Source organism: Phacochoerus africanus, chromosome 10 (genome assembly GCF_016906955.1).
Source record: "Phacochoerus africanus isolate WHEZ1 chromosome 10, ROS_Pafr_v1, whole genome shotgun sequence".
NCBI classification, from domain to species: Eukaryota; Metazoa; Chordata; class Mammalia; order Artiodactyla; family Suidae; genus Phacochoerus; species Phacochoerus africanus.
In genome coordinates this window covers 81,017,245-81,161,423 of record NC_062553.1, presented here as the reverse complement: position 1 = coordinate 81,161,423, position 144,179 = coordinate 81,017,245, and the positions used below count along the sequence as shown (strand labels likewise).

The 144,179-nt window shown below is 40.1% G+C and overlaps 2 protein-coding genes and 1 pseudogene across 5 annotated transcripts; 1 reads left to right on the top strand and 2 right to left on the bottom strand.

Moving 5' to 3' along the window:
* The first annotated feature begins 38,520 nt into the window (after window positions 1-38,520).
* Window positions 38,521-63,826, top strand: TMEM184C (transmembrane protein 184C). The gene is made up of 10 exons (XM_047798644.1): window positions 38,521-39,231; window positions 45,772-45,902; window positions 46,001-46,037; window positions 47,037-47,242; window positions 56,978-57,052; window positions 58,822-58,915; window positions 60,456-60,568; window positions 62,023-62,122; window positions 62,839-63,010; window positions 63,227-63,826. Exons 1-10 carry the CDS (start codon window positions 39,013-39,015, stop codon window positions 63,487-63,489), a joined length of 1,410 nt encoding a protein of 469 aa, XP_047654600.1. The 5' UTR covers window positions 38,521-39,012; the 3' UTR covers window positions 63,490-63,826.
* A 2,085-nt stretch (window positions 63,827-65,911) lies between these two features.
* On the bottom strand, window positions 65,912-102,489 carry PRMT9 (protein arginine methyltransferase 9). 4 transcript variants are annotated; one of them, XM_047798542.1, is made up of 12 exons: window positions 102,118-102,489; window positions 99,170-99,318; window positions 96,514-96,750; window positions 95,559-95,726; window positions 92,624-92,726; window positions 91,261-91,367; window positions 84,770-84,962; window positions 82,692-82,875; window positions 79,322-80,024; window positions 70,335-70,488; window positions 66,815-66,937; window positions 65,912-66,292 (listed from the first exon to the last, which is right to left on the bottom strand). In XM_047798542.1, exons 1-12 carry the CDS (start codon window positions 102,304-102,306, stop codon window positions 66,077-66,079), a joined length of 2,526 nt encoding a protein of 841 aa, XP_047654498.1. In that variant the 5' UTR covers window positions 102,307-102,489; the 3' UTR covers window positions 65,912-66,076. The 4 variants fall into 4 exon arrangements, with proteins under 4 accessions (XP_047654498.1, XP_047654499.1, XP_047654500.1 ...); XM_047798543.1 differs by lacking the exons at window positions 95,559-95,726; window positions 96,514-96,750; window positions 99,170-99,318; window positions 102,118-102,489 and adding an exon at window positions 92,875-93,082; XM_047798544.1 differs by lacking the exons at window positions 92,624-92,726; window positions 96,514-96,750; window positions 99,170-99,318; window positions 102,118-102,489 and having other exon boundaries at window positions 95,559-95,683.
* A 31,269-nt stretch (window positions 102,490-133,758) lies between these two features.
* LOC125137453 (growth hormone-inducible transmembrane protein-like) lies at window positions 133,759-134,935 on the bottom strand (annotated as a pseudogene).
* Window positions 134,936-144,179: the final 9,244 nt, after the last annotated feature.

Here is a 144,179-nt window from a genome sequence, read left to right as displayed (position 1 = left end):
AGAGGCCCCTGCTGGGAGGCTCTACCCCAGGGGCACAGGTTTTATGTGCTGCCGACTCCCCAGCTTTATATGATCTGACCTACATACTTATGCTGAGGCTTTGCTTTTCCTTTTTAGCTCTCCTTTTATATATTTTTTTATTATTTTATTTTATTTTATTTGCCTTTTAGGACCTCACTTGCAGTATATGGAAGTTCCCAGATGAAGGGTCAAATCAAAGCTGCAGTTGCCGGCCTATGCCACAACCACAGCAATGCCAGATCCGAGCCACGTATGCGACCTACACCACAGCTCACGGCAACGCCAGATCCTTAACCCACTGAGCGAGGCCAGGGATCAAACCCGCATCCTCACGGATACTAGTCAGGTTTGTTACAGCTGCACCACAATTAGAACTCCCAGTCTTGCATTTTTATTAATAATCAAACACAAAGTGATTTTAACTATTTTTAGTCTTTATTCCTATCCTGTTACTATTAATATTTTTGCTAAGATCAAAGTCTGGACTCATCCTCAAATAAGTTCATGTTGTTTTCCCTGCTTCTGTTTCAAGAAATGGACCACACAGTCTTTATGATTTTATGCCCTGATGACCAGATTAAATTTAATCATATACATCAGCTTCAGCAACTCGCTAAACAAATCTGCATGAAGGGGAAGGGAAGGTAGCAGGCTGGTCTGGACATAAAGGTCTTTACATTTTCTCCCTTTCAGAAGTTTCTAGAGTCAGTAACTGAATGTGAGACTCTGGTTTAAAATTCACAATGATTCCTTTTTAAATAGTAGTATTTGTCTTTATAAAAGGTCTGAAAGTCCAGAAGAATCCCTGTTTTGACTCCATAGACATCTACATTCAAAAGACCTGACCACATGGAGTTCCTTTGTGCTACAATGGGTTAAGGATCTAGCACTGTCACTGCTGTGGCTCAGGTCACTGCTGTGGTGTGGGTTCAATCCCTGGCCTGGGAACTTCCACATGCCACGGGTGTAGCCGAAAAGGAAAATGTGACTATGAGGCAAGGCCACTGGATTTTAACAAACACATCTGAATTTATCCATACAAATGAACACTGTCCCTCTCAAATAGGTAGCAATATTCCAAGGATTTTGCTATCATTTAAAACAATATTGGGGAGTTCCCTTCGTGGCTCAGTGGTTAATGAATCCAACTAGGAACCATGAGGTTATGGGTTCAATCCCTGGCCTTGCTCAGTGGGTTAAGGATCCGGCATTGCCAGGAGCTGTGGTGTAGGTCGCAGATGTGGCTCAGATCTGGCATTGCTGTGGCTCTGGTGTGGGCCGGTGGGCTACAGCTCAGATTAGACCCCTAGCCTAAGAACCTCCATATGCCGCGAGTGAAGCCCTGGAAAAGACAAAAATTTTTTTAAAAATTAAATAAATAAATAAATAAATAAATAAAACAATATTGAAATTCCAGTTAGGAACTGCCTTTACACACTTTGAATTACTTTGAATTTCCTGCATGGTTAAAAGAAAATCTTTTTCCCATCAGTATAAGTTTCATTTTCAGAAATAATCAAGTCATTCAAGAAGGCAGATGGTAACTGATTGGATAGGACTGCTTTAGCCTAAATAAATGAATACAACATAATCACACTAGCTTTTTCTTTTTTCTTTTCTTTTCTTTTCCTTTTTAGGGTCGTACCCACGGCATATGAAGTTTCCAAGGGTAGGGGTCGCTGCTGGCTATGTCACGGCCGCAGCAGAATCTGAGCCATGTCTGTGACCTACACCACAGCCCACAGCAACACCAGATCCTTAACCCACTGAGCAAGGCTAGGGATGGAACCCGAAACCTCATGGTTACTAGTCAGATTTGTTTCCTCTGCACTGCGATGGGAACTCCTAGCTTTTTCTTTTTTTCTTTTTTTTTCCTTTTTTGTAATTTTATTCTTTTTTTTTAAATTTTTTTATTTTCCCACTGTACAGCAAGGGGATCAGGTTATCCTTACATGTATACATTACAATTACATTTTTTCCCCCACCCTTTGTTCTGTTGCAACATGAGTATCTAGACATAGTTCTCAATGCTATTCAGCAGGATCTCCTTGTAAATCTATTCTAAGTTGTGTCTGATAAGCCCAAGCTCCCCATCCCTCCCACTCCCTCCCCCCCCTCCCATCAGGCAGCCACAAGTCTCTTCTCCAAGTCCATGATTTTCTTCTCTGAGGAGATGTTCATTTGTGCTGGATATTAGATTCCAGTTATAAGTGATATCATATGGTATTTGTCTTTGTCTTTCTGGCTCATTTCACTCAGGATGAGATTCTCTAGTTCCATCCATGTTGCTGCAAATGGCATGATGTCATTCTTTTTTATGGCTGAGTAGTATTCCATTGTGTATATATACCACCTCTTCCGAATCCAATCCTCTGTCGATGGACATTTGGGTTGTTTCCATGTCCTGGCTATTGTGAATAGTGCTGCAATGAACATGCGGGTGCACGTGTCTCTTTTAAGTAGAGTTTTGTCTGGATAGATGCCCAAGAGTGGGATTGCGGGGTCCTATGGAAGTTCTATGTATAGATTTCTAAGGTATCTCCAAACTGTTCTCCATAGTGGCTGTTCCAGTTTACATTCCCACTAACAGTGCAGGAGGGTTCCCTTTTCTCCACAGCCCCTCCAGCACTTGTTATTTGTGGACTTATTAATGATGGCCATTCTGACTGGTGTGAGGTGGTATCTCATGGTAGTTTTGATTTGCATTTCTCTTATAATCAGCGATGTTGAGCATTTTTTCATGTGTTTGTTGGCCATCTGTATATCTTCTTTGGAGAACTGTCTATTCAGGTCTTTTGCCCATTTTTCCATTGATTGATTGGCTTTTTTGCTGTTGGGTTGTGTAAGTTGTTTACATATTCTAGAGATTAAGCCCTTGTCAGTTGCATCATTTGAAACTGTTTTCTCCCATTCTGTAAGTTGTCTTTTTGTTTTCTTTTGGGTTTCCTTTGCTGTGCAAAAGCTTTTCAGTTTGATGAGGTCCCATGGGTTTATTTTTGCTCTAATTTCTATTGCTTTGGGAGACTGACCTGAGAAAATATTCATGATGTTGAGGTCAGAGAGTGTTTTGCCTATGTTTTCTTCTAGGAGTTTGAGCGTGTCCTGTCGTAGATTTAAGTCTTTCAGCCATTTGGAGTGTATTTTTGTGCATGGTGTGAGGGTGTGTTCTAGTTTCATTGCTTTGCATGCAGCTGTCCAGGCTTCCCAGCAATGCTTGCTGAATAGACTTTCTTTTTCCCATTTGATGTTCTTGCCTCCCTTGTCAAAGATTAATTGACCATAGGTGTCAGGGTTTATTTCCGGGTTCTCTATTCTGTTCCATTGGTCTGTCTGTCTGTTTTGATACCAGTCCCACACTGTTTTGATGACTGTGGCTTTGTAGTATTTCTTGAAGTCTGGGAGAGTGATGCCTCCTGCTTGGTTTTTGTTTCTCAGGATTGCTTTGGTGATTCTGGGTCTTTTGTGGTTCCATATAAATGTTTGGATTGTTTGTTCTAGTTCTGTGAAAAATGTCAGGGGTCATTGGATAGGGATTGCATTGAATCTGTAGATTGCTTTGGGTAGTATGACCATTTTTACAATATTGATTTTCCCAATCCAGGAACATGGACTATCTTTCCATTTCTTTACATCTTCTTTGATTTCTTTGATTAAAGTTTTGTAGTTCTCGGCATATAGGTCCTTTACCTCCTTGGTCAGGTGTATTCCAAGGTATTTGATTTTGTGAGGTGCAATTTTAAAAGGTATCGTATTTTTGTATTCCTTTTCTAATGTTTCATTGCTGGTATACAGAAATGCAACTGACTTCTGAATGTTCATCTTATATCCTGCTACTTTGCTGAATGTATTAATCAGTTCAAGGAGTTTTGGGGTTGAGTCCTTAGGGTTTTCTATGTATAGTATCATGTCATCTGCATACAGTGACAGTTTGATCTCTTCTCTTCCTATATGGATGCCTTTTATTTCTTTGGTTTGTCTAATTGCTGTGGCTAGGACTTCCAAAACTATGTCGAAGAGCAGTGGTGAGAGTGGGCATCCCTGTCTTGTTCCAGATTTGAGTGAGAAGGCTTTCAGTTTTTCCCCATTGAGGATTATATTTGCTGTGGGTTTCTCATAAATGGCTTTGATTATATTCGGGAATGTTCCCTCTATACCCACTTTGGCGAGGGTCTTGATCATGAATGGATGTTGGACTTTGTCAAATGCTTTTTCTGCGTCTATTGAGATGATCATATGATTTTCGACTTTTTTTTTTTGTTAATGTGGTGTATGATGCTGATTGACTTGCGTATGTTGAACCATCCTTGTGAACCTGGGATGAACCCAACCTGGTCATGGTGTATAATTTTTTTGGTATGTTGTTGGATTCGGTTGGCTAAGATTTTATTGAGAATTTTTGCATCTATATTCATCAATGATATTGGGCGATAGTTTTCTTTTTTGGTGGTATCTCTGCCTGGTTTTGGAATGAGGGTGATGGTGGCATCATAGAATGTCTTTGGGAGTATTCCTTCTTCTTCAACCTTTTGAAAGAGTTTAAGGAGGATGGGCACCAATTCCTCTTTATATGTTTGATAGAATTCACCTGTGAAGCCATCTGGTCCTGGACTTTTATTTGTAGGGAGTGATTTTATGACCTCTCCAATTTCATTTCTAGTGATCGGTCTGTTCAGTTGGTCTGTTTCTACTTGATTCAGTTTTGGCAGGCTGTAAGATTCTAGAAAATTGTCCATTTCTTCCAGATTGTCAAACTTGTTGCCGTATAGTTGTTCATAGTATTCTCTTATGGTTTTTTGTATTTCTGCTGTATCCGTTGTGATTTCTCCTTTTTCACTTATAATTTTGGTTATTTGGGTTCTTTCTCTCCTCCTTTTAGTGAGTCTGGCCAGGGGTTTGTCAATTTTGTTCACCTTTTCAAAGAACCAGCTCTTGGTTTTATTAATTTTCTCTATTGTTTTTTGAGTCTCTATTTTATTGGTTTCTTCTTTGATCTTTATAATTTCCTTCCTTCTGCTGACTTTAGGACTTTTTTGTTCTTCTTTTTCTAATTCATTTAGGTGGAGGGTTAAGTTGTCAATTTGGGATCTTTCTTCTTTTTTGAGAAAGGCCTGCATCTCTATGAATTTCCCTCTGAGCACTGCTTTCGCAGCATCCCATAGATTTTGAGAGGTTGTTTCTTCATTATCATTTGTTTCAAGGTAGTTTTTAATTTCCTTTTTGATTCCTCATTGACCCATTGGTTTTTTAGTAGCATGTTGTTTAGTCCTAGCTTTTTCTTTAATATAATTCCTTAATTAGTCCCAAAGGTAATACCAAAAGTACTTCCTAACATGTTTAGAACAATAGCAGTATGGTTGAGAGAATTTTCTAGCTCTACAAAGTAAGCAATTCTGAAAAGGATGGCTTTCATTATATATTTCACATATATGTATATACACATATTTTAATAATTTTTTTTTTAAATAGGCTATCCTCAACTTAATTTTTCAGAGGCACTACATGCTAGTGGTGACAAGATAAAGGGAGCTGGCTGTTCTTTAGCTTGCCACAGAATTAATTTTTATTTAACAATCCCATCTTTTGCAGTGATCAGAAAATACAAAAGCTGAAATACCTTCCTAGAACTATACTTTAATGATATCTCCCAAAACAAAACACTCACATAGGTATACAATCTAGAAGTCAGTGTATAAGCTAGGCACAACAGATAAACATATATTACACATGTACATGTATAACAAAATATATTAAAATACTAAGTCTACCCACTAGAATTTATACTTTTGGTTTCAATATCTTATTTCCAAAGCTAATTTCACTAAGCATGTCTGTGACTGGGCTGCAAGAAAGGCACATCCTGAAACATGCTGTACAAGTTAAACAAGTTTTGTATTTGACCCCCCCCCCATAGAAGTATTTAATACGTGGGAAAACTTGTGTTTTGTTTTTTGTGTTCCTATATATGACTAGAGCCAGAAGGAAATCATCACACACAGGGCACCTATTCAGCACCAAGAACTGCACTTGGCACTAATTTAATCCTCTCAATATCTCTGAGCTAAACAGTCTATACCCATTTAGAGATGAAGAAACTGAGGTACAGGGAATTTAAACAGCAGAACACCAGCACACCACTGGCCAGTGGGAGAAATGCATTCAGAATTAGCTGACCGCAGAGCAAAAAGCCAAAAGCTTTTGGAAAATGAAATACAAGTATCTTCCCACAGAGAAACATCGCACAGCCCCCCCCCCAAAAAAAAACACCTGATATTAATACACCCCCTAATTATTTTTTTCATTAACTACAATAATTCTTTGGCCATGCATTTCCCCAAAATGAAAGAGTGGCATCATCTCTGAATCTAGGAAAATAAAATATTCTATGACATTTTATCTTGTTATTTATACAAGGAGCATTTGGAAACCAGTTAGGGGCTTGAACCAGTTAAGTGTTTGGGTAGGACATATAAAAATAAAGCAAGCTAAATAAATAATTATTGAAATAAATAGAAGAAAAGAATATGATCCTTAGTTAAAAGATACTAGGAGACTTAACCACCTATGAGGGTAATAGGTCAAAGATTTCAATTAGGGAAACAATAAAGAGGAGATCCTTCCAATAAAATGAAGAGGAAATTGATAATCAACATCAGAGCATTTCATTTGACCTTAGAGATGTATTTTACTGGTGCCTTTTTTGTTTTTAAAACTGTTTCTGATTTTTTTTTTCATTTGTTAATAGCCCTAATTTTCCAGCTTATCTTCCAGTTTATTCTGCCTAGTAAAGGCTGTTCATTTTCAGCTTTTACTTTTCCGTTCAGCCCTGATGACTGACAATTTGAGAGGAAAACAAACTGAAAGAAGCCATTGGATTAAATAATGAATTGTTTTCGTCATCTTGATGGATAGCAACTCAACTTTAGAATAAACATAAGCTCCACAATTTCCTAATATTTTGTCAGACTCTTGCTTTATTTCTATAAGGGTTTCATTGTCATTGCCTTCTGTTTTTACCATTGTGAAAACTAATACCACCCAGATCCTAAAAGCGGTTAAACCCAAAATGACTGATGTTTTGACAGGGATATGGAAAAAAGAAGTCTTATCTAGAAATTTTTTTCTTTTTCTTTTTCTTTTTTTTAACTGAATAAATTTGACAGATAATCCAGAAATTTAGACTTGTGAATGTTATCTGAAGAGTTCTCAAAATATCAAAATTACTTGCATAATTCCGGGGGGGGGGGGAGGTTGTTTGCTTTCTGTAAGTCTGCATTTGTTTTTATGCCAAAAGGATATACAGAAACTTGTATACATTTCTCCTCTTGAGCTGACATCTTATGGAGCAGAGCTGAGTACAGAATTTTTGTTCACTTCAAAGAGCATACCACAGGGTGCAAAGCAAGAAGGGGTTGGGCCATTCCAGCCAAACATTGCCCTCTGGCGCTCATACTCAACTCCCCAGGGAAAGAAGAGAGCAAACTCTGGCCCCTTGTAGCTGTAGGTAACATTTCCCATAACCTCTGACTCATAAATATTGACATTTGGGAAAAACAAGAGCAGAAAAGAAAAAAGGGGGGGGGCTTTATTTTTTTAAGAAGTTGTTTCAAGTTAGAATGTTCATATATTTTCCAAAGCCTGACTTATATCAAAAATCCTACTATGATTTTTAAATAAAACATACCTTATCTTGGTATTTTTAAAAACAGTCTTATCCATCAACAACTAGAGAAAATAGGAAACAAAACTTTCAACAGAGCTTTGTTTTGTTTTGTCTTGTTTGTTTGCCAGCAGGAAAATAGTTTTAACTAACACAACTGAGTTAAATGCAAATTTTTTCAAAAAACAACTATAATGTTCTCAGAGAAAATCTTTTTGGCTGCATACCAAATTTTTTAATCATAGTGAATTTGGAATTCTTTATTCTCAGCAAAATCTCTTTTTTCCCCCTGATTTGTCCACCCTTCTTTGCTTCAAAAAACAGAAATAATATACTTAACTAAGGCCTCTGAGAATTCTTCACAGACCCTAGTCTGTTTCCACCGTGGAACTACAGTGCAACCTGGTGGTGATTACTGTTATGACCAAGATTTATGCCTGTGAAAGGCCAAAATTATAAAGGGAAATAAATGAATGCCCTGTATTCAGGCTTTTAGGAAAAAAAAAAAAAAAGGAAAAGAAATGGTGGAGTGGCTATCTTAAATCATAATTACAAGTAGAGCTTTTTATAATTTTTTAATATAATATACCTTTAAGAATAATTTAGTGAAGTTACTGATAAGGTGTTTATATAAACTGATAATTTTTAGCATTTATATATTTTCACAATAATCCATGTTATGACATTTGAAATTATACGAACAATGTTTCAAGAGACATTTGAGAGGCTTAATATCTTTAATAAGAGATAAAGAAATCTGAATAGTTTATCAGCTTTCTGAGGATTCTTTTCCCCTTTGTGCCTTGGATACCATAAGCACCATCAAAAGAAAAAAGAGGGAGTTCCTGTGTTGCTCAGTGGGTGAAGAATATGACTAGTATCCATGAGGATGCGGGTTTGATACCCGGCCTTGCTCAGTGGGTTACAGGATCTGGTGTTGCCGTGAGCTGCAATGTAAGTTACAGATGTGGCTCTGATCTGGCTTGGCTGTGGCTGTGGCTGATAGCTGCAGCTCCAATTCAACCTCTAGCCTGGGAATTTCCATATGCTGTGAGTGTGGCCCTAAACAGACAAAAGAAAAAAAGAAAGAAAAAGAAACAAAGAAGATGCATTTGTCATAAAAATTTTCCCCCAGCCTTGAAATTTTATCTAATAAAAATTTAGTTAAGTTCATTTCCATTCTTTAAAAGGACATTTATATTTTATATATTTTCCCTAAAAGAGAAAGCAGTTTTATCTGCTTTTCTTTCATATCTAGCAACACCACTGATGGACAAAATAGTGATTCATAGCAACTGTAAGCTTTTTGTGTTTATGGTGCTTTACAACCACTTTCTTATCTAACCCTGTCAACAATGCTACAAATTAAGGATCTGTGTCTCCATTTTACAGATTAGAAAACTGAGGCTTAGGGATATGACATAACTTGTTCAATCACTCAGCTGATGAGTGACAGAGAGACTGAACCATTCTCCAAAGCCCAGGCTCAAGATCTGGCACATGGTCAGCCCTTAATAAAGAACTGGTGACTCAGTACATAAATGCACCTATTGCAAGGATGGTAAAGGTAACATGCTACTAAACAACCAGTGGGTCAATGAAGAAATCAAAGAGGACATTTAAAAATACCTAGAAGCAAATGACAACAAAAACACAACAATCAAAAACCTATGTGAGGCAGCAAAAGCAGTTCTAAGAGGGAAGTTATAGAAATAGCTCAGGAAACAAGAAAAACCTGAAATAAAGAACCTAACTTTACACCTAAAGCAACTAGAGAAAGAAGATCATGCAAAACCCAAAGTTAGCAGAAGGAAGAAATCATAAAGATCAGAGCAGAAATAAATGAAATAGAAACAAAGAAAACCATAGGAAAGATCAATGCAACGAAAAGCTGATTCTTTGAAAAGATCAACAAAATTGATAAACCCTTAGCCAGACTCATCAAGAAAAAAAGAGAAGGAATCAAATCAATAAAATTAAAAATGAAAAAGGAGAAGTTACAATGCATATCACAGAAATACAAAGGATCATAAGAGACAACTACAAGCAACTATATGCCAATAAAATGGACAACCTAGAAGAAATGGACAAATTCTTAGAAAAGTACAATCTTCCAAGACTAATCTAAGAAGAAATAGAAAAGATGAGCAGACCAACCACAAGGACTGAAATTGAAACTTTGATTTAAAAACTTCCAACAAACAAAAGTCTAGGACCAAATGACTTCACAGGCAAAATCTATCAAAAATTTAGAGAAAAGTTAACACCTGTCCTTCTAAAACTATTCCAAAAAATTGCAGAGGAAGGAACACTCCCAAACTCACTCTATGAGTCCACCATCACCCTGATAGCAAAACCAAGATACCACAAAAAAAGAAAAAGAAAAATTACAGGCCAATATCACTGATGAACATAGATGCAAAAATCCTCAACAAAATACTAGCAAACAGAAGCCAGCTATACATTAAAAAGATCGTATACCATGATCAAGTGGGATTTATCTCAGGGATCCAAGGATTTTTCAGTATCTGCAAATCAATCAGTGTGATACACCACATTAACAAACTGAAGAATAAAACCTTTATAAGCCTCTCAATAGATCCAGAGAAAGCTTTTGATAAAACCCAACACCCATTTCTGATAAAACTCTCCAGAAAGGGGGCATAGAGGGAACCTACCTCAACATAATAAAAGCTATACATGACAAACCCCACAGCTAATATGATCCTCAATGGTGTAAAGCTGAAAGAATTCCTGCTAAGATGAGAAACAAGACAAGGATGTCCAGTCTTGCCACTACTATTAAATATAGTTTCAGGAGTTCCCTTTGTGGCTCAATGGTTAACGAACCCAACTAGGATCCATGAGGATACAGTTTCAAACCCTAGCCTCTCAGTGGGTTAAGGATCCGGCATTGCCATGAACTGTGGTAGAGGTCTCAGACGCAGCTTGGATCTCTCATTGCTATGGCTGTGGCTATGGCAATGGCATAGGCCAGCAGCTGCAGCTCTGATTCAACCCCTAGCCTGGGAACTTCCATATGCTGCAGGTGTGAGCCTAAAAAGCAATATATATATATATATTTATGTTTACATATGTGTACATGTGCATACACACACACACACACACACATAGTTTTGGAAGTCCTAGCCACGGCAATCAACAAAGAAAAGTAAATAAAAGAAATCCAAGTTGGAAAGAAGCAAAACTATCACTGCTGCAGATGACATAATACTGTACCTAGAAAATTCTAAAGATGCTACCAGAAAACTGTTAAAGCTCATCAATGAATTTGGTAAAGTTGAAGGATACAAAATTAATACACAGGATTGACTGCATTTCTATATAGTAAGAATGAAAGATCAAAAGAGAAATCAGGCACACAATCCCATTTACCATCACATCAAAAAAAATAAAATAAAATACCTAGACATAAACCTACCTAAAGAGACAAAAGACCTGTACTCTGAAAACTATAAGATGCTGATAAAAGAAATCGAAGATGACACAAATAGAGGGAAAGACATACCACACTCTTAGATTGGAATAATCAATATTATCAAAATGACTATACTACCCAAGGCGATCTACAGATTCAATGAAATCTCTATCAAATTACCAAGGACATTTCTCACAAAACTAGAACAAAATATTTTCAATTTTGTTTGAAAGCACAGAAGACCCCAGATAGACAAAGCAATCCTGAGAAAGAAAAATGGAGCTGGAGGAATCAGGCTCCCTGACTTCAGACTATACTACAAAGCTACAGTCATCAAAACAGTATGGTACTGGCACAAAAATAGAAATTAGGTCAGTGGAACAAGATAGAAAGCACTGAAATAAACCCACGCACCTAGATCAACTCATCTATGACAAAGGAAGCAAGAATATACAATGGAGAAAAGACAGCCTGTTCAATAAGTGGTGCTGGGAAAACTGGACAGCCACATGTAAAAGAATGAAATTAGAAAGCTCCCTAACACCATACACAAAAATAAACTCAAAATGGGTTAAAGACCTAGATATAAGACTAGATACTATAAAACTCTTAGAGGCCAAACATCCTCTGACATAAACCACAGCAATATCTTCTCAGATCCACCTCCTACAGTAATGACACTAAAAACAAAAATAAACAAGTGGGACTTAATTAAACTTAAAAGTTTTTGCACAGAAAAGGAAACCCTACACAAAACAAAAATACAACCCACTGAATGGGAGAAAATACTTGCAAATGAAGCAATTGGCAAGGGATTAATGTCCAAGATATATAAACGCCTCCTGCAGCTCAATAGCAAAAAAAAAAAAAAAAAACCATCAAAAAATGGGCAGAAGATCTAAACAGACAATTCCCCGAAGAAGACATACAGATGGCAAAAAAAAAAAACCACGTGAAAAGATGTTCAACATCACTAATTATTAGAAAAATGTAAATAAAAACTACCAAGAGGTACCACCTTATACCAGCCAGAATGGCCATCATCAAAAAGTGTACAAAAAGTAAATGCTGGAGAGGGTATGGAGAAAAGGGAGCCCTCTTACACAGGTGGTGGGAATGTAAACTAGTGCAACCACTATAGAAAACAGTATGGAGATTCCTCAAAAAACTAAAAATAGAATTACCATGTGATCCAGAAATCCCACTCCTGGGCATCTATCCAGAGAAAGCCAGGACTTGAAAAGATACATATACCCCAATGTTCACTGCAGCACTATATATAATAGCCAAGACATGGAAGCAACCTAAATATCCATCGACAGAGTGGTTAAAGAAGATGTGGTACATATACACAATGGAATATGACTCAGCCATAAAAAGGAATGAAATACCGGCATTTTTAGCAACATGGATGGACCTAGAAATTATCATGCTAAGTGAAGTTAAACAGTGAGACACAAACATATAAGCTATCACTTATATGTAGAATCTTAAAAAATGGACACAAATGAACTTCTCTGCAGAACAGAAACAGACTCAGACTTTGAAAAACTTATGGTTACCAGGAGTTCCCATCGTGGCTCAGTGGTTAATGAATTCGACTAGGAACCATGAGATTGCAGATTCGATCCCTGGCCTTGCTCAGTGGGTTAAGGATCCGGCATTGCCTTGAGCTGTGGTGTAGGTCGCAGACATGGCTCAGATCTGGTGTTGCTCTGGCTCACAGCTCCAATTAGATCCCTAACCTAAGAACCTCGATATGCCATGGGAGTAGCCCTAGAAAAAGCAAAAAGAACAAAAAAATTAAAAAAAAAAAAAAAAACCTGGAGTTCCCGTCGTGGCGCAGTGGTTAACGAATCCGACTAGGAACCATGAGGTGGCGCGTTCGGTCCCTGCCCTTGCTCAGTGGGTTAACGATCCAGCGTTGCCGTGAGCTGTGGTGTAGGTTGCAGAGGCGGCTCGGATCCCGCGTTGCTGTGGCTCTGGCGTAGGCCGGTGGCTGCAGCTCCGATTTGACCCCTAGCCTGGGAACCTCCATATGCCGCGAGAGCGGCCCAAGAAATAGCAACAACAACAACAACAACAAAAAAGACAAAAAGACAAAAAAAAAAAAACTTACGGTTACCAAAGGAGACAGGTGGTAGGGAGGGTGGGGAGGATGGACTGGGAGTTTTGGATGGGAATGTTCTAAAATTAGGTTGTGATGATGATTGTACAGCTGCATAAATAATGAGATATAGCAGTATATTTAAGGCTATGCCACAGGTTCGGCCCTAAAAAGCAAACAAACAAACAAACAAACAAACAAACAAAAATAGCCTTCCCTGAATCTTAGGATGTTAACAAACAATTATTTATTGATCATTTATAATAATAATTTCTGATTTAGCAGATATTTGTTGAGCAGCTGCTGTGTACCAGACACTATTCTGGGAGATTTAGGAAATATGTGAAAAATGAATAATTTTATTTCATTTGTTTGAATGGCATTTCATAATTTTCAAAGCAGTTCTATATGCAGCCTTCATCCATTCGAGCCTAATTACAACATGGAGAAGTAAGCAAAGCAGGGCCTGGAGTCATTCATTATTCTGCATTCCCACCATAAACCCCACTCCAGACTTATTCGAATATGTCTGATACTCAATAAATAGATACTCAATAAATGAAGATGCTGCTCTGAACTTATCCGTTCAACAAGCCCCTGATTCAGGGTTGTCAGGTAAAATATAGCTAAATTAAATTTTAGTTTCAGGTAAATAACAAGTAATATTTTTAGTATAAGTGTGTCCCACACAATATTGTAACACATGCTGCATTTGTTCACTAAGGCTGCCATAACAACATGACCGAGACTAGAAGGCTTAAACAACAACAGAAAAGTGTTTTCTCACAGTTTTGAAGGTCAGAAGTCCAAAATCAAGGTGTTGGGAGCATTAGTTCTTCTGAGGCTTGCAGATGTCCATCTTCTCACTGTGTCCTCACCAGTGCCTCCCTCTGTGTGTGACAGTTTCCTAATCAATTCCTATAAGGGCACCAATCACACTGGATTAGGGCCCACACCAAGGACCTCATTTCATCTTAACTGTGGAGAGATGCTTCCTCAAATACCTTCTGAGGTGAGGAGGGTGAGGACTTGAATGTGTGAATTTGGGGGGAGTGGGGGGAAGAACAGAATTCAGCCATAAGAGACACTAAAACATTATATGCTATTTATTGAAAATTCACATTTAACAGGACATCCTCTAGTGTTTCTTTTTTTCTTTTTACAGCTGAACCCACAGCATTTGGAAGTCTCCAGCCGAGGTGTTGAATTGAAACTGCTGCTGCAGGCCCGTGCCATAGCCACAGCAACACCAGATTCGAGCTGCGTTTGTGACCTACGCCACTGTTTGCAGCAATGCCAAATCCTTAACCCATGAGCAAGGCAGGGATCAAACTCACATCCTCACAGAGACTTTGGGTCCTTCATCCACTGAGCTACAATGGGAACTCCTGGGCATCCTATAGTTTTATTTGCTAAGTCTGGCAACCCCACCCTGCATTTCCCTGCCTAAGAGCTCTCTCCACTGCAGGAACTCAGCCATGTGTCAGATTGGCATCAGTGTGGGAAGGTCAGGGCCCCACTGAGCAGCCAGCAATCAATGATGGATGGACTCTGGTGGATAAAGGCACCAGCTTTGTGTCTCTCTGGAGAGATCATTCTGATCACGTTGTACAAAGTATCCCTCAGGCTTCCAGTGGGTGAGCCCCAGCTGCCCTCAGGGGTAATCTGTCTGTGGACGCACCCAGCCCTGGTGATCTCCCCTCTGTATCTCCCCTTTTCCGCTCCCCTCCTGCTCTTCCAGAGTCACATCCCACATCAGTCTTCACAGGTACATCCTTGTCTCAGGATCTGCTCCTGAGGGAACTCAACCTAAACACAACGCTGAAAGAATTGACTCCTCATTTCCAGATAAGGGATTCAAGGGACACACCAGATGCTGAAGGGTGTGGGATGGATGGGGATGGCCTTCCTTCCCTGGCTCAGCACTGCCTCTGAGCAAAACTACCAGTCATGACACTGCATCATGGACCAGGCCCCGTACAGGTACCTTGGCTAATTCTTTATCCACTCTGCCTGGTCGCTATCACTCACATTGTAGAGGGGGAAGTGGATGAAGTGGATGCTCAGAGAGGTCTCCTGAAGTCACAGGACTACGGCAAATGTCTTTCCCTTGAGGTGGGCTGATAAACATAATACTTATCACAGAAAGACCACTAGCAACTCAAGCAAGTAGGTTGAAGTATATACTAAGTCACTCAGAAAATAAGTCCTATGATTCTTCTCTGAGAGAACCTGAAAAGATAAGAGTGAACTGGAAAAATCAGGGAATTTTTTTCATGCAAGAGGTTGGGCTGAGTCTTAGAGGATGTGGTAGATTCAGCTGTGGGAAGGGCAGGGAGATGATTTGGGGTGAGAAGGGTGAGAGGGCACAGGGCAGAAGCAGGGCTGGGCTACACTGTGACGACCTAGACAGATGGCCCAAGGACAGCATATCGGGGACAAGGCCACATGACGGGGAATGCCACATAAGAACAGTGGGGCTCATCTGAATACTCACGTGCAGCCAGGGAAGGTTGTTAAAGGGGGAAGATTGACACGCTCACAAGAAGATTTCATCAGATTCACCTGGCAGTGGCTGGAAGCCGAGATTGGTTCAGATACCTGACAGCCCCCGCCTAGGACAATAAAGACCTAACTGAGTTATGAACAGGAAGGGGTGGATGACATTACAAAGAAGGGGTTGTCAACCCTGAGTCACTGAAGAGTCAGAGAGAAGGAAGAAGGAGGAAAGCTCCTTTATTGCATCAGAGTAATGAGGGAAATGGCACCATGAACAAGGTAGAGGAAGATGAAGAGTACAACTCTCTCAGGGTCTGATTATTATCCTGCTAAAAATTATACTCTAAGGTTTTCCGAACAATCGGGAGTTGTGGGTTTGTTCCGTCTTGCCAGATGCAAGTACCTCCAACCTGTGGGTGAGGCACTATCCTCCTCCCCCTCCTGACCAGCCCTCTGCCCCCGCCCGCGCCCAAGTCCAGTGGGTGCTAGAGAGGACATCCGCTGTTTCCACCTACCCGACACCGGCCACCCCCTTCACCTGGTGTTGGCATTCTTTCTGAGTGACCTTATTCCATGGGGCACCCCACCACTGGTCCCCACCCCTCACCCAGCTACAAAAATGAACGCATAACCCAATCTGCCAATGGGGACCCCTGCATCCTCATGGATACTAGTCGGGCTCGTGACCACTGAGCCACAACAGGAACCTCCAATAAACATTATTTATTTTTTTCAAAAATACTGCCTTGATATTTCTCTTCACTTTGTGTCTTTTTAAGGAATGTAAAAGAGCTAAAAAAAAATAATAACAATGGATATCACTTCAGTTTGTATGTAAGTGGAAAAATCAAACCATCTGCAGCAGGTGGGCTTCAAAGAGGTGGAACCACTGGAGTATTACGGCCTAAGAGAGTTATTAGAGGAATGAGACCTCACACATATGTGGAAGCAGCTGAGGAAGTGCCGGTCAGAGGATCTGAGAAAGAATCACTATCTAGTCTGGCATGAGGAGGTAAGTTGGAGCTTGCAGGGCCATCTGAGGGAAAAGCACACCCAGCCACTTCAGTGGGCTCATGTTCATGGGTGAAGGGGAAACTCACGGAGAAATCTATGGGAAGGTGTCCCCTCAGCACAGCTCCCACCCGTGCAGGCCTGCAGCCAAGCTCCCAGGAAGGGGGCAAGTGGGAGCTGAGTCTGCTTTGGCTGAGCAGGGCTCGAAGTCAGAAAGATGTGATGGTGATGATACATGTGGAGGAGAGCAAGAATGAGGTGGGACCAGGATGCCCTTCCAAGAATAGTAATGTGTTTCCCTTCAACCTTCCAGGTCTCTTGTAAGTTCCTCTTTGGCCAACACTCACCCAGAACCACACTTGGAAGGAGATTCTGGGGAACAGCATGCCCAGCATGAGGAAGCTGCCGTAACGTAACTCAGCAGACTAGCTAAGAAAAAGAGGGGTTGCTCGGCTAACTGGAGAGGAATGATTCCAGGTCTCAGGAATAGCTGTAAACAGGAACTCAAACACCTTTTGGGCTCTCAAGATTCTTGCCTCCCTTGTTACCACATGCTCTTTGCACATGGATGTGCTGCTCTGCGCACCGGCCTGCCCCCTGCAGGAAACCTGTGCTAACTGCAGCTTCCTCAGACATGCTAACTAGAGTTCTCTCAGCTCTGCCTCTTGGTGGCTCAGTTCAAGAAATTCTGAGAAAAAGACTCATTGGCCCATGGGCTGGGTCTAGTTATAACAGAGCAGCTCCTGCTGTACCAGGTGGTTGGGGAAGGCGGGAGCAGTTTCAAGAAGATGGTAGAGAGTTGGGGGCAATGCCACGTGTAGCAGGCATCCACTGCATGGGGAGGTACTTAGGCTGTGACAGGCTCTCTACCAAGGGCTTTATACATATTAACTTACTTAATGCTTGTGTCAATCTTCTATGGTTGTTACCACGCTTGCTCCCATTACAGATAAGGAACTGAGGTTCAGAGAGATTACATGTCACCAAAGGTCCAGAAGGTCCTTAGTAATACAACTGAGCCAGGTCCAAAGAGTGTTCTTTGCCCTACCCAGCTGTTGCTAGTGTTTTATGGTCAGTAGCTCTATTTGTCATGTGGTGGGCTTTCCCCCAACATTGTCTTTCAACAAATCCTACCTTTTTTAAAAAAGTTCTTAGAAACCACTCTGCTATATTATACCACCTCCTTTCTCATTTCACAGGTAGCAGAGACCCAAAACGACAACCTAGTCTCCAATCTGGAGAGAAACTCTGCCTCCTGGGACAGAGCCCTTCTCCCTATTCCATGCCAGCCCTGCATCCCTGATCATCCACTGCAGTAAATATGATCAAAGCTACCTTTAATTTCTTACTTGGAGCAAAGGTTAAAGCTGTGTTCACTCTCAAGTATGTTTAGTTTAACATCATCATAACAAAGCTCACACCTGACAGAATCATGTCAATTGCTATCGACACTACTTCAGAACCTTCAACCAGAAAGAAAAGTCAGAGCAAAATGGAACAATAGCTTGGCAGTTCACTGTTTCTTTTCCTTCAAAAATTTCATTAGCAGGGAGTTCCCACTGTGGTGCAGCGGAAACAAATCTGACTAGTAACCACAAGGTTGCGGGTTCGATCCCTGGCCTTGCGCAGTGGGTTAAGGATCCGGCATCACTGTGCATGTGGCGTAGGGCCAGCGGCTACAGTTCCTATTGGACCCCTAGCCTGGGAACTCCATATGCTGTGGGTGCAGCCCTAAAAAGCAAATATATATATATAAAACAACAACAACAAATAAATACTGAGCAAGGCACTGTACCAGGCATAATAGGGGGGAAAAGTGAATGTAAAAACACAGTCCTAGCCTTTTAAAATTTGGTTGAGTAGGTAGAATATGTAGACAAAAAAAATCACCTGCTGTAATAGTAAGCAAAGGATATTGCTGCCATCAATCCAGCAGCCTCTGCAGCTACCTTTGACTGCATACCCTGAGAGGATTCAGGATGGAGAAAAACAGGATACCGGCCCTAGAGAGTTAAGATGCATGTCAAAGGAATGATTTCAATAAGCCCAGACTTTTATATCTTCCCATACAGAGAAAAGCTTAAATTCATTAACTTGAGATATCTAGTTTTCTTTAATTCACAGTAATTTTTCAACGTTCTAATACCTGGTTTTCATTGCCAAAACTCCTGTATATCCCAGCTCCTCCCTTACTTGCTCCAAGCAGCTATCTGAGAGGCTGCTTCCTGGGCTTAAGTCCTTAGCAAGTTCATCAAATAAAACATAATTCTCAACTTTTAGGTTGTGCTTTTTTTTTCCATTAACAAATACAAGCAGAGTATAACCAACTCGTTAGAGCAGCCTATACAACCATCAAATCAATGACACAGATAGGGAGTAATCACTGGGGCCTGGAACAGCCAGAAGAGAGATCATGGAGGAGAGAGGAGTTAAAAGCCCAGATGTTATCTAACAATTTATTCCTTCAATCATTCATTCATTCACTTATTCATTCTGAATTCCTTAACTTGATATTTATTGAATTAGGCATTGTGCTTAAGTTTTCACCACTGAGGGCTGTACATTAAATGCCATATTATTGACAGTTTATGCAATCTAGCAAATAGGGAGCACAAATCATCATGGCCCCTTACAAGAGTAGGAAGGAATGTTATCTTTTAAAGAGTTGTCTTGTTGGTGCTAGGGGAATGATGCTCTTTATGACTGAGCAGGTATTTCTGACAGTGGGGAGGTTTGGTCAATGCATAATGGAGATAGAGAATGCACAGTAGAGGGGAAGGAGGAGGCCAAAAGGCAGAGAAAATGTTTATGTTTTTTTTGTCTTTTGTCTTTTTTTAGGGCCACGCCCATGGCTTATGGATGTTCCCAGGCTAGGGTCTCATCAGAGCTGTTGCTGCTGGTCTATGCTAGAGACACAGCAATGCCAGCTACACCATAGCTCACAGCAATGCCAGCTACACCATAGCTCACAGCAATGCTGGATCCTTAACCCACTGAGCAAGGCCAAGGATTGAACCCGCAACCTCATGGTTCTTAGATTTGTTTCTGCTGCACCACGACAGGAACTCCAATTTTTACGTTTAAATTTTTCTTGTCCTGCCATAAACATGTGAATTTAATTTCACAATTATCAAAATAATAAATTCAACTGTGTACTTTTCATGTAACCAAGCAGGACCAATGGGGCCTTCCTGGAATAGACCCCTCCCCCATGTCCTCTGCTGTAGATCCTCTCTGAAGTACCTAGACAACAGTATCTGATGCACAGCTCCTGAATTGTTTTACAGATGCAAAACCCCCCCCAAAACAGAAGAAGTTAACTACTTGATGACCAGCAGCAGATAGCCTCCAGGCTTATTGGTGCCTAAGGATGAATAATGTTAACCCCTGAGACATCACCATCAACTAATAAGAGAATTATGTATGAGCTGATCTCACACCCTGGGACTCCCTTCCCTCACCTGGCCTTTCAGAATGCTTTGCTGAAACCCATCTGGGAGTTTGGGCTTTTTTTGAGCACTGGCTACCTGGACTCCTTGCTTGGAGCCCTGCAATAAATGCTGCACTTTCCTTCACCACACAACCTGGTGTCAGCAGACTGGCTTTCTGCCTGCGGGTGAGTAATATCCTAAAACATTCCTCTCACATCCGACAGGCACTTGTTGAATGTCTTTACCTACTGAATACTGTGCTAAAACCTTTTTTTTTTTTTTTTTTAAATGGCCGCACCTTCAACACATGGAAGTTCTCAGACTAAGGGTCAAATCAGAGCTGTAGCTAAGGCCCACACCACAGCCATGGCAACATTAGATCCGAACTACAGCTTGCAGCAACTGCAGCAACACCAGATCCCCAACTGACTGAGTGAAGCACGGGATGGAACCCACATCCTCACAGAAACATCAGGTCCTTAACCCACTGAGCCACAGTGGGAAATCCATAAATTTTTTTTAAATGTAGTGTAAAAAAAGTCCATTGTCTACAAAGACACAGAAAACATTTTAATATATAAGTCTTTGTAAGAATAAATGCCAAGTAGCTCCTGTTGAGGACGAGGACCTTGCATCACACAGAGGAGGCTGGAAGAAAGGGCATAAAGGTGAACAGGACACACGCGGTACCCTGGGTTCTCACCACCTGCCTGCTTGGGAGCAGCACAGCTGGCTACACCATGGTTGTACTCCCCTGCAACCCTGCGTATTTATGGAAGCATTGCGTATTTATGGAGGGGCAGGAATCACTCAACTGATGTGGGAAGTTCAGTCTGGCTAGCAAAAGAAACACCCTTTTCTGGGATGTTAATTTGCATATTAGCAGTTTTTAGCCAGAGTCCTTGAAAAAACCTGCTCAGCTAACTTGTTGCTAGGTGCCTGAGGCAGGGCTGCTGACCTCTTGTGGGGGAGAAACACTAAGTCTTCTCAGAACTCTGGGAATTTGAGGTGGGGTAGGAAGAGAGATTCACAGGTGGGACATGATGAAGTAAGGAAGAAAGGGGGTTGGGCATTCAAAACAAGGGGCCGGTACTGGTTACGGCGCAGAGGCTGAGATCAGGATGTCACATTCCCCACAGGAACTCAAGTGCTTTGTTAAGTGATGATTAATAATAAATATTTGATGGGTGAATGAAAGACATTCAGGAAATCTGCATGCCTGGTGCATCTCAAACTCGGTCCATAAAACAAGTGGCAGGTCATGGGGTATATTCAAAGCCATATGAAAAAATGGCAACAATTCTATCAGATTTACTGGTAAATTAATCTAAACTTAAAATACATATGCCTGTATCTAATTTTATACATTATATATGAGTATATATATTTATATACATTTATATATAACTAGTTATAAAGTTCCAATAAATTCTTCAAATAAAATTTATAAGGAGAGAAGTTTCTCCCTTGTTATATTCTCAGGCTCTGTCTCAGACCCCTGGGAACACACCTTCACTCTTCTCTGGCCATTAGGGATACTGCCACGGAAAAGCTTGAATAGAAGGAGTGGGTTTGTTACCAGAAAATGAGTTCGCCTCTTGGTAGGGGTTGAGCCAAAAGACACAACCATGCCAAAGAGCAGAGGGAAGTATTTATAACTTGGAGCAAGTAAGAACACTGGGAGTCTTTCCCACATCAGAATTTGCCCAAAAGAAAAATCAGGGAAGTTTTAAGCTAAAGGTACATGCATATGCATGAGAGGGCTTGGGTGATGTATGCATATTCATGAAGGGGCTTGGGCAGAGAATTAGGTTAAAGGTTGACAGAGTCCAGGCCCCCAAGGAGTATAGTCCTGTGGGTCGGAAAAGGTCAGCATCACCTTTCCTTAGGTTCCAATTAATCTGGTGGTTTAGTGCTCCAGGGGGTTCGAATTCACAAAACAGCTCAAGAATGTGCTTCAGGCTAATCTTCAACTCTGAAAGTTTTTACAGCTAATCTATTGTCCCCTAATAGGGTTATCTGCCTGGCCTGGTAACAGCTGTTTGTTTTTACCTTCTTTTGTTCCCTTAAAATCATTAACTCCTGAGACCTATTCTTCTCCTGCGGCAAGCCTTGTCGCCAGTCTTAGATCACAAAATGGCTTATGCCTGAAATGGCTTCTTTTATATTAAGAATGTTATGTCCAGTCCTCTGCCCCTGGGCTCCCTTGCCCTATCAGTGTATAGGTTCCTACTGAGCAAAGTTTTAAAAATAAAAGTGATGAAAAAACCAGCTAAAAGATAAATTGTAGAAGTTCTCATTGTGGCTCAGTGGTAATGAGCCTGACTAGTATCCATGAGGATTTGGGTTCAATTCCTGGCCTCCTTCAGTGGGTTAAGGATCCAGTATTACTGTGAGCTGTGGTGTAGGCTGGCAGCTGTAGCTCCGATTCAACCCCTAGCCAGGGACTTCCATATGTTGCAGGTGCAGCCCTAGAAAGAAAGAAAGAAAAAAAAAAAAAAGATAAATTGTAAGATTCCTAATTCTGTCTTAAAGAAAATTTTGCCAGTTAAGACAAAAAAAACCCAGGAGTTCCTACTGTGGTGCAGTGGTCAAGAATCCAACTGTAGCACTCAGGTCACTGTGGAGGTGTGGGGGTTTTTTTGTTTTTAATAGCTTTGATACTTATTTTTGTTTGTTTGTTTGTTTGTTTTTAGGGCTGCACCCATGACATGGATGTTCCCAGACTAGGGGGTGGAATTGGAGCTACAGCTGTCAGCCTACACCACAGCTCATGGCAATGTGAGATCCCTAACCCGCTGCTTGAGGCCAAGAATGGAACCTGAATCCTCATGGATACTAGTCAGATTAGTTTCCACTGTGCTACAACCTGAGCTCGGAGATGTGGGTTTGAACCCCAGCTGGGAGCAGTGGGTTAAGGATCTGGCATTGTCACAGCTGTGGGTCACAGCTGCAGCTGGGATTGGATCCCAGGCCCAGGAAATTCCACACGCTATAGGTGTATGAGTTCTCATCGTGGCTCAGTAGTTAATAAACTCGACTAGTATTCATGAAGATGTAGGTTTGATCCCTGGCCTCACTCAGTGGGTTATGGATCTGGCATTGCCGTGAGCTGTGGTGTAGGTGGCAGATGAGGCTCGGATCCTGCATTGCCGTGGCTCTGGCATAGGCCAAGGGCTACAGCTCCTACTGGACCCCTAGCCTGGAAACCGCCATATCCCGTGGATGCAGCCCTAAAAAGACCCCCCCCCCCCAAAAAAAGTTGCAGGTGTGGCAAAAGAAAATAAAGACTAAAGAAATATTTTTCTTTAAATCAGCAGTAAACTGCATTATGTGGCCTTCACAATCGACATTATATCATATATGTAGTACATAACATAAAATGAATGTTAGAAATATGAGTTCATATCACTAGGCTTCCATAATAAGAAACTGCCTAGCTTTATAAACCATCTTTGAGGCAAAAGAGAAATAAATTACTGCCAGATCTAAGAATTTATAACTGTTCACACATACACACACACATAGTCTTTCAAGATTAAAATAATCTAATTAAGAAACTGGAGTCCTCCCTTAAGTGTTGAAATCCTATAAGGCCATGAGAGAAGATGATGATGATATGATGATAGCTACATGATTATCCTTATTAGAGATTTAAGGATTAACTAATTGGAAAGACAACTAGACCACCAAGCCTCATTTTGGTATTATATATTTTTGCATAAAATTTTAACTAGTCTTCAGTTGCAAATTTTGCTCTCACTCTGCTTTGCTTCACCTCTTTTCAGAAAATATATACTGTGCAGTTTCAGGCTCCCTGAGGATAACTAGTATGGTCAGTTTGGTGGTGCTGTAAACTTCAGATCCGGGTATTATCACCCATTTGCTCATTCCAAAGACAGGGCACTTATTTCGAGACAACTGTCCTAGTGTATTAGTTTTAAAAAATGCTGGTGACAGCAGAGCTGAAAATTCAAATGGAAAAGAATTGGAAAGGGGTCAGCATCTTTCCTTCTGCTGATTTTTTAAAACTGATTCTTGAGAAGAATGTTTCTGTGCAGCATGACCAGGCTACGGCACTGCTGATAGCATCATTTGTGAGCTCCTTCGTAATCAAGGCAGATAGCCACTCAGTTCATTCACCCCATAGTGATGAGAATCAAACATGAAGATGGCTGAAATAATTGGGTCATATCCACAGCAGGCCAGGGGTCACATAAAAATGAGGGCACATTCAAAAATCATAACGGATTGTTCTCTGCAGGTAAAACAGCAGTGATGATAGTGAAGTAGCAGTCAATTTCGGAAGGACACTAGCAAGTAAAATGATGTAAATGGTGCAATTATATAGGTACAGAGTAAAAGTAAACCATACTGTTTACCATAGAATATTTATGTCCCAAACATCTAATTTCCAGCTTATTCCTTCTAATAATAAAATAAAATAAATTAGTCAGTAATGGAAGCACTGGGGAGTCAGAATATTTTAAACTAAAGTACTCTTTTGAGTACTCTGTTACATTCTGCTGGGTCGGCTTTCATTTGTCACTCCAAATCCAACCTCTGCCCTTCTTTGCTGTATTTTGTGCCCTGGGAGGCTGATCTGCTTGGACCACATCAATAGGCTCCTTTGTCCCCTGGCTTCCAGTTGGGTTTGGCCAATAGTTGACATGAATGTGAGATCAGGGAAGGGAGGAAAGTCAAGTCCAACACTAATAGTTTCTGCTCCCCTCGGTGAGGTCATCCCTCCACAGGTGGTCCTAGCTCTTTTCTTTTTCTTCTCATTGATTTATTGTCCATGTCCACAGCATGTGGAAGTTCCAAGAGGGAACTCCATTTTTTTTTTTTTCTTTTTAGGGCTGCACCTGCAGCATATGGAGGTTCCCAGGCTAGGGGTCGAATCAGAGCTACAGCTGAGGGCCTACACCACAGCCATAGCAATGCAGGATCCAAGCCACATCTGCAAACTACACCATAGCTCATGGCAATGATGGATCCTTAAACCACTGAGTGAGGCTAGGGATTGACCCCTCAACCTCATGGTTTACTAGTCAGATTCGTTTCCACTGCACCACAATGGGAACTGCCATTAGTTTTTATTTTTAAAAAAATCTTTAGCAAGATTCTGAATTTTTTTAATTTTGGGGGTCTCATGCATGGTATGTGGAAGTTCCCCAGCCAGGGAGCAAATCCTTGCCACAGCAGTGACCCAAACCACTGCAGTGACAATACTGATCTTTAACCCATTGAGCCACAAGAGAAATCCAAGATACTGACATTTTTACTTGCCCTATGATTGTTGCAAGTCTTTAGCTAATATCCAGAATTCTGAAAAGGTAATTTTGACAAGTTTTGCCAGTGTGTTCATTGTTTTTATCAAGAAGCAAGTTTTGGGTGGCCATGACACTGTCATTCAGAAGTTGACCTCCTTTAATATAATGTTTTGAGATTCATTTAAGTTGTATTAACACATTGTTCATTTTTTTTATTTCCATCTAGTATTCCATTTTATGGATATATCACAATTTGTTTATCTATGTATCTGCCAACATAAGTTTGAGTTTCTTTTTGAATATAGGTCTTCGTTGTTTTTGAATAAAATCCTAGTACTTGTTGATCATAGTTTTATAAGGAATTAAAACATTATAATTTTAGAAGGAACAACTAGTTTTCCAAATTAATCGAATTATTTTACACTCCTTCAAGTGATATAGTATGGAGTTAATAGTTAATTCACACCATCATTGTCAATATTTTCTGTCAATTTTCTTTAAATTGAAGTATAGTTGATTTACAATGTCATGTTAGTTTCAGGTATACAGCAAAGTGATTCAGAATATATATATTAAAAAAAAAAAGGGGGGGACCATAGTTGCAGCATGTGGAAGTTCCCAGGCCAGGGATGGAAACCATACCAGTGCAGTAACAACACAGGATCCTTAACCCACTGCACCATAAGAGAATTCTGTGTATATCATGTCTCTTTTTAGATGACCCCTTTATCGCACACAGCCTCTCCACCTTTGTGTTCCAATAATTACTGCTTCCTGCTCTTTGCTGTTGTTACACCATCCCAAGTGGTTTCCATGCTCCTTGATCAAACTTTTGCAAAGAGTCCTTCTATTGAACACTCTATTGAATCACCCACTTTGACTGACCGTGAGTGACCTTTACTAAATCATATGAGAATAATCATTACTATTATCTGACTGTGTTAACTCAAAGAATTGTTTGTGAATAAAAAAAGGTGTGGCTGTTTCCCTCCTCCTTGTGCGTCCTTCTTGATAAACCTGAGAGGAGATTCCTGAAATGTACCTTCAATATTAACTCAGACCTTCCTCAAAGATATGTGGCCATGCTTTTATTAAAATGGCTCTTGGAGTTGCTGTTGTGGCTCAGTGGTTAGCGAATCCGACCAGGAACCATGAGGTTGTGGGTTCGATCCCTGGCCTTGCTCAATGGGTTGAGGATCCAGCATTGCCATGAGCTATGGTGTAGGTCATAGACGTGGCTCGGATCCCAAGTTGCTATGGCTGTGGCACAGGCTGGCAGCTACAGCTCTGATTAGACTCCTAGCCTGGGACCCTCCACATGCCACAGGAGTGGCCCTAGAAAAGGCAAAAAGACAAAAAATATATATATATGGCTCTGGGTCTAAGAGATGTCTTGGGGAAGGAAAGTAACAGTCAGGTTGACTCAAGTCAGGCTTCCATTCACCAAACATATAATTTCAAGTGATAAAAATCACCTGTTAGCTAGTTAATCTTGATTGTACAAATCACCTGGTTAGCTAGTTTAATCTTTACTGGGGCCAATTCCCCATGGCATTTTCGTATGCTTTCTATCAGCTTTTCCTCTAGAATATCTTTTCAAGTATATTCATACAGCAAATAGTCTTGATAGATAGATATAGCATCACCTTCTAGGGTTAAGAGAATATTTGTTTCCTAGACTAGGATGATAAAGAGAGTGTCACTCTCTAGGGCAAAGGTTGACAGGTTTACTCTCAGATCATTGTAGAGGATTGGGGTTTTCTAAGCTCAGAGTTCCTAGCTGTGGTACAAACTCACAAATGAAGCTCTTCCTGCTATGCTGTTAGTAGAAAATTCCTTTGTTCCTGACCCAGATATATTGTTTCTCTGTTTTGCTTTTGTTTTTGTTTTTTTCAGGGCTGCACCAACAGCATATGGAAGTTCCCAGGCTAGGGGTTGAATTGGAGCTGCAGCTACCAGCCTACACCACAGCCACACCAAAGCCAGATCAGAGCCATGTCCACAACGTACACCACAGCTCACAGCAATGCCAGATCGTTAACACACTGAGCAGGGCCAGGGATAAAACTGGCATCTTCATGGATATTAGTTGGTTTTGTTACCGCTGAACCAAAATGGGAACTTCTTTTTTTTTTTCAATGGCCACCACATCTGAGGTGTATGGACGTTCCCAGGCTGGGATTCAATTTGAGCCACAACTGCCATCTACACTACAGCTGTAGCAACACCTGATTCTTTAACCCACTGCACCAGAACGAGGATCAAACCCACGCCTTCTCAGTGATCTGAGCCCCTGCAGTCAGATTCCTAATCCACTGTGCCACAGCAGGAACTCCCAAATATCCTATGTCTTGTCAGCATCTATGAAATTGTGGCTGGATAACCCATTAGCTTGCAAATATGTTACAAATCTCAGATCTTTCAGTTATTAACAGTCCAAGGACTCCCAACTGAGTAACCTGCCATCCTGAAGCCATGTGTTTCTATATCAGCCACTAATTTTGTGGTCATTTGTTATAGCAGCAACAGAAACTACATTAGGTAAAGTGCTTGTCTACTTAAGTCTTCCTTCCTAGAGTCACTGATCATAAACCCAGGGTTCCTGAGAATTAGGAGAGTTGAAAAGCTTAGTTCTGGGCAACTGCCTGACTCTTCTATCCTGCCCTAGAGACGGCCCTAGGGAATAAGCTTCAACCTCCATGACCTTCCCTAAGTTCCAAAGGGTAGGTTCGAACAGCTGCTAATCAGGGAAGGGAGGGGATGAAGAGAGGAGGGAGGAATAGTCAAGAAATAATAGTGCAGAGAGTTCCCATAGTGGTTCAGGGGGTTAAGAACCCAACAAACATTGATGAGGATGGGGGTTCGATCCCTGGCCTCACTTTGTGGGTTAAGGATCTGGCGTTGCTCTCAGCTGTAGTGTAGGTCACAGACGTGGCTTGGATCCTGCATTGCTGTGGCTGTGATGTAGGCTGGCAGCTACAGCTCCAATTTGACCCCTAGCCTGGAAACTTCCATATGCTGCCTCTATATACTGCAGCTGCAGCACTAAAAAAGCAAAAAATAAAAATAAAAAATAAGAAGAAGAAAAAGAAACAACAGTGCAGCCTTGGGCCAGGGTCCTGGTTTCTCCTTAAGGAATATACATAACAATATATTTGAGTTCTTTTGCCTAACTAAAACCCCCACCAAATGAAAACGAGATAGGAGGACCCCCAGAATCTGTCCTGGGGCCACTAAACTCACCAACTTTGAAGAATACAAGCTTGCATCTACCCAGATCCTACTCTGTGGCCATATTTTCCACTCCCAAACTATAAAACCACCTCTTAATCTCTCCCAAGGGAGGGCACAGGACATCAGCCTGCTGTGGCCTACTTTGACTGGCAAAGAAATAAAGCTAATTTTTTTCTCCTTTGCCCCAAATTCTGTGATTTTCTATTTGGCTCTGGTGGTCAGAGGCCACGTTTTGGCAACATTTTCCCAAATGAAAAAATTGGAAGGCACAAATCATAGGATTTACACTTTAGGAGAAAAAAAAATAAATCTAGTTCTACATCAACAAAATAAAGATGCTACGTAAATAGGAGCATGGGTTACACTGGCCCAAGCCTGGTGGACTCCTTTGAGAGCTATGCATGCATAGAACATCACTCTACAGGGCAGGAGAGGAACTCATTCTCACACCACCCCATCTTGGAGCCATGTAAAACCATGTAGGACATATGCTCGGGTGTGTATACAGGGCAACTGACAGCCTGAAAAACATGGGGAAAGTAAGAGGTAAAGCTCAAGTTCCATAGAAGTTCTCCTCACATGTGAAAGAGAAAACCTCCTCCACACTAGGTCAAGCTCCTCCCATAAATTCTCCTTCCTTCATGCAAGCCAACCCTTCTTTCTGTGGGGAGCACCACAGTCTAGCCTCTAAATTCCAGTAAATGACACAGTGCCTTTTGTTTAAATCCTAAGAGAATGTGTCTCCATATAAAATATTTTTCTTTCCTCAGGGCACAGATCTTCCTGATAGATAATGCACAGAACTGTCTTCCTAATCAGAAATACCTTCTCAGAGTTTCCATTGTGGCTTAGTGGTTAATGAACCCGACTAGTATCCATGAGGACGCCAGTTCGATCCCTGGCCTCGCTCAATGGGTTAAGGATTCGGTGTTGCTGTGAGCTGTGGGGTAGGTCACAGATACAGCTCAGATTTGGTGTTGCTGTGGCTGTGGTGTAGGCTGGCAGTTACAGCTCTGATTTGACCCCTAGCCTGGGAACCTCCACATGCCTCAGGTGCAGTCCTAAAAAGACAAAAGACAAAAAAAAAAAAAAAGAAAGAAAGAGAAATACCGTCTCTCCCCAATCTCCTGAGTTAACTTGTTTTGAATCTGTTAAAGGTATTCACATTCCTTTTAGCCTGTAACTTATGTCAGAAGCATCACTTAAACCAGTCTGAAAAATATCAAATTAAAAAAAAAAAAAACAAAAACCCTTCTCCATCAGATAGAGCAAATGGAAATTTCATCTGTGAGTATAATTTATAGAAAAGGTCATTTATTATTTACCATGCTGGTTGTTGGCACAATTCACAGGATCCCCTTTACTTGAGTGACAAAGGACAACATACACTACTAAGGACTATCAGGTGGCTTAAGATGCTCTGTCACCTTTCTTGTGAGGCAATTAGAGATCCTGATAGTCACTAATCCAGTAATTCTAGTTACACGCTTTGAGGACAGGGCAAATATTCTATTCACTTAAATATCTATTTTATCTATTTCAGTGGTTTAAACAAAGAGCTTTTTTTTTTTTTTTTTTTGTGACATACGGAAGTTCCCAGGCTGGGGGGTCAGATCAGAGCTGTAGCTGCTGGCATACACCAGAGCTCACTGAAATGCCAGATCCTTAACCCACTGAGCGAGGCCAGGGATCAAACCTGCATCCTCATGGAATCTAGTTGGGCTCATTACCACTGAGCCACAATGAGAACTTCCCAAAGAGGCTCTTTAAAGAAAATCCAATATAAAAGTTAATGTACTGAGGAAATAAACCTGAATCAAGAATGTGAACATTAAATCTCTAAGCAAAAAAAGGCATGAGAAATTGTTAGGCCAGCCTTGGAAATGTGGGGGGTGGTATGTGAAAACACGAAGCAAAGCCAAGGACAAAGGCTAGTCCAAGTCAGAAACACAGGTAAGAGACCCTAGGACAGCAGTTTCCCAACTGTGTGCCAATGGGCCACAAGGCACTGGAGTATTAATTCAGAGGCTCTATGGGACAGTCCAAATTTTTGAAACACAGAAACATCTGTCAGACATTATATGAATGTCCACAATTAGGTTGTTTGGACTTAATTATTTACTAAATGGAACTACTAGAAATTTCTTTGGCCTAGGGACACAATGAAAAAATTACCGAGATTCTAAGGGTGCCATGAAACAAGAAAGTTTGGGAATCTCTGCCTTAGGGACAAGCTAGGGTTCAAAAGACATTGAGAACCTGCTCAGAGTAGAATCAGAAAAGCAGACTAAAAGTAGAAATGACAGGGAGTTCCCATCATGGCTCAGTGGAAATGAATCTGACTGGCAACCATGAAGACACAGGTTCAATCCCTGGCCTCGTTCAGTGGGTTAAAGATCCAGCATTGCTGTGAGCTGTGGTGTAGGTTGCAGACGTGGCTTGGGTCTGGCATTGCTGTGGCTGTGGTATAGGCAGGCAGCTACAGATCTGATTCAACCTCTAGCCTGCGAACCTCAATATGCCATTGGTGTGGCCCTAAAAAGACCAAAAAAAAAGTAGCAATGACAGCATCTCCAATTTCTGCATACATAATTATACATGGCGGGGCCCTTCCTCACATGTGATCCTGACTCTAAAGAAAAGAACCATTGTGCCCTATTTACTCAGAATTGACTACAGGATCCCTTTAAAATGGATGTATCTTGCTTTTAAATCAGTGAATCCTAATAAAACAAAACAAATTTTCGTTGGTTTGGGGACTGAACCGCTAGAGTTCTCCAAATAGTTAGTGTGAGAAAGTCTGCTGAAATTTAAATACGTTCCTACTGAAGAAATGAGGGAACATTACATTGAGATTCATTTAGCAACTTCATAATAGCCCTTTATAAAATTTTTTAAATTTATTCTAAATTAGGGATTGGCAGACTTTTTCTATAAAAGACAAGATAGTAAATATTTTTAAATATTCTTTGAATTTTTTTACCACTCTAAAAATGTAAAAGCCAAATAAAAAGGAGTAAATTCACTTGTTGTCAACCAATACCCAGGTCTCCCTACATCTTGCAAAACTGAAACTCTGTCCCTGCTGAATTAAAAACCCTCCACTTCCCCTGTTTCCTAATGTATTCAGCAGCACTGGACACCACTAGGGCATAGGAAGGAGGGTTCCCTGGTCAAGGTCAAAAGTAATGGAAGATCACAACCATACCTCATCCTCCAGGATCACAGAACAATGTTCACGGAAGCATAATTCACAATGAGCAAAAGGTAGAAACTAATATTCACAGCAGCATTATCTGAAATAGGCAAAAGATGGAAAGAACCCAACTGTCTATCCACAAGATGAATGGAAAAACAAAACGTGGTTTACACATACAATGGAACATCATTCAGCCTTTAAAATGAAGGAAATCCTGAGAATGCTACAACACGGATGAACCCTGAAAACACGTGAAATAAGCCAGATACAAAAGAACAAATATTGTATGACCCCACTTACATAAACTATCTAGAATAGTCAAATTCAGAGGAAGAAAGTAGAATAGAGGTTACTAGGGGCTGGGAGGAAAGGGGAGTGGAGAGTTAGTGTTTACTGAGTATAGAGATTCAGTCTGGGGTGATGAAAAAGTTCCAGAGCTGGACAGCGGTGACAGCTGCACAATATGAATGTACTTAAGTCACTGAATCGCACACTTACGAAAAGTTAAAATGGTACGTTTATGTTATGTATATTTTACCACAATAAAAACAGCAATGTAAACTTTCTTCTTGGGCCATAGAGAACCAGTCTTCAGACCAGAACTGGATTGTGGGCCATAGTTTGCTCTGAATCATCAGACTCACTGAACAAAAGGAATAAAATGACATTGAATGCCCTTAAAAATTGTAATTCACTTTTATTTCAACATATATTAAATATTTTCATATTTGATATACTTATTACACTTAACAAAATTTATAAATGCAACTACAATATTTATCTACCAAAAAATACTTCAGAGGAGTCTCCTTAAGACAAGGCAGAATATATATAAAGATGTGGAGATACACAGAAATATGGTGACACACACAAGTATCTACAGCTTTATCTGTTATGTAGATAGGGAGGTATAGGTGAGGCAGAGGTCAATAAACCATGGTGTCTTCAACAAAGCTTAGGGGAGTTCCCTGGTGGTCTAGTGTTTAGGATTCAGCACTTTCAGCCATTTCACCGCTGCGGCCTGGGTTCAGTCCCTGGTTTGGGAACTGAAACCCCACATCAAGCTGCTCCATGTGGTGGCTCCCCCCAAAAAAATTAAAAAATAAAAAATAAGGAGTTCCCATTGTAACCCATTGGTTCAGCAGGTTAAGAATCTTAGGTAGTGTCAATAAGGATGTGGGTTCAATCTCTGGCCTCGCTCAGTGGGTTAAGGATAGGGCACTGAAACAAGCTACAGCATACTTGGCAGATGCAGCTTGGATCTGGCATTGCCAGGGCTGTGGCATAGGTGCTGATTTGGCCCCTTGCCTGGGAACTTCATATGCTGCAGATGTGGCCATAAGAGAAAAAAAATTTTTAATTAAAAAAATAAAAATAATAAAAACAAAGCTTAAAATGCAGCCTGAAAGATGTGGTAGGTAAAGCTGAAACTTAAAGGACAAAAAAACTCAAAGTTCAGCCTTGAAAGTTAGATATTACAGCCTGTACCACTTTGCTCTTCCCTCTCATTTGGTACATAGTAAACCATTTTCCTTCCATTTGGGGCAAGGAGAGAAAATGACACACTACAAAAGTAAGCACACTTTTTTTTTTTTTTTTGTCTTTTTGCCATTTCCTGGGCCACTCCCACGGCATATGGAGGTTTCCAGGCTAGGGGTTGAATCAGAGCTGTAGCCACCGGCCTACGCCAGAGCCACAACAACACGGGATCCGAGCCACGTCTGCAAACTACATCACAGCACGGCAACGCCGGATCCTTAACCCACTGAGCAAGGTCAGGGACCGAACCCGCAACCTCGTGGTTCCTAGTCGGATTCGTTAACCACTGCGCCACGACGGGAACTCCCAAAAGTAAGCACACTTTTAAGCTCTGCTAGGAGCTCTTCCCAGCATTTTTGGAACCTTTAAATCTAAAACTGGGATTGGGAATCTGGGGTTAACAGATGCAAACTATTGCCTTTGGAATGGATAAGCAATGATATCCTGCTGTATAGCACTGGGAACTATATCTAGGCACTTTTTTAAAAAATTTATATATATACATATATATATATATATATATATATATACATATATATATATATACATTTTTTTTTTTAGGGCCACACCCACAGCATATGGATGTTCCCAGGCTAGGGGTTGAATCAGAGCTACAGCTGCTGGCCTATACCACAGCTCATGGCAATGCCAGATCCCCGACCCACTGAGCAAGGCCAGGGATCGAACCCGCATCCTCATGGTTACTGGTTAGATGTGTTTCTGGTGTGCCACAAAGGAACTCCTATCTAGTCACTTATGATGGAGATGATGGAGGATAATGTGCGAAAAAGAATGTATATACATATATGTGACTGGGTCACTTTGCTGTATAGTAGAAAATTGACAGAACACTGTAAACAAGCTATAATGGAAAAAAAATCATTTAAAAAAATCTAAAACTCACTTAATTCTTTAACTGATTGGCACAATGTCAGACTCTGAAGGCAACATATTCCTAAAGGAGAAAAAAAACCGAGGCAATTTATCTAGGCTTAAAGTCAGCTCTAAGCAAAATAAATAAATAAAGACAAATCACCTTAAGCAAAAAGCCTCTTTCAAATTAGGTAGAGAATACATATGTACATAGACAAAAGACATGTTTCAGTTATCAATTCATTGGAACAACTGCATAACAAACAACTCTAAATTCCATGAGATTAAACAACCATTTCATTATGCTCATCGATTTTTTTTAACTTTATTTTCTTAGAGTAGTTTTAGGCTTACAATAAAACTGAAAGAAATGTACAGTGAGTTCCCATACACTCCCATACATGCACGGCCTCCCCCCTTATCATCATCATTCACCTGAAGGGTACGGTTTTCATCAAAGATGAACCTACATTGACACATCACAGTCATCCAAAGTCCATAGGTTACCTTAGAGTTCACTCTTGGTGTTGTAAATTCTGGGTTTGGACAAAATTATAATGACATATATTCATCATTATATCATATAGAATAATTTCACTGTCATAAAAATCCTCTGTTCTGCCTATTCAGCTTTCCCCTGCTCCCATCTGGCAACCACTGATCTCTTTACTGTCTCCATAGTTTTGCCTTTTCCAAGATGTCATATAGTTGGAATCATACAGTATGTAGCCTTTGCAGATTGACTTCTTTCACTTAGTAATAAGCATTTAAGATTTCTTCATGTGTTGTCTTTGCTTGATAACTCAATTACTTTCAGTGCTAAATAATATTCCATGGTTCGAACATACCATGGTTTACTAAACCCTTTATCTACTGAAGGACATCTTGCTTGCTTCCAAATTTCCGCAATTATGAATAAAGGTGCTATAAACATCCATGTACAGAAGTGATTTTTTTGCAGACATAAGAATTCAGCTATCATTGGGTAAACAGTAAGGAGTATGATTGCTGGAGTATGTACTGTCTTCCAAAATAGCTGTACCATTTCATGTTCCCACCAGCATTGTGTCAGAGTTCATTCACTGGCAAAATCCTCCCCAGCACTTGGTGTTGACAGTTCTGGATTTTGGCCATTTTAATAGGGGCACAGAGGTATGTCATTGTTGTTTTAATTTGTATTTTCCTGATGACATGTGATATAGAGTATCTTTTCATATGGTTATTTGACATCTGGATGTCTTTTGGGGTGAGTTTGATTAAAGTTTTTGGTCCACTCTTTTGCAATCAAGTTTTTATTTCAGTGTTGTTGCATTTTAAGAGTTCTCTGTATATTTTGGAAACAGTCTTTTCTCAGATGTGTCTTTCATAAATTTTTCTTCCAACTTGTGTCATATATTCTAATTCTCTTGAGTTCATGGATTCTTCAGTTCAGGAAATAGGATAAGACAGAGCTGCAATGGTTTTCTCTGGTCCATAAGCCTAGCACCTCAGCTTGGAAGATTCAAAATGCTGCTGGTTGATTCAAATGGCTGGGAGTTAGAATCTGCTTTTCCACTCACATGACAGGCACCTGGGCTGGGCTAACCAGGAGGGCTGGGCTCAGCTGTGACAGTCAATCAGGATACCTTCAAGGGGCCTTCTGATGTGTGCTGAGCTTTTCACAGCACACCAGCCTCAGGCAGTCAGATTTCTTACATGATGGCTGAGAGTTCCAAAAGCAAGTGTTCCAACAGACAAGGTGGAGTTGCATAGCCTTTTACGACCTAGCCTCTGAAGTCCTATGGTGACTATGATCATTTTCACTATACTCTATTGGTCAAATCAGTCACACCCACTCATATTTAAGGGAAGAGAATACAGAGTCTGTATTTTTATGGGAAGAGTATAGAAGTTGGAGCCATATTTTAAAACCATCACAGGCATATTTACATAAAGAGATATGGTGATACATGCCAAGGGGTTAACAGTGCCCACCTCCCAGAATCCCTCAAAATGAATTTTGTTAACCTATAATTTTAAGTCAAACTAATTCAAACATATCCTCTATGGATGGCAAAATTTCACCTATTTTTAGGTGATACAGTAACGAATAAACTTCATTTCATCTGTGTAAATTGCATCAAAAATGACTAACAGCTTGCTTTTGACCCTAGTATTATCTGCTACTTATTACCATTTCTTATTTTTTCAAACACTATCAAGCTCAGATCCACCCTTAGGCTAAGTCATATCCAGGAAGAATACAGAGAATACCTATAGTAAGTAAAGCAAGTAGATTAGGACTACTCCAACATCATGGTTGCTGAAATCAGTGGCCATTCCCTGTCTCAGTGATACCAGACTTGAATTTCATGGGCTAAGAACAATTTCAGAAATAAAAATAAACTAAATGGGAGCAAATAAAATTACCAACTTTTTATTCTCCACAGTAAGAACATTTAGAAAACAACTACTCTATAACTACCATCACATTAAAAAAAAAAATAGAATGGACAATTTCAAAATAAAGCCTAATATTTTAGAATGAATAAATTTGACTAAATAAAAAACTCACTATATATGTGTGTGTGTTTGTGTGTGTATATGTGTGTGTGTGTGTGTGTGTGTGTATTATATTTCTCATTTCTCTGCTGATCTGCAGAAATTTTACCATGGATGAAACCCAAGTCACACACTGTGCATATGACATTCTGGTCCCTTCTCTTTCTTGGTTTATTCCAAAAGTTCTAGAACCTTAGCTTGCTCCTAGAAACTCAATTTAAAAAACAAATAAGTAAATGATTATAACACAACGTGAAAGCTATAAGGATATGGCCAGGGTGGGGAGGGGGGCCGGGAATCAAGGAAGATTTCACAAATCACGTGAAAAAGATTTGCCCATGAGAAAGAACGGGGAAGATTATTATAGACAACAATGACTATGGCTGAAAGCACAGACACAATTTATGTATGAAGTATATCCAAGACTACACAGTATACCAAAAAAGTAAGTAGTTCTTATACTTGGTTGTAGAGTAAGGGGTATTTTCTTTTCCTTTTTTCCAAAACTTAACAATGCATTAATTTAATGAACAGAAAATTTTAAAATAACTATTTCAATTTTGTAGGTTAGCTTAGGAAGAACAAACAAAAGGCCTATTTCCCTTTAAGAAAGCAGTTTGTATTAAGAGGCTGGGTTGTAAAATGCAGATGTCATCAAGCTCCAGACTTAGGGATAGGTACCGCTGGGGAAGACTACTTTCCTTCAGTGCCTCTGTGAGAATCCCAGGCTGGGTATATTCAATGCTGTAGGCCTTCTTGACCATCTATGGTCATGTCAGAAATTCTCAGGTGGCAGGGGCTGACAGGCCAAATGCATAGCAACGCCGCTGGAATCAGATACCAAGGTTAAAACCCCAGCTCTACCAGTAACTAGCTCAAGGAGCTTCCCAAATTACTTAACCACTTGAATCTGCCTTCTCTTCTGTTACACGGAAAACTGCCTACCTTTTGGAATTTTAGTACAGTGCCTGACCCTTAGAAAATGACAGATTTAGGACATTTCTGTGTATCTAATTGAGAAGAAGATATTTGTTCTATTGGTTTATAAAGGCTTTAGATCTGACTTGCCATTTGTTTGCTCTATAGGTTTGGCTAAAAGCTTTAAGCACATTACTTTGTCAATTGTAATATCGACCTTTTGAAACTTAAATGTATGCCTGTTTTTAACAATTTCCAAATGTGGAAAGGTTATTCAGTATTGCTTCTAAAATCCAGCTCTCTCTAGAACGATGTTTCCAAAGGATCCTGAAATAACTAAGTGGTTCTACCCCTAGATTCTAGGAACTAACACAAAACTAGGCGGACCTTTCCCATTTTTCTTATTAACTCCCCTGTCCACTTCCAGAAAGAATCCAAGTTCTTTTGTGCAGATAAAGGTTCAGCTCTAAGGTAAAGGCCTCTTACCCAGGCTTTCTTAAAGCTGGAATATAGTCAGCAGAACACTGTAGTATGGGGTTCCTGAAGTGTTCTCAAACGATTTGCACAGCTTTCAGAATCCTCCTGAGCCAAAGGGCCACCTGGCAGCAATTCCACAACCTCCACACACTTCCGCTTCTTTCAGCCTCGTGACCTCGAGCCACCACCCTACGGCCCCGCCCCCCAAAGATGACCAATCAGAAAGTGGGAAGTGAGCCGGATGGGGTGGGCCTATCTTGGCGCTGTTGACGAATTATCAACCTCAGACAGCGGGAGCGGAAGCGGAAGCCCTGGTTTGGCCTTGGGTTCCGCCTTGCGGGGAATGTCCCGTGGGAACGAGTGAGGCAATCCTGGGGCCAGCGGGTTTGAGTTATCACCTCTTGTCTATCAGCAGAACCCGGCGAGGATACGCCTGCGAGCACGGGAGGGAGGGCACTCCACCGCTCAAGAAAAGAGCGAGCGGGCAGGCAGCCGCTGGCCAGAACCGAACTGAGTACAGGGTCCTTACTCGGCTCTACTCCCCTCCAGGCCATGCTACAGGCTGAGCTCTGGGCGATCCCCAGGTGAGGGCAGCGGCTCTGTCGGGAACTCCACCGCGGAAGAACTGGATAGATGCAGGGTGGGGAAGAAAGAATGCTGCCCGTCCTGCTTCGCGGTAGCCCCCTGAGAGGCCGAATTTTTGGCAGCAGCAGCAGCAGCAGAAAGCACAGTGTGGGCCGAGGAGGCGGTTCGAGCTGCTGGTAAAGTCGCCCCACGACTGTTTTTCCGTAGTATGCGAGTCGACAAAACAGTCAGAGAACAGGGCTCCCCATTACCATCTCCTTCGAGCTCTTTTCCCTTGCTACTCGGAGCTGATTTGTGCGAAAACATGCCTTGCACTTGTACTTGGAGGAACTGGAGGCAGTGGATTCGACCTTTAGCGGTGGTCATCTACCTGGTGTCCATAGTGGTTGCGGTTCCCCTATGCGTGTGGGAGTTACAGAAACTGGAGGTAAGAAAGAGGAGGATCCTGCACCATCCCCCCCACCCTATCTTCTACTGTCCTGCCTGTCTAAGGCAGCCGTTTTTCACCCCGGATGCTCCAGACCTGACATTCTGAAAACTATATCACGTAATGAACCCTTGACGTGACCTGTCCGATTTCTGGTTGTTCACGGCTTTTCAAAGCATGTTACTGGTGGAAGCAGGCCCGAGAAAATAGGATATATTAAGATAGCTACTTCAGAGAGTACTGTTTTGCATGCATTCATCAGTTCCCTGAAAGTAAGGTAACTTTATTCCTGAAATCTGATCTGCTTGAATATTGGACTTAACTAGATCTCCCTTAAAGACCAGGTGTTGAATTTTATTAGCATTTAATTAGCTTCATGAATTAAAGAATTCGGAGTGGTTTAACTTTGTTATTTATTTTTACTTTAGAAATTAACTCTTAACCAACAAAGGTTTTGCAAAAAGTCCCTTGTATAGGTTTTGATGTCACATTCTTATTATGACATCAGTAAAGTACTACAAGCTGAAAGACCTCAAGGTAAATACTTAACCAAGAAACTTTATAAAAATTGTAATAAACTTTAAGTTTGAAGTTAATAAAAACCAAGAGTATTTTCACTTAGAAACAGTTATTTTACAAGAGTTATGACAAGACCATGGCGATTTTAGGCCTTTTTGTGTGGAAATGATTTTTTTTTTGTCTTTTGTTGTTGTTGCTATTTCTTGGGCCGCTCCCGTGGCATATGGAGATTCCCAGGCTAGGGGTCTAATCGGAGCTGCAGCCCCTGGCCTACGCCAGAGCCACAGCAACGCGGGATCCGAGCCGCGTCTGCAACCTACACCACAGCTCACGGCAACGCCGGATTGTTAACCACTGAGCAAGGGCAGGGACCGAACCCGCAACCTCGTGGTTCCTAGTCGGATTCGTTAACCACTGCGCCACGACAGGAACTCCTGATTTTTATATAATTAACAAAATATTTAATGTATGTTTGTTTTCTGTATGTTTACTAAATTATTTTTTGTTGACTTTCCCATACTAGTATGTATAGGCGTCTTAATACAAATAGGGTCTTCTTATTTTGAAGTGTTTCTTTGGAGTATTTCTTACTTTGAAGTATGGATGCAATTTAAGATTAATAATATGTGTAATATCACTCTAAGACTTCTCTTAGTTGTTGGTGTCAGTGAAAAAAATCAGTAGTCAGTCTAAGAAAGAAATGGAAAATTTTATTTGAGCCAAAATGAAGATTAAAACCCAGGAGACAGTCTCTCAGAGAGTTCTGAGGACTGTTGCAAAGAGCTGAAGGGGAGGCCTGGATATATGTGATTTTGGTTAAGGAGGTACGTACACACAGTCAAGTACACATTTCGGTAAAAGGTTACTGCTAGTCAGGAGGAACCCACATCTTAGCTAATGGCTTTAGTGCTTTTCTAAGTATGGAAAGATGCAAGAATCCAGGTTTATTAAAAGTTTCTCTGAGAATATCTAACTATCTAAAGGCCAGTTCTCCCAGAGCAGAAAGTCATTGCCCTGATCCTCCCCACCTCCCCCCACCAGATTCCTTTCAGAGTGTATTGTAGGTCAGCACCTGTAGTGGCTAATGAACTTGATTCTTGGAGAACCGGATGGTGGGCAGCATTCTTTAGCTTACAACCCCTGCCCTTTTGGTCTTAATTTGAGCCAAACTTTCGGGGGCATTTCAGGCAAATGTGTCCCATGGCGCTAGGAATGCTCATTCCCAGGTCAGGTGAGGATTTCATTAATGGGCCAGTCAATGTGCTGTGACTGGACTAGGCCCTGTTAACAGTAACCAGCTGTCTTAACTACTCTGTTATGGAAGGAAATGGTTCCCTCTTATTGTTTCTTCCCATGTCTACAGTCCTTTTTTTTTTTGTCTTTTTATGGCTGCACCCACAGCATATGGAAGTTCCCAGGCTAGGGATCAAATCAGATCTGCAGCCACCAGCCTGCACCACAGCCACAGCCACACCATATCTGAGCCATGTCTGTGACCTACACCACAGCTCACAGAAACACCAGTTCCTTTAACCCACTGAGTGAGGCCAGGGGTCAGATCCCTGTCCTAATGGATAGTAGTCTGGTTCATTACCGCTGAGCCACAATAGGAACTCCAACAATCATGGATCTTACAGAACTATGTATTTGTTCAATCATTTCAATTCACCTAACCATCATTCATTTTATCTGAGACTCAGTCACACATTTGGTTCAAAGCAGTGAACGGTCTGGTGCTGCTGAGCCATCCATTGGTTTTCACAGGAGAGGAGGGTCATGTGGGACCTTCATCATGGCTTCCATGGAGGTGTCCGGGCTGAAGCCAGAAAGAGTGTTTGAAGAATAAATGCAGAGTAAAGAAGTGGTGTCAGGATATGAAAACAAGTTTCTGTTCATTTTGTTTGTTTTGAGTATTTTGACTCTGATGAGTACTTGGGAAGTGAATGGCACCATAGATGGAGAGGCAGGTTTTTTTTTCCCCCCGTGGCATTTTGTTTTTAAGGTGTTAAGAGACACTAACTAGAGCATATGCCTAACATAAGGTATACTTTTATTTAATCTTCTTAAAAAACGTGAAGCAGGAGTTATTGTGGATCAGTGGGTTAAGGACCCAGCTAGTATCCATGAGGACACGGATTTGATCCCTGCCCCCGCTCAGTGGGTTAAGGACCTGGCATTGCCATGAGCTGTGGTATAGGTCACAGACACAGCTCAGATCCCAAGTTGCTGTGGCTGTGGCGTAGGCTGGCAACTGTACCTCCGATTTGACCCCTACCCTGGGAACTTCCATATGCCGCAGGTGTGGCCTAAAAGGGGAAAAAAAAAAACAAACTGTGAAGTATAGGGATTATCCCCATTTTACAGATCTGAAAACTGAGACAAGTGGATAAAGTGACACCATGCTAAGTGCTTACTGCACAGTCCTTATTCTCTTCATCGTTATTCACTGGACAAGTTTATGTCTTTAAAATGCTTGACACTGTGCCCATCACATAGTAGGTGCTCAATAAGCTCTGATTACTGCTGTTTTTACTTTTTTAATTTTTTTAATTTTTTTTTTTTAAGGGCCACATCTGCGGCATATGAAAATTCCCAGGCGAGGGGTCCAATCAGAGCTGTAGCCGCCCGCCTGTGCTACAACCACAGCAACACAGGATCTGAGCTGCATCCTCAACCTACACCACAGCTCACAGCAACGCCAGATCCTTAACCCACTGAGTGAGGCCAGGGATCGAACCTGCATCCTCATGGATATTGGTCAGATTTGTTTCCACTGAACCACAATGGGAACTCCTGCCACTGTTGTTTTTAAAATATCGTCACTATTGTTGCTGTGATATTTCTCATGGAGCTGCATTTTAGTTGGGGTTAACTTCTCAACTGAACACCTATGGCAAAGTCATGTGCATCAGAGCTCTAGAAAAAGTAGTTGACATGTTTAGGGACAGTTTTATACGGAAAATATTTGTCTTTTAAACACCAGAATCACAATGCTCATCCTGTGAGCTCTCAGTGACAACAGAGGTTGTGGAAACTGCAGGTTCAGCTGCCCAGCCCCTAAGGCATATCCTCCTGACTGTTGTGGCAAGATGACCATTTGGGCTCTTGAAACCATTTCCTCACTCTTACCTGGCTGCATGTGTAAATTGAGGTCACTAAGTTAAAGGACACATCATGTCACACTGCTCTGCAGTCGTTTCACCCTGCCCTACTGGTCCTGTGTCCTAAGTATCTGCTCTGGGGAAGTGCCCCTCTTTCTCTCGGGAGGATTGGGCCCAGGAAGCCCTCTCTTATTTCTGTTTCTCGCTCCTCTCTGCTTTGAAAGCCTTCAGCTGAGAGACCCTTAACTCACTTCTGGAGGCTCATCTTTAGTGGTTTTTTCTTTCCTCTCTGCTTTCTTCAAGTTACCTTAGGGAAAAAAATCCCATACTACCTATCTCCTTCTTGCTTTGTGAGCCTAAAAAACCCTACTCATGGCTGATAAGTTTAAAGTTATATTCTTCTATGAGTGTGTTTCAAGTATGAATATTTAAAGATAAATGTAAATTATATATAATCATATTAAATCATTTGTACAGCTACCTAGAGTTGACTTACTTTATTAAAATGTTACCTAAATATGTACACACATAAAATAGTTTGAATGTCTTATGCATACAGTTATATAGCTCAAAAATCAAAACAATTATAAGACCAGTGATTCAAATTAGTGGCATTAATGCAGACAGATGATATTCTTCTGAAATCGAATCACCACTTGCAAGGTAAAACTGAGTACTAACGCTATGATGCAAGATCTTTAAAATCTGGAATCACTATAGATGATGCATGTATATTGAAATGACTCAATTCTCCAGTCATTTGTTTTAAGATCATTTTGAAAAAGAACTTTCTTTCTACAGCACACCAAGTATGCTTGGCTTTCATTAGTCATAAGCACATTATTTTTCTCTTAAGTCCACCACCTTCTGCCTTCGGCACTAAGGCAGTTGTGAAAACAAATGTGGGCATTAAAATTACGTGGCAATACTGTTTTTTGTTTTTTGTTTTTGTTTTTGTTTTTTTGCCACAACCCCAGCATATAGAAGTTCCTGGGCAAGGGATCAAACTGGAGCCTCAGCAGTGACCAGGGCTACCACAGAGACAATTCTTTAACCTTAGAATTGCACTCCAGCAGCAACTCTGGCAATATTTTTCTTAATGCTCACTTTATAATAAGGAAGATCTAGAATTTGTTATTATTATTAAACCATCATTAAAATGAGTACTGAATTTTAAATGAAATTGACCCAAGCAAAAATCTCTGGAAAATTATTGCTCAGACATTCTTTTCAGAATCTTCACCTCTACATATTTTCTTTTGATTTCCTGCTTTTGCTTTTGATTTTCCAGCATTCAAAGACATTTTTATTTGCTTTGCAGATTTTCCATACAGTTTAATGTAGAAATCCATTATTGTAAAGATACATTTGTTCTCTATACTTTTGTCTTCTACTTCTTTAATCTTTGACCCTTGATGAAAAAAAAAGAAAATCTTGTTCAAAACAGTTAAAACTGCAAGTTGGGGTTTCAGTTCTGTTTCCATTAACCGCTCAAACTCCTCAAGTACTAAATATAAATGCCCACCTATTTTTTTAAATTAGAAAAAGAAGAATTCATATTCTTCAAGGCAAGAGTACAAGTTAGTATAAAATTCATTCCTGAAGTTCCCTCAGATAGAACTAAATTTGTATTTACCAGAAAGCAAGTGGATTACTTCAGCTCTACTTTAGGATGAGCTAATTCAAAGTATATTTTTAGAAATGAGCCGCTTTTTTTTTTTTTTTTTGGTCTTTTTAGGGCTACACCCATGGTATATTGGCGTTCCCAGGCTAGGTGTCAAATCGGAGCCACAGCTGCCAGCCTATTCCACAGCCACAGCAATGCAGGTTCCAAGCTGCATCTTGGACCTATACTGCAGCTTGAAGCAACACTGGATCCTTAACCCATTGAGTGAAGCCAGGGATTCAACCTTCATCCTCATGGATACTAGTCAGATTCATTTCCACTGAGCCATGACAGGAACTCCCTAGAAATTGAGCTTTTAAAGGATAAAATATTGATCAGATATTAATGTAAAAAAGAAATTAAATCTTTTTAAATGTCCTGAGTTGACATTGCTGTGTATAAGAGGGGCAGCCTATGTTAGCACAGGTCCCTTGGACAGTAGTTATGGCAGTGCTTAGCAAACGGGAGGGTTAAAAGATGATGCATGTAAAGAACTTAGCAAAGTTATCAGGCAGATAGTCAGCACTCGTTAAGTGTTCAACTAACATATTGGATAACAATAAAATTTGTGGATAACATTGGTAGATTTTTTTTTCCAGACATCAAACCTAAGGAATAAAGCAGAAGATTTTTGGGTTTGACCTCCAGAGGGAAATGACATGATGTTAATATTCTTTTTTTTGGCTTTTTAGGGCTGCACCCATGGCATATGGAGGTTCCCAAACTAGGGGTCGAATTCGAGCTGCGGCTGCTGGGTTGCTGCCTACACCACAGCAGCACGGAATCCTAGCCGCGTTTGCAACCTACACCACAGCTCAAGGCAATGCCAGATCCTTAACCCACTGAGCAAGGCCAGGGATTGAACCCACAACTTCATGGTTGCTAGTCGGGTTTATTAACCTCTGAGCCAGGAAGGGAACTCCATGATGTTAATTTTCTTAATGCTTATTATGCTGTTACAAAAGGCCCCATGAGGAAGTTCCTGTCATGGCTCAGTGTTTAACAAAAGGCCCCATGAGGAAAAATCTGCCCCCTTCTTCCACAAAAGCACAAATAGGCTGTTTATTGAAAAAGAAATAAAAATACCCACTGGTCATTTGGGAATATTAGGTCTTGTTAATAAAATGAAATAAATGAATAAAATTTTGAAAAATATAAATATTTGTAAATAGTTTGTAAGTAAATAACTATTTTTAAAATTTTTTAAATAGTTTTAATATAGAATTTACGCTAACATGTTCTTTGCTTCTTAAGGTTGGGATACACACCAAGGCTTGGTTTATTGCTGGAATCTTTTTGCTGTTAACTATACCTATATCACTTTGGGTGATATTACAGCATTTAGTGCATTATACACAACCTGAACTACAGAAACCGATAATAAGGTAAACCTTTAAATGTTCTAATTCTACTAGTGTTGTGTTGGCTTATCTCATAAGTATGATGTAAAATGTTTTAAATTTATGTTTTGCTTTCCAAATAGGATTCTTTGGATGGTACCCATATACAGTTTAGATAGTGTAAGTATGCTTCATTTTATGTCATTAACTAAGCACTTGTTTGATGATACTGACAGTAATTAAGGTGATAAAAGTATGTTATTTGGCAATAAGTTAGATTCATAAGTGAAAAGGTTCACTTGTTTTTAATGGTAATAAAGAAAATAAAGTCTAGCCATAGAAAAGATAGTCTATAGCGTTTTTTCTTTATTTACTCTTAAAATTTCAGAAAATTTCAGAGAATTCTAGTAGCTCTCAGTCCTTTAAAGAATGTAATATTTAAAATTATATTACCATCCTTGAGAGTTCCCTTCGTGGCTCAGTGGTTAACAAACCCAACTAGGATCCATGAGGGTTCGGGTTCGATCCCTAGCCTTGCTCATTGGGTTAAGGATCTGGCATTGCCATGAGGTGTGGTATTGGCTGCAGATGTGTCTCAGATCCTACGTTGCTGTGGCTGTGGTGTAGGCCGGCAGCTGTAGCTCCAATTCAACCCCTAGCCTGGGAACCTCCATATGCCATGGGTGCATCCCTAAAAAAAATTTTTTTAATAAAATAATCTTATTATCCTTTTTATTTATTAAATCTTTTATTTAGACCAAAAGAAAAACTTTGCCTTATAGATTCTAATACATGCAGTTATTACAGATAACTGCTTTAATTTAAGTATAAAGAAAATTTCCTTAACATCATTTTCTATGATCATATCAAGCAAAGTTTCAGATTATCTTTAAGAATTCAAGTACATAATTAACTTCTCTCTTCATGTTCATTTTTTACTCCCAAAACAAATGTTTTTGTTAACCAATATCCAAACCAACATCTTGGATATTGCTTTTAAAGATCCATTTCAAAGATTGTCTGGTAGCGCTCATAATGATAAAATTTAGAAAGTTTGATTTAAGTATGTGACAAGACATCTCATGTTTAAAAATAGACCTGTTGTGAGTACCATGAATTGGAGTGGTAATTCATTTTATTGTAGCTGCAACTGTTTTTAACATCTGTGCTTCTTTGTAGTGGATAGCTTTGAAATATCCCAACATTGCAATCTATGTGGATACCTGCAGAGAATGTTACGAAGCTTATGTCATTTACAACTTTATGGGATTCCTTACCAATTATCTAACTAACCGGTATCCAAATCTGGTATTAATCCTTGAAGCCAAAGATCAGCAGAAACATTTCCCTCCTTTATGTTGCTGTCCACCATGGACAATGGGAGAGTAAGTATGTTTGGTTTTCATTCTTTTATGTTTGGTTTTATTTAACAAGATGTAAGTATCATTTCTCTGCAAAGCAATGTGTTGTGTACTATATCCAGAATGAAAAGTATAAAACAGAGTCTCCCCCCTCCCCCCAAAAAAAGAAGTTCCCGTTGTGCTCAGTGGAAACGAATCCTTGCTGGTATCCATGAGGTTGCAGGTTTGATCCCTGGCCTTACTCAGTGGGTTAAGGATCTGGTGTTGCCATGAGCTGTGGTGTAGATCACAGATGTGGCTCGGATCCCGAGCTACTGTGGCTGTGGTGTAGGCCAGCAGCTGCAGCTCCAGTTCGACCCCTAGCCTGGGAACTTCCATGTGCTGCAGGTGGGGCCTTAAAAAGCAAAAAATAAATAAAAAATAAAACAGAGTCCCTGCCCTCATGTAGTTCATAGTCAAGTTTGAAGACTAATAAAACTCATTTTTATAATCCACACATATAAGTTAGTCTGTTTTACATTATTCATCCTAAATAGAAAACTTAAAATGTTGTGGGAGGGAAAGCCTTCAAAATCACTTAATCAACGTCCCTTTAAAATTGGGAACCAAGGTCTGTAGAGATTAACTTACTCAAAATCCCATAGCTAGTTAATGGGAAAATCAAGACTTAGGAGAAGATAGTCTAGCTGGGGAAACAGCATTTAATGTGAAATAAGAGTAACTGATAGCAATGTTTATTCTAGTAATATATAAGTTAGTTGGCCTTACTGTATGTTCATGTCAGACAGTAAAAGAAAATAAAGCCTGAAAAGTTAAGTTGAAGCTAAGATTGCACTTACTGTATGAATGAACCATTGGATATTTTTAGGCAGGAAACATTTGCAGGCAGTGTTTTTGAAATATTAATCTTGTAATACTAAACAGGATGCACTGGGGGAGAAGAGTTTAGAAGGAAGTAAATCAGAGGTTATTACAGTAGTTCATTTGTGAGATAAGCCGAAAAGGAGGGGTGTAAAATTGGAATAGAAAGGAGAGACAATAAGAGAATGCAACCGGAGAATCAGTAGGACTCGATCACTGACAGATAGGAATGTACGTGAAAGTTGCAAGCCAGGGTAGCTGGAAAAACTTGGAGTAATCAGTGTAGATATGTGACCTAGGAGTGGGTACCTTGCCTTCCATGCAGCACAGAACCATTTGTACAACATCTGTACACATCTGTACATGTATCTCTACTTAACACTCTGGCAGTGACAGGGAGCTACCTCGCTATTTGAAATAATAAGCTCCTAAGGTGTTTATTTGACAATATGTATTGAGCACTTAGTACGTGCAAGCATGTAGGTATAGCATAGTACCTATAACAGATGTAGAGCTCATGGAACTTAACAGTTTGGTTAGGAAGTTTAGGAATTAAATGAAGACACAAATATACAGTGACTTATTTCAAGAAACACTATGAAGGAAAAAGAACAATGTAAGAAAAAGGATAGGAAAAACTAACGTAGCGGAGATGGGGAGAGAGTGTGCTCAGCTCCAAACACAGCAAGAACAGAGATCTACCAAAGAGGTTGAGGTGGTCCTTGGATGGAAAATTACTAGGAGAAAACATCAAGGGTAGGGGATCCTCTCAAACTGGCCTAACAAGAATCCTGCTAAAGGCAGGCAAAGTAAACACTAAGAGTGAGGGGGTGAGGAGCTTAATCAGATATCAGGGTATTCAGATGCCTGGGTGGGGCTGAGGGTGATGGATATCTTAGCAGGATTTTTTGCTCAGGCTGACTCCACAGGCCAAGGACAGGGCCTGAGGATGATGCCTAAGAAAAGGCGGGCTCGCAGGAGCCCTGTCTAAAGTTTGGCCATCTTTATCAAGTAAGAAGCCATTATGGGATGTTAAGCAGAGGACAAGTTTCATTTTCAAAGATTAGTGTGCTCATTGTAGGCTGAACTGGAAGTGGGCATGGATGGGAGGGATTGCAGTGGTCCAGTAAAGATGATGATGATGATGTTGATGATGATGGTGCCTTGATTAGGGCTCTTTTCTTAATACAGAACCTGAGATGAGGCTCTAGCTGCCTCTTCACCTGGCTCATCACAGTCAGCACGTGGTCAACTAAAACCCAAAACCTTTTACAAATGATGCTGTGGGTCAAAATTTCCCTTTTCTGTGCTTGTGCATTTGATTTGTTCCTAACTACACAAGCAGTTACATTTATTCTTGTTAAATCTCTGTGTTGGGAGTTCCCGTTGAGGCGCAGCAGAAGCGAACCTGACTAGTATTCATGAGGACACGGGTTCAGTCCCTGGCCTCATTCAGTGGGTTAAGGATCCAGCTTTGCCATGAGTTGTGCTATACATCAAAGATATGGCTCAGATCTGGTGTTGGTGTGGCTGTGGTGTAGGCCAGCAGCTGCAGCTCCAATTTTGACCCCTAGCCTGGGAACTTCCATGTGCTGTGGATGTGGCTCTAAAAAGCAAAAAAAAAAAAAAAAGAAAAAGAAAAAAGAAAAAAAAAAACAAAAACCAACTGTGTAGGTTTCATATTTTCCTAAGATTTTTGACTTCTGACAGCTGCTATCTAAATAATATCAGCAGTGCATCCATAACTGTGATCCAGGTTTTCTTACCTTTGAAGATATTAAGCATTTATTTACCAGAGTCATGCAATTTGGAGGTATGGTTCTAGTAATAATAAAACTTCTCATTTTCTTATATATAAATACATTTCAGGTTACCAGTCTCCTTTATTAGATAATTGGTGTTGCATACCTGATAACTGGGCTATTGCTATTTCAAGATAATTCAGTATATTGCTTTGGTTTTAAGATACAAATGCCATGATAAGTTTCCAGTCCCTAGGTGATAAAGCTAAATCTGCTTTTCATTGTGTCCTATTTTACTTTTAAAAGATATAGAAGGAAGAACCAAGCAGTTAATTATCTGTAAAGCACAACGTAAAGGTAGATTTGGGAATAATTCGGTTCATGTCATCATTGCAGACCAGAGTAAACAGAATACCCGGATCAAATTTTCTGAGCAATGTCACGTCCCATATGGTGTTAGATAAATAGTACAATAACGTACATTTGTTTGACTGTCTTCTTTCCATTCTCTGCATTTTCTATCCTTGTACAAAAGATCTTATTGAAAATTTAAAGCCGTCAGTATTTATTGCCATAAATATTTAGGTGTCAATACAAAATGTCTGAGTACCTTCTTGAACCTTTGTTCTAGCAGACTAATATTTGTTTATACACTTGTGTGTATGTAAAATTTTTTTTTTGTCTTTTCTAGGGCCACACCCACAGCATATGGAGATTCCCAGGCTAGGGGTCTAATCAGAGCTGTTGCTGCCGGCCTATGCCAGAGCCACAGCAAGGTGGGATCCGAGCTGCATCTTCGACCTACACCACAGCTCACAGCAACGCCAAATCCTTAACCCACTCAGCGAGGCCAGGGATTGAACCCTCAACCCCACAGTTCCTAGTCGGATTCGTTAACCACTGAGCCACGATGGGAACTCCTAAATTTTAAATTATATGAACATTAAAGTGATCCCACTGTATAAAAAAAACCAAGTCTGCTTTTTATACTCTGATTTCTGTAACATAAGCAGTGAACACAATGAATTTTCTTTTAATGATTTTGTGTGTGTTAGTTCATGAGAGGAGGGAAACATTTTACCTAGTGCTTTAGTACTGTTATGAAACAAATGCGTTCATGAAACAGTACTAACTCTTATCATGTATTCTCTTCCTCCCTCTTGATTTTACAATTTGAGTCACAGCCCACTAAGTTGAATTTGACACAATTTGAAAAAAATTGCCCTCAGGTACATACTTTGGAGTAGAATATGCTAGGTGTTTAGATTTTGTTCAATTTTGTGACAAATTGTTTGTTGAAGTGGCAGTACTAGATTACTCTCTAACAGTAGAAAGTATTTCTCGTTGAACCACATCCTCACTTATATTTAGAATTACACAAACTTTTTTTTGATGTGTTTGTGGGAGAAGGTGAGTACCACATCTTACTCCTCCGCCTTCTTGATCGGGCGTCCCCAGACTTCTTTATATTTGCCTATCAAAAGGTGTAAAGTATATGATTGTGGTCTTAGATTTCCCTGATTAATAGTGAGATTGAGCAACTTTTCATTATATTTGATAAGTGGAAGTTGTAAATTTTAATATGGTGGAATTTATCAATCTTATTTTATAGTGAGTACTTTTTGTGTCTTCCTGACCTCAGAAGTATAAAAATACTCCCCTGTTCTTTTCTTCTAAACATTTCAGATTTTTTCCATTAAGGCTTATAAGTACATATTGTTTTATTTTCTTATGTTGTGTGAGGCAGGAATGCGATTTCATTTCATTCCATTGGCTTACTGTCCTAGCACCTCTATCTCCCCTACCTCATTGGTCTGTATTGCTATCTCTGTCATATATAAAGGTGTTCTGTAGGTATGGGTCTACTTGTAATCTTCATTTTTTCTCTTTTCTTAGTCTCTTTTCTTACTCCTGAACCCATTCCATATATTAATTACTGCAGTTTATTAATAAGCCTTAAAATGAAGGTACCCCAGCCTTACCATTTTCTTGGCTATTCTTGGGTTTCTGCTCTTACTGGTAAATTTTAGAACCAGCTTGTCAAGTTGCTTAAGAAGCTCTATTGGAATTTTTCAATGGGAATTAAATTCAGTCTTCAGTTTATTGACATCTTTATGGTCTACTTTATACTTATTTAGCTCTATCTTTCAGTAAAGTATAGGTTTCTCATAAAAGTCTCTATATCTTTTGTTGATTTTATAAGCATATTTTATTGCTATTATAAATGGCATCTTTTAAAAACAAGTTATAATTGCTGCTAGTCTGTAGAAAGGGAATTGGTTTTTGCATCCTATATCCAAAAATCTTGTTAGATGTTCTTAGTCTTTCGCTCTGAAATTCTCAGTGTAAACAGTCATCTTCAAACGAAGGATTTGTGTGCTTTCCAGTCTTTACACTGTAATTGCTCTCTCTTCTCACTGTGCTGATGAGCACCTTTAGTTTTTTTTTTTTTTTTTTAATCTCTGGTCATTCTTGTAATGATCCTGGTTTAAAAGGGAATTCTTACAAAATTTCACATTTGAATTTGATGTTTTCTAAAGAGTGTTCCATAGGCATCTTTTATTAGGTTAAATATACTCCCTTTACCCCTAGCGTGTTAGAGTTTTTAATCATGAATAAGTATTGAACTTCATCAAATGCTTTTTCTATAGCTATTGAGGTGACCATGGTTTTCTGCCCTTAATCTGTTAATGTGGTGAACTTATTAATGGCTTTGCATTTAGAGGATAAATTTTAAGTGCTTATATTATCAGCTTTTCTACATCATAAGCTTTGGTTTGCTACTATTTTGTTTAGAATTTTTACATCTGTGTTCATAAGTGAGATTAGCCTATGGTTTTCCTTTCTTTTTTGCTTGTTTTTTGTTTTTGTTTTTTGGGGGGTTTTTTTGTTGTTGTTTTTTTGCTGGTGGGGATTGGCCACACCCATAGCATATGAAAGTTCCTGGACCAGGGATTGGATTCCAGCTGCAGATGCAACCTACATTATACCTTGAGCAACACCAGATCCTTAACTCACTGCGCTGGGCCAGGGATCAAACCTGTGCCTCTGCAGCGACCTCAGCCACTGCAGTTGGATTTTTAACCCATTTCACCATGGCCAGAATTCCTGGTTTTTCTTTCTTATACTGTCCTTGTCTGGCTTTCATATCCGGGTTTTACTTCTTGGATAGCAGTTATTGCCTTTTATTTGTATATCACAGGAAGAGATTTTATACTATACCTTGAAAAATGAGCTCTGGACTATTTCTTTGTGGGAGGATAGTGTAAAACTATTTAGCCTTCTTGTTTCTGGAATCTATTTTTTTTTTTTTTTAATTTTAGCTTTTAGGAATGAGGCAAAATAAACAAAGTTTTTAAATGTATGGGCATATATTGGAGTTCCAGTCGTGGCTCAGCAGTAACGAACCTGACTAGTATCCATGAGGACTCAGGTTCAATTCCTAGCCCCACTCATTGGGTTAAGAATCTGGTGTTGCCGTGAGCTGTGGTGTAGGTCACAGACACAGCTTGGATCTGGCATTGGCTGTGGCTGTGTAGACAAGCAGCTACAGCTCCGATATGACCCCTCACCTGGGAATTTACATATGCTGCAGGTGCAGCCCTAAAAAGACAAAAAATGAAATCAAATGAAGTGAAATGGCATATATTAGTTGATATCTTCTTAATATTTTTTGACCTAGTCAATGTGTTTCCTTTTCCATTTCTGATGTTATTAGTATCTTTATTTTTTCCTTGAACAATTTTGCCAGAAATTTGCCCATTTTTAATTAGTCTCTTTAGGAAGAGATCGATTCTTGGTTTTGTTGATTCTCTATAGTATGTTTGTCTTCTGTCTCATTAATTTACGCTCTATTTTTACTTCCTTTCTCCCATTTCTTTTGGTTGATTCTCTTCTTTCCTAAAATGAATCTTAGCTCATTAATTTACAGCCTTTCTTTTTTTTTAATACTGCATTTAAAACTATGCATTATGGAGTTCCCATTGTGGCTCAGGGGTAATGAACCCAACTACTATCCATGAAGATGCAGGTTCGGTCCCTGGCCCCACTCAGTGGGTTAAGGATTCAGTGTTGCCCTGAGCTGCAGTGTAGGTTGCAGATGTGGTTTGGATCTGCCATTGTTGTGGCTGTAGCATAGGCCAGCAGCTGCAGCTCCAATTCAACCCCTAACCTGGAAACTACATTTTAAAATGAAACTTTTCCTTTGGAATAATTTTAAATTTACAGAAAAGTTGCGAAGACAAAACAGAGATGCCCTGTTACCTTTCATTCAGCTTTCCCTAACATTAAAATCTTATGAAATCCTAGTACATGTGTAGAAAGTAAGAAATAATATTGGTACAATACTGTTAACTGTGGACTATTCAGATCTCAGTTTTTCCATTAATGTTCTTTGTTCCAGGATCCAATCCAATTAACCACATTGCATTAACCATTATCTTTTTAAAAATATAAATCTTTAGGGAGTTCCCATCATAGCTTAGCAGATAAAGAATCTGACTGGTATCTATGAGGATTCAGATTCAATCCCTGGCCTCACTCAGTGGGTTAAGGATCCAGCATTGCCGCAAGCTGCAGCGTAGGTCACAGATGCTGCTCAGATCTTGCATTGCTGTGGCTGTGGTATAGGCTGGCAGCTGCAGCTCCAATTTGACCCCTTTCCTGGGAACTTCCATTATGCCACAGGTGCAGCCCTAAAAAGAAAAAAATAATGTGTATAAAACTTCAAGAGTTCCTGCTGTGGCACAATGGGATTGGCAGTATCTCTACAGTACCAGGATGCAGATTCACTCCCCAGCCCAGCAGAATGGGTTAAAGGATCTAGCATCACCATAGCTGTGGCTTATCACAACTGTGGCTCAGATCTGATCCCTGGCCCAGGAACTCCATATCATGCCATGGGGCAGCCAAATAAATGAATGAATGAATGAATGAATGAATAAATAAATAAATAAATAAATCTTAATTTAATACTTTGAAAAGATTTAAGAAGTTTGAGAAGATCGTTCTAATTATTTAATAAAGATTTTAATAAAGTTTTTCAAACATTTGTGGGATATAAACAAATATAATAGGGTGTAATAGACAAATCTGTTTTAAGCCACTCACATTTAAGTTAATATGTTAAAGGTCCATGATTCCTTATTTGCAGTCATAAAATACATATATATATATACATGTAAATTTGAAAACCAAAAGCTTTTCCATAGCTTATCTAGTGATAAAACTATAATCTTTGATTATTTGGAATTTTAATATGACTTACCATTTATGTAGTACCTATATTTCACTGCAGCTGTATCAATGTGTTTGATAAGGTACTACTCTAAATCCAACTGGTAGTTGATTTCATTCTTTTGTTGTTTTTCTTTATTTTTTTCTCCTCACCACTAGTTTGGAAGTTAGTTTCTAGTCTTATTGTGACTATATAAACTCTAACTTTAATCTTAAACTTAGCAGATTTTGGATAGTTTTTTCTTTTTATTTTTTGGTAGTTCTTTTATAGATTTAACTACAATATAACAATTGATTTGTTCCCTACTCCTTGCATCTCAGATCTTCTCTCTGGGATCATTTCCTTCTTTCTTAAGTATGGCCCTTAAAAGTTCTTTCAGTGTCAGTGTATTGGTGACAGATGTTCCCAGATATACTTATTCCAAAGTGACTGTATTTTGCTCTCATTCTTGAAAGATAGTTTTTGCTGGATATAATTCTTTATTGACAGGAATTTTCTCCAAACATTTTGAAGATTTATTCTGCATAATTCTGGCTTCAGTTATTACTGTTAAGCCCCTACTGTCAGTCTAATTGTCATTCTGTTTCATTACAGGTGACCTATCTCCAGCTGTATTTTTAAGGCCTTCTCTGTCTTTGATGTTTTGTAGTTTCACTATGAAGTATCTTAAGTTGTTTTGGTTTTGTTTTTAGTCCCACTTAATTTACAGTGTGCTTCAATATGTGGATTCGTGTCTTTGAACAGTTCTGAAAAGTTCTCAGCCGTGATCTCTTTTGATTTTGCCTTTTCTTTACTCTTCTATAACTTTGAATATATTTAGACCTTCTGATTGTGTTCAGATCTTTGTAACTCTCTTTCACATTTGTTTCTGTCTCAGCTTTTGCTACACTCTGGGCAGTTTCTACAGATACGTCTTCCAGTTCATTAATTCTCCACAGCTTTTAAAGGTATCTGATTGACTACTTAATACAATTGCATAGTAGTGGTCTCAGGTTTGATTTGACAGTCAAATCATAGAACATGCTAGGTTTAACCCAGCTCCAACTTAACTTTGTAAAGAGTATGGAACCAGAAGCACAGCAGGCATAGCCCAGGGATTCTCATCAAGAGGTCTTGCAACAACCCCAAGTGCAGCTCCTAGGCCCACCTCCATATGGGCATGGCTAGTTGTCAGTGGGAATGAACCACCTCAGCATGGAGAAGGTTCTTAGCACATGGAACCCCAGCAGTTCTGTATTCAGTCTTAGAATGTCAGACTCATTCTTCTCAGTCTAGATGTAATTCTTAAATTAGGGGATTCATACTACATAAAATTGATAAAGGAATGCTAAGTAAACATTTGCCCTCGGAGCAACTTGGTCTTTTGGTAGTTGTTGTTTGAGGAATTTGTTTAGTTTTCGTTATTCCTTAGGAATTTCCCCCTGAGCTCAATGATAGAATAAATACTGTGTTATGCAGGTTCTTTGTTTTGTCCTTTCAGAGTAGAGAGTGATACTCTCTTGAAAGGAATACCAAACTTGAAACCGAATCCTAAGTGTAAATTAAACTTTCTTAATATGCTTTCATCTACACAAGCCTACATGTAAAAACTTGTTACCCAGTTTTTCTTCCAGAAACAGAGACCCACTTCTGTTTCTTGTTCCTGCTCTGTGCTCCACCCTATTCAGGAATTTAAGACTGTATACAGAAAGGGAAATCGTTGTGAAGATGTAGTTGTTACATAATTTTAAAAACAGTATTGAGATAACTTGTTTGCTGTCATCCACAGGATTCCCCAGTAGCCATTTAGAATAACTAAAATAAAAGAATTAAATATAAATGTGGCATCATTTGTCAAAGTGATTTTAATTTGGGAGCTTTGCAGAAAACATGATACTATTGAAATAAGTAGTGGAAATGCTGAGTTCTTTTTCTTTGCAGAGTATTGCTGTTCAGATGCAAACTGGGTGTACTGCAGTATACAGTTGTCAGACCATTCACCACCATCGTTGCTTTGTAAGTACATAGAACTTATTTATTTTTTTAAAATTCTTAAATCTTAAGTGGGAACAGCTGAGTAGAAAAACATGTAAAGGGTGTTACTTGTTTATAACACATCCAGTGTTACAAAAAATAGTGTATAGAAACCCTACTATGTTCGAATAAATAAGGTGATCATTGCTAGGCAAAGAATCACCAAAGAATTCTTATAAATAGTATTCTCCCTAGAGATATCTGGAAAGCATTTAAAAATATTCGTTTTCAAATATTAATGTTCTGGAGTACCCATCGTGGCTCAGCGGAAACGAATCTGACTAGTATCCATGAGGACGCAGGTTTGATCCCTGGCCTTGCTCAGTGGGTTAAGGATCCAGTGTTGCCATGAGCTGTGGTGTAGGTTGAAGGTGTGGCTGTGTTGTAGGCCAGTGGCTACAGCACCAATTCAGCCCCTAGTCTGGGAACCTCCGTATGCTGTGGATGAGGCCTAAAAAGCCAAAATATATACATAAATGTTCACACAGCTTGACAGAAACATCTAGTACTTGAAGTTATAGTATACCACTTCAGATTCATTACTTAAATGAGTACTATATTCTAAAGGAAAAAAATCATTTTTATTTTTTAAAAATTCTATCAAGGCTTAGCACTTGAGGTAAAATCAGGTATAATTAAGCTACCTGTTACACTATTCCCTAAAAATTTAAGAACATTAAATAATTTAAAGCAGGTATATTTTGTGTTTTATCTGTTAGTTATAACTAACATTCTTTCTGTCCACAGAGGAAAAGTGGGAAGAAAGGTGAAAGAAGCATTCAATTCTTTATTCTGCTTTTATGCTAGCAATTCTTTGGCAGTATATACCCTGGAATTAAGACTAAATCACTGAAGTTCCCACTGTGACATAGGGGGTTAAGAATCTGACTGCATACGCTCCGGTTGCTGCAGCGGTCTGGGTTTGATTCCTAGTCCGGCTCGGTGGTTAAAGGATATGGTGTTGGCTGCAGTTGCAGCTCAGATTCAGTCCCTGGCCCGGGAACTTACATATGCTGCAAGTGCAGCCATTAAAAAAAAAAAAAAAGACTACTTCACTTACTTATGAAGGCATGCTTTAGAAACTGGGTAATCATATCTAATAAGACTTAGATTTAGGTTATCATAAAAGTTGCCTCCAAGACAGTTTGAGAGAAAAAAATTGTAGTTATAGACCTAGTTACATGTTTTTAACAACAATCGAGGTTTTGAACATCAGGTAGCATCACTTTTTTGAATCTAATTATTACCCTTTCTAATTCAATGTTTGTGTCCTTTGGATTTACCTCAAGTCAGAGGAATAATCATGTAATGTTTCTAGAAAAATGTTTTTAATTTTTTTATTTTTGTCTTTTCTAGGGCCACACCTGTGGCATATGGAGGTTCCCAAGCTAGGGGTTTAATTGGAGCTGTAGCCACTGGCCTACATCACAGCCATAGCAACTCAGGGATCTGAGCCGCGTCTGCAATCTACACCACAGCTCACGGCAACGCCGGATCCTTAACCCACTGAGCAAGGCCAGGGATCAAACCCGCAACCTCATGGTTCCTAGTCAGATTCATTTCTGCTGTGCCACTAGGGGAACTCCTGTTTTTAATTTCTGAACCACTTTATATGGCCGAAATTAAGTGATTATCTACAGGATATTTTAAAAAACGGACTCCTAGATGTATTGCTGCCAGTGCTGTATTTTAAAACATTTTGATTTAGTTATTCACAAAGTTGTATCATTTTTACCATTTTTTTTTTTTAGAATCTGTGAGCTGCTTGACATATATGATGAAGGGAATTTTAGCTTTTCAAATGCATGGACTTACTTGGTAATAATAAACAATATGTCACAGTTGGTAAGTAAACATCTTAACTATTCTAAATCAGTATCTATAACTAAATTTTTTAAGGGAAAATTTCTTCCAGAATAAAGCTAGTTACTTTTTAATATTGAAACTTGATTTGTAGGAAGAACTTGAAGAAACTTTAACATGTTTATTTGTATAAAAAGCTATAATATCTTTGTAAATGATTTGGTGACTTATACACTCACCTGTTGATTGTGGTTTTCATTTGGTTCTGGTATTCATTGCATAGCTACGTGGATATGTCGTCAATAAAAGCACAGTGCTGTCCTTAAAAAAATAGCATAGTTATATTCAGTAAGAAATATTAATTTAACAGGGTTTGAATTAAAATGGGAGAGTAAAATTCTCTCATATTTGGAATTAAAATTGAGAACACCAAGTTTTAAAAAACGTTATGGAAACTGAAATGCTCTAAAGATAGAACTATTGGATCCTTTCAACTTAAGAGTGTGCGTTTTATTTAAAATCTTTAATTAATTAATGCTGTCAGCAGAATAATGGTTTGGGTGCAACAGCATGCATATGTGGTATTAGAACATTTATGTTGAAAATTAAATGCCTGCGTATTCAAAGTTTTCTCAGTGTTTGTATTCTCTGGAACCAGTAATTCCATTTTTGGAAATGCCTCTTCAAGAAATGGTCAGAAATACTTCTGCTTTGAATATATGTATGTATTTATGGCTCACTGTTTGTAATTGCAAAAGTCTGTGAATTCAGCTGGATTAACATAATGCCCTCAAGAAAAATGGTTTCCCTGATTCCTTACTTTCCAGTTTCATGATTACAACTTTATTGAAATAGTACTTATTTAATGTGTCTACTTATAAATAATTATTCATATAAATGTTATATAAGATAGACTAATAAGCTCAACCCTTATAATTGAATGGTAATTTGTGTTAAAAAAAAAAAAAAAACAACAGAGTTCCCGTCGTGGCGCAGTGGTTAACGAATCCGACTAGGAACCATGAGGTTGCGGGTTCAGTCCCTGCCCTTGCTCAGTGGGTTAACGATCCGGCGTTGCCGTGAGCTGTGGTGTAGGTTGCAGACGTGGCTCGGATCCCGTGTTGCTGTGGCTCTGGCGTAGGCCGGTGGCTACAGCTCCGATTCGACCCCTAGCCTGGGAACCTCCATATGCTGTGGGTGCGGCCCAAGAAATAGCAACAACAACAACAACAACAAAAGACCAAAAAAAAACATTAATGAGCAGAGAGATGTTTTTATTTTGGTTGAATGAGAGTCTTTTCTTCCACTCATGGCAGTCACTCATTCACTGTCTTCTTTGTGAGCCCTAGTAAGTGAATATTTAACCATTTTCAGGGAAGATGTTATCCATTTCTTCTGAGAAATTTCATTGTATATATTAATTCACAGTAAACTATTGAAAGCTTGTCGTTATTATAAAAATAGCATAATAAAGCTTAGAAAATTTTGCCTGAAACATTATTCTCTACCAGGTCTCTGGTTTAAAGTTTATTATTTCTAATACCATATGTAGTTATTCATATTGAAGTTTGTTTGTTCCTAGTTTGCCATGTATTGTCTCCTACTATTTTATAAAGTACTGAAGGAGGAGCTGAGTCCAATCCAGCCTGTTGGCAAATTTCTTTGTGTAAAGCTGGTGGTTTTTGTTTCTTTTTGGTAAGTGTTGCTTTCTCTTAAAATGTTGTCATTTTTTTAAAGAGCAATAAACTGTTGATTGTGGAGGATTTTTAAAAGTCTTAATACAGAAGGTAGATTAAAATCTCTACTTAACCTTTTAGCCCTTCTTGGTTTTTCATAAGGATTAATTAGGAGTTCCTGCTGTGGCACAGCAGGTTAAGGCTCTGGAGTTGTCACTGCAGCAGCTTGGGTCACTACTTTGGCACTGATTTGCTCCCTAGCCTAGGAACTTCCACATGCTGCAGGCATGGCCAAAAAAGAAAAAAGATATAATTAGATAGTCAGTGTAACATTAATAGGAAAAAATAATTTAAGACACTAAATTTCTTAAAACTAAGGAAATCGTTAAAATCATGGTCTTTTCATAGAAGAGAATACAATTTGGAAAATAAACATGACACAGAATATTGAATGAAGTGAGGAAATGTTCATCAGTAATAATATTTTTTAAAATAGGCAAAATTGTACAGGGTCCCAGTTTAATAAAGGGGTGGGTGATAGGGGCCTAGAAACAAATACACCAAATTTAACAACACACAAACACAAAAACGGGAAAGGAAAAAATCCTTGAAATCCCATGCCTCAGAAAGAATGATGGACATTGTGGTACACGTCATATATAAAACTCCACAGAAATAGTTTCATACTATAAAACTTCTAGAACTCAGTGACAGTTTAGTATATTACAGCTCAAGTTCTCTGTAAGCACAGTGAGGATCTAATTGTGTTGTATGGGTTTTGTTGTTTTCACATAGTATTCTGATGTGGGGATACAACTTTTTAACCTATCTCCTGACCTTTAGGTTCCTAATTTTTTTTTTTTACCTTTATAAGCAATATTGAAGGGAATATTCGTGTATGTAGACCTATGAAAGCTTGTCTATCTCATTATTAACTGTTTGAATCTAACCTATGGGCAGACCCCTAGATTTGCTTGAGATGCTCAGTATGACTCCCTGCCTTAGAGTCAGATCTCTTCTGAGTTTCTCTCTAATTCTAGGACTTCCAACAAGACTAGTTTCAAAATGTTTTTTAAAATACCTAAATAATCAATGGAAATGTGTGTAAATAACAAAGTATCTGTCCTTTATTTCATTTTAAATTCCTGTCGTACAAGGTGTTAGGCATTGTCTTTGTATAGGAAGAATCTAATTCTGTGCACACTTTGAAAACAAAAAAGACTATAAACCAAGTATTGAAGTTCTAAGACTACATAATCAAAATTCATGTGATGAAACTACTAGAAGAGTAAATCTGTAAAATAAATATATTGACTGTAGATACACAGCGTCTTCAGGAACATGCTAGAAAAGCAGGGTGGTGGTGGCCCACAAGTTATGCTGGGGTTAAACTTTTTAAATGACATATTTTTAAAACAACTGCTGATTTCATGCTTGATGTAGATTTAGCGTTTACCTTTTCCTAACATATAGGCAAGCAGTAGTTATTGCTTTGTTGGTAAAAGTTGGCGTTATTTCTGAAAAGCACACGTGGGAATGGCAAACTGTAGAAGCTGTGGCCACAGGACTCCAGGTAAGTAGTGCTGTCTCTGAATTCAATAGCTCTTTACTATTTAAGCATTTTTACATATGCTCTCCTAAACCTGATAATGTGCAGGCTACTATTATCCTCACTTTACATGTGAGGAAACGGGGAACCCTAGAAAAATTGGTCATAGTTACCAATTTGTAGTAGAACCAGGACCAGAATCTAGCTTTTTGTTCCTTCTACTCAATTTGTCTTTCTGCATTTCTCCTCTAAGTCCTTGAGAATGCACTGTAAAGAAATATTTGATTGAAGTTAGTGCAAAATAGATTTAAACTTCTGGCGCTTTTGTCTTTTTTTGAAGAGGTCAAAAATAATTACTTTGGGGAGTTCCCATTTGGCTCAGCAGTAACGAAGCCAGCTAGTACCCATGAGGACTCAGGTTCGATCCCTGGCCTCACTCGGTGGCCTTGCTATGAGCTGTGGTGTAAGCCACAGACATGGCTCAGATCTGGTGTGGCTGTGGCTGTGGTGTAGCCCAGCAGCTGTAGCTCCAATTCGACCCCTAGGCTGGGAACTTTCATGTGCTGCGGGTGCGGCCCTAAAAAGCAAAATAAATAAATAAATAACATAATCTTGGGGGGGGGGGACAGCTGTTGATACTTAAGTACTTTTGAGCAGAGAGTAAGATGGTGCTTTTCTTTTATTTGCAAAACTAGATTTAAACTCCAAGATGACTGATGTTTTTGTTGATGTTGTTATAGGACTTTATTATCTGTATTGAGATGTTCCTTGCTGCTATTGCTCATCACTACACTTTCTCATATAAACCATACGTCCAAGAAGCAGAAGAGGGCTCATGCTTTGATTCCTTTCTTGCCATGTGGGATGTTTCAGATATTAGGGATGACATTTCCGAACAAGTGAGGCATGTTGGTAAGTACCAGCTCTTTACTTCACTCAAACAGGCTACTGTAGTTCTCCTACCGGGTCTCTTTAAAAGATGAAAAGGCTGTTTAAAGCAGTGCTACAGTAATAAGGCTCTTCAAATTGGGAGCAGGGAGGGGGAGCTGGTTCTTAGCACGGCAAGTTTATAGTGGTAAAAATAACCTACCTTTTGGCTAACTTGGAAACCTTTATGTTATTTTAAAGGAAGGACAGTCATGGGACATCCTAGGAAAAAATTTTTTCCTGAGGATCAAGATCAAAATGAACACACAAGCTTGTTGTCATCATCATCACAAGATGCAATTTCCGTTGCCTCTTCCGTGCCACCTTCACCCATGGGTCACTATCAAGGGTTTGGACACACTGTGACTCCCCAGGCTACACCCACTGCCGCAAATGTATCTGATGAAATATGTAATGATATCACAGGAGAGAAAAAGCCTTCAGATAAGTCTGTAGCCTCCTGAAGAGTGTGCAAATGCAGACTGTGCTACAGCCTTGTGATTTCATTACCTGGTACCCATTGCTCAGGATTTTATGCTTGGGACAAGCCACTAATGATGAAAAATTTCACCACAAAGATAGGCGAAAACCAGGTACAACTACTGGATTTATGCAACTAAGTTTTATATATCACAAATAATCAGTCTAAATATCTTAGACTCAGACTTGACTTCTTAACACTATAGAGTATCACATACTCAAATGGTAGAAAATGACTACTAAACGTTCCTGACACTACAATGCTTTATCAAGAGGATGGACAAAAAAAAAAAAAAAAATCAGTGCTTTCTACCACTGCTGCATGAATATACTGCTCTGGAATTAGGAGGAAGTGTAATTCAGAAATAAGAAATAGTGGAATTTAATCATAATCATGTGCCATATATGCCTACCTAACAATTATTTCTCTATTTCTCAACTGGATGTCTTTCAATAAATAAGAATTTATCATTTATTTTCTGCAACTTTCTATATCTCTCATTCTTTAAAATCCTTAATGTTCTAACAAAAAGGTCATGATTAGAGGCACAGCAGAAAAAAATTTAAGTCCAAAAAACTCAAGGGTTGAAAATTATATACTTAAAGTGAAAGATGTCTATATCTTACATTCATACTAGGATAAATACCTAGGACCTAACCTTAAAATAACTATTTAAAAATCATATTTGTACCAATGCACGTAGACTAATATGATATCCTTGACTTGAAGTGAAAAGAATAGCCTGGATGGAAGAGTGGAAGAGTAAATAAGAAACTTGTGATACAAACAGTCTGCTTTTCCTCAGTGCTATTAAAGGTATCAGCAAATGTGAATCTGCGCTGAGTAGTCTTAATTATTTATCAGTCCATAGTCAGAAGACCTATGGGTACTATTTAGGAGAAACATTTTACTTAGGATGGGGTTCCTCTAATTGCTAATCACAACTCATTAGGTCTAACATTTTACACTGAAAATAAATACAGAAAGTGCCAGAGTAGTATGTTGCAAATATCAAGGATAAGTACTATTTCTCAAACCTTTACCTTATATATTGAAGCACATGTGTGTATGTGTGTATACACACATACTGATTCACAGTAATTAGGTACAAAGTTCTGCAGGTTTTTCAGTCTTTTCTAGGGCCACACCTATGGCATATGGAGGTTAGGGGTCAAATCGGAGCCGTAGCACCAGCCTACGCCACAGCCATAGCAACACAGGTTCCAAGCCGCATCTGCAGCCTACACCACAACTCATGGCAACACTGGATCCCCAACCCACTGAGCAAGGCTAGGGATCGAACCTGCAACCTCAAGGTTCCTAGTCGGATTCATTAACCACTGAGCCACAACGGGAACTCCACAAAGTTTTTATTCTCTAGTATTAAAAACATTTCTGTTGAAAGTAAAGTTGGATGGTGTATTTAGAGGCAAGGAGAGTAGGCAGTATGGAGAGAGGGTACTTCTTATTTTATATGTGGCTTACTTACAGAGAACACACAATATATACAAGGCATGCTAATCTTATTAGTCTCCCTATTTCAGGTCTTTAAAATCTGGACTAACTTACTATTTTTTTTCTTACTGTGCATCCAAATCAAAACCCTGAAAAATACTGGTTTAGGCTTAACTCTTTCTTGAATTTAATTTGTCAGCTTTCAAATTTTTCTCTGCCAAAAGTAAACTAGGAAAAATGTTGCCTCCTAAGATTTTATTTTTGTCCTCCTTTTAGTCGTTTAATTACATTTAGTCTATGGCTTAAGTTCTTTTTTTTTTTTTAATGGGTTGTTTTGTTTTGGTTTTTTGCTTTTTAGGGCTGCACCCACAGCATATAGGGGATTCCAGGCTTGGAGTCCAATCTGAGCTACAGCTGCTTGCCTACACCACAGCCACTGCAACATCAGATCCGAGCTACATATGTGACCTACACCACAGCTCACAGCAACACTGGATCCTTAACCCACTGAGGGAGGTCAGGGATCGAACCTGCTAACTATGATCTCATAGTTCCTAGTCGGATTTGTTTCTGCTGCATATGGCTTAAATTCTTATTCAGGTTTGCAGTCCCAAAACACAAAAACTGAGGTGATTCAGAAGTATTTTAAGTATTTAAGAGACTCAAGCTCAGAGTTTCCAAGTAACCATAACCCTCGGTCTTTAGTGGAAGCCAGCTTTTTAAGGTATCTATCCTAGCTGTAAGTTTAAGAAAAATAGCCAACATGCCTAAAAAATGAGTTTGAGACTCAAAATTCTTTATCTGTATAATTTTCTCATGCAGACTGACAGGTTTAGCAATAGGAAGTAGAACAAAGCCATAAAAACAATTTCCTAATTTAAAAAATTAATAACAGCCTTTTCCAGAAAGGAAGTCTGCAGAAGTATTTTTGTAATAATGCTACACTTTAATTTAGGATCTCTTAAATACACTTTATTAATGTCAATTTTTAAAAAAGTATTTGACCATTACAAGGAATAAATCTTTTATACCTCCACTACGGTTACAGTCCCACTAACTAGAAGAATTGTGTACTTGCTGCTCTACTTCCACATTTTGCACAGGAAAACTGCTCTTCACTGCTTTACCGTGATGCTGACATTGCTTTTGTGGTGCTGGACGTGGAGTACAAGTTCATCCCCCATTTCCACCCGGAAGGGATGATCTAAAACGACTGCAGCTTGTTTCCAGTGGGAGGCTTCACTCGAGGTGTCCAACATAATCTCATCATCAAGGTACATATGATACCAAAATGGGATGGCAGTCACTTGTCCAGATTTACAAATGCGGACCTATGAAAATTAAGAAATTGTGAAGATTTCACCAGAGTAAACAAGAGTAGACTTAAGAGTTTCTGTCGTGGCTCTGTGGTTAATAAATCCGACTAGGATCCATGAGGACGCAGGTTCGATCCCTGGCCTTGCTCAGTGGGTTAAGGATCCGGCGTTGCTGTGAGCTGTGGTGTAGACCAGCGGCTACAGCTCCATTAGACCCTTAGCCTGGGAACTTCCATACGCCACTGGTGCGGCCCTAGAAAAAAAGACAAAAAAAAAAAGAGAGTAGACTTAAGTGAGTAAGTGTTTTATCTTTTTAGTCAGTTTTAGATCCAAATGTTACAAGGAAATATATTTAATCACCCAATTTAAATTAATACCCACCTATTTTATTCACTAACATTTACACAAGCCTATGTTTGATTATTGTTCAGAAAATAAATAACATTTAAATCTTCAAAGAAAATGGCTAAAACTGTTTTATGTGTATAAAGTCTGACCCAGTTTAAGATAATCCTGAATCTAACAAGAGCACTTTACCTTTACTTCTCTGTTAGAGGTGTTCAAATACGGTGTCATTAAGTCTAGTCTTAAGAGTTCCACAGGTTGGCTTAAAGGTATACAGGGCAATGAAGAGAGGTCCAAAAATACACGTATGGGTACCTAAAGAAAATAGGCAATTTTTGCTTTTACTCCATTCTTTTTGTTACCAGGTCTCATTAAGTTTCCTGCTTTGAACTTGGCTCAATGTGATACAGTGCTTCTTATAACTATTACCTCATTTAATTTAATTCCCACATCAACCTTTAAGGCACAAGGACTTGCCAGTTTTACAGGCAAGGATGAACTATCCAAAGCTTAAGCTGGTTAAATAATTTTCTATGATTTCAATTATCTATAGATCCTTAACTTGGATGAAAGCAGATTAGATTTTACTTAGCCCAACAGCTCCCCAAATTTTAAACTAAGGATATGCTTATATGTGTGAAAGATGAATAAGCAAATAGTACAACATTAATTTTTGAACTGTTTGAGAAAATTTGCCAAATTCAATCAAACAACTAATAGTGGATTTCATTTTGAAACATTTATCTAGAAGGCAATGGTTTTCAACTGTGACTGCAAGTTAAAATCACCAAGGGAGCTTTTAAAAAGTCCAGCTGCTCAGGTGACACCTCAAATCAGTCTGGAGCTGGGATTCAAACACCAATAGTTCTGATGAAAACCACTGCTATAAACTGTTCTGTCAATTTTAGCAACAATGGAAGCTTCCTACTAATAATTTTTAGTCTCCTCATTTGAAACAGAAAGAAAACTGTTTAAAAAGTGCCCTTCTCCTTTGAATGAAATATTAGAGAGCAAAGTGGTTCATGGTGAAACAGATACCTCAGCCTCTCCCCAGGCATCCTTAAAGGCATCCAACCTTCCCTCCCATAAAAGCTCACAGCAATTTCATGCCATTTCCAGGACTCCTGCCCTGTATCCCCATTTGTGTCAGTCATCAGAAGAACGCTCTAGATTCCTCTATCACCTCTCATCATCTGCATTCTAATCCCCATACAGCTGTACCTATACCTCAGAGTCTGTCCTCACTTTGGTTTTTCAGCCTACTGGCCACTCCTATTATCTCTGTTAATTCCTTCTTAGATTTCCAATCTAGGAGTTCCTGTTGTGGCTCAGCAGAAATGAACCCGACTAGTATCCATGAGGATGCCAGTTAGATCCTTGGCCTTGTTCAGTGGGTTAAGGATTTGCCGTTGCCTAGCCATGGAACTTCCATATGCTGCACCTGTGACCCCCCCCCCCCCAAAAAAAAGATTTCTACTCTAGAGCTCATATCCTAGGGAGGCTCCAGAATTGGGTTCCCAGCCGTATTCTCTTTATGTACATCCGCAAGGTCTTACGGCTTTAAATATCCATCAAGTTTGACTGCCAGATTTCGATCTCTAAGCTAGCTGTTTCTCTGAATTTTTATCCAACTGCTTAACGACCCCATAAAAACATCAACACAACCTGGTCCTCCTGCTGTTTTTTCCCCCATATCAGTAAATAATAACTGTCCTTCCAGGCATGCCCAGTTTCACAAAACCTGCCTTTGAAATACATCTACAACCTGACTGCTTTGAGCCCCCACCTGCCACCACTCTAGTGTCTCATGGGCTACTGCCTGCTCTCCATGGTGGTCTGCTCCTAACACAGCAGCCACTGTGCTCCCCTCACAAGTCACCGTTGTCGCTCCTCTGTTCAGTACCCTCCAGCTGTTTTCCAAAAGCCAAAACCCTCACCGTGACCAAAAGACTCTACAGGATCTGGCTCCTAATACTCTGACTACATCCGTCATCTGACGCTCCTTTAGGCTTTCTTGCTGTTTCCAAATACTCCAATCATGCTCTTGCTTCAGGTCCCTGCTCTTGTTGATCTTTTTTCTTCCTTATTTCTCTCAGGTCTCTGCTTAAATACCCTTTACTCATGATACCCTTCTATAGACATCATCTAAACAAAACAGAATACCCCATACCTCCAATTCCCAGTCTTCTCTAACCTTAACTTCCACCATCTATCATACTTAACTTTTTACTCCTTTGTTTATTGTCTACCTCTTGTTTGTTTATTGTCAATTTGAATGCTAGCTCCATGAGAATAGCAGGTTCTTAGCTCTTCAATTTCATGACTACATTCCCCAAACCTAAAAGAACACATAAAATAGCCCTTTGGGGAATGAATAAGTACATTTCTGCTGTTTATAACATTTTTTTTACAACCTCTCATTTCGTTTCATTGGTTCACTCAGTTGTCACCATAATGGTCAGATAATCACCATATTAGAGGAAAGGAGACAAGAGCATCTCAGGAAATGAGTGAGTAGACTCCGAAACGTAAGGTTGCCAAGCAAGGTTAGGGAGCTTCAAGAGATGAGTGCTCATAAACTGAAGTGAGACCACAGCCAGCATATTCAGCTGTAGGGGTAACTGGCATAGAGAAGGCAGAAAGCTGGTTTTAACCAAGGTAGGGTTTTCCCGGGCCAGCAGAAAAATGGAAGAGAAGGGGCATAGGAAAAATATACAGACCATGGAATATAAGCTGTTAAGGAAAGGAGGATATGAGACAGGAGGTAGGGTGAAAAGAAAACAGGATTAAAATACCATACATTCTTATGGAATGAGAGAACTGCTGATGTTAGGATCAAGAGGGAATAGGCTACAACAATAGGAGATGGTGGTATTTGGGGAACAGGCAAAAAAATAAACCTCTCTGTCTTTTGGTAAGTGTATTTTCTTTATTCAACTTTACAAAAAAAACTGAAATAAACTCTAAAACTTTAACCTGCACTGAAAAAATCATTTCCTCAACAAAATTATATTTGTTGAGCAAGTTCATGAAAGATCACGAAGTCTGTTCACCAAAGATCAACAATGCATATTCAAGAGCTTACTACCTAGAGCCTCTACATAAAAGCCTTTAGAAATCGACAGCCCACTTCCCAAAATTCTGCCTTGGCTTCCACAGCAGCGTTCTACCTATTTCCAACCCCAAACCTCTTCCCTACACAGGCCATCCACTCCCAGTTTTAACTCACAAATTTTATTTTGCTGCGAGTACCTCTGCCAGCATGAAATCCTTGTTTCCCAAACAGCAACCAACCCCTTTTCCTTGCACTCCAGTTTCCTAGGCACCTACATTCCTGCTCCCATCCGTCTGACTGCCCAGACATTAGCTGCTCACACCTATCACTGGCCAGCCTGAAGTCTTAGGGTCCATGTTAACATGCAGGTCTCCTGCTGGCGGCTGCTTTTTGAGGCAAGGACACTTTCTCATAAGATTAAACCCAGTACCCTATTTTTCATTTATAACAGTGGTTCAGGGCAATAGCTATAGACTTGTGTCAGTAGGAACAGAATTCCTTGGCCATACTAGCCCCTAGGTTGATTTTTACCAGTAATAAGTTCTTTTGCTCCAGAAAACTGATCACCATCCCAATACAGCTCAACACAGTGACTCTAAAAACACAGGAAAGTAGACTGTGGCTAAAGGCCACCTGGTTGGACTTCTAAGCACTTACCTGAAACTGGTTAATAAAAGGCGCTATATTGAATCCAAGAGTTCGTTCTGCTCCTTGCACAGCGCTTTCTTCCACCAGTGTCTGTGATTCCACGAGCAACCCAAACATCAGCACGTACTGAGGAAAGATCTTCCCTCCGGACTGTAGCAAACATCTAGAAGAAGGAAAAATACTTTCAAAAGCATCTTGAGGAGTTCCCTGGTGGCTCAGGGGGTTTAGGGTCCAGCATCACTGCAACAGCTCAGGTCCCTGGCCTGGGAACATAAGAAACATGAGGAACATTCCACAAAATAAAAGGCCTACACTTTTCAAAACTCAATGTCATGAAAGACTGAGGAACTGTTCCAGAATAAAGGAGACTTAAGGAACTAAATGTACTATGTGATCCTGGGTTGGATTCTGGATCAGCAACAAAAAAAGCTATAAAGAATATTATTGCAACAAATGGTTAAAGTAAGATCTTTCCCTTTGTTGTCAATATTGTGTCCATGTAGACATTCTAATTTTGGTAAGTGCGTAATGATTATATAAATGAATATCCTTGTTCTTACGAAATACAAACCAAAGTATTTAGGGGTAAAGGAACGTGATATTTGGTAGTTGAAATAGTTCGGAGAGAATAATGTGGCCAAACAGTAATTTGTGAACCTGGGTGTAAGGTCTATGTTAGGTTCTTTGTACTATACTCTTAACTTCTCTGTAAGCCTGAACTTTTTCAAAATAAAAAGTTAAATATTCTGAAAGAATAGAAGTGATTAAAAATCCATATCGTCTAGTAAAGAGTATGAATAAAGGGTTAACAAAACCATATCTCCTACAATTAATCCTGGATTCACCTTCTGTTTCCCTGGAAACCCCATAAAGGTGAAGGTCGGCTGTGTTATCACATACTGCTTATGATACAAACATTCTTAAATGCCTCAAAAGGTAGATGCACCTGGACTGAGAGAACTATAAACAAACTATAAATGTCTGATGGGAAGTCACCACCTCTGGGGTCTGAGTGTGGTCTAACTGTAACCACTTGTTTCTATTGCTGGGGCTTGGGGGCTATCCCCATGGGAGAAGTTCCTATATGAAATGTAAGGCTCTCAAGCCAAGGAAGCTCCCATACCCACATATAGAGTCTTGTTTCCATACACCTGAGCTGTGCATGGGAGCTCAGCATGGGAGGGGTAGGTGGGTCATCCATTGCCATCACCTGAAACAGATGTGGAGGATATTTTAAACAAAGTAATTTTTTTCACTTGCCACATTTAAAATCAGATGTTGGGGTTTGGTTTTGTTTTGTTTTGCTTTTCAGGGCGGCACCTACTGCATATGGAGGTTCCAAGGCTAGGGGGGTCTAACTGGAGCTGCAGCTGCTGGCCTACACCACAGCCACAGCAACTCGGGATCTGAGCCACATCTGCTACCTACACTACAGCTCACTGCAACAACAGATCCTTAACCCACTGAGCGAGACTAAGGATCAAAGCCACTTCCTCATGGATACTAGTCACATTTGTTTCTGCTGCGCCACAAAGGGAACTCCTACTATCAAATGTTACATTCCTCACTTTTACCAAACATTCCAAGTTGATTTCCACTTGAACTTCCAGGATAGGCTACTATAAACAGCTGGACTTTGTATCCTTTATAATATGCTTTTCCTCTTAGATATTTCTAGTTAATAAGGATCTATTTACAAAAATGCAGGACTAAATATCTGACCTAAGCAGTTGTACATATCAAAAAAAAAAATAGTTCATACAAGTTTCTGAAATTGTATGCTATGTGGTTTTCCTGAATAGGTCATTAAAATCTTGTCAAATTATAAAACACCCCATTCCTCAAAACTACTTTGGCACCTCTGCTCTTAAATTAGGTTTAAGTGATTGATTCTGCTTTTGCTAAACTCAATGTCCTAACCATTTAAAAACACCTAAAACCACAATGACAATTATAAAAACAAGACATGGCAACTAAATGTAATGCAAGCTCCCTTGATTAGAACCTAGACTGGGGAGAAAAAAAGCAATACAGAATATTGCAGGGATAGGAGGGAAATTTTTAATACAGACTGTCTATGAAATTATAGCATTTTATCAATGTTAAGTTTCCTGAGTGTGATCATTTTTTGACTAGGCAGGGGAAAGACTTTGTTCTACGGCGATACATGCCAAGTGTTAGCGGGAGAAGGTTATGAAGCCAACAACTATCAAACTGCTCAACAAATAAAACAACAGTCTCATGTTCACTTACTTTGCTTGCAATTTTTCTTAAGTTCGAAAGTTAGAACTTTTTCAAAATAAAAAGTTGGCAGAAAAGTTTACAGTAAGTAAACAGGCTGCTCTTGTAACAGCTCTCCCTAAAGACTAGCTAACAGGAAGCCAAATCGGCAAAGAAAGTTTCAGCTGATTCCTGAGGGTAACGGAATCTGAGATGAGTCATGATCTGAAACCAGGATAATCTCTCCTCCCCAAATAAAAGTATGTGATCATTTAAGTCATAATAAACCCACATACACAAATTCACCTGAAAGTGGACTGCACCCTGACCCCCGTGCTTAATTCATTTTTGTTATTCCTTTCCCAACAACTCTGTAGCATTTTAGGTAAACTCTGGTAGAAAGTCAATCTCCACAACCAGTAAAATTCCATACTTAACAAAATTGCACAGCTCTTATCAAAATTCCCATCTATGCCTCTACCAAACCAGATACAATTTTAACATCTTCCTAAATAAGTGGAGAAACCTACAAATTTTCCTCAAATGGGTCAAGTTTAATCCTGACAGCTCATGTTACTAACTCTTCTGAAGTTATCTGCTAATTGTGATCTATCTGAATGAAACCAGAACTAATTTTTCTTAAGATCACAAAGTCTTCCAACCAGAGACTAGCCACAGAGATTTTTCTTTTTTTCTTTCTTTTTTTTTTTTTTTTGTTAAAGGAAAAAAAGATTACTGCTTTTCCAGGCAAAGGGGGCCACAGCAGGCTAATGCTTTAAAGACTGTGCCTCCCTGGGACAAAGCTTTTTCTTTTGTTTTTTCTTGTTATGGCCTCACCTGCAGCAAATATAAGTTCCCAGGCTAGGGGTCGAATCGGAGCTGCAGCTGCCAGCCTACGCCACAGCCATGGCAACGTGGGATCCTTAACCCATTGAGTGAGGCCGGGAATTGAACCCACATCTTCACGGAGAACCTTCATTATGTCAGGTTCTCAATTCATTGAGTCACACTGGGAACTCCTAGCCACAGAGCTTTATGCTGCCTAATTCCCTCTACCCCTAAACAGCCACAAGAGGGTAGCATTCCATAAAATCAGTAAACAAAAAAAAGCACACAGGTGAATGAAAGCCAACCTTCCAACCATCAAATCCAAGGGAGGGAGGGCGGTTACTGTCCAGTCATTGAGGGGGTAACCAGAAAATGAGGCTAAACGAAATGTCAAAAATACATCTGCTGAACCCTAGAAAGTCAGAAAAGGCTGAATCAAGTACCAACAACTAGGCCAGAAATAAATACTACACAAAAGCAAGTATGAAAATTATTTTAAAAGGCCATGTTGTACAAATCCACCTTAACTCAATGCTATTGTCACTAACAGGAATGCTCCTTAGTTGCATGTAGATGAGATAGTAATTGCCTTAAACTGGTTAGCTTTATTGACAGCAAGTGTTTTGCTTGCACCACTGCAGCTGCCAGACTCCTCAATGGAATCCTCTGCAAGGCCAATTATTTCCGAACCATCTGTGCCTACGGAAATAAAAAAAATGTTACAACTTAAAAGTCTAACCATAAATGGCAAAAATTCCGAAGAAGCTCTTCGCTGTTTCCTTGTGATTCAACACAAAGTGTTTTGTTTTGTTTTTAGGGTCTCACCTGTGACACACGGAAGTTCCCAGGCTAGGGGGCCAATCAGAGTGCTGGCCTATGCCACAGCCACAGCAACACCAGATCCGAGCCACATCTGTAGCCTACACCATAGCTCACTGCAGTGCTGGATCCTTAGCTTAACAACCCACTGGGCAGAGCCAGGGATTGAACCCACATCTTCATGGATACCAGTCAGGTTCATTACTGCTGAGCCACAATAGGAACTCCACAAAGTGTTTTTAAATGGGTTTAAATTAAAATATTTTTTTTAAAGGCAGAGTTCCCTGGTGGCTTAGCAGGTTAAGGATCTGGCATTGTTACTACTGTGACCTGAGATTGATCCCTGCCCAGGAATTTCTGCATGCCATGGGCACAGCCAAAAGAAAAAAAAAAAGGTTACTAAGCTTTTATATTTTCTCCTACACTTTAATCTAGTATGAATGAATAACTCTTAAGAATGAACACTTCAGGTGTTCCCATCATGGTGCAGCAGAAACGAATCTGATTAGGAACCATGAGGTTGCGGGTTCGATCCCTGGCCTCATTCAGTGGGTTAAGGATCTGGCATTGCCGTGAGCTGTGGTGTAGGCATTGCCGTGAGCTGTGGTGTAGGCTCGGATCTGGCATTGCTGTGGCTGCGGCGTAGGCTGGCGGCTACAGCTCGGATTAGACCTCTAGCCTGGGAACCTCCCTATGCCATGGGTGCAGCCCTAAAAAGACAAAAGCAAAAAAAAAAAAAAAAAGGAAAAGAAAAGAATGAATACTTCAAAACAACAACAAAGGTAACTAGAGACTAAAGTTTAAGTTTGTAAACTAGCTTATTTTTTCCTTCCCTTTTTCTGGGAAGGTTGGTACCTAGTAAGACAGATGCTTTTATTCCTTAGCCCAGAGGCAATCTATTCTCCCATTCCCTAACTTCATCCGCTTTCACCAGTCATGAGGCTAAATATAACAATAAGAGGCCCAGGTGAGAGTCTCCTCATACCTCTGACCCCAGAATAACCCCAGATGACCCCAGATGTCAGGTAAGCCTAACATCCAGGAGAACCTGGTAAAGAGACAGTGCAATAGCTTAGACTAAAGCAAAGGAGCACTGGTTCTCTGCTGTTACCCAGGAGGTGTTTGGAGAGAAGGGAAGAATACTGGCTAAAACAATGATTATGGGTGCTATTAAGCATTTCCTTCCCAGAGATGCCACATCCTGTGTGGCAACACACAGGACAGCCCTACATAAGAGCTGTCCCCTCCCCACCCCCCCAAAAAACTGTCCCACACAAACTGCCAGGAGGACCCCTCCCTCTTGAGAAACACTGGGAAGGGGAATTATAGGCAGCTGTACATAATGCACTAACATGACTGATCATTTCAGCCAGAACATACTGTCTGATTAATTTTTTTTATAATCAAAACTCCTTTCTAAAAATCCTTTACAAGGTTCCGTTTAAAGAAAATATCCCTGTTTGAAAGCTTTTCCTCTAAAAGAAGGAACAAGACAAGGATACCCACTTCCACCACTTCTATTCCACAGAGTTACTGGAAAACCTATGTAAGGCCAGCACACAGCCAAAGAGAACACCGGGTAGGCAGGACAGTGGGAAAATCTGTGGCATCTACTGGCCAGAGCCCCTCCTCTAGGCACAGCAACTGCAATCAGGAGAAAATTTCCAACTCCTGGCTTCTCCTTGGGGAGAGAAAGAGAAGAGTGGAACTTATATCCAACATGCCAGCCTTTCAAGGGGCTGCTGAAGAGACTGGTTTCTGACTTGCCTGAATCTAAGTGGTGCAGGAATGGTTGGGGACCCCCGAAAACAAAGGAGATCCCTTGGCTTTTCAAGCACTAGAGTCTGCAGTACCACACGTGGACATTAGGGTGAGCTCTAGCACCATGACTGGCTCCAGCACCAGGGACGCTACAGTACTTCAGACAGACACCAAGGGAAGCCCCTGAGGAGAAATAGGCAAACCTCTTCACTAGGAGATGATACACAAGCCCAGAGATGATGCATCCCCAGAAAAGGCTTGAGAGGTCTCCAGAATCAACAGCAAGGCTGAATGGTAAAGGTCCTCCCTGGGAGTTCCCATTGTGGTGCAGTGGAAACAAATCCAACTAGTATCCATAAGGATGAAAGTTGGATCCTTGGCCTCACTCAGTGGGTTAAGGATCTGGCATTGCCATGAGCTGTGATACAGGTCACAGACAGAAAAAAAAAAAAAAAAAAAAGTCCTCCCTGCATAGCCAGAGAGTAAAGAATGGAAGAGATGACTGTCCTTTTTTTTTAGCCCAAGCTCTAGCAAAAGATAAGGCACACAAAGAAACAGGAAAACATGGCTCAATAAAAGCAACAAATTAAATCTCCAGAAACTGACCCTAAAGAAACAAATTACCAGAGAATTTAAAATAACTCTTATAAGAAAACATGAAAAAATGAAATCGGGAAAATGAGGCATGAATAAAAGGAGAATATCAGCTAAGAGACAGAAACTGAAGAAGAACCAAGAAGATATTCTGAGCTGAAGAATATAACTGAATTGAAAAATTCACTACAGGGATTCAACAGCAGACTTGACCAGGCAGAAAAAAGAATCAAAAGCAAAAATAGACAAATGGGACATCAAATTTTAAAACTTCTGGGAGTTCCCACTGTAGCACAATGGGATCAGCAGTACTTTGGAGCGCTGGGATGCAGGTTCAATCCCCAGCCTGGCACAGTGGGTTAAGGATCCAGCTTTGCTGCAGCTATGGCTTAGGCTGCAACTACTACAGCTCAGATCTGATCCCCAAACTCCATATGCCATGGGGTGGCCAAAAAAATCTGTATATGAAAAGACACAGCAGAGTGAAAAGGCAACTTGTGAAACGTGAGAAAATATTTGCAAATCATATACCTCATAAGGAGTTTAATACCCAGGATATATAAGGAACTCCTATTACTCAACAACAATTAAAAAAAATTTTAAAAATGGGCAATGGACTTGAATACACAATTCTTCAAAGAAGATACACAAATGACCAGTAAGTATATGAAAAGACACTCAACATCACAATAATCATAAGAAAAATGAAAATCCTCACACCTATTAGGATGGCTACTATGAAAAGAACAGAAAATAAGTGTTGGCAAGTATTTGGAGAAACCAGAACCAACTGTGTACTGCTGGTGGAACTATAAAATGGTACAGCTGCTATGGAAGACAGTATGGTGGCTCCTCAAGAAATTAAAAATAGAATAACCATATGATCCAGCAGTTGCACTTCTGGGTATGTACCCAAAAGAACTGCAAGCAAGGTCTCAGAGATATTTGTACACCCAAGTTCTTTATTATTCTTCACAACAACTAAAATGTGGAAGCAACGCAAGTGTCCATCAATGGATTGATAAGCAAAATGTGATATATACATACAATGGAATATTATTCCACCCTGAAAAGGAAGGAAACTCTGACATGAACTACAACATGGATGAACCTGGAGGATATTATGCTAAGTGAAATAAAACAGTCACAAAAACAACAACAAATACTCTATGATTCCAGCTGTATGAGGTAGAGTATTCTACTCTCTCACAGAAGTAGAGAGTAGAATGCTGGTTGCCAGCAGCTGGCAAGAGGGTGGAATGAAGTTATTGTTTACTTGGTAAAAAGTTTCAGTTTTCCAAGATGAAAAGAGTTATGAGGATGGTTGAAGGTGATGGTTGCCCAACTCTGTGACAGTATTTAATACCACCGAACTGTACAAAGATAATTAAGATGAAAAAATTTGTCATGTGCATTTTAGCACAATAAAAAAATCACAAAAGTAATTAAATCAAAACCAAAAGATAAATAAAACATTAGGAAAAGCATACATTTTTCAAAGGTGATTCTACCAAATAAGTCAAACATCATTTACACTGGAAATTCATAAGAGCTGAAACGCCTTCAAAGGCATCTAATCCAGTATCCCTCACTTAACCAAAGAGGAAAACTGAAATGAGAGATATTAAATGAATTATAGAAAGTTTTACTACTTCAGGAATTCAGCAACAAATCTGAGACTAGATTCAGACCCTTTCAGCTCCTTGTTCTATACTCTACCTAAAGTGCATCTGTTTAAAACTTTAGGAGAGAAAGTGTATGTATGTGTGTGTGTATTTACATATTCATGTATATCTGACTTTCATATTTCTGTAATTTATAATAGGTCCGAGACTTTTAAAGAAAAGGGTGGTGGAGTTACCACTGTGGTGCAGGGGGTTAAGGACCTGGCATTGTCTCTGTGGAGGTATGGGTTGATCCCCAGCCAGCACAGTGGGTTAAGAATCTAGAGTTGCTGAAGCTGTGACACAGGCCACAGCTGGGGCTCAGATTCAGTCCCTGGCCTGGGAACTTCCATATGCCATGAGGGTGTTAAATTTTGCCATCTTTTCAGTTCTGAGCAGCACAACTGAAAAGACTGTGAAGCTTAACCAAACTTGCTTTCAGTTTTAACTATTAGGGTCAAGTTTACCCCCAGCAACCTAAACTGAAGGATAAACACCTCAGGGAAAGAACTGTATCATAAAATAGAGATTTTGGAGTTCCCCTGTGTGGCGCAGTGGGTTAAAGATCCAGCGTCATTACTGCTGTGGTTCAGGCCACAGCTGTGGCGTGGATTCAGTCCCTGGCCCCAGAACTTCTGCATGCCACAGGCAGAGCCAGAGAAATTATTAATTAATTACTTAGAGATTTTAAGACCTAAAAGGATAGGGACTTATTCCTAAGAAACCCTCTGCTCCCTCAATGCACAAATGCATACTAGACGCTACTTATCGGTGCTTCTCATAAAGATGAATTTGATTTTTTTCTTATTTGCCCTGAGTGTCTTCTCACCTGTCCTTATACCTCTATTTCATTCCCAACGTTACACATAGGCAGCGTAATCCCAAAGCAGACTCTCTTCACACCAACAGCACGGGGATTCCTTCAGGAGAGAAAAATCAGTAACAACATGCACAGAAAGAAAAAGACATGAAGCCACGGGTCCTGAAAAGCAATGCCTGAGGAGCATATAATGATCACGACTGATTTGTGCAGTTATGCCATTAAGGAACTAAAAGAATTTACATGAAGTCTGAGCTCAAGTAAGTCAAAGGTTGTATTTTGTGTTTTACCTGGATATTGCAGCTTTTTCCATTATTTCCTGCTGAATGAGCCCAGATGGTTCAATGACATCCAGTATAATTATACTCCACAACTTATCTGACTTTGGCCTTTGCAACACAGCAGATTCATCTTCCACGTGTCTCAACCAAAATTCAAGAGTTTCTTTAGGAAAGTGATTGGCTTCAGATATGAGGTCCAGAGTGATACGATGCTGGTCCTTCTCCACAGAACTGTAAGGCTTAACCTGCCCGAGGGCGCCAGCAATTATTGGCAGAACAGAGAAGCCCTCGGACACATCCAACACATAGAAAGGTTCAGAGTCATTCTGTCCACTACCACAGTTTATCTCATTATTCTGACACTGTGTATCCATGGCCTGACCCAGTTTCTCCGGAGTCAGTGAAGACAACACTTTCCTCATTGCCATTTTAAAGCCTTCGTGGTATGGGACATTATTAAGCAAAGCAATTTCTGTGGATTCCAATACACATATCTGCTCCGCAGAGTCCGGTGTACTGGTCTGAAGGTTCGCCAGGGCACTGCAGAGTTCAGCCTCATTTCCTAAAGACAGCAAATCTTTACTCTTGGTAAAACTTGTCCCAACATCCATTTCATGATCTGAACTGAAGACACTGATGCTCTGGATTCTTAAGTAACAATCCTGACAGGACACTTCCATCATCACCTGGTCCTCAGGCTTTATCCAGTAGTCTTCGTGAAAAAGGAAGAAAGAAAAATTTTGTAACTGATGAATATGCGTTTATAAGCCTGAGCATCACACAAACACCTCCATCCCCCAGCCATTCTTTAAACCACTACAGGAAAGAGTCTATCTAGTAATTGAATAGAATTAAGTGAACTAATCTATTCATTTCCTTTTTTTTGACCATACCTTTGGAATGCAGAAGTTCCTGGGCCAGGGATCAAACCCATGCCACAGCAGTAACCCAAGCCACAGCAGTGACAATGTCAGATCCTCAACCCACTGGGCCACCAGGGAACACTATTCATTTCCTGTTTTAAACAAAACAAAACCTAAAAAAAAAAATCCCTCCAGCTTTACCTAGGGAAAAACTGAAGTTTGAGATCCAGTCAACTTACAGCACAGTGGAGAGATGCAAGAGCTCGTTACTGGACCCTAACTCTCAGTATCATAGTGCTTTGACTGTAATCACTAGTCATCATCAATGTCCCCACATTAGCGGGTGGGGAAGGGACTCCAGGGGATTCTCAATCTTTGGTAGTGAAGCCAGCAATAACAAAGATAGATGAGATTTAGGGATCAATACCTAACCACACTTTAGCTTAAAGGGACCTTCTTTTCTCTAAGAGAAATTTCCAAAAGAACAAGGCAGCATTCATGAGCACCTTATCAGTAATATTTCTTAACTGTAAGTATTTAGATATCCTGGCGTGCTTAAGGAATTTGAAAATATAAGGAAGCACTAAGTCCTACAATGAAGATGATAGCATACTCTTATTCACGAGCTTTCATGCATGGTAAAACTTGAATCTGCAAATGTATAATTGCTATTCCTTCTTATCGGCCATAGAGCCGGTTGGAAATACAAGTTGTCAATCCTGTGTTTACACATTTAAAATGTCCTTTCCCGGAGTTCCCGTTGTGGCTCAGTGGTTAACGAGTCCGACTAGGAACCATGGGGTTGCAGGTTCGATCCCTGGCCTTGCTCAGTGGGTTAAGGCGTTGCCGTGAGCTGTGGTGTAGGTTGCAGACGCGGCTCGGATCTGGTGTTGCTGTGGCTGTGGCGTAGGCTGGCGGCTATGACCCCAATTCGACCCCTAGCCTGGGAACCTCCACATGCCACAGAAGCGGCCCAAGAAATAAAAATTAAAAAAAAAAAAAGGTAAAATGTCCTTTCCCTAAAAAGGATCTTTTTAAAATACCATCTAATTTACTGTAAGAGAGTTTGAATAAACACAAATTAAAAAATGCTACTTACTGAGTGCCAGTCACTATGGTAGGCACTGTACATCCAGTTTATTTAATAATCCCTACAACTATCCTGCAAGGCAGGCAGCAGCATCCCATTTTTATACATCACATAACAAAAACTCTAAGACAAAACCAGCGAGGCCAGCCAGGGAGTCAGTAAGTAGCCAAGATCTGAATTCAAATCTACCTGAGTCCAAAAACCATACCAGCCACAATACTATATTGGTTCCATGACTTAATGACCTTTCCAATTAGATCTTTGATTAAAGGACTACACAGAAATATTTATCTTCCAGTTTAAAAAAAATAAAATTTTTCTATGTAACACAACTGCTATAAACTATACTGAAAACCCATCAAATTGCTAGTCACAATTTTTTATATAAAAAATATCTTTAATAAAGAGCTTTCCAAGAGTCCATGGGCTCACAAACTCCAAAACTGCAAAGTTTTGTACTTAGATGAGTGAGGATACTTCCATGACCTTGGGACGCCACAGATGCCATCAGATTCTGTAAGTGGTAAGAAGCCCTGCACTAGAAGTAGTAAATTTCCTGTGAGTCATAAAATATGGACTAGCATTTTTCTTATCTACTGATAACACAATAATCAGAGATGAAGAAATGATTTAATGATAGATTTTTTTTTTCCCCCGTGGCCACAACATGCAGCAGCTTGATGAGGGATTGAACCCCAGGAGAGTGAGGTGAAGTGCCAAGTCCTAACTACTAGATCACCAGGGAACTCCCCAGTGATAGATATTTTTGATGGTATGCAGCAGAGGCCGTGTTTTAGTCTCTTATGCACAAATAATTATTTTAAACTACTTCTTAAAAAAGAAAAAAACTCTGAAAGATCTAACTAATCTCCCATGACTGGAAGTTTCATATTCAAAGTGCATTTTTTGACACTGGCTCAAATACTTACAGGATTAAAACAAACAAGTTTTAAAAAATAAAACAAGGAGTTCCTATTATAGCTCAGTGATTAGGAACCCTAGTATCCATGAGGACGCCAGTGGATCCTTAATCCACTGGCCTTGCTCGGTAGATTAAGGATCTGGCATTGCTGTGGTTGTGGTGTAGGCCAGCAGCTGCAGCTCCAATTCAACCTCTAGCCTGGGAACTTCCATATGACGTGGGTGAGGCCCTAAAAAGACAAAAAATATAAATAAAAACAATACAAATAAATAAATAAACAAAGCAAGGAGTTCCCATTGTGGCACAGTGGGTTAAGGATCTGGCCTTGTCTCTGTGGTGGCAAGGGTTCAATCCCTGGCCCAGTGCAGGTGGTTAACGATCCTGTAAGTTGCAGCAGAGGCTCAGATTCGATCCCTGGCCCAGGAACTTCCATATATAGTGAGTGTGGCCAGAAAAAAATAATAATTAATTCAAAACAAAACAAAAAAATTAGACAAGATTTACCTGCAAGGTCATGTACAGGGTAGACAGCCTGTTCCCAACATGTTTCTTCACTAGGACTTGTGGACAAACTGTGTTCATCATCAAGCTGGAGTTCAAACCAAACCACGATGGCATCTAGCACGCCTTCTTTAGTAACAGGAATACCAATTTTATCAGGTTTTTTAGTTGCGAGACTCTTCAATTCCTTAAAATAATGTAAAAAGGATAAGAGGATTTTATACACTTACTATATACATGCCTCGATATGATATCACTTTGCAGTCCTGCCCAGCACCCTTAGGGTTCCATTTCTTGGCAAACTTACAACCATTTAAGGCACACTGGATGGGAAGTTCTGCCATGTGGTGCTGAATACCGTGAAGCTACTAAAAACAAATGAGACAGGTTGCGGGGTGGGGAGATGCAATGAGGGTTTGGGATGGAAATGCTATAAAATTTGGTTGTGATGATCACTGTACAACTATAAACATAATAAAATTCACTCAGTAATTTAAAAATAAATAAATAAATAAAAACAATGAGGTAGTTACATATTACTGATATAGAAAAAAGTCCATGACATACTGCCGAATGAAGGCAGCGAGTGTGTGTTTGTGTGTGTGTGTGTGTGTGTGTGTGTGTGTGTGTGCGCGCGTGTAAAGGAACCAGAAAAACAAGTCTGAGGAGATACATTTCAAACTGGTGACCTGGGGGAAGAAGGGCCTAGATTTTAAAAAGGAAGAAATATACTTTTTTTTCTTCCTTTCTACATATACTTGAAAATAGTAAGCAGGCAGAAACTACTTTTAAAAATGAAAGCCTTGGAGTTCCTGTCGTGGTGCAGTGGTTAACGAATCCAACTACAAACGATGAGGTTGCAGGTTCAATCCCTGGCCTTGCTCAGTGGGTTAAGGATCCAGCGTTGCCGTGAGCTGTAGTGTAGGTTGCAGACGTGGCTCGGATCCCTCGTTGCTGTGGCTCTGGCATAGGCTGGTGGCTGCAGCTCCAATTAGACCCCTAGCCTGGGAATCTCCATATTCCTCGGGAGCAGCCCTAGAAAAGACAAAAAAAAAGAAAAAAAGAAAAATGAAGGCCTTAATTAGATATTTGTGTGTATGGCAAAGAAAAATTAAAATAAGAAAAGCTCAAAATAACGAAAGGATAGCTTTGGGGTATCTAGCAGCTATGACCGTGCTCTTCCCCAGTAGAATGTTGTTATATCAGAAAAGAAACGCTCATGAAGCTCAGCCTCAGGAAGCAACGCCAGTGTTCATTTAGTTTCAGACCACCTCAAGAAAAACCTAGTAGCAATGAACAGGGGAAAGCTCTCATTAAATTATAAAGATCTTAGGCTAAAACGACCCTCACTAGGTTGTCTATCCCCATGCAAGGTTCATCTTAAAAAACCTAATGTATTTGAACATTTAACCTTCCTTAAAGATCTCCAGAGAAGGTCTTTAAGGAACCTTTCTCAATTTCCTTGGGCTCTTTCTTTGTGAGTACACCCTCTCACCACCCACCAACGCACACACAGATAATATCAACTCGTCCTGATTTGCCCAAGAAGGTCTTGGTTTTAAAACTCAAAGTCCCTTGTGTCAGGAACCTCTCCGTCCTGGGCAAACCAAGGTGGTTGGTCACCTTAAGGCACATACAACTAAAGATTTGGATTATTGCTCTTTTCAAGGAATTCTGCTAATTTTAAATGTCAGAATGACACAGAGAAAAGCCAGCCTCCTGCCCCTGCATTCATAATTGGGGGGGATTTAACGTAAGCAACAGTTCCTTCATCTATATATTACAAGAATAATTATAAATGTATTGCAACACTGTTCTAAGAGCAACCTAAGGACACGAGTGAACTCACCAGGCATGCTGTACATTCCCAAAATACATAGGGATTTTTTTTTTCTCTGATTTAAAGTAAGTAAATAATCTTAGGAGGGAAGCTGGTTATCAATTAATCATTTTCTTTACACATAGTAATTGGAACCCCACACAAACTCATGAAGTAAGATTGTTTTATGTATGAATTATTTTAAACCAAACATGAAATTTAATGCTCAAAAGCAGTAACTGAATTTTTTTTTTTTTTTTACCTGAAGATTGTTGAAATCTACTGTCATAATTTCAAAGCACTCTGTCAAAGCTAAATATCCCCCAGGAACTCGACTCATCTTTTCAGTTGTATAAGGTTCAACTGTTTCTTCGGCATCAACAGAAGAATAAGCTGGACTCTGAAATTTCACATTGGTTGGCAAACAGATCCCAGCAACATCCTTAATACCCACCCTGGTAAGAGAGGAAATAAGAGAGGGATAGGAGAGAGATGGGTGTGCTTTTTGTTTTTTTGGTTTTGTTTGTTTTGTTTTGTTTTGTTTAGAATCAAGTAACACCATCTAATATGGAATCCAGCAAAAATAACCATAAAAATAAAATAAAACTTCACAAAGATTTCTTAAACACAATTACACACCCAGTCACTAACTATAAAGGAAAACACATGATACATACGTCTATGTTAAAATTAAGATTGCTACTCATCAAAAGATACTCAGGAAGATAGTAAAAAGGTAAGCCACTGAGTAGGAGAAATCTGTACTATATCTACTCAATGAATGGTTCAGAAGAATAGATTTTAATGTTTGTTAATATAAATAGTTAAAAATGTTATCCTATTGATTTAATTTCCATTACTCTGATTAGTAGACAACTATAAAATGTATGGCTTTGTCGAAAAGCTGGAAATTTTTATCTCAGTCTGTTAGCTGCCCTTTAACTTTAACTATACTTTGACCAGACATCTTTTTTTTCTTTTTTTTTTTCAAATTTGTCAGACTTTTATGGCTTCTAGACCCTACCCTCTATTTTGCTTTGGAAAGCCTTCATCATCACTTCATGGATTTTTTTACACTTAGATATTTAATTCATCTGGAATTAAAAGTAAGGATCTAACATTTTTCCCAGGTGAAGCATTTCATCTCCATTTACTCAAGAGTTTATCCTTTCTCCATGCATCTGAAATACCACACCTATATCATATGCTACATCCCTATAAATTCAAAGGTCTGTATCTAGAGCCTTTACTATGTTACACTGATCTCTATTTCTATTTCTGCATCAATAAATTAAATAAATTTTTATTACTAGCTTTTATATCTAATAAAGCAAGTTTCATAGTTTTCTTAGCTAGTCTTAAAACATTTGCAGAGTTCCCACTGTGGCTCAGCGGGTTAAGAATCTGACTAGTATTCATGAGGATGTGGTTTCGATCCCTGGCCTCGCTCAGTGGGTTAAGGATCCGGCATTCCCGTGAGCTGTGGTGTAGGCCGCCGATGCGTCTCAGATCCCGTATTGCTGGGCCTATGGCATAGGCTGGCACCTGCAGCTCCGATTCGACCCCTAGCCTGGGAACTTCCATATGCCAAAGGTGTGGCCCTAAAAGGCAAAGGAAAAAAAAAAAAAATGCTTATTCAGATGAGCTTTAAGAGTCAACTGATTAGGTTCCAAATGGAAATTATGGTGATTTCTATAATAATGGTTTATAAATGTTTCTACCTGATAAAACAGTAGCACTCATCTGTCTTTTTCAGCACCTTTCTTCGGGGTCCTCAACCTATATTGCTGAGCTTTGTAAAGAATATACGACTAGAGATTATCATACTAAGTAATCCAGAAAGAGAAAGACAAATACCATATGATATCACCTATATGTAGAATCTAAAATATGGCACAAATGAACCTATCTACAAAACAGAAACAGATTCACGTACAAGGAGAACAGACTTGTGGTTGCCAAGTGGGGAGTTGGGAAAGGGATGGAGTGGGAGGTTGGGGTTAGCAGACGTAAGCTATTTCACATGGAAGAGATAAACAAGGTCCTACTGCGTAGCACAGAGAACTATATTCAATGTCCCATAATAAAACATAAAGGAAAAGAATATTTTTTTAAGAGTATATGTATGTCTAACTGAATCACTTTGCTGTACAGTAGAAATTAACATAACATTGTAAATCAACTATACTTCAATTAGAAATCAATAAGAATAAATACTGGGCCTCACCCAGACCTATTCAAAATATAAGATATTTCTATTTTTATGAAAACTCCTCTGATGCTTCTGCTGTACAGTCAGATACTCAGTTGCTATATAAATGAATTGATGATGCATAAATCCTTTTCAAAAGGGCAGATACCAGTCACTAAATTTCTATTTCACTTAAGGTAACAATTTTAGTAGTCTTCCTATAAAATACAAAGAGAAACTAACAAGGGCAAAGAGCTTAGAATCACATTACAGCAAGAAATCTCAGCGAGACACAACCGAGGTTTCCAGGTGGGCAATTCAGCCATATGTCCCTATAGCCTGAAATATGTACATGCTCTTCAACTCAGTAATTATTAAGGAAGTTGTCCTAAGAAAATAACAAAGACAAGCCAACAAGGACATAATTACGAAGATATTTACCCTTGTTCTTTTCATCTCATTCATTAGTTTTCTTTTTTTTTTTTTTTGACTTTTTTGACTTTTTTGCTATTTCTTGGGCCGCTCCTGCGGCATATGGAGGTTCCCAGGCTAGGGGTCGATTCGGAGCTGCAGCCACTGGCCTCCGCCAGAGCCACAGCAACTCGGGATCCGAGCCGCGTCTGCAACCTACACCACAGCTCACGGCAAGGCCGGATCGTTAACCCATTGAGCAAGGGCAGGGACCGAACCCGCAACCTCATGGTTCCTAGTCGGATTCGTTAACCACTGCGCCACGACGGGAACTCCGAGAAAAAATAATTTTTTTAAAAGAAAACTAATGAGGAGTTCCCGATTCGACCCCTAGCCTGGGAACCTCCATATGCCGCAGGAGCGGCCCAAGAAATAGCAACAACAACAACAACAACAAAGACAAAAAAGACAAAAAAAAAATTATTTTTTCTTTTTTGCTTCTTAGGGCCACACATGTGGCATATGGATGTTCCCAGGCTAGGGGTCTAATAGGAGCTGCATGCAGCCAGCGGCCTAACCACAGGCACAATAAAGCAGGATCTGAGCCACGTCTGTGACCTATACCACAACTCACAGCAACACCCGATCTTTAACCCACTGAGTGAGGCCAGGGATCAAACCTGCATCCTCATGGATACCAGTCAGATTCGTTAACACTGAGCCACAACGGGAACTCCAAAACATTGATTTTCATTTATTAAAGCATAGTTGGGAGTTCCCATCATGGCTTAGTGGTTAACGAATCCGACTAGGAATGAAGAGGTTGCGGGTTCAATCCCTGGCCTCACTCAGTGGGTTAAGGATCCAGTGTTGCTATGCGCTGTGGTGTAGGTCACAGACGTGGCTCAGATCCCAGGTTACTGTGGTTGTGGCGTAGGCCAGCGGCTATAGCTACGATTCAACCTCTAGCCTAGGAACCTCCATATCCCACGGGTGCGGCCCTAAAAAGACAAAAAATTTTTTTTAATTTAAAAATATAGTTGCTGTACAATGTTATAGAAGTTACAGGTGCACAATATAGTGATTCACAATTTTTATTTTTATCTTATTTTTTATTTATTTATTTTTTTGTCTTTTGTCTTTTTAGGGCCACACCAACGGCATATGGAGGTTCCCAGGCTAGGGGTCTAATCGGAGCCACAGCTGCCAGCCTACACCACAGCCACAGCAACGCCAGATCTGAGCCACATCTGTGACCTATACCACAGCTCACAGCAATGCCAGATCCTTAACCCACTGAGCAAGCCCAGGGATCGAACCTGAAAGAAACCTCATGGTTCCAAGTCACATTCGTTTCCACTGCACCACGATAGGAACTCCCTGATTCACAATTTTTAAAGATTACACTCCATTTAGAGCTATTAAAAAATATTTCCTATATTCCCCATGTTTTACAATATGTCCTTGCAGCTTATTTTATACCTAATAGTTTGCACCTCTTTACTCCCTATCCTTATATTGCCCTTCCCACCTCCCTCTTCCCACTGGTAGCCACTAGTTTATTCTCTATACCTGAGTCTGCTTTTTTAAAAAATATCCACCAGTTTGCTATGTATTTTAGGTTCCACATATAAGTGATATTACACAGTATTCATCTTTGTCTTATTTCACATATAATGCCCTCCAGTCCATCCATGTTGCTGAAAATGGCAAAATTTCCTTCTTTTCTATGGCTTAGGAGTATTCCATTGTATATATATATGTGTATATATATATATATCACATCTTTAACCGTTTCATTCATCTGTTGATGGAGGTTCCCAGGCTAGAGGTCAAACTGGAGCTGTAGCTGCCAGTCTATGCCACAGCCACAACAACGCCAGATCTGAGCCACGTCTGCAGCCTACACCACAGCTCACAATTAACTCTGGATCCTTAACCCACTGAGCAAGGCCAGGGATGGAACCCACAACTTCACGGTTCCTAGTTGGATTCATTTCCACTGCACCATGACGGGAACTCCTGAGTTTTTGGGGCTTTTGATGTTGAATTTTAAGAGCTGTTTATATATATTGGGTATAACCCCTTACTGGTCATATCATTTGAAAATATTTTCTCCCATTCAACAGACTTTCTTTTTTTCTTTCTTTCTTTCTTTTTATGGCCACACCTGCAGCATACGGACACCCCCAGGCTAGAGGTTGAATCAGAACTGCAGCTGCTGCCCTATACCACAGCCACAGCAACACCGGATCCAAGCCACATCTGCAACCTACACCACAGCTTGGAGAAACACCAGACACTTAACCCACTGATTAAGTGGGTTAATCAGGGACTAAATCCACATCCTCGTGGATGCTAGCCAGGTTCTTAACCCACTGGGTTAGGGTTAGGGTTAGGGTATCTTTTCTCCACTGTGTATCTTTTCTCCACTGTAATATTCTTACCCTTGTTCTTAAAAGCAGGAAAGTGACAGCAACCTAAACTCTTTAATTCTGAACTCTGAGAACTGCAACATAAGGAAACTGATTTTAAAAATCATGAAGCAAATGTATTAACATGAAGAGGCTCACTAAGAAAAAGCTAGTATATTTACTGATTCTTTTGAAACAAAGTTAAATTTATACACACACATTTACTCACACAGAGCTGACAACTAACTAGTTCACTCTAATTCAGCCAATCTTCTGACAAAGGCTACTGTCTGACTGGTGCCCATGCCCTACCAATTCACTAAACATTTTATTTATCACCCTGTAACATGCATAGAAAAGTGTAAGGAAGAATATACAACAAAGATGAACTACTAGGGAGGTGTTCAGGATGATTTTTATTTCCTTCTTTTACTCATCAGTATTTCCTAAAATATTTGTGTTACCTTTACTACTATTAAGTTAGCAGAAGGAGGTCCTCCTTAAAAAATCCTATTAAGAGAATTTCTGTCGTGGCACAGTCGTTAACAAATCCAACTAGGAACCATTAGGTTACAGGTTCGATCCCTGGCCCCCCTCAGCGTTTTAAGGATCTGGCATTGCCATGAGCTGTGGTGTAGGTTGCAGATGCGGCCCGGATCTGGCATTGCTGTGGCTGTGGTGTAGGCCAGCAGCTGTGGCTCCGATTAGACCCCTAGTCTGGGAACCTCCATATGCTGTGAGTGTGGCCCTAGAAAAGACAAAAAAAAAAAAATCCTATCAAAATATGGATTAGTATTTTCGCAAAATAAAAAATTCATTAACATTCAGGAAAAGAAATGCAACCAAGAGGATTTCTAAACTAAAAATAAATTTTCACCTGTATCACATTTGATAAATTTCAGTCTCAAGGGTAGAAAGATCTTAAAATTTCATCCCACCCAACCACAAAACATTATAATATCAATAATTATTAAAAAGAGAAAAATGAGATAAATTTATTTTCACACTGGAAATTTTTATTTCATTTTCATTTAAAATCAGTCTGAACTGGAGTTCCCAATGTGGTGCAGTGGATTAAGAATCTGACTACAGTTGCGTGAGTTGCTGGGAGGTGGGGGTTTAATCCCTGGCCCCTCACAGTGGATCAAAGGATTTGGCGTTGCTGCAGCAGTGGCACAGGCTGTAGCTGTGACTCAGATTTAATAATCCCTTGCCCAGGAACTCCCATATACCATGGGTGCAGCCATTAAAAAAAATTACAAAAATAATGTCAGTCTGAACTAAGTATTTTTCTCACGAATCTATCACACATCAAAAGTAGAGTAAGTTTTATCAATATTAATTTTCCACTACAAAATTGAAAGCCGATTTTAACCCTAGAGTTCCTTTTTTTTTTTCTCCCTGTGGCCACATCCTCAGCATGCGGAGTTCCCAAGCCAGGGATTAAACCCATGCTACAGTAGTAACCCAAGCCACTGCAGTGACAATGGGCCACTGCAGTGACAATGCAGATCTTTAACCTGCTGCACCACAAGAGAATTTCTAGACTTCTATCTTTGAAGAAAGTGTTAAAAAGCAAAAAAAAAAAATTAAGACTGGAACAATCATCATGAAATTGAAGGTCATCAAACTACAACTTATCATCCAAATAAATGTCCATTAAACAACCTTTGAAGTACCATATACTCCTTGAGGTTACCATTTTAAAAAATATTTACTATTTAAATAATCACTTACCTATGATGCCTTCTTATTTCTGCACATTCTACTGCCATCCCAAATATAACAGCACTTGCTGGTATAACTTTCCCATATTTTTCACAATTACCATTTTCACCTTTGGTCTAAAAATATAACAACAAAAATTTTATTGTTACATTTATGTCACAATATGTCTGTATGATGGCAAGCTATGAAAATTTACAAGATAAAATTTTAAAAAACAATAGTTAAGGATAAGCAGGTTAAGGGGGGTTTTAATTTTTGTTGCTATGTACATGTATACATATGTGTGTGTATATCACATATATACTTTTTTTTAAGTACAAATAGGGAGGGAGGAAGGTGGGGAGCTATTAGTCTCTAAGTCTGCAAAAAACAAAGACTCCTGGGTATGACTTTTTTTTTTTTTTTTTAACTGATGCTTGAATAGGTTTTATTCACATTTTGGGTGGGCATGACTTTGAGAAGCCAAAATCACCAGTACCTAATTGAAAAACAAACTCCTCTGCTTTCAACCTTTCATTAGCCATTTTAAATCCAAATCATTTTCTCTAAGTAGTGAATTCTTATTACATGTTAAAATCCTTTCATTCATAACACATATATATAAACCAAATCTACAATTTATGGTCCACAATAGAGGATTTCTATGCAAAATATAACTTGGCAATTAAAGAATTAGTCCTGAAGTTCCCACTGTGGCTCAGTGGTAATAAATCTGACTAGTATCCATGAGGATGCAGGTTCAATCCCTGGCCTTGCTCAGTGGCTTAAAGATCCAGAGTTGCTGTGAGCTTCAGTGCAGGTCACAGATGCGGCTGGGATCCAGCAGTGCTGTGGCTGTGGTGTAGGCCAGCAGCTGCAGCTCTGATTTGACCCCTAGCTTGGGAACTTCCATATGCCACGGGTGCAGCCCTGAAAAGCCAAAAATAAAGAAACAAATAAACATAACTTAAAAATAAAAAGAACTAGTCCTGTCCAATCAGGAGCTTGGGTCTAATTGGTACCTTAAAACTATATCACGCCAGTTATCACATTCCCTTTTGATAATATGTCAAAAATTCAAGCAGTGAAAGCTGTGAGACTGAAAAGGACTTCACTTTCTCAACCCTATTCAAGAATACAACAAGAGTCGATTCCTTCATAACGTAACCTCGATTCCTAAGAATTCCTTCCTCGAGTATTTTTGCCTGTATACCTCATTTGGGCACTCAAGTATCCACTGCATTATTGGGGTTTTTTTGCACAGAATTCTTTATAATTACGCCTCAATAGTGGGATATACCTCATACTGCTTTGCAGCTCTGCTGGGGACTCAATAAATTATCCACTGAATAATGAAATCTTAATCAAACGTAAGTGTTTTCATGCCACTTACCTTTGGCTGTAAGAGTAAATGCTCCCATGCATGAATTAAACTCTCCACAATTCCTTCTCCAAATAAACCTGCATCGACAGTTTCTGTTACAACTAGGGACACTCTATAGAATGATTTTTTAAAGATATGTGTAAGTAAAATATCATGCTATTTATATGAAAGATGTCAAAGCTAAGAGAAGAAAGGAAGAGTATATTATAGAAACAGTCCATACGTAAAATTTTCTAGTACATTTCCTTTTTAATAACTACCTTTGCATCTTGAAGAACTCAAGCTCCTTGGGCTCGTCTGTTCTCTGCTGGCAACTTCTTGGTGGGGACGGTAGGGGGAGTACACAACCTTCACTTGACCCATTGCCTCCTCAGGTTAGCCTTTCATTTGCTTAAATCCTTAAGACTGGGTCACACCTGGGAGTTCCTATTGTGGCTCAGCAGTTAACGAACCTGACTAGGAACCATGAGGACACAGGTTCAACCCCTGGCCTTGCTCACTAGGTTAAGGATCCAGTGTTGCTGTGAGCTGTGGTGTAGGTCACAGACACGGTACAGATCTGGCGTGGCTGTGGCTGTGGCACAGGCCAGCAGCAACCCCTAGCCTGGGAACTTCCATATGCTCTGAGTGCAGCCCTAAAAAGCAAAAAAAAAAAAAAAACAACTGGGTCACACCCATTAACCTTTACCCATTCCCCCCTCCTTGGCCTTGAGTCACTGGACTGCTAACCCCAATATCCTATAAAATTAGTCTCTACCATCAATGACTCCCCTACTTACCAAAAGAATAAATCTCAGTTCCTAATTTTCCTTGATCTACAAATGACATTTAGTGCAGGTGGGAATGTCTGCTCCTCAAAATCCTTCCTTGACCTCCATTACCTGCGTTTACTTCTGCTACTTTTCTTGCTTTACCCACACCTGGGAGTTTTCACAAAAGCCTAATCCACAGAGCTCTGATCTTCTATCCATTATTTCCTTCTAGAAAATTTCACTCAAAGTCATACCAAAAAATTTCTCCCTTCTCTGAACTTTATCACTTGTTGCCGGTATCATTTGTTCATGGTTAGAAGATAAAGAAATTTTCAGGAATATTCCCTATCTTCCTGTCTAGATTGTAGGTGCCTTGAGGATAGAAACAAATTTTGCTATCCCCTGCAGTGCCTAAACCCAATATTATATGTATTTTTTTCCAAAATTTATGGTTACATATATTTAGAATGTGGTAGTAACCTCAAATCGTCTAGTCCAACATCCTCAAGTCTCTAGATTTGCTCAAGGTCAAAATAAGTTATTATCAGAGTTCCCGTCGTGGCACAGCAGAAACAAATCTGACTAATAATCATGAGGACATAGGTTCAATCCCTGGCCACGTTCAATGGGTTAAGGATCCAGCATTACCATAAGTGAGCTGTGGTGTAGGTCACAGACGCAGCTTGGATCTGGCGTTGCTGTGGCTGTGGTGTAGGCCGGCAGCTTCAGCTCTGATTTGAGCCCTAGCCTGGGAACCTCCATATGTCACAGGTGTGGCCCTAAAAAGACAAAAAGAAAAGAAAACAAAATAAGTTATTATTTATTATTATTATTGTAATCCAATATCTCCTAACTAAAGCCAGTAGATCCTTCCACAACACTATCTGTGATAAAAATGTAGGTTAAGTCAAGGTAACTCTGATTCATGCTACAGACGGAATTGTACACCACCCAAATTCATGTTGAAGCCCTAAGCCCCAGGGTGACTGTATGTGGAGAAGGGGTCTTTACTAGGTAATTAAGGTTAAATGAGGTCCTGGGAGTGAGGTCCTGATCTTCACATACACAGAGGAAAGACCTTACAGGAAGGCCATCTGCAAGCTAGGAAGAGCGCGTACCCATCAGAAACCAGGTTTGCCAGCACCCGTGATCATGGGCTTCTAGCCTCCAGAGTACATAAGGAGAGAAACGTCTGCAGCTTAAGCCATCTAGTCTGAGGGGTTTGTTAATGGCAGCCTGAGCAGACTAAGACAACTGAGGACACCGTTTACCTCTATAGAACAGGTCCATCTGCTTCAGCAATCTAACAGGACTTCTTTCACAAGAACAAAGCTAGAGACCACTGAAAAGCATAACTATTATGTAAATATAAACATTTTTATACATATATGGAAGAAGACTTTTTGGCCACACCCAGGGGGTGCAGAAGTTCCCAGGCCAGAGATGGAACCTGTGACAAGGCGGTAACCAGAGCCACGGCAATGACAACGCCAGAGGCCTAACCCACTGAGCCATGAGGGAACTCCCAAAAAGCCCTGTTTCGATGTACACAGAATTTAAGATGAAAAGACAGACTACCCAGGAGAAGTAGTAAAGCAAGTGGTACACAGAGAAAACTATATCTAAACTGATAGTTTGTTGGACCAGATGATTTTTAAATCCCTTCTAGCTCCAAAATTCCATCCCCCTTGTGATATGGATCAAAGTGAAATAACATACATAAAAGCTAAGACTTATAACATTCAAAGCATTTGGAGGGCCCAAGCCAAAATACACTGACAGCTGACACTTCCAAAGCTTTCATTTTGGCCAAGGATATTAACAGTGAATATGATAAGTCCATCAAGTTTAATCTACTCAAGCCTTATTTTCAAGTACAATTTTTAAATAGTTATTGCGCGACTATCCATTTTTACAACTGGAATGCTGAAATTAACAAAGGTAAAGTAACTTACTAAAGGTGAAGTTTATTTATTAAATCCCTTGCCACAAATTTTTCTCAAGATCTTTAAATATTTTTTAATCAAGAATCTGACCTTATCAAGAAAATCCATCTCATGCTGAACTATCCTATACTCGTATCTTTAAAATAGGAGAGTTTTAGCATTTTTGTTTGGACTAGAAACTAGAAATGTGACTTAAAAAATAAAACAGTGGCTTACAAACACTAACAGTAGTTCATACTATAATACCTTTCAGGAATGTGTTTTGGAATTTCTATGTCAAGCGACTTCATATGTAAGAGCTGGATCCCTGCTTCCATCTTGTTTGCTGCCACTACATCACAGGCAAGCTCAAACATGGTCTTGGATAACTCACAGGCATACACCGAGTGTGCTCCAGCTTTTTTAGCAAACATGCTACAAAGGGAAAAAGTGCTCCATCAGGGAAAAGTAATCTACTGTATTTTTTTTTAATTTTAGTGGAATTTCATGATGCTTAAACATGGGGTTTTCCTTTTATTCTTTAACACTACCATTATTCATTCTGTATTATTTTAAATGAACTACTATTCTTGTCAAGAAACAAATCATCAATAAATCATGACATCCACCTTATTAAGACAAAACTGGGGAGTTCCCGTCGTGGCGCAGTGGTTAACGAATCCGACTAGGAACCATGAGGTTGCGGGTTCGATCCCTGCCCTTGCTCAGTGGGTTAACGATCCGGCGTTGCCGTGAGCTGTGGTGTAGGTTGCAGACGCGGCTCGGATCCCGCGTTGCTGTGGCTCTGGCGTAGGCCAGTGGCTACAGCTCCAATTCGACCCCTAGCCTGGGAACCTCCATATGCCGCGGGAGTGGCCCAAAGAAATAGCAAAAAAAAAAAAAAAAAAAAAGACACAACTGGCATGCAGAATGCTACTATTTTAAATAACTAGATTCAACTAAAATGTTAATGTTAAAAAAAAAACTTCTAAAATTCATTATTCAAATTTCAATGACAACCTCAAATTTCTCTTGGTGGTTATGTCAAGTTCTTGAGAAAGTAAAAGTTACAGTGAAATAATAATAGTTTATGAATAATCATAACAAGATTATGAGAAATTAAACTCTTTAAATTCTACCATTAAATTTCCCATATTTGGTAAAAATCTTCAATTTACATTACCATACACATATATGTAATTAAAACATAATTACAACAAACCTTAGTATTCCAGTTCCTGCTCCAATGTCCAAAACACTTTTGGACCCCAAACAAACCGCCTTTTGGATTGCTGCATTATAAATCGTATTCCTTTTGGTGTCATTAAGCATGATAAAGTGCCAGCGTTCCACCAACCAGTTTGCAACACGGTAAAAATTCTCCTTTGCATCACTGAAATCAGGGTTTAGTTTCACTGCTTTACGAAAATAGCCGGCTGCTTCATCTCTAAAGCCCATTCTAGAGTAAAAAATGACAGAGAAAACATTTGACTCTGTGCTATCAATTTCGGTGCCTTTGTTCATGCCGTTATCTGGCCTGATAACCCCCTGCCAGCACCCCGAGTCCTCTTGGACCCAGGCACCACCTCTTTGAGACGCTTTCTGTAAGGACTACAATTCTCAGTCACTTCTTTCCTTTCTGAATCCCCGATAGTCACGTATTCCGAGACACTAACAAGGACGTGACTATGAATTACTACTGTACTGTAGTATAGAAAGCTCTCCAATCATCCTCCAATGAAATAACTTTCTAGAACATCAGTGGTTTCTAAAAACCATTCCATCTGTAAAAGACATTCCCGCTGTGGTACATGGGTTGGGAATCCAACTTCAGCGGCTCAGGTCACTGTGGAGGTGTGGGTTCCATCCTGACCCAGTGCAGTGGGTTAAAGGATCCAGCATTGCTGGCCCAAGAACTTCCATATGCCATGGGTGCGGCCAAAGAGGGAAAAAAAATACAAGACCCTATGGCTAGTAGGTGCCTCTATGCTGTGCCTAAGTACCTTTTCTCTCAGCAACTGAGTTGAATGGTCATCAAGAGTCAGTTGTATCTGCTGTCAGAAAGTTTACACCAGTTGCATGTGTTATTATGACTACATATTTTAATTAAATACAACAGAAACCAAATATGATTGCAAAAAGAGAGCCATTGTGTTTAAGGAAAAAACTTAAAGGTGAGTCACCTCAAAAACTGATATGGATTAGAAGTGAACATATCAATAACAAAAGAGAGGGGAAGAAAACTATCAAACCATCCAGAACAGTGCTTCTTAAACTGTCTATGATAAAAAAAAAAAAAACCCTCCTCCTCTTAAAATATTTAACCATCTGCAGACCAATCCAGCTGTACTGCACACGTTTAGCATGTAACTCTCACACCAGATTTCAAAAGCAAGCAATGGTCCGTACTCTCTTCAATGGTGAGTTCCCTGATCACGTGCTTGAATTTACAGCAATGTCAAACTGCTACATACATTTTTTTATCGTTTGCTCTCAAATTCTATATTTCTCTGTCATTGACTGGTGATTTGTGCATCACCACCAGTATGGTCCACACCATGAAGAGAACGGAGCTAGCTGAACCCTGTAACACTCACACAAGCACCGTTAGGCAATCTGTCAAGTTTAAAGAAACTGAATCAAACTCTTTGTTTTGGGTATCGGTTTGAGCAAAAAAATACGTTCTGGAACCCAAAGAGGGAACTGGACCCTTACAAAAGGAAAGGGCCCTATGTCAAATGACAGGCACTTTTACACTTTAGGGTAAACTTAAAATGTTTATGGTTAGTATCTGTTATTTTTATTCTCATTCTGCAGCTGCCATAGCACACAGAACAACACAAAATGCATTGGATGTAATCTATTTGTTGAGACACCAACTTAGCAATGGATATTAGAAAATTTCAAAATATCAACCATTTAATGAATCAATGCCAAAGTTACTCCCAATAATTCCCTAGGTCTGTGCTTCCCTCAGGCTTGATCTTTAATATATCATTCCATTTTCTTAAACTGCAATGCTAATCTGAAAAATATGATCCACTCAATTGAAGTAGTTTTCATAAGGAAACACTCAAAATGTGTGTCAATAATACCAATGAACTATAAAAATGCTTTTTTCCTTTTAACTAGAAAAAAAAAATATCTTCTTAATTAACAATTTAACTATATTTTCTTTAAATCTGATGCTACTGGGTTAACACAAAGTGGTAAAGTTGAGACAAATTTGATTTCACAAATAAATGTCAGAAACAGAAGCTGTCATTTACTTTAGAAATCTTTTTCCCTTGAAATAGTGATTATTTTGGTGGGAAGTGAGCGATACACTGTTTTCGACGAGCAAAGAAAAGCTAAGAGCCACCACCCTAAAGAATAAAGGTAAACTGTACAGCAAAAGTCACAATCACACTACAATAAATTCTCAATTGCCAACGTCTGAATTCAAAATGTGCAGTTACATCTCCACACACAAATTAACACCAAGTGGTTTTTTTTGCCCAATGACTGTTAATTGCTCAGATGAATGTCTTAAAACAATAGATCCCCAATAGCATCTGCCAAAAGTGTGTAGAACTCCAATTTTCTGTTCAACTGAGTTTACCTTGAAACATAAGTCTTAGAATGTTACAGTCATCACATGTGTACAATCTGGAAATAAAACTGAAGTAACTCATCTTACATAAACTGAAGAACTAAAGAAACCCTGAAGTTATGATGTAGATTTTTAACTATTTTGTGGAGATATTTAAAAACCTTTAAACTAGATTTCATTTAAGTGGAAAGTGGTTGCTAATGTGTGAAGATGGACTCTGTGTAGCAGGATCAGCCAATCCAGGCTGATACAGAATGATTCTTAGCAAGTGATACTGCTATCACACCTGAAGAGATGCTCCCCCATGCTGTTGCAGATCACTTCGTCATCAGGAAATAGTTCCATGGCTTGCTCATAGCAACCAAGTAAGTCCTGTGTTCGACTAAGAGCATCAAGTTCTTCAGCCCATCTGAAGAGCGTATACTGAAAAGTCTCCTTGACAAAAGAAAAAAACAGGAATTTAGTCAATAACATAAGTGATGAACACTGGTTCATATTCATATGAGTATGAATAACATACGATAATATGAATAACATAACATATTCAACACTGGTTGAAGATTCCACAGAGACTAAAACATAATTATAATTATTTAAGTTTTATTTAGCCTATTAGGCTCTGTTTGCTAAAGAAATAAATGCATAAATGAGGACATTTTACCAGCTACATGGCAGTAACATGCAGGATTAAGACAGTGTGACCATGCTCTAAACTCTCTCCATACTTGGCTGCCATATCATACTCTCTACCTACCTCTTTTTTGTGGGCTCCTATGTTTTAGGAGTATATCCTTGACCCTCTTGTCTTTTTTCATGCATCCCCAATGTATTAACCATCACCTGTGTGTTGATGGATGCCACATCTACATCTTCCATCAAGACCCTCTTTTCTGAACCTCAGACCCACAGACAGCACTCCCTACTAGTCATCTCAACCAGGGATGGCACCCTCAGCCATCTCAAATTCAGCTCGACCCAAATAGCTCCTGATCAGTGTGCAAGGAAAAGCAATGACAATAGAAATCCTGTTCCTATCCTCACAGAGACCTCACTGAGAAATCTAACATACAATTTTGAAAAATTCAAAAGGCTCTAAACTGAATCCATCATATTCCTCTCACACAGGCTATAAGATTAAAGTGCCACCCAGCCTCAGAGCGTGAAGTCACCTTTGAATGGTACCTTAACTCCAATACAATTCACTTCAAACCCAGCCAATTCTCTCTCAATATCTTAAACCTATCATTGCCTCTCTCCCAACTGTTATAGTGCGGCTCTTATAACTACTCACGGGACTACCTCAAAAGACTTCCCACTGTCACTCTAGCTCCATTCTCCACACTGCAACCTGGTGGAAAGAGAGAAGGCTGTAGCCATTGCAGCTTTATCACTAACACATTTTATATCATCTTCACATATTTTACACAGAAGAGTTGATACCTGGCAAGGGTAAAGAAGAATATAGGGTGTGAGGGTTTAAAAAAAAAAACAAAACACAGATTATATTAAATGGATCAGGAAATCTATAGGTAAGTAGCTAGGTGTGGCTGAGGTGTGAGTATGAGGAACGGCACAAAATAAGACTAGAGATAGGTCTTTTGCAGAGGCCCATGCAAAGAAATATGAGGAAATGTATTTCGTTCTGCAGGAAATACATCCAGTTACTTAACCCTACCAAATACCAGGCACTGAAATAAAAACTTCAGATACACTTTCTTTTTTTGGCTGCACCTGCAGCATGCAGAATTTCAGGGGCCAAAGACTGAACCAGAGCCACAGATGTGACCTGAGCCACAGCAGTGACAACACCGGATCCTTAACCTGCTGCAACACCAAGGGAACTCCTAGATACACTTCTAATACACACTAAACATAAAAAAGGTAATGTCCTTGTTTTACAAAAGAGGAAAGTAAGGAACAAAGAATTGGGGGAAAAGCACTTGGATTGATCCATTATTCTACTTCTGCCCACCTAGAAGAGCAAACTTTTCAGCATAACACTTTCTCCTCCCTGAAGCCAGCTGGTCCTGAATTTTAGCTAAATTTATGTGAACTACAAATGTCGAGATGCTACTGACAGCTAAAGGGTAGAGGTCAGAGATTTTGTTAAACATACTACAATTCACAAGACAGCTTTCCACAACAAAGATCCCATCCAAAAGAGCAATAGTACTGAGGTTGAGAATCCTTGGGTAAAATAAGGCAAAGTAGCTTCAGGCTGAAAACTGAATGCAAAATTAAGTTAAATCACTTTTTTGAATTTAGATTCTAAAATAACTTGAAAAAAATGTACAGTATTTCAGAAGAATAACTGTCACAAATAATCCAAAATTTAAATTTAGGAGTTCCCATCGTGGCTCAGTGGAAACGAATCTGACTATCATCCATGAGGACGCAGGTTCTGTCACTGGCCTTGCTCAGAGGGTTAAGGATCCAGCGTGAGCTGCAGTGTAGGTCGCAGACTTGGCTCAGATCCTGAGTTGCTGTGGCTGTGGTGTAGGCCAGCAGTTACAACTCTGATTCAACCCCTAGCCTGAGAACCTCCATATTCCACGGGTCCAGTCCTAAAAAAAAGACAGGAAAAAAAAAATTGAAACTTAAAGAATGCATCATCAAATGACTGCTTCAGGCTAACTCCAAACTTATTTCAACTACAGAAATCCACGACATTCCTTCCACACAACAGCAGAGTGCAAAGGTCCTGGCACTGGGGTAGAGCCTTGTACTTACTAGATATAGGAGATGGCAGACCACCTGAGGCTTCATGTGCAATACAACCCTTGGAATTTTGTTGAAATTTTTGTTTTGAAATTTGAAATGAAAATTTTTGAATGAAAGTTTTGAAAAAGAGAAATGAAATCATCTGGCTTTTGTTATTTAAAAAAAAAAAAAAGCTCAAGCTGGTTATGTTGAGGTAGACTGCAGGAGAAAACCTAGTTCTGAGCCTGAATCTACTGCAAAAACCTGCAGATGATTGAGGCTTGAACGAAGGTACCAAAAAAAGATGGTCAGAAGTGATCCGATTCCGAATACATATTTCGAAGGTAGAGCAGACAGTATTTTCTGACAGGCTGGTTGTAGTTACGAACAACAACAACAAAAAAAGAGTCAAGGGTGAACAATAAATATTAACAGCAACATCCAGGCGCTCATAGCCTCGCTCCGGATTGACTGATTTACACAAGAAGAACAGAGGATCTGCCTGCAAGTGAGAGAAATAAAGGCCCTCCTCACCTTCACATCGTCTTTCAGCTCCGGCGCCAGGCTGAGCACAAGAAGGTAGTGGGCATAGGCGGTGCCGAAGTCCCGGGCACTCAGGCAGTGCTCTGCGCTTTGCAAGGACCGAGACACCAGCTCGTCTCGCCCGGCTGCACCGGCGCCACTCCGGGGGCCGTGGCGGGGCCTGGGCCTCGAGTTCGGCATGGCAGAGACACTACTCGAAACCTGCGCTTATATAACCAAAGGGAAGATATTTTGGCAAACGGAACGAGTAAACTTCCTCGGTGCCTACACTTCCATGTAACAAACTGCACCGCGGGAATCCGTCTAGGAAACCCACACCCCAACGGCACCGAGCGCCCACCCTCCGCAGGCAGAAGCTCCACCCCTTCCCCGACGGACGGCCTCCACTGGCTGGCGGCGCACGCTACAAGAACGTCAGCGCGCCCGACGTGTGCACGTCGCGGCCCCGCCCCCTCCCGTGGGAGGGAAGTTGCAGAAAGGCCACTGCGCCTGCTCTTGGGAGATTGTAGTTATTGGCTTCTTCCGTGCAAGCCTGTTGCTTATCTCTCTGGCTGAGTCCAGAGTTTTCTATCCCTCTTACCTGGCCTTCAGGCTTGTGTGACTTCACCTACGAGACCTCACTGGGCAACCCAGACAGTTCGAAGCTGCCCCGTGGCGAGGGACGTAGGTGGGTATGAAGAGAAAGGCGTTTGTGGTGCTACCTTGTAGTGATTTTGGCCTTGGTGTTTGGGAGCACCAAGGTGGCAAGTATGGAAAAAACCTGGGGATAGCGAAAGCATCCCAGAATGGTAGAGGAAAAGCTTTACTGGCATTTTAAAAGTCATCCTCACAGAGTCCTGAGGTGGACCTTTGGCTCAGTTCTCATCTTATAGGCCGAGAAAGGAGCATCCTGAGAAGTTACTTGCCGAAGGTCCCACACCAGCTGGGGCGTAGGCACGGCTCAAACACTCGTCCCTGAGTATCTGTTCAGTTTTCTTTCAAACGAGCTTAGGGTTTATTTCACTGTTTGGTATATCACCACTTGTAAAGTGGTTATATTAATACATTTTATAAGTTTTTCTGCGTATAGCGAGTCGTCTTCCCCCCCCCCCTCCGTGGCTGCTTAGTGTAAAGGATCAGGTGTCACTGCTGTGGTGCGAATTTGACCCCTAGCCCAGGAGCTTCCACATGCTGGGTGCAGCCAAAAAAAAAAAAAAAAACCGAAAAAAAAAAGTTTTTCTACATTCAAGTGTGACCCCAAAGGAAGAGATTAAGAACTTTCAAGTGGGGGCTGGGAGGGGTGCATAGGAATTACAGATGAAAAGTCATTTTTGTCCCTGGTTTCATATGTGTTAGTGGTGGATATTTATTATACTTTAGATACAAAACAGCATTGTGCATATCAAACGAACTTTGAGCTCCTTCAATTAGGAAAAGTTCATCATTTACATGGCTTTTTGCCTTCTTTTCTTTTTTTTCTTTTTAGGGCTGCACCCACGGCCTATGGAGGTTCCCAGGCTAGGGGATGAATTGGAGCTACAACTGCCTGCCTGCGCCACAGCCACAGCAATGCAGGATCCAAGCCGCGTCTGCGATCTGCACCACAGCTCACAGCAATACCAGATCCTTAATCCACTGGGCGAGGTCAGGGATCGAACCTGAAACCTCATGGTTCCTAATCGATTCCTTTCCTCTATGCCATGATGGGAACTCCTTGCCTTCTTTTTTGACCTCATATCTGAACTACCCTTCCTCTGAGCATGTATGTAATCAGTTTTACATACATCAGTTTTTCAAAGTCCAGATAACTACATTGTGATTTGCTCCCATAGAGTTCCTCAAAGACAGGATCTATTTTTAAGAATTTTTTAACTTTGCATTTAGCCTGGAGTCTGGCTTAGAGTAAGGACTCATTTTTTAATTTTAATGAAAACTACATTCCCCTACTCCTAGGTTTTTACACTTAGACTTTCCTAGCCATTTAAGGACCTTATTTTTCCTCGCAACCTCAATTGCTGCATTCTGTACTATATTTAAGGTCAGACTATATTTATTACCCTATGTGGAGGGAAATTATCAATAATCTATAATAAGAATAAGAGTTCCCTGATGGCTCAATGGGTTAAGGATCCAGCATTGCCACTGCTGTGACTCTGGTTACTCCTGTGGTATGGGTTTGATATCTGGCCCAGGAACTTCATGTCGCTGGCACGGTTTAAAAAAAGAAAAGAGGAGTTCCCGTTGTGGCACAGTGGTTAACGAATCCGACTAGGAACCATGAGGTGGTGGGTTCGGTCCCTGCCCTTGCTCAGTGGGTTAACGATCCGGCCTTGCCGTGAGCTGTGGTGTAGGTTGCAGACGCGGCTCGGATCCCGCGTTGCTGTGGCTCTGGCGGAGGCCAGTGGCTACAGCTCCGATTCGACCCCTAGCCTGGGAACCTCCATATGCCGCGGGAGCGGCCCAAGAAATAGCAACAACAACAACAAAAAGACAAAAATAAAAAATAAAAAAATAAAATAAAAAAAGAAAAGAAAGTTTCTTTTGGGCCAAATTGAGAACTGTAACACAGGAGACAGGCTCTCAGAGAGCTCTGAGGACTGTTCCAAGGAAACATGGTTTCAGCACAGTTTTATATGCTGTCAGAACAGAGTATCAAATGTGACAGGGGTACATTCCTTCAAGTTTTCAAAAAAGCAGCACACAGACAGTCACTATGGCCTTGATGCCAAGAGAGCTTTATCATGAAAGTACTGGCAATGACCTTCCAGGAAGGGAGGTATTGCTCTCTCTCTTCAAAATAGACGTTTTATTTCTGGACAATGCACCCTTTTCTTTAATGGTTAAAGCAAATGTACAATGTATGTTTAATAGGCCACAAAACAGCCTGTTCTAGTTAGCATAAAGTTTAAGTCATGCGTAAGCCAGAATGACTTCCATACCTCAGTATATGAAAATTTCTCCCATCGCCTCACAAATCTGAAATGCTAAGGATTCTCTAGTCTCAGTAGGATATGGTAGGACACAACCCACTGGACTGAAAAAAAGAGGTGCATTTGAATCCAAGTCTTGTCCTGGCTCATTGAAGAACCTTTCCTAAAGAGTCATTATTTGTAAAAAGGCAACACAAAGCCACCTTTTCTACTTTGGACACAAAATTGTTATGACCGTCAAATGAGATAGTATATATACACATATTTAAATGCTAGGCATTTTTACTATTATCTACAGTCATTTAAAACTTAGCTGGATTGTTAAAAATTATGTCACTAACACCTTTAAGCATTTGATCAGAAGTCTATGTAACTCATATACTTTAAGAATCTAATGTAATTGGCTGGGATCTCCTCTTAGAAAGCAAAAGGAGACCTCCCAAACATTCTCACCAGAGATTTTGGTTGGGAGAAGCACTTAGATTTCGTCATTCTAGTCACTTCTGTGAGTCCCTGCTTTTTGCTTTTTTTTTTTTTTTTTTTTTCTTTTTATGGCAGATGTGTGGCATATGGAAGTTCCCAGGCTAGGAGTTGAATCAGAGCTGTAGCTGCTGGCCTACACCACAATCAAGCAGTGCCGGATCCAAGCCAAGTCTGCGACCTACACCACAGCTCACGGCAACACCAGGCGCTTAACCCACTGGGCGAAGCCAGGGATTGAACCCACATCCTCATGGATACTAGTCGGATTCGTTACTGCTCAGCCACAACGGGAACTCCATCCCTGCTTCTACTGAATTACTTCACTTTACAGATCATCTTGTACTCTAGGGTATGCTTTCCCATTCCACAGGGCAAGGTTTCTTTTGTTTTGTTTTGCCTTGTTTTTTGGGGGGTCTGTTTGGTTTGTTGAGCTAACCAAACTACCTAAAACATGTAGACTGCATGAAGCTTAAAGTGGACATGTTATTACCAAGGCAACTTAGGGGGAGATGGAGGAAGAACTTGGCAGGAAGTGGGGGAAAAGGCCAGAGAAGAAATAGAAGCCAGGTTGTTTCATTATCTCCTACAGCATCAACCCATGGCCAGTGACTACTGCTAAAAAAAAGTGCAAGAGATACTTCCTGCCCCTTGTGAAACACTTCAGACAACTTTGTGAGCTGTTAGGGCTCACCAAGTTACAGTGTGATTATTCTAGAGAGAAAAATCATAAGTTATTTGCATTTCTTTGTAGTTTTAGGCACTCTTTACATAGGATGGGTCATTTGGGGAAAAAAATGGAACTGACACAAATAATATGGAATATTTGCTCGCCAAAATTACTTTGGCCACACCCATGGCATGGGGAAATTCCCAGGCCAGGGATGGATCCCATACCACTGCTGTAACCAGAGCCACAGCAGTGACAACGCTGGATCCTTAACCCACTGCATGACCAGGGAACTCCCAAAACACTTTTTAATTACTATTTTCTCTTTATTATCTCATTCTTGAAACTTAGAATTACTCAAGATTATGCATATGTATTGAAGGTTAACTGTTGTGATTACTTTTCACTCGTTTTGAAAGAGCCCTATATTCCATCATGAGAAACCCTAAAGTATGATGCAAAACAAATACAGAGTGTAGCTTTTACTTCTTTATCCTTAGAGAGTTTTCTTTAAAAATATTGACGGTATCACTCCTTTGCTCACAATAGTCTTGCCCCCTACCCAACTAAAACTGTGATCTTTAACTTACCCTTAAAAGTCTATTTGATTCCTTCATTAATATGCTCTTTTTTCATTCTCTTTTAGGGTTCTAAGAAAAACCTCAGCGATGGAGAAAACCACTGCTGACTTGGAGGCAGGTTTAATTGTAGTTGTCTTTCACCATGTTCTGGGCAGCTTGTCAACAAACCACACATGGCAAACAAGGAACCAAAACCAACGGAAGGGATCTCTGAGTCAGCTTTCCAATGTGCGAAATTTGAAGGTTAATGATGGGGGAGGGGGAAGCTCACAGGAAGTTCTTTAACAAGGGATAAATAGCTTACTAGACACAAGGTACATTGAGTTTATACCTTCTCTGGAGCTTCATTTCTTTTTGTGTGATCTTGTTTGCTTTATTTTATGGCTTGGAGCCTTGTTTTCAAGCCTTTGTGCATTTTAGGATCATTTAGGGAGCTTTTAAATAATACCCACACCTGGGCCTCATACTCAAAGATGCGGACTTAATTGGCCTGGGGTGGAATCTAGCAGGGATGTTTGGTTTGGTTTTTGTTTTTATTTGTTGGGCATGAATATTTTTATTTTTATTTTTTTAATGATTTTTATTTTTTCCATCATAGCTGGTTTACAGTGTTCTGTCAGTTTTCTACTGTACAGCAAGGTGACCTAGTCTGCATGAGTATTTTTAAAAAGCTCCTTGGTGAGTCTAATGTGCATGAAGGGATGTGGAATATAGGGAAACTTCTATAGGGGTTGTTAGTATATTTTAAGTATTTAGGATATTTACTGTAGGCATAAAGATAATGTAGGGAGTAGAAATATAATTTGTTTATGGCTTAACAAGAATTATGAAGATTCTCTCAACTAAATTCTTTTATGTTAAAGTGGTTGTTTTAGGATGCAGAATAGAGTGCCTGTCATATTGAATTACTTGTTGGGAAGAAAATTTTATAATTGGATCAACAACAACACCAACTTCATGAGTATTAAAAATTCCATTAATGCCTTCTCACTGCTGAATATTCTGTTTCTCCAATTTAAAAAAAAATTCATGGAGTTCCCCTAGTGGCGCAGTGGTTAACAAATCCCACTAGGAACTATGAGGTTTCGGGTTCGATCCCTGGCGTTGCTCAGTGGGTTAGAGATCCGGCGTTGCCTTGAGCTGTGATGTACGTCGCAGACGCAGCTCGGATCCCGTGTTGCTGTAGCTGTGGCATAGGCTGGCGGCTACAGCTCCAATTAGACCCCTAGCCTGGAAACCTCCATATGCCGTGGGTGTGGCCCTAGAAAAGACAAAAATAAAATTAAATTAAAAAAAATTCACTCTAGGAGTTCCTGCTGTGGCACAGTGGGTTAAGAATCCCACTACGCTGACTGAGGTCACTGTGGAGGCGCAGGTTCTATCCCTGGCCTGGCAAAGTGGGTTAAAGGATCAGGTATTACCGCAGCTGTAGCTTGGGTCACAGCTGCAACTTGGATTCAATCCCTAATTTTTTGGAGTTCCTGTCGTGGCTCAGTGGTTAACGAATCTGACTAGGAACCATGAGGTTGCGGGTTCAATCCCTGGCCTTGCTCAGTGGGTTAAGGATCTGGCGTTGCCGTGAGCTGTGGTGTAGGTTGCAGACGCGGCTCAGATTCAGCAATGCTATGGCTCTGCCATAGGCTTGGCAGTTATAGCTCTGATTTGACCCCTAGCCTGGGAACCTCCATGTGCCGCGGGTGCGGCCCTAGAAAAGACAGAAAAAAAAATTTAATTATAATTAGGACTTTGTTGTTTTACATAGCCCTGTGTAATTGTTCCAGATAAATTTCAAAATCTATAATTCAAAGTTACGAACTCCCCTGTGGCACAGCAGGTTAAGGATCTGGCATTGTCACTGCAGCAGCTGAGGTCACTGCTGTAGTATGGTTTCTGTTCTTAGCCTGGGAACTTGCACATGCCATGGGTGAAGCCAAAAAAAAATTAAAAAGAGGAGTTCCCGTCGTGGCGCAGTGGTTAACGAACCCGACTAGGAACCATGAGGTTGCGGGTTCGGTCCCTTCTCTTGCTCAGTGGGTTAACGATCCGGCATTGCCGTGAGCTGTGGTGTAGGTTGCAGACGTGGCTCGGATCCCGAGTCGCTGTGGCTATGGTGTAGGCCGGGGGCTACGGCTCCGATTCGACCCCTAGCCTGGGAACCTCCATATGCCGAAGGAGCGGCCCAAGAAATAGCAAAAAGACAAAAAAAAAATTAAAAAATAAAAAATAATACTCAAAGTTCGATATAAAGCTAATAGTGGCCAGACCAATGCTGAGTTCAAAATCTTAATGTATGGAGTTCCCATCGTGGCGCAGTGGTTAACGAATCCGACTAAGAACCATGAGGTTGCGGGTTCGGTCCCTGCCCTTGCTCAGTGGGTTGATGATCCGGCGTTGCCGTGAGCTGTGGTGTAGGTTGCAGACGCAGCTCGGATCCTGCATTGCTGTGGCTCTGGTGTGGGCCAGTGGCTGCAGCTCTGATCAGACCCCTAGCCTGGGAACCTCCATATATGCCGTGGGAGCGGCCCAAGAAATGGCAAAAAGACAAAAAAAAAAATCTTAATGTACAAGGACCTATAATAATACAATAGAGTTCAGAGACAATGAGAGAGAAAATCCATCTGTTGAGTGCTGCTCTATACCAGGCACCATGCTTGGTTCTGGAGAACCTGCCTGAATCTCCTGCTGGAAATGTTGACAAAAGTGTTGGTCCAGGAATGGATTCCAAGTAATCTGAACATGTCGTAACAAAGCATTTGGGAAAATGATAAAAATCCATTTCAGAGGAAAGACTCTAAACCCAGGAGTCACTCAACTCTTTGTATTCCTTTCCCCAGTCCCCAGCAGTCACAACCTGTCCAGGTCTCTGCAGGAAAAAGACTCAAAGGCCTTATTAATTGAAGAGAGTTTAACCAGGAGTTCTCTTGTGGCACAGTGGGTTAAGGCTCCGCATTGTCACTTCAGTGGCTTAGGTTGCTGCTGTGGCCCAGGTTCAGTCCCTGGCCCAGGAACTTCCACATACTCAGGGTGCTGCCAAAAAAAAAAAAAGGAGTTACCGTCGTGGCTCAGTGGTTAATGAATCCAAGTAGGAGCCATGAGGTTTCGGGTTCGATACCTGGCCTTGCTCAGGGGGTTAAGGATCCGGCGTTGCTGTGAGCTGTAGTGTAGGTCACAGACATGGCTCAGATCCCACGTTGCTGTGGCTGTGGTGTAGGCTGGCGGCTACAGCTCCGATTAGACCCCTAGCCTGGGAATCTCCACGTGCTGCGGGAGTGGCCCTAGAAAAGGCAGAAAGACCAAAGAAAAAAAAAAAAGAAAAAAGAGAGAGAGAGTTTAATCAAAGGATTGTTTGCGGAGGTCAAAGAAGTTGAGGGAATGAACAAGGTTTGTAATGAACCCGGAGACTAGCAACAGCTGGAAGCTCTTCCCATCTCTTGGCCTGAAGAAGCAAAAAGAGAGGACTGTATTACCAGAACCCAGAAAGCATTGAGGCTGTGGAAGAGGGGCCACCCAGGTGGTGGCGTGGCCATAGGCAGAGGAGAGAACTCCCTGACCTTTTTCTCTCCCTGCCCACCAGTCTTCTAGTAATGCCTCCAACTAGAGGAACTCAATCCAAAGTCAGCCAGTAAGGAGTCTAGGATGATACAGTCTGTAGAGTCAGCCATCCTCCAGGGCACAGAGCTGCACAAAGAAAGAGAAAATGGTTCTCTGGGGCAGGTGGAGAATAACCAGCATAATTATCAAGCTTAATTACCTCTTCACCTAAATTTTCAAAAAGCGGCCCTGCCCTCTCCTCTCAATCCTCATGTTCATCTTTTTTTAATCTTTCACCTTGTCTGTTATAATGGCCTTTTCATCATCCAGCCTTCAGTCATGTAGCCCTCAACTCCTTCTTTCATCTTCCATGCTGTACCTAGAACAATCTAAAAAGCAGATTTCCCAGGAGTTCCCTTCGAGGCTCAGCTGGTTAACGAACCTGATTAGTATCCATGAGGATGCAGGTTTGATCCCTGGCCTCGATCAGTGGGCTAAGAATCCGGCATTGTCATGAGCTGTGGAGTGAGTCGCAGATACAGCTGGGATCCCACGTTGCTGTGGCTGTGGTGTAGGCTGGCAGCTGGAGCTCTGATTCGACCCCTAGCCTGGGACCTCCGTAGGCTGCAGGTGCGACCCTAAAAAGCAAAAATAAATAAATAAATAGCAAATTTCCCATTCAATGCCTCCCAACACCTATAGCTGTGTGTTATAAACTTAAAAAAATTATTTGTGTGGAGAATAATTCTAAATCCTAATTAAAGATTTCCCTTAGAAAAGGGGAGGCAAGAGTCATGTCAAATGTGTAGGTTTACACACTGAAGTTGTTTAGTTTAAAATCTTCTACCTGAGGAGTTCCCTTGCAGCACAGTGGGTTAAGCATCTGGCATTGTCACTGCAGTGGCTCAGATCACTGCCATGGTGCAGTTTGATCCCTGGCCCAGAAACTTTCATATGCCACAGGTGTAGTCAAAAAAAAAAAAAGAGATTATTTGAGTAAAAGAATTAAAGATTTGGGGAGTTCCCATCATGGCTCAGTGGTTAACAAACCTGACTACCGTCCATGAGGACACGGGTTTGATCCCTGGCCTTGCTCAGTGGGTTAAGGATCCGGTGTTGCTGTGGCTCTGACTAGCCCAGTAGCCTGGGAACTTCCATATGCTGCAGGTATGGTCTAAAAAAGACCAAAAAATAAAAATAAAAGAATTAAAGATTTGGGTTTCCTTAGGGGCTAAAAGCCTCAAGAATTTCTACATATAGTGTCTTTCCTAGGCAAAATAAAACAGTTGAGCCAATTAGAATTGACTTTTAGAAGTAAATGAGTTGATAAACGACATAGCCTCAACGAACTTTCTTTTCTTTTCTTCTCTTTTCTTTTTGGCCACACCTGAAGCATGTGACGTTCCCAGGCCAGAGATCAAACCCAAACCACAGTAGTGACAATGCTGGATCCTTAACCTGCTGCACCACAAGGGAACTCCAAGCCTCAACTTCTTTTGTAGCAACCTTGGGGGAACTGGATCATCAAAGTATAGGTTTTCTTCTCAGAAGGTAGAGATGAGACAAATTGACTTTAAAGAGACTAAGCCCTTGTCCCAGGCCAGGCTGCTGGGGTTGGCCTTTTACATCCTTTACATTGAAGAACTCACTTTTTTTTTTTTTTAAGGCCACACCCACAGCATATGGAAGTTCCCAGGCCAGGGGTCAAGTCCGAGCCGAAGCTGTGACTTATGCCACAGATGTGGCAACACTGAATCCTTAACTCACTGTGTCAGGCCAGGAACTGAACCTGCAACTCCACAGTGACGCAAACCACTGCAGTCAGATTCATAACCCACTGCACCACAGCGGGAACTCCCTATAAGGTGCACTTTTAAGGAGACACTATAGCTCAGTGGTTGTGAAATCAAATTGTAGCCAGACTGCCTGAATTTGAATCCTAACCCTGCCACTTACTACCTAAATATCTTGAACGAGTTGGGTTACTTAGCTTCTGTACCTCAATTTCCTTACATATATAAAATGAAGATCACACAATACCTATCTCTTAGCTCTGTTGCAATGATTAAATAAGTTAATGCACTTAACTGTAACTGAGGGGAATGCCAGTGGTTCTCACAGGAGCCAGGCTTCCACCCAAGAACAGCCATATCTCCTGCCAGTTACATAGTCTTTCTCAGTGCTTGGACCCGAGTGAGCCCTGTAACCGGGGGTGCGGTGGGGGAGAAGGCAAGAAGTGTTTCTTCCTCTGCCTCCGAAATAAATGTACACATTCCTTGAGAGCTGAACAATAAGTGCTCAATTTGGTTTTTTCCCATAGTAGAGTTAAGGAAAGGGAGCAAATACAGTGTTTTTCTTGGTGAAATAGACCTTAAAGGATAGATCTTAAATTGTAGTAACAAGTCCTGGGAAGATTTTTTGAAATTGATGACAGCAAGAGATCACAGAAGATTTCCTGTAACCTAGTTTTTGTGCACAGTACTGATTGGATGTGAACCAAATGGTAAAAATCAATGTGGAAATAATAACTGAATGTCTCATCTTGTGATTTGTCTTCAAAGCAGTTGGTTTAAACTGTTCAGTAGTCAATGCTTTCCAAGCCAAAGATACCCTCTCCAACCCCTTTATGTGTTAGAGTTTGATAAACACCTAACACCTTCAGGTCAGGAAACTATTATGCAAATAATGGGATAAAGGTTAACTGAACTGGTCCTGTTGAAGTAGGTGTCAGAACAAAGCCATGAACCACAGCTGGCCTTCCATGCTCTCCCCTCCTCAGTGAGTACTGAGGAGCTTTGTTGAGTCCAGTTTGAAACTGCAGTCTATAGGGTTAGATCTAATCTCCTTAGTAAGCCCAGACTACATCATTTGGCTCCCACTTAACCCCGCTAGCCTCAGTCTTAACATTTCCTACCTCACTTCCTCCATTCACACCTTTGCTGAGGCTGCTCTCTCTCCCTGTGTATAATGTGTTCCATCTCGGTTTGCTCTGCTTACTCAAGATGATCCTTAATCTTTTCAAAATTCTCCACTTTTCTGAATTGCTAGCTTAAGCAAAGCATTCTCTTGCTGATTTTTCATAGTCCCCTATCCATTAGCATTTGCCCTACAGTATAAATGAAATGACCTGTTTATCTTTTTGCCTGAAAAGTGAGTTCCTGGGCCTCAGGAAGTATGCCTCATTCATTTCTTATCTGCATCATTGAGAATAATAGCTGGAATTCAAGAAGTCATCAAATACCTGATGAACTGAGCTGAAGGCTGTGGCAGAAGGACCAGAGAAAAAGAAAGACTTGGAACATGCGTGGAGAATAGAATCTATAGGACTCAAAGCAATTATATGATAGAACTAGCAAAGACATTAGGAAAGGGGAGAAAATGAAGGTGATGCCAAAATGTTTAGCATGAGCAACTAGGTACATGTGGTGCCATTAACCAGGAGGCAGAAGGAGAAGAGGGGAGAGGTGGTCTTGCTGCCCGAGGTGATCCACAACAGCTGGGGCAAACACTAGCCTAAACAAAAAACTTGTGAGGAAGAACTGAAGAATGAGCACCCAGTAAGGACTTACAAAGCTCTGGCAAGTCCTGAGAATGTAGAAGGCCAAATGCATGCTTAGGGCTGTGTGTATACTCAGGAAAAACAAAACAAAACAACCAAAAATAACACTGAAATTCTCACCTCCTACTGACCTTAAGGCCCTAAGAAAGCAAGGCTAAGGTAGGGTTGTAAGGTGGCTGGTGAGTGTTGAAAGCAGGCCACAGCAAACACACATGGGCCCTTTGCAAAGACTAAGATTTTTTTGGTTCCAAGTACAGGAATACCTCCTTTTATTATGTTTAACTTCATTGCACTTTACAGATTTTGCATGCTTTACAAATTGAAGTTTTGTGACAACCTCACATAAAGCAAGTGTATCAGCACTGTTTTTCCAACAGCATTTACTCACTTCATGTCTCTGTGTCACATCTTAGTAATTCTCATAATATTTCAAATTTTCATTATTATTATATTTCTTACTATGATCTGTGACCAGTGATCTTTGATGTTATTATTTATTGTAATTGTTTTGGGGCACCATGAACCACACCCATATAAATGGAGAGCATAATAATAGATAAATGATGCATGTGTTCTGACTGCCCCATCAGCCGGCTGTTCTCTCCTTTTCTCAAGTCTCCCTATTCCCTGAGACACAACAATATTGAAATTAGCCAATTAGGGAGTTCCCACAATGTTGCAGCAGAAACAAACCTGACTAGCATCCATGAGGATTTGTGTTCAATTCCTGGCCATGCTCAGTGGGTTAAGGATCTGGCATTGCTGTGGCTGTGACATAGACCAGCAACTGTAGCTCCAATTCGACCCCCAGCCAGGATATGCTATGGGTGCAGAAAGAAGGAAGGAAAGAAAGAAAGAAGGAAGGAAATTAACCAATTAATTATCTTATGGTGGCATCTAAGTGTTCAAATGAAAGGAAGGGCCACATTGAAAGCTAAACATGATTAAGCTTAGTGAGGAAGGCATGCCAGGCCGAAAGGTAGGCTATTTGCACCAATTAGTCAAACTGTGAATGCAAAGGAAAAGCTCTTGAAGGATATTAAAAGTGCAACTCCAGTGAACATATGAGTGGTAAGAAAGGGAAACAGCATTATTGGTGACATGGAGAAAGTTTTAGTGGATCCAACCAGTCACAACATTCCTTTAGGCCAAAGCCTAATCCAGAGCAAAGCTCTAATTCTCTTCAACTCTATGAAGGCCGAGAGAGGTTTGGAGCTGCAGAAGAAAAGTTTGAAGCTAACAGAGGTTTGTTGATGATGTTTAAAAAAAGAAGCTGTCTCTATCACATAAAAGTGCCAGGTGAAACAGCAAGTACCGTTGTAGAAGCTGCAGCAAGTTATTCAGAAGATCTAGCTGAGATAATTAATGAAGGTGGTTACACTAAACAGTGGATTTTCAGTATAGATGAAACAGCCTTATACTGAAAGAAGATGCCATCTAGGACTTTCATAGCTAGAGAGAAGTTAATGCCTGGCTTTAAAGTTTCAAAAGATAGGCTGTCTCTCTTGTTAGGGGCTAATGTAGCTGGTGACTTTAAGTTGAAGCCAGTGCTCATTGGCCATTCTGAAAACCCCAGGACCCTTAAAAATGATGCTAAATCTACTCTGCTTATGCTCTCTAAATGGAACAACAAAGCCTGGATGGCAGCACATTGTTTACAACATGGGTTACTCAATATTTAAATCCTTTCAAAATATTTCTGTTTATTGAGCTGGTCACCCAAGAGTTCTGATGGTGATGTACAAGATTAACGCAGTTTTCAACAGTGTTAAGCCTGCTAACACAAGATCCATTCTGCAGTCCATGAATCAAGGAGTACTCTTGACTTTCAAGTCTTATTGTTTAAGAAATACATTTTGTAAGGCTGTAGCTGCCATACATAGTGATTCCTCTGGAGGATCTGGGCAAAGTAAATTGAAAAACTCCTGGAAATGATTCCCCATTATAGATGCCATTAAAAACATTTACGGAGTTCCCACTGTGGCACAATGGGTTAAGAATCCAACTGCAGCAGCTTGTGTGGTTGCAGAGGATAGGGTTTGATCCCTGGCCCCAGTGCAGTGGGTTTAAGATCCAGAGTCGCCACAGCTCGACTCAGATTCAATCTCTGGGCTGGGAACTTCCATATGCCATGGGTGTGGCCATTAAAAAGATGTGTGGAGAGATTGGATCAAGATGGTGGAGGAGTAAGATGTCACACTCATCTTCTCCCACAAACACATCAAAAAAACACATCTACATGTAAATGACTTGCACAGAACATCTAGTGAATGCTGGCATAAGAACTTAAATATCCAAAAAGTGCAAGAAACCCTTGACATAAGTGGGTAGAACAAAAGAAAAAAAAGAGACAGAGAAAAGGAATCATGTTGGGACTAGCATTCCTGAGAGGAAGCTGTGAAAGAGAAAAGGAACCCACACCCTGGGAAGCCACCTAACCAACCAGAAGATCAGTCAAGACAGAGGGACCTCAAAGTTGCCGAGAAAAACACAGCAGCTGGACTGAGGAGGGCAAAGTAGAGTGAGAGCTGCACAGATCATCTGAACCACCACCCTGGACACCACAGCCCAAGATGCTTGGGCAGGGGCTGGGCGCTGAGACTCAGGATCCAGAAGTCAGTCCCAGAGAAAAGACTAGGGTTGGCTGTGTGGCAACCTTAGCCTCCTAAGGGGCTAAGGAGCACTGTGCCACAGAAGGGGGAACTGTGTGCTAGGAGCTTGGAGTGGAATGGCAAGGCAGAGGGAACCTGGGAGAAGGTCTGGACCTGCAGGAGAAGCAAGGCACCATTGTTGGGAAGGGCAAGAGGAAGAAGAATGGACTACCGTAGGAACTTCCCTGTGCATGCTCACACATGCATGGGCTTTCAGAGGATGCAGGCCCTGGGTGGCGAGAAGCCACTTGCTTGGGCTATGGGAGACTGGGCGCTTCTTGTGCAGGCTATGGGTGACCAGGCACCTCTTGTGTGGGCTAAGGGTGGGGGGGTGCCAAGTGTGACGTGGTGCCTCTGCATGATCTGCAAGCAGCAGGGACAGACCGTGGTGGTTGTCTCAGAGGCCAGAGAGAGGCTCTGCCTGCCACCACTGGGGGCCTGTGAGTGGGCTCCATCTGCAGCCCCAGTCACCTCAGGGGTCAGCAGAAAAAGGGCACTGCAACTGAGCACCACCCATTATTGCTCTCATGCCCCTGGAAATACACTTGCCCTGCAGCTGCCACTGCAAAACACTCTGGGCAGCACCCAGACGCTTGATCACTGTCCCTTCCCAAGACCCTACAACTAGGAGCAGCTGATGCAGCACCTCCCGCATGGGCTAAGTGGGACAGGGTGCTTCTTGCATGGTCTGCAGGTTGCGGGGGCAAACTACCACAGTTATCTCTGACTCCAGAGGTGGGTATGGCCCACTGCCCCTGGGGATCCCTGAACGAGAACCAATTGTAGCCCCAGCCACCTCAGAGGGCACCACAGAGGAGGACACTGCAACAGAACACCACCTGTTGTTGCTCTCGCTCCCCTGGGAGCACACCTGCCTTGCTGCTGCCACTGCCTAACATTCCAGGCAGTGCCCACATGCTTCATCTCTGTCACTTTCTAGGATCCTGCAACTAGGAGCAGACTGTGCAGCACCTCCTGTGTGGGCTAAGTGAGATGGGGTGATTCTTGCATGGTCTGCAGGTTGTGGAGAAAACCACCACAGTTATCACTGACTCCAGAGGTGGGTGTGGCCTGCTACCACTAGGGGTCCCCGAACAGGCACCACTTGTGGCTCCAATCACTTCAGAGGAGGGCATTGCAATTGAACACTACCTGTTGTTGTTCTCACTCCCCTGGGAACTCACACATCCTGCTGCTGCTACTGCCAAATGTTCTGGGCACCTTGTAAATCTGCCTAAGGCTCATTACCACTTCCCAGAGCCCTGCAACTAGCAGTGGCCCACACCACCTTCCTGCAGGTCCTTGCTGCTGTTGAGAGCATGGCAACCAGGCATGAACTACTAGCCCCACCCATTGCCTCCTTCTCCCTGGAAACACACTCAGCACCCTGGGGGTAATAGCCTGCTAACACCAAAGAAGGAGACAGCAAATATTCAAACTTCTATGCCAAAAATAAATGGTAACCCCCACAAAATGCAAAGGGGTGCTCTTGTGTAGAAGTAGCCATCCAAGACTACAGTTTGGCTTCCCTAAACTCACAGAAAAAGAACATAAGCAAGATGAAGAAGCTCAGAAACCATTCCCTGTTAAAGGAACAGAATTCCCATGAAGCAGCAAACAATGAAACAGACCTCTGCAGTCTGACAGACTTTGAGTTCAAAAGGGAGATAGTGAAAATACTCAAGGAATTAAGGCTGAATATCAAGGATTAAGAGTGGATATGAACAGTAATGCAGATTCCTTTAGAAAGGAACTAGAAAATATAAGGAAAAATGTAGAAAAACTAAAATTTAATTTGCAGAGACACAAACTGAGCTAAAGGCACTAAAGAGAATGAATAATGCAGAGGAACGAATTAGTGATTTGGAAGATAGAATAATGGAAATCTCCCAATCAGGACAACAGACAGAAAACCAAAAGAAAAAACATGAAAGCAATATAAGAGATCTATATATAATATAAATTTAGAGATAATATAAAGTGGGCCAATCTACACATAATAAGAATTCCAGAAGGAGAAGAAAAAAGGCGATTTAAAATATATTTGAAGAAATTATGTCTGAAAACTTTCCAAATCTAAAGGAAACTGATACCAAATACAGGAAGCAGAGAGGGCCCCAAACAAGTTGAACCAAATAGGACCACACCAAGACATTATAATAAAAATGGCAAAAGTTAAATATAAAGAGGGGATTCTAAAGGCAGCAAGAGAAAACTAAAAGGTTAATTATAAGGGAACCATCATGAGGCTATCAGCTGATTTCTCTATGGAAACACTACAGGCCAGAAGGGAGTGGCAAGGTATATTTAAAGTGCTGAAAGGAAAAAAACTTATAGCCTAGGATACTCTCTACAGCAAGAATATCATTTAAAATAAAGAATTTCTTCAACAAACAAAAGCTAAAAGAGTATAGCAATACTAAACCCACTCTAAAAGAAATACTGAAAGGGCTTCTCTAAATTAAAAAAGAAGTAAGAAGAAATAGGGTGAAGGAAACCACAATTGGAAACCAATCACTTAAATAAGCCAGCATACAGATCTAAAAGGGAAAAAAAAAACTGTCAAAGCAATGATAAACTCAAGCAACAGCAAAAAAGACAAAGATGTTGAAAAAAGACTTCAAAATCATAGAGTGTGGGGAAGGAAAGTAAGAAAGTATAGATTCTTTTTTTTTTTTTTTTTTAGTAATGTTTGCGGAGTTCCCATCTTGGCTCAGTGGTTAACGAAATCCGACTAGGAACCATGAGGTTGCAGGTTTGATCCCTGGCCTTGCTCAGTGGGTTAAGGATCTGGTGTTGCCGTGAGCTGTGGTGTAGGTTGCAGATGCGGCTCGGATCCCACATTGCTGTGTCTCTGGCGTGGGCTGGTGGCTGCAGCTCCAATTAGACCCCTAGCCTGGGAACTTCCATATGCCATGGGAGCTGTCCTAGAAAAAGGCAAAAAAAAAGACAGAAAAAAAAATAATAATGTGTTTGCACCTATATGACTATCAGGCTAAAGCAAGCAGATACAGGAAGGGGTTAACATGCTTAAAAAACAGGGCAACCACTAATCAAAACCAAACATTACATTCACAAAAACTAAAAAGAAAAGTACTCAAGCATAAAATAAATGGAAATCATTCAACCAAAAAAAGAAAGGAAGAAAGAAGAAACATAGAATCAACTGGAAGACAAGGTTTAAAATGGCAATAAATACATATCTATCAATAATCACCTTAATGTCAATGGAATGAATGCTCCAATCAAAAGACACAGAATGGCAGATTGGATAAAAAAGCAAAAACCTAAAATCTGCTGTCTACAAGAGACTTACCATAGGGCAAAGGACATGTATAGATTGAAACTGAGGGGATGGGAAAAAATATTTCATGCCAATGGACAAGACAGGAAAGCAGAAGTTGCAATAGTCATATCAGACAAAATAGACTTTAAAATGAAGGCCATAAAGAAAGACAAAGAGGAGTTCCCCTCATGGCACAGTGGAAATAAATCCGACTAGGAACCATGAGGTTTCAGGTTCGATCCCTGGCCTTGCTCAGTGGGTTAAGGATTCAGCATTGCCGTGAGCTGTGGTGTAGGTCACAGATGCGGCTTGGATCTGGCGTGGCTGTGGTTTAGGCCAGTGGCTGCAGCTCTGATTGGACCCCTAGTCTGGGAACCTCCATATGCCGAGGGTGAGGGCCTAAAGAGACAAAAGACAAAAGACAAAAAAAAAAAAGGGAAAGAAAGAAAAAAGACAAAGAAGGACACTATTTAATGGTAAAAGGATCCATTCAAGAAGAGGATATTAAAATCGTCAATATATATACCCCTAATATAGGAACACCCAGATACCTACAATAAATACAGACATAAAAGGAGAAATTGATGGGAATACAATAACAGTAGGAGACTTTAACACCCTACACATTAATGGACACATCCTCTAGACAGAAAATCAATAAGGCAACAGAGATCCTAAATGACACAATAAAAAAGTTAGACTTAATCGACATTTTCAGGACATTTTACATCCAAAAAAATCAGAATATACATTCTTCTCAAGTGCACATGAAACATTCTCAAGGATCAAGCACATACTGGGCAAAAAGCTAACCTCAACAAAATTAAGTGTATACAAATTATTTCAAGTATCTCCTTTGACCACACTGGCATGAAAGTAGGAATCAACCACAGGAAAAGAAATGAGAAAAAAATAACTACTTGAAGACTAGACAACATGCTACTAAAAAACCAATGGGTCAATGAGGAAATCAAGAAAAATTTAAGGAAACCCAAAAGAAAACAAAAAGACAACTTACAGAATGGGGGAAAATAGTTTCAAATGATGCAACCGACAAGGGCTTAATCTCTAGAATATATAAACAACTTATACAACCCAACAGCAAAAAAGCCAATCATTCAATGGAAAAATGGGCAAAAGACCTGAATAGACAGTTCTCCAAAGAAGATATACAGATGGCCAACAAACACATGAAAAAATGCTCAACATCGCTGGTTATAAGAGAAATGCAAATCAAAACTACCATGAGATATCACCTCACACCAGTCAGAATGGCCATCATTAATCAATCCACAAATAACAAGTGCTGGAGGGGCTGTGGAGAAAAGGGAACCCTCCTGCACTGTTGGTGGGAATGTCAACTGGTACAGCCACTATGGAGAACAGTTTGGAGATACCTTAGAAATCTATACATAGAACTTCCATAGGACCCCGCAATCCCACTCTTGGGCATCTATCCGGACAAAACTCTACTTAAAAGAGACACGTGCACCCGCATGTTCATTGCAGCACTATTCACAATAGCCAGGACATGGAAAAAACCTAAATGTCCATCGACAGAGGATTGGATTCGGAAGAGGTGGTATATATACACAATGGAGTACTACTCAGCCACAAAAAGGAATGACATCATGCCATTTACAGCAACATGGATGGAACTAGAGAATCTCATACTGAGTGAAATGAGCCAGAAAGACAAAGACAAATACCATATGATATCACTTATAACTGGAATCTAATATCCAGCACAAATGAACATCTCCTCAGAAAAGAAAATCATGGACTTGGAGAAGAGACTTGTGGCTGCCTGATGGGAGGGGGAGGGAGTGGGAGGGATGGGGAGCTTGGGCTTATCAGACACAACTTAGAATAGATTTACCAGGAGATCCTGCTGAATAGCATTGAGAACTTTGTCTAGATACTCATGTTGCAACAGAAGAAAGGGTGGGGGGAAAATGTAATTGTAATGTATACATGTAAGGATAACCTGACCCCCTTGCTGTACAGTGGGAAAATAAAAAAATATATATAAAAAAAAATTTAAAAAAAGAAAAATTTAAAAATACCTTGAGACAAACGATAATGAAGACACAACCACTCAAAAATCTATGGGACGCTGCAAAAGCAGTGCTCAGAGGGAATTTCATAGCAATACAGGCCTTCCTCAAAAAAGAAGAAAAATCTCATATTGACAACCCTTCACCTAAATGAATTAGAAAAAGAAGAACAAACAAAACCTAAAGTCAGCAGAAGGAAGGAAATCATAAAGATCAGAGAGGAAATAAAATAGAGATTCAAAAAACAAGAAAGGAGTTCCCATTGTGGCTCAGTGGTTAACAAATTTGACTAGGAACCATGAGGTTGCAGGTTTGATCCCTGGCCTCACTCAATGGGTTAAGGATCCAGCATTGCTGTAGGCTGTAGTGTAGGTTGCCAATGTGGCATGGATCCCGCATTGCTGTGGCTCTGGCATAGGCTGGCAGCTACAACTCGGATGGGAACTCTAGCCTGGGAACCTCCATGTGCCATGGGTGCAGCCCTAGAAAAGACAAAAGGACCAAAAAAAGAAAAAAAGAAAAGAAAAAATCAATTAAACCAAGAGCTGGTTCTTTGAAAAGGTAAATAAAATTGACGAACCTCTTGCCAGACTCACCAAGACGAGGAGAGAAAAAAACCCAAATAAACTAAGAAATGAAAAAGGAGAAATCACAACAGATACTGCAGAAATACAAAAAACCATGAGGGAATACTATGAACAATTGTATGGCAATAAATTTGGCAACCTAGAAGAAATGGACAACTTTCTGGAGACTTACAGCCTGCCAAAACTAAATCAAGAAGAAATAGATTAACTGAACAGCCTGATCACTAGAAATGAAATTGAACATGTCGCTTTAAATGCGAATTCTACCAAACATACAAAGAGGAACTTATACCCATTCTCCTTAAACTTTTCCAAAAGGTTGAAGAGGGAACACTCCCAAAGACATTCTATGATGCCACCATTACCCTAATACCAAAACCAGTTAAAGATACCACCAAAAAAGAAAACTATAAGCCAATATCTTTGATGAATATAGATGCAAAAATTCTCAACGAAATATTTGCCAACCAAATCCAACCACATATAAAAAAGATCATATACCACAACCAAGTGGGATTTATCCCAGGTTCACAAGAATGGTTCGACATAAACAAATCAAGCAACGTCATACACCACATTAACAAAAGAAAAGTCAAAAGCCATATGATCATCTCAATAGATGCAGAAAAAGCATTTGACAAAATCCTACACCCATTCATGATTAAAAATTCTTACCAAAGTGGGTATAGAGGGTACATAACTAACATAATAAAAGCCATTTATGACAAACCCACACAATCAATGAAGAAGAGCTGAAAGACTTCCCACTAAAATCTGGAACAAGGCAAGGATGCCCACTCTCACCACTGCTATTCAACATAGTATTGCAAGTCCTAGCCACAGCAATCAGACAAACAAAAGAAATAAAAGGTTTCCACATTGAAAGAGAAGAGGCAAAATTGTCACTGTATGCAGATGACATGATACTATATATAGAAAACCCAAAGGACTCAACCCAAAACCACACGAACTGATCAACAAATTCAGCAAAGTAGCAGGATATAAGATTAACATTCAGAAATCAGTTGCATTTCTGTATACTAACAATAAAATATTAGAAAAGAAATAATACAATACCTTTTAAATTTGCACCCCAGAAAATTAAATATTTAGTAATAAACCTGACCAAGGAGGTGAAAAACTTAGATGCTGAGAACTGTAAAACATCAATCAAGGAAATTAAAGAGGATGCAAAGAAATGGAAAGATAGCCCATGCTTCTGGGTTGGAAAAATTAATATTGTAAAAATGGCTATACTATCCAAAGTAATCTACAGATTCAATGCAATCCCTATCAAATGACCCATGACATTTTTCACAGAACTAGAACAAACAATCCAAAATTTTATATGGAATCCCAAAAGACCCAGAATTGCCAAAACAATTCTGAGAAACAAAAACCAAGCAGGAGTCATCACTCTCCCAGACTTCACGCAATATTACAAAGCCACAGTCATCAAAACAGTGTGATACTGGTACCAAAATAGACATGCAGACCAATGGAACAGAATAGAGAACCCAGAAATAAACCCAGACACCTGTGGTCAATTAATCTTTGACAAAGGATACAAGAATATAAAATGGTAAAAAGTCTTTCCAGCAAGTGGTGCTGGGAAACCTGGACAGCCACATGTAAATCAATGAAACTGGAACACACCTTCACACCATGCACAAAAATAAACTCAAAATGACTTAAAGACTTACATGTAAGACAAGATAACATCATACTCCTAGAAGAGAACATAGGAAAAACATTCTCTGACATCAACCTTACAAATGTTTTCTCAGGTCAGTCTCCCAAAGCAACAGAAATAAAAGCAGAAATAAACAAATGGAACCTAATCAAACTGACAAGCGTTTGCACAGCAAAGGATACCATAAAAAAAAAAAAAAGACAATTTACAGAATGGGACAAAATAGTCTCAAATGATCCAACTGACAAGGGCCTAATCTCTAAAATATACAAGCAACTTCTACAACTCAACAGCAAAAAAGCCAACAACCCAATTGAAAAATTGGCAAAAGACCTGAATAGACGTTTCTCCAAAGAAGATATACAGATGGACAGCAAGCACATGAAAAAATGCTTAACACCACTGATTTTTAGAGACGTGCAAATCAAAACTACCATGAGGTACCACCACACGCCATTCAGAATGGCCACCATTAATAAGTCCACAAATAACAAATACTGGAGAGGGTGTGGAGAAAAGGGAACCCTCCTGCACTGTTGGTGGGAATGTATATTGGTACAACCACTATGGAAAACAATATGGAGATACCTCAGAAAACTATACATAGAACTACCATATGACCCAGCAATCCCACTCTTGGGCATATATTCAGACAAAACTTTCCTTGAAAAAGATTCGTGCACCCATATCTTCATTGCAGCATTATTCACAATAGCCAAGACATGGAAACAACCTAAACGTCCATCAACAGATGATTGGATTAGGAAGATGTGGTACATGTATATACACAATGGAATACTTCTCAGCCATAAAAAAGAACAAAATGATGCCATTTGCAGCAACATGGATGGAACTAGAGATTCTCATCCTGAGTGAAGTAAGTCAGAAAGAGAAAGACAAATACCATATGATATCACTTATATCTGGAACCTAATATAAGGCACAAATGAACCTTTCCACAGAAATGAAAATCATGGACTTGGAGAACAGACTTGTGGTTGCCAGGGGGAGGGGGAGGGAGTGGGATGGATTGGGAATATGGGGTTAATAGATGAAAACTATTGCCTTTGGAGTGGATAAGCAATGAGATCCTGCTGTATAGCACTGGGAACTATATCTAGTTACTTATGATGGAGCATGATAATGTGAGATAAAAGAATATATGAATGTGTGACTGGGTCTCCTTGCCGTACAGTAGAAAATTGACAGAACACTATAAACCAGGTATAATGGAAACAATAAAAAATCATTATAAAAAATGTGTGATTTATGGGAGGAGGTCAAAGTATCAACATTAACAGGAATTTGGAAGAAGTTGATTTCAACCCTTATGGATGACTTCAAGGGGTTCAGAACTTCAATAGAAGCAGTAACTGCAAATGTAGTGGAAATAGTGAGAGAACTAGAAGTAGAAGTGTGACTGAATTGCTAAAATCTGATGGACCAAGAAAATGGTTTCTTGAGAGGAATCTACTCCTAGTAAAGATGCTGTGAATTTTGTTGAACAGCAATATAGGATTTAAAATATTGCGTAAACTAAGTTGATAAAGCAGCAGCAGGGTTTAAGAGGATTGGTTCCAGTTTTGTAAGAAATTCTGCTGTGGGTAAAATGATATCAACAGCATTGCCTGCTGCAGAGAAATTATTCATGAGAGGAAGAGTCAGTCAATGTGGAAATCTTTACTGTATTATTTTAAGAAATTGCCACAGCCACCCCAGCCTTTAGCAACCATCACCCTGATCAGTCTGTAGCCATCAACATTGAAACAAGATCCTCCAACAACAAAAAGGTAATGACTTGCTAAAGGATCAGATGATGGTTAGCGTTTTTTAGCAAAGTATTTTTATTTATTTATGTATTTATTTATTTAGCCTTTTAGGGCCACACCCGTGGCATATGGAGGTTCCCAGGGTAGGGGTCAAATCGAAGCTACAGCTGCCAGGCTACACCACAGCCACAGCAACACAGCATCCAAGCCACGTCTGTGACCTACACCACAGCTCATGGCAACTCTGGATCCTTAACCCAACTGAGCAAGGCCAGGAATCAAGCCTGAAACCTCATGGTTCTTAGATTCATTTCCACTGCACCACAACGGGAACTCCGCAAAGTATTTTTTATTAAGGTCTGTACATTGGTTTATTTTTAGACATGATGCTATTGCATACTTAATAGACTATAGCATTGTGTATACATGACTGGGAAATTGTATGACTCATTTTATTGAGAGATCCACTTTATCGTGGTGTCTGGAACCAAACCTGTGATCTCTCTGAGGTATGATTATAATTTAAGGAAATCTCTGCCCAGTCGTTAGCTGACCACTAAGATAACAGAGCAGACTTCAGGGGCCACATAAAAGAAAGAATAGCCCACAAATTGGTCTGTTTAGAAAAGTTACTAAACAATAACAACTGAAATAAGCAGCAAAAGTCCTAGGGAATGGAAAGTTAATACAATTGTTATTATCACCCAAAATCCTTTTTTTTTTTTTTTTTTTTGCTTCTTTAGGGCCACACCTGTGGCATATGGAAGTTCCCAGACTAGGGGTTGCTTTGGAGATGCCAGCCTTTGCCAGAGCCACAGCAATGCCAAATCCTTAACCCACTGAATGAGGCCAGGGATTGACCTGCATCCTCATGGATGCTAGTCAGGTTCATAACTGAGCCACAGCAGGAACTCCCCTAAAGTCCATAATTTACATTAAGTTTCATTCCTGGTGTTGTACATTCTTTGAGTTTTTGCAAATGTATAATGACATGTACCTACCATTACAGTATCATACGGAATAGCTTTATTGCCCTCCATATTCTCTGAACTCCACCTATCCATCCCTTCCTTCCTCTAACCCCAGGCAACCACTCATCATTTTACTATCTCCATAGTTTTGCCTTTTCCAGAATGCCATGTAGTTGAAATCATATAGGATATAGCCTTTCCAGATGAGCTTCTCTCCCTTAGTAATACATATTTAAGTTTCTTCTATGTTCTATTGTGGCTTGATAACTCACTTCTTTTCAATGCTAAAGAATAATATTCCATTTTCTGGATGTACAAGTTTCTTTATCCATTCATCTACCAAAGGACGTATCAGTTGCTCTCAAGTTTTGGCAATTATTAATAAAGCTAATATAGGAGTTCCTGTCGTGGCGCAGTGGTTAACAAATCCGACTAGGAACCATGAGGTTGCGGGTTCGGTCCCTGCCCTTGCTCACTGGGTTAAGGATCCGGCGTTGCCGTGAGCTGTGGTGTAGGTTGCAGTCGCGGCTCGGATCCTGAATTGATGTGGCTCTGGCGCAGGCCAGGTGGCTACACCTTCGATTAGACCCCTAGCCTGGGAACCTCCATATGCCGAGGAAGCGGCCTAAAGAAATAGCAAAAAATTAAAAAAAAGTTAAAAATAAATAAATAAATAAAACTAATATAAACATCTATGCGCAAGTTTTTGGTTTTGGCTCAATACCAAAAGCATGATTACTAGATTGTATGGTAAGTTTTTAAGAAGCCACTAAATGCCTTCTAAAATGGCTCTACCATATTGTATTCTTCTGGCTCCACATACTCAGCAACATTTGGTGTTGTCAATGTTTCTAATTTTGACTATCCTAATAGATGTGTAGTGATACCTTGTTTAAATTTGCAGTTCCCTGATGATATATTATGTTGAACATCTTTTCATATGATTATTTGATATCTGTATATCGTCTTTGGTGAGGTTTCTGTTCATATCTTTTGCCCATTTTTTAATCAGGTTGTGTGTCATTGTTGAGTTGTAAGAAGTCTTTGTATATTTTGGATAGCAGACCTTTATCAGATCTGTCTTTTGCAAATATTTTCTCCCAGTTTGTGGTTTGTCTTCTCCTTCTCTTGACAGTGTCTTTTAAAAGAAGTTTTTAATTTTAATAAAGCTCAACTTATCAATTCTTCCATGGATTTTGCCTTTGGTGTTATATATAGTCATCACTATGCCCAATATCATATAGATTTTTTTTCCTGTTATTTTCCAGGAGTTTTATAGTTTTGCATTTCACTCCTAGGTCTGTGATATATTTTTAGTTAATTTTTGTAAAAGATAAAAGGTCTGTGTCTAGATTCATATTTTTGCATATGAATGTCCGCTTGTTCCATCATCATTTGTAGAAAGGTCTATCTTTGCTCCACTGTATTGCCTTTGCTCCTTTGTCAAAGATCAGTTGACTATATTTAAATTAGTATAATTCCGGTCTCTATAGTCTGTTCCATTTATCTATATGTCTCTCCTTTCACCAATACCACACTATCTTGATTACTGTTTCTAGTAAGTCTTAAGGTCAGATAGTGTCAGTCTTCTGAGTTTGTTCTTTTCCTTCAATATTGTGTTGGCTATTCTGGGTCTTTTATCCCTCCATATGAATTTAGAATCAATTTGTTGATATCCGCAAAATAACTTATGGAGATTCTATTGAAATTGCATTGAATCTATAGATCAAGTTGGTAAGAACTGATATCTTGACAATATTGAGTCTTCCGATCCATGAATATGGGACATCTCTCCATTTATTTAGATCTCTGATTTCTTTCATCAGAGAGTTATAGTTTTCTTCATCATGCACATATTTTGTTAGACTTATGCATAAGTAAGTGTGTCATTTTGGGGGTGTTCTTTTTTTTCAGTTTCAAATTCCACTTGTTCATTGTTGATATATAGGAAAGCCATATACTTTTGCATGTGGACCTGTATCCTGCAATTTTTATTAATTTATTATTAATCCCATAAAGATGTTTTTGGCAATTATTTCAAATTCTGTATAAATGATCATGTTATCTGTGAACAAAGACAGTTTCTATAGCTTCCTTTTTTACTTTTTTTGCCACACCCATGGCATGTTGAAGTTTCCAGGCCAGGGATCAAACCCCATGCCACAGCAGCAACCCCATGCCACTGCAGTAACAACACAAGATCCTTAACTCGCTGCACCACAAGGAAACTCCCTCTTCTTAATCTGTATATATTTCCTTTCTTTTTCCTGTCTTATTGCATTAGCTGGGATTTCCAGTACAAGGTTGAATAAGAGTAGTGAGAGGGAACATCTTTGCATTGTTCCTGATCTTAGCAGTAAAGCTTCTTGATTCTTACCATTAAGTACGATGTTAGCTTAGTTGTTGTTTTTGTTGTCATTGTGTGTATTCTTTTTTTGTGTGTGTGTATTCTTTATTAAGTTGAAGATGTTCCCCTTTATTCCTAGGTTGCTGAGAGATTTTTTTTTTAATTTTCTTATTTTTTTAAATTTTTTATTTTTGTCTTTTTGTTGTTGTTGTTATTGTTGTTGTTGTTGCTATTTCTTGGGCCGCTCCCGCGGCATATGGAGGTTCCCAGGCTAGGGGTCAAATTGGAGCTGTAGCCACTGGCCTATGCCAGAGCCACAGCAACTCGGGATCCGAGCCGCGTCTGCAACCTACACCACAGCTCACGGCAACGCCGGATCGTTAACCCAGTGAGCAAGGGCAGGGACCGAACCCGCAACCTCATGGTTCCTAGTCGGATTCGTTAACCACTGCGCCACGACGGGAACTCCTGAGAGATTTTTTTAATGAATGAATGTTGGATTTTGTCAAATGCTTTTTCTCCATTTATTGATATGATCATGTGACTTTTTTCTTCTTTAGCCTGTCAATGTGATGGATTAAATTAATTGATCTCCAAAGGTTTACCAGCTTTGCATACCTGTAATAAATTCCATGGGGTCATGGTATATAATTTTTTTATACAATGTTGAACTTGATTTGCTACAAGTCTATTGGGGATTTTTGTATCTATGTTCATGAGAGATATTAGTCTGTTATTTTTTATGTCTTTGTGTGGTTTAGATAGTAGGGTAATGCTGGCCTCATTGAATGGGTTAAAAAGTATTCCCTCTACTTTTATCTTCTGGAAGATACTGTAAATAGTTGGTATAATTTCCTCCTTAATTTTTTCACTTAAATGTTTAATAGATTCATTGGTTTGGTCCTCAGCCCTGGCACCATGGGTTAAGAATCTGGTGTTGCTGTAGCTGTAGCATAGGTCACAGCTGCAGCTCAGACTTGATCTGCAAGAACTTCCATATACTATAGATGTGGCCAAAAAAGAAAAAAATATAGGTTAGGTCTAGAGATAGATAATTGGGAGTCTTTGGCATAGAAATGCTAATTGAAGCAATGGATGATTTTTTTCCCTCAAATTAACATATAATGCTGTCAAAGGACTTTTAGTAACATGGAGGCATTCTCCATTGTACTAAATAAGACAATAAGTAATAAATACGGATCTTGGGCAAATTTGTTAATCTGTCTGTGCTTCACTTTCCTCTTTTGTAAAATGAGGATAATAGAAGGAGCTACTTCATAGCATTGTTTTAATTTTTATTTTTTGCTTTTTAGGGCCACATCCGTGGCACATGGAGGTTTCCAGGCTAGGAGTCCAATCACATCTATAGCTGCCAGCCTATGCCATAGCCACAGCAATGCAGGATGGGAACCGCATCTTCGACCTACACCACAACTCACAAAAACATGAGATCCTTAACCCACTGAGTGAGGCCAGGGATCAAACCCGAAACCTCATGGTTCCTTGTCAGATTTGTTTCCGCTGCGCCATGATGGGAACTTCTTGTTTGGACAATTTTGTGAGCTACACATAGACTCTTGGAACCATACCTGATAAAATAAGAGCTCAGTAACTGTTGATTTTTTTTCTTAAATAACAGAAATTTATTTTCTCACAGTTCTGGAGGCTAGAAATCAAGATTCAGCTGATGTGATTTCTGGTGAGGGGTCTCTTCTTGGCTTGGAGACCACTACCTTCCTGTTCTGTTTTCACATGGCCTATTCTCAGTTCTTGTGCCTAGAAAGAGAGCTTTTTGAGGTTTCTCTCTCTCTCTTCTTTCCAATTTTTTAATAGTGGTACAATACACGTAAAATTTACCATCTTAGCCACTTTTTTTCTTTTTTCTTTCTTTTTTAAAATTCAATGAATTTTATTACATTTATAGTTGTACAAAGATCATCACATCCCAATGTTATAGCATTTCCATCCCAAACCCCCAGCCCATCCCCTCACCCCCAACCTGTCTCCTTTAGAAACCACAAGTTTTTCAAAGTCTGTAAGTCAGTATCTGTTCTGCAAAGAAGTCCTTTGTGCCCTTTTTTTTATACCATCTTAACCACTTTTATGTGTACAGTTAAGTGGCTTTAATATTTTTATAATGTTGGGCAACCATCACCTCCAACCTTCCCCATAACTCTTGTCATCTTATAGAACTGAAACTCTATACCCATTAAGTAGTAACTCCCAGTTTCACCCTCCACTAGCTGCTGGCCACCACCATTCAATTCTCTGCTGCTTTGAGTTTGTCTGCTCTAAGTACCTCATATAAATGGAATCATACAGTATTTGGGTTTTTTGTGTATGATTATCTCATTTCATTTAGCATAATTTCGCCCAGGTTCATCCATGTTGTAGCCTATATCAGAATTTTCTTCCTTTTTAAGGCTAAATAAAATTCTATTGTATGTTTACATCACATTTTGCTTATCTGCTCATCTATTACTGGTCACTTGGGTTTCTTCCACATTTCAGCTGTTGTGAATAATGCTGCTGTGAACATAGATGTACAGAATATCTCTTTGAGACCCTGTATGCAATTCTTTGGGGTGCATTCACAGAAGTAGAATTGCTGGCCCATGTGGTAATTTTTTAAATTTTTTGAGGAACCACCGTACTGTTTTCCATAGTAGTTGTACCATTTTACTTTCCCACCAGTGCTACACAAAGGTTCCCATTTTCTGCTTTGGCAGTAATAGAAATTTTAGACTGTTCTTTGTAGCAAATAGCAATGTAATAAGGAGAATCATTTGATAGACAATCTTTGGCTTTATCTATGGCATGTTATAAATATACATATGAACCAGAAATTTGTATTGGATATTCAAATGTGTAAATGGTGAAGTTACCTTCAAGTGTAAATGTGCCACTCTCACCACTTTTTTTTTTTTTTTGCTTTTTATGGCTCCATATGGAGGAGAAAACAGTTTCAAATGATGCAACCAACAGGGTTTAATCTCTAAAATAGACAAACAACTCATACAACTCACCAGCAAAAAAAAGAAAAACCCAATTGAAAAATGGGCAGAAGACCTAAATAGACATTTCTCCAAAGAAGACACACAATGGCTAACAGGCACATGAAAAAATGCTCAACATCACTAACTATTAGAGAAATGCAAATCAAAACTGCTTTGAGGTACCACTTCACACCAGTCAGAATGACCATCACTAGTAAGTCTACAAATAACTGATGCTAGAGAGGGTGTGGAGAAAAGGGAACCCTCCTACACTGTTGGTGGGAATATGAATTGGTACAACCACTATGGAAAACAGTATGGAGATACCCCAGAAAACTAAATTTAGAACTGCCATATGATCCAGCAGTCTCACTCCTAGACATATATCCAGACAAAACATTCATTGAAAAAGATACATTCACCTCTATGTTCATTGCAGCACTATTCACAATAGCCAAGAGATGGAAACTAAATATAGAAGCACTATATGCTCCAGATCCTTCACCCACTGAGCCAGGAGGGAACTCTAAAGAAAGCCTCTTTTTGCCTTCCACTTAGTCTGAGAAAGAACAAAAGACCAAGTCTTAAGAGAAAATCTGCTCTCAAAAATCTCAGGTGTAAGCTACAAACAGTCTTTTCTGATAAAAGCTTCAAAGCCTGAAGAGATGAGACATGTAAGTATGCATTCTATTAAATATTTCAGTAAATATGCAAGAATTTCAGCAATTATGAACATTTCATTTGTATACTTGAAAATCAAGTTTTCATGCTTTAAATATTTTATCCTGGGAAAAGTTTGGAGGATATTTTGTTCTAGAAGATTCAAAAATAAAATTTACACACACATATATATTATGTATCAGGGATTATGGATATATTATTTACATCAGGAATTATCCATATGATTAACATCTGGACTGTCAGAACAATGTCAAAAAATGAGAATCCAAACACGAACATATCTGTGTGGTAAAAAAGAGCACTGAGAAGGAACAGCGGGAGAATGAATTGGCTATGTTTGTGTTTTCTGCTTAATGCTTTTGATAAATTCAGCAGACAAATGTAAAAATAGCAGTGACTTGTTCGTTTCCAAACAGCCAGAGCCCTCTGTCTCACTGGCTCACCATAGTTACACAACTGCTAAATTCTAAGTATTTGGAGAAAGACTGCAGGTGACTCTTTCAGGTCTCTTTACCAAACCTCTATGTCACTTATGTCATTACTTGTTAAGAGTCTGCATTCCAAAAAAAATACAGGTAAATACAAGTTTGCTAGTTTACATTTAACCAAATACATTTAAATATAGAAAAAACACTTTGGTTCTCACAATCACAAACTTTAGTACTGACATTTAGTACTGACGTTTTAGAATTACCAAGCATGAGAACTGAAAATCTATGTGCTTGTTTGGAAGAGAACTGCTGCATCTATTCTCTGGAAGAAAAGGCAGACAGGAAGCACCACATTACTGCAACATTTGAAACATGTTGACAAGTTCTTATCTTCTTCAATGAAAGCTGCTTATAGAAACTATTAAATGAGTATCTACCCCTATTAAGCAAGCAAAATAGCTGATGTATTAAAGAAGTCGGAAACTGAGCTGCTTCATTTCTTTATGTTGCTCTCAGTTGCTAGAATGCTGGTAACTTGCATAAATATATTTAATGTATCAAGTAGATTCCAAGCTTTATATAATTTTTTTCTTTCTATTTTTTTTTTTTTTTTTTTGCTGTGCCTGTAGCATGCCAAAGTTCACAGGCCAGGGATCAAACTTGCACCACAAGCAGTTACCCAAGTCACAGCAGTGACAGCACTGGATTCTTAACCTGCCAGACCACGAGGGAACTCCAATGGTATTATATTTTTGAACTCCATACACCGTTAGTATTTCTACAGGCTTGATTACTTTATATGCATTATACAGAAAGGACATGCTGTAAAGAACTAACCCAACATAAATTGCCACTCGGTACAAAGACCCACCCAGCCCACTGTCCCCAGGGTACTCCCATGTTCCACACTTCTCAGAGGTGCATACATGGCAACAGTGGAGAGATGCCCCACAGTGGCTGCTGTGTACCACCCAACTCTGATGAGAAGAGGCTCCCCTAATATTGTTAGAGGAGTCACCATTGCTCCCACCACACAAGCATGTAGTAACCAGGTGAGATGCTTTGGGCCTGGTTACTACAGTGCCAATTGTACCAGGATTCCAGCTCCAATCATGTCTGCAAAGGTACCAATTATCACTCAAGAACTTGTTATCATGAAGTTCATGAGAAGCAGAGTTCTGCTCATTGCTAGGGCAGACAAAGCTGTTAAACCGGTACTTCCTGCTAAGGACACGTGGGTAGAATGAACTCTATCCTTCACATGCTGAGGCCAAATTACAGCCTTTTCCATAGCTCCAATTCCAATAGATATTCCAAAGCTATTGTAGTGCAATGCTCCAAGACTAGCAGCAGCCCCTCAAGCAGTAATTGATCCTATCTGATCAATTTTAAATATTTCTTCCATCGATGATTCCAAGGCAGCTTCCTTTGAGTTTTTGGCCAGTATTTCTTTGCCAGATCCCTTGCCTTGGTGGCATATTCTCTGCTGGGTGTTAAGAGCCATTGATTCTTTGTGATGGAATTTTCCACAGCTTGGGAGGCCTTGGTGAAAGTTAGATGGAGAACCCCAGAAGCTGGGTCCTCAGACATACAAGATTTTGAGCCAGCATGGTGGTGCATCAGGTTTACCAAGCAGATCCGAAAAGCTCAGTCTCTAGTCACCTCAGCTGCACTGTTCCCTTTCTCAATTAATGTTTCATACTGTTATGTTAAAATTTAATGTTTATCTCACAGCTTTAATGAACCTTTAATATGTGCATGATATTATAACATCATGTATTAGTCATTTGGAAAATAGTCGGCTGAGCTAATATAGATCTTATGTTGACAAACTTCATTACTCACTATCCAAAAATCACATTTGCTAATAGTGCCACCAACCTCATCAGAATGCTTCATATTTGGGGAAGCTGTCAAACTAACAGCGGTGTGTACAGATTTTCCAAAATTCCAGTTTTTGCTTGAAAGGTTGCATTTTATCATTGGCAACAAATACTGCCAGTTATTTTCCTAGAAATTTCAGCCTTCCTTGGCTTGTTTTCAAAAAATGTCTGCCAAACTTTCAAGTCTAAATAACCATAGTTTATCTTCTGTTGTTCTTTCAAGGAAAGATGGGGTTTTGTTTTAGAAAGTGGCCATTTCAGCCCGCAATTCAAATAATCACACACGCTTTTCTTCAAGACAACCATTGTGCTTATGTGCGCAGCAGAAGTGCTCATGGATACTTCCTGTTTTGTCACACATAATATTAAAAAGATGTGTACTCAAAGGGTGAAATTTAATATAAGAATTAGTAATTTTTATTGCTTCATTAAAGACTGCTTAAGTGAAACTGGCTTTTTTTTTTTTTCCTGCAAGCGTGTGGTGGTGGAGAATATAGTAACTAAGAGAGCAGTTGGTACCACTACCTTGATTCATGCTAAGGCACTTGCAATTTAACCCATCATTGTTTTTGTACCATCCATGCAAATGTGAACACACTGAAAAAGTCAAATAGTGCCTTAGCAAATGTTTTTGACTTCTTGGACACTCTGAGATATTTTTCAGGGAGAGCACTTTGAGAACCGATGATCTAGAATATGAGGTCTATGAAAGCACTGAGTTTGTTTTGTTCACTGTTAAATTTTCAACACTGTTGTATCTAGAACAGTGCCTGACACAGAGTAGATGATTAGCAAGTGTTTCCTAAATGTATTAATAGAGTAAGGACAAATGAAAGGTTAATCCTTTGTGGAAAATGGAATAATTTAAAAAATATATAAGTATATAAATATTCTCTCTCTCTCTCTCTCTCTCTCTCTCTCTCTCTCTCTATATATATATATATATATATATATATATATATTTGCTATGTATAGCTTGATGGTTAACCAACACTTGCTACAACTGGTATGAAAATCTAGTTTCATTATTGCCGTTTCCTCTGCTTAAGATTATACTCAGTTCTTAATTGTGAACAAAAAAGAATGAAGGACATTTATGAAGATATGTAAAGTGGGGCCAAACCACAGAACAAATGCTTTTTTTTTTTCCCATGGAAGCACAGAGCTGAAATGCCATGAGAGATCACCTAGCCCAATGCCTTCATTTTTACAAATGAGGAAACTAAACTGCCTGTGGTGTTAAATGACTGGTCCAAAATCCTAGGAATGGACTTAAAATATAGTCACTTTCATGTTTTCTCTCGAACATAGCAATGATAAAATGAGAATGAGAAGCAAGAGAATAATGTCAGTGTATTTTTAGCATAGACTGGCCAGGTAAGCTCAGAGGCAGAAACGTCCATGGATGGAAGAGGAACGTGAGGTTAAAGGATGGAATACCTAAATGTACCTTCTGGTCCAGCACCATGCTCCTCAGGTGAACAGTTCAGGCTAGAGAGATGCAAAGACTACAGAGTCAGGATAGTCCCACGGAACTGTGGAGAGACAAGGGAGGTGGACCCTGGGCTGTACTGTATGCTAACACAGACACGGCTGGAGACTGAAAAAGCCTCCACGGAGAAGAACATTTTGGCATTTCTCAGTAAGGAGCTATTGGCATTTTGTATGGCATTGTCCTGCAACTTGCAGGATACTTACCATCCTTACCCTTGCCAAATAAATACCAGTAAATCCCTAAGGCTCTGTGACCACTAAAAATGTCCTAGCTGGTTCCAAACGCCCAATGGGGGCTCGTATCAGCCCCACTACCATGCCCCCTCACCCACTGAATCAACAGCAGTCATAGCTCCAGGCTGAGGGTGAACTTAGCCGAGAACAAAGAGGACAACTGTGTCACCAAATGGAATTTTAAATTCAAAGCTGAGGGGTTTCTGTTGTGGCGCAAGCAGATGGGCAGTTGTCTCTGGAGCACTGGGGTGCAGGTTCAATCAATCCCCAGCCAGGCAGGGACAGTGGATTAAGGATTTGATCCCTGGCCCAGGAACTCCATATGGACAGTAGCCTTTTTTATTACAGGGCACATTTCCTGAAAGAGGAAACATGTCTTTTGAGTTCTAAACAAATAAGTGCTTGGAGGATTCAGGACCTTTACATCATAAACTAGAGTTAGGAGGTATGACGTTGTCTACCGAAAGGAAAACAATCTGAGGGCACACGACTGGAGTTTAGAGGCAAGCAGGTGCCTAAGAAGGGATCACACCCTCTGTCCACCATCGTCAGACAGGTGAGAGGACAAGAAGGTCCTTGGGGGAAGACAGGAAGGCTGGGGGGCAGAGAGGATCCTCACCTTGCTTGCAGCAGGCCTCCCTGGGTAACAGAGAGCTTCCTCCCCACCCTCCCAGATACTGAGCATCTGGCATTTTCCTGAACCCCCCAAAACACACAGAAGGGCTGCGATGGCAGAATGGAGGGGCCTCGTGGTCAGGGTGAAGCTGGCAGAGATGGATGCAGGCATGGGGCAGCGGGGGAAAGGAGCTGACAACCAGACCAGGGAACTGCCCAGCTCCGCAGATCCTGGGCCAGGTGCCTCTGAGGTCAGTACCACATGTGACTCCCCAGAAAAGGGAAGGAAGAAGGGAGGGGGCAAAACCCTGGATTGACTGAGTTTAAATCTGTAAACTGCTGTGGTGCAGCAAGTTAAGGATCGGGCATTGTCACACTTGTGGCATAGGGTACAGCTGTGGCTTGGATTCAGTCCCTAGCCAAGGAACTTCCATATGTACAGGTGCAGCCAAAAAAAAAAAAAATTGTTTTTTTAAATCTGTAAATTGCAAAGTTTACATAGAAGGTGAAGTTTTAGACTCTGAAGTGGAAAGGGGGCTCAGCAACTAAGTGCAGCAATAAGGACCTAAAGAGCCCAAGAGGAGTTCTCTTGTGGTGCATTGATAAGGATATGGTGTTGTCAGTGAAGTGGCCTGGGTTCCATCCCTGGCCTGGGAACTTCCACATGTGGAAGGTGTGGCCAAAAGGGGGAAAAAAAAAAAAGCCCAAGAAATTCTTCTTTAATATGTCAATATTTCCCCCTCTTTAGTGAAGCCTTTTAAAATTTGCAGGAAGTACCTAGGTGCCAAATGTCAGTCAGCTATTCAGCTTGCTTGAGGTTAAATATTTGTGTGGCTTTGATGACTGCCTATTGACAAACAAGTGCTCCTTTTACTTCTCTGGTGGTCAACACCACTGAAAAAGCACCTAACTATATAGAGGCTGCAGATCTGTTAGTTTTGCCAGATGAATGGATGAGATACTTGAGCTGGAATCTTTTTTTTTTTTTTTTTTTGCCATTTCTTGGGCCGCTCCCGAGGCATATGGAGATTCCCAGGCTAGGGGTCTAATCGGAGCTGTAGCTGCCAGCCTACGCCAGAGCCACAGCAACGCAGGATCCGAGCCGGGTCTGCGACCTACACCACAGCTCATGGCAACGCCGGATCGTTAACCCACTGAGCAAGGGCAGGGATCGAACCCGCAACCTCATGGTTCCTAGTCGGATTCGTTAACCACTGCGCCACGACGGGAACTCCTGGAATCTATTTTTTTTAATCAATGAAATATTTACTCTATTTTGTGCAAAGTATAATTTTAAAATTAAAGTGTCTCTAAGAAAACAAGCACTTAGACCTTAGTACAGTTGTCTTGAAACATCCTCCAAAGCATCATGATTCCTAAATTGAGAACCATAGTGTAAATTCAGAGAGAGAAATTTCACCTTAGATTTTACTAAATATCTAGGAGCAAATGATTTTCTCTTTGTTCACACTCTTTTAGAGGTTCTCTTTGCTTGTTTGTTAGTTTTATTTTTTGGTGCCACTCAGGGCATACAGAAGTTCCTAGGCCAAGGATAGAACCTGAGCCACATCAGTGACAACACAAAATCCTTAACTGCTAGGCCATGGAGGTTTTTTATTGATGTCATTAATACTCAGATTTTTTTTTTTTCTTGCACCCATGGCACATGGAAATTCTTGGACCAGAAAATGAACCCATAGCAGCAACCAGAGCCCGTGCAGTGACACTGGATCCTTAACCCACTGTACCACAAGGGAACTCCAACACTCTGGGTTTTTTATTTGCTAGACATACACTGTGTACAGACTCAGCCCACCTATGAAGATGACCAAAATGGGCACTCCTAGTCTATTGCATACACTTGCTCCAAGTAAGCATAGAGTTGATTTCTTTGTTTTGACACTGGTAAGAAGCTCCTGTTTTACATTAGAAATTTCTCAGAGTTCCTGTTGTGGATTGTCCACTGAGCCACAACAGGATGGCTGTTACCATGAGGATTCAGGTTCAATCCCTGGCCTCGCTCTGTGGGTTAGGTATCCAGCATTTCCAAGAGCTGTGGCATAAGTTGAAGACTCAGCTCAGATCCTACATTGCTGAGGCTGTGGTGTAGGCTGCTGGCTGCAGCTCCAATTCAACCCCTGGCCTAGGAACTTCAATATGCCACATATGCTGCCCTTAAAAAATAAAAAAGAAAGAAAGAAAAAAGAAAAGAAATTTCTACCTCTCTCTCCAGAAAGCAGGAGAATTCTGATTTGTTCGCAAAGAATGCCAAAGTAGTCTGAAAAAAAAGAAAGACTTAAGCTCTCATAAGCACATAATCAGATCTTCCCGCCCTTCGTGGGGACTGTTGTTTGGTAAATTCAGTTTTATGTTCCAAAAGAACAAAGCGGTGGTGTGTGAGTTTTGCAACAAAGTCCTGTAAAATGTCACGTTTTCATTATTAAACATGTGGGTTTTTAAGGGCAGTCTCCTTGCCTTATGTTGAAATCAAGTGATAAAACAAAGGAATGTGCTGAAGTCAGCCTATTCTATTACATACCTGACACCTTTTTGTGGTTGACTTTATTACTTGATTCATGAAAAAAATCTGCAAGCGTGGCTTCCAGGTCATTTCTGATAGCCTTGTGGTTTCTTCTAGTGCTTGGGAGCTTTGTATTCTGCTTTGCATTTGTTTTACTTTTCAGTGAAAATGAGTTGGTAGCTTGAATGGTATCTATGCTGCAGTTATGTAAAGAAGAAAGGGAGGAGTTCCCGTCGTGGTGCAGTGGTTAACGAATCCGACTAGGAACCATGAGGTTGCGGGTTTGGTCTCTGCCCTTGCTCAGTGGGTTAATGATCCGGCATTGCCGTGAGCTGTGGTGTAGGTTGCAGACGCGGCTTGGATCCCGAGTTGCTGTGGCTCTGGCGTAGGCCAGTGACTACAGCTCCGATTTGACCCCTAGCCTGGGAACCTCCATATGCCGCGGGAGCGGCCCAAAGAAATAGCAAAAAAAGACCAAAAAAAAAAAAAAAAAGAAAGGGAGATGACTTCTGAGACTTCTTAATCATAGTAAGGTATTCCCAGGTGAAGATGGCTGAATAGAACAGAAAGGCAGTGTGAATGTAGAATTTCTTTTTTTCCCTTTGATCACTTCATTCCCTTAGTAAAAAGAAACACATGAAACAAAATTCTCAGAATTAACTTTCAAGCTCAACGTTTAAAACCAAAATGTGAATTAGAAACTGGATATCAGTCACAGAGCATGCCAAGCAACTTATTTCTTGCACTTGTAACTATTTTTTTTCCAAACAGGTTAAAAACTGATAAGAAGCTTGGGAAACTCTTATCAGTCACTGAAAAAAACAGCTTAACCTGGCAAGACTTTAAAAGGCCTAATTCCTTAAGGCGTTAGGGGATTGATTTATTTATTTCTATTTGCTAAGTATGCAGTGTAAGAATCATTTTTTGTTGCAATAAATTCAGATTTAATATCTTATGTGATATACTCTCTGGGTGCATTTGCTGCCTATAAAAGAGCTGGTTGCTTAAAGTAATACTATAAAACGTTGCAAGAAGTGCTGATTAGAATTTGCACATTTGCTCTGAGTTTATGCATTCCAAGCAGGTTTGCTAACGGGAAGCAGAGGCTTTTCCAAGGTTGTAGAGCCTTTAGATCACGGCCAGTTGCATCTGCTTCCTATGGCCGAGTGCCATTGATATTTTGGTGCATATCCTTCCTGCCTTCTTCCCTCTTCATATACATTTTTAATTTCCAAAGTTAATCTCATAGTGTACTTGCTAGTTCATAATCTTTTTGCGTTAACAGTGTTATTAATTTTAAAAAAATGTTAGTCATGTCAGATAGCCCATCATTTGCTACAATGTAGCTCATTAAGCTACAGTTGACCCTTGAATAACACAGGTTTGAACTGTGTGGGTCCACTTGTATGCGGAATTTTTTCAGATAGTTAATACCACAGCACTACCTGATCTGCTGTTGGTTGAATCCGTGGATATGGGGAAGCCACAAGTGCGGAGGGTCGACAATAATTTATATTCTGATTTTCTACTGCAAGAAGGGTCAGTGACCCTAACCCCTTCATTGTTCAAGGTCAATTGTACTTTCGTATTGTTATACCCTTAGGCCATTTCTAATTTTTACTTTTTGTAAATACCGTTGTGACTGTTAACCTTGAACTTAAATCTTTGGGCATAGCCTAATTATTTCCTATAGATAAATTCCTAGAAGTAACATTATTGGGTCAAAAGGCAAGTTTTTTAAAATAATTGCATGTAATACAATCCTAAGATAACCACTGCCAACAATTTGATGCATATTTTTACAGTCTTTAAAAAATTAATATGTATGGAGTTCCCGTCGTGGCGCAGTGGTTGGCGAGTCTGACTAGGAACCATGAGGTTGCGGGTTCGGTCCCTGCCCTTGCTCAGTGGGTTAACGATCCGGCGTTGCCGTGAGCTGTGGTGTAGGTTGCAGACGCGGCTCGGATCCCGCATTGCTGTGGCTCTGGCGTAGGCCGGTGGCTACAGCTCCGATTCAACCCCTAGCCTGGGCACCTCCATATGCCGCGGGAGTGGCCCAAGAAATAGCAACAACAACAACAAAAAAGGCAAAAAAAAATTAATATGTACGGTGCATGTGGATGTAAAAGATGCATAGATATATCTTGTAAAGGTTATTGTGTTATGTGTAGGAGGTTAAGACTGCACCTGCCGCTTATGGAGGTTCCCAGGCTAGGGGCTGAATTGGAGCTACAGCTGCAGCCTACACCACAGCCACGCTAGATCCTTAACCCACTGAGCAAGGCCAGGGATCAAACTTGCAACCTCATGGCTCCCAGTCAGATTCATTTCCATTGCACCATGACGGGAACTCCTGATTTTCATCTTAGAAGGATCACTCTGGCTGCCTCCTTGAATACATGTTATCAGGGAGGAAGGGCAGAAGGAGGCTCAGAGGCTGAGTCTGCTGCAGTATTCCAGAAGAGAGGTGCCAGTAGCTTCCAGCAGGGGGCAGCACTGGAGGGAGTGAATGGAGGTCAGACTGTCTAGCTTTGCAACCTTTTGAAGGCAAACGATGTGGAGTAGGAGAGAAAAAATGCCATGCAGATTAACTCCAACTTTGGAGGACTCAGCAGTTGGAAGCATGGCATTGACCTCAAGTTACAGGGGAACGGCTGTAGGTAGAGCAGGCTTGGGAGAGGGAAGAACTTTGGAATTTTGTTTGGAGAGGGTGAGTTTGAGATATCTGGTAGGTATCCAAGTGGAGAGGTCCAGTGGGCTGTTGAATATATGATTCTGGAATTCTGGAACCAGTTAGCACTGGAAATATAAATTTGGGCATCATTGCATAGGGATGATATTTGAAAGCCAGGAGACTGGGTGAGATTACCAAAGGATATTAGTACAAACGGAAGAGGAACTAAAAACTGGAGAGGGAGAGCCTGAAAGAACATGAGAGCACTTACCCTGAACCAGGCACTGTTCTATGTGCTTTGCATAGATTCTAGGGTGACTCGACTCATTTACTCTCTAAAAATACTCAATGAAAGGGTACAATTGTTATCCCCATTTTACAGAGGAGGAATCTGAGACACAGAATGTCAGTACATCAATAGCTATTTCATATTACAAGTCGATGAGATACTTTTTAACTCCTTTTTTTTTAATAATGCAGACATTTTGAAATAAATCATGTGAACTTTTTCTGCACAGGCTTTATCCATCATGTCTCAAAAAAAATCTTCGTAGTTATACTTTAAAGAAGCAGCATGACTAATCTGTTCAAAGGTGCTTTTCTGTCCAGCTGACAACACATTCTAGGATAGAAAATTGAGAGACAAAACAAAACAAAATACCCCAAAAAAACAACTTGTGTTCAAAAAGAGGAGCCATGTTTAGTGTTCAATATTTCTTAAGGACGTTGTTCTTCTTTGCTGTCGTCTCTTCCTCAAGAATCATGCATTCTCTAATTATATTTGAAGATGAGAGAGGCAGGTTAATAAAGGGAAATAAAGGGAAATTGTCATCACTTCTACACTTCACCCATTCAGAATAGCTCAACAGGACAGTTTTTTTGTTCTTTTTGTCTTTTTGTCTTTTTAGGGCCACACCCATGGCATATGGAGGTTCCCAGGCTAGGGGTCTAATCCGAGCTGTAGCCACCAGCCTACGTCACAGCCACAGCAATGCAGGATCCCAGCCACGTTTGCGACCTACACCACAGCTCACAGCAATGCCAGATCCTTAACCCACTGAGTGAGGCCAGGGATCAAACCTACAACCTTATGGTTCCTGGTCAGATTTGTTTCCTCTGCGCCACGACGGGAACTCCTCAACGGTACAGTTTCTAAAGCTATAGTTACCCTTAACAGAAATGTGCAAAAGACAGGGAGAGATAAAAAGAACTAGGGTGAGTTAATCATTACAGAGTTTCCAGGAAAAATCTTTGAAATTGTCCCTTTGGTAACTGGGAGGTTTTTACATCTTGGGACAAGGATGCAGATGAATGAACTTGCAGGATGCTTTGTTATTTTCTCCTTGTCTTTGGGAAAAGGGTTATTGTGAAAGGGGAGGTGGGTAGGAGAGCTTGCAAAAGGGCTTCTCAGATAGATCAGTTTTAGGAACAAG

Coding starts and splice junctions, on each gene's coding strand:
- TMEM184C (XM_047798644.1), top strand. CDS start 39,013: ATGCGAGTCGACAAAACAGTCAGAGAACAGGGCTCCCCATTACCATCT. Junction 60,569..62,022: donor GTGGTTTTTGTTTCTTTTTG/GTAAGTGTTGCT, acceptor CCTAACATATAG/GCAAGCAGTAGTTATTGCTT. Junction 63,011..63,226: donor CGAACAAGTGAGGCATGTTG/GTAAGTACCAGC, acceptor GTTATTTTAAAG/GAAGGACAGTCATGGGACAT.
- PRMT9 (XM_047798542.1), bottom strand. CDS start 102,306: ATGCCGAACTCGAGGCCCAGGCCCCGCCACGGCCCCCGGAGTGGCGCC. Junction 95,727..96,513: donor GCAGGAACTGGAATACTAAG/GTTTGTTGTAAT, acceptor TTCCCTTTGTAG/CATGTTTGCTAAAAAAGCTG. Junction 92,727..95,558: donor CCAAAACACATTCCTGAAAG/GTATTATAGTAT, acceptor ATCATTCTATAG/AGTGTCCCTAGTTGTAACAG.